The sequence below is a fragment of the Zonotrichia leucophrys genome, chromosome 1, assembly GCF_028769735.1.
Source record: "Zonotrichia leucophrys gambelii isolate GWCS_2022_RI chromosome 1, RI_Zleu_2.0, whole genome shotgun sequence".
Taxonomy (NCBI): domain Eukaryota; kingdom Metazoa; phylum Chordata; class Aves; order Passeriformes; family Passerellidae; genus Zonotrichia; species Zonotrichia leucophrys.
This window is the reverse complement of record NC_088169.1, coordinates 27047201-27191379: the sequence shown is the minus strand read 5'-3', so window position 1 is coordinate 27191379 and position 144179 is coordinate 27047201. Positions and strand designations below refer to the sequence as shown.

At 42.3% G+C, this 144179-nt stretch overlaps 2 protein-coding genes across 3 annotated transcripts; one reads left to right on the top strand and one right to left on the bottom strand.

The window, feature by feature from the left end:
* The first annotated feature begins 28468 nt into the window (after positions 1-28468).
* Positions 28469-68426, top strand: GAS6 (growth arrest specific 6). The gene is made up of 15 exons (XM_064709756.1): positions 28469-28771; positions 29137-29303; positions 43050-43074; positions 43897-43959; positions 48442-48564; positions 50122-50241; positions 52244-52369; positions 53561-53682; positions 53797-53915; positions 54306-54495; positions 59788-59952; positions 61552-61720; positions 63296-63468; positions 64243-64468; positions 67844-68426. The coding sequence occupies exons 1-15, from the start codon at positions 28702-28704 to the stop codon at positions 67993-67995; spliced, it is 2010 nt and encodes a 669-aa protein (XP_064565826.1). The 5' UTR covers positions 28469-28701; the 3' UTR covers positions 67996-68426.
* A 3905-nt stretch (positions 68427-72331) lies between these two features.
* TMEM255B (transmembrane protein 255B) lies at positions 72332-140560 on the bottom strand. 2 transcript variants are annotated; one of them, XM_064711997.1, is made up of 9 exons: positions 140443-140560; positions 133100-133242; positions 128563-128625; positions 110508-110597; positions 88511-88591; positions 84595-84680; positions 81789-81948; positions 75769-75912; positions 72332-73002 (listed from the first exon to the last, which is right to left on the bottom strand). In XM_064711997.1, the coding sequence occupies exons 1-9, from the start codon at positions 140498-140500 to the stop codon at positions 72835-72837; spliced, it is 993 nt and encodes a 330-aa protein (XP_064568067.1). In that variant the 5' UTR covers positions 140501-140560; the 3' UTR covers positions 72332-72834. The 2 variants fall into 2 exon arrangements, with proteins under 2 accessions (XP_064568067.1, XP_064568152.1); XM_064712082.1 differs by lacking the exon at positions 128563-128625 and having other exon boundaries at positions 72335-73002.
* Between the last annotated feature and the right edge of the window lie 3619 nt (positions 140561-144179).

The window sequence follows — 144179 nt, the reverse complement described above, 5'->3', positions numbered from 1 at the left end:
GAGCTCAGGCTCAGCAGATGCATTCTGATTTTCAGTTTCTGTGGTTACTGACAAAGTTTCTTTGCATGATCACATCAGGGCAAGCATGCAAATCTTTCCAGGAAGGGTTTAATGCGAAACATTTTTGGCTCCTGAAAGAGAGAAGGCTGCTTGGGTTCAAGATCCCCTGGGATAGAAAAGTTTTTATATATGGGACTTCAAATCAGATTTTCTGTTTTCCACTCCACTTTGCAGTTCAGTCTGGCAGGGATGTACCAGATCTTGAGCTTTTCTAGAGTGTGGAAGGAAAACCTCGAGCACAAAGATCATTTGAGTACCAGATAGTTTCCAAAAGTCTCCTACAGGAGGATGAGCCAAACTGGAAAACTGTGATCTAGTCTTCTGTTGACTCTCACATAAGACCCTCTGCACTGCTTGGGCCACAGCTTTTATAAAATTTGTCCTGTCTTACTTATTATTCCTGAAAAATAAAACTAAGCATTCTAAGAGAGTTTTAAAATAGCTCAAGTGTGACTCAAGTCCCGCAAAAGTATGTCATTTTCAGCTTAGAGAAAGTGTTTTATCCTTAATTTGCCCTGCAATGTTCAAATCCACAAAATGAGGTGCTATTCACACCACTCTTGATGGTGACTCACCTCCTTTAACCTCCCTGTGCTGGGCCCAGAAGCAGATCCAGGTTTCCATGGGTGGAGGCAGGGACCAGCATTTGGTGTCTTCACTGTGTGTGTGGCAGCCAAGGAGAAGCATGAAGGGAGCAATTTGCACTTGTGTCTGCATTTGAGGGATGCTGAGGGCACTTGTGTCTGCATTTGAGGGATGCTGAGGGCAGTGAGGAGCAGGCAGCTTACTCAGAGGGGCAGGAGTGGCAGCATGGATAAAGCATTTTCCCCAGCCTCGTGCTGCCCACTGACATTATTCAGCAATGTTGGGCAGCCCTGCCCCAGTAAAGCTCTCCATGGACATGCACAGCTGTTGAGATGTGATTGTTTTGCCTCAGTAGTTTTACTTTTCATCTCTCCTTTTCTCAGTCCCCAAGAAGGAGTTGTGCTAATGTCTTTATTCACTTCTCTTTCCTTTTTTGAGTGTAATTCTTTCTTTCCTCTTCCTCTTCCTCCTGAACACAAACAAGCCCTCTCTTTGCTGCAGCAGTGTTCAGTGCTGGCTCTGTGCTGCAGTTTATCACAATGTCACTCTGACCCTGAGAACCAGGTGCCACCACCTGTTCTACAGATGTGGGGCCAGGTGAGTGGCTTGAGCACACCATGATGAGACTTCAGGATGCATTTCTACTGTAACCTCTCTCTCTCTCTCTGTATAGAATCTATATGGTGACAAAAGGAGGCATCTTAATGCCTCCCCTGGTCCCCAGCCATTTGAACACTCTCCTTTCACAGGTCTCCTGCCCCATGCCAGCTGTGGAGTTTCAAGCATTGATGCTGGCACTAAAGAAAGGGGGACATCCCGTATGGTCAGGGGTAAAGGAGAAAAAGGAGAGCTGTTTTTTGGTTCCATGTGGACCTGGCAAGGCAGCCCAGGTCAGGACAGAGCTACAGCTCTAGAAGTGCCCCAGATTGCCACAGGAGCTCCTTCCCCAGCACCCCAGTGACATGGATATCACAGGTGATATGGTGGACACACATATTGGGAGTACACCTGGATGGACTCAGGACTGCATGGACAACCTCTCTCCACAGCACTCCACCAAAACCCTCAGCTGCCTTAGACCAAGCCACTGCAGTTAGGGTGTAGTTATTTTAAACTGGGACATCTTCAGTCCACTGGTGGGAAGTTGGCTGAAGTGCTTATTTCAGAAACAGAAACACATTTAATGAACTATGGCTCTTTTCCCTCCCAAGTGAGTATCACTGCTCAGAATAGTTGTGAGAAGGGGAGCTGTAAACATCTCCCAGGCAGCCTGGCACAAGTCAGGCACAGGAACGTAGAGACAATCTCTGTGATGCTCTGGTTAGCAAACGTGGCTAATCATTCTCAGATTTTTCCTCCAGGCATGGACAGCTCAGAGATTGCCATAAAAACTGTGTTTTACAGTCTCCCTGGAGGGTAATTAGCAGCAATAAAAATATTTTCAAAATTGCTGGCTGGTTAATAGTGTGCACAACACAGGAGAGCTCAGAGCCCCAGCATCAGCTAATGATGAGGCATGAATGCCTCCAAACCAGTAAGCAGTCCAAAACAAAAACCTGCATTTGCTTCTCCATCATACACCAGCAGCAGTATGAGACATGCAGGGGAGGTGTTGTTTCAGCCAGGAAGCAACATAAAACTCAGATATTGCTTTTAACCCCTGTCCAAGTAAAAGACAAAGAAATCTCTCTTGTGGAAACTGAATTTAGAATTGTTTTCCTACGCAGGGATGGCTGAAGCCATTAGGAGCCACCATTTTGCACCTTCACTTGCTTCAGGACATTTGCAATGGAAGAAGCTCAGTGTGATGGTGTTTTACTGACCAAGCTTATGTTCTCTCCTGAACCCCTTAACTGCCTCTTTGTGTTCAAATTTCAAAGTGTTCCTGCTCACCTTACAGGTTCCTTCAATGAGCCAGGAGGGAAAGATTGAAAGAGGAAAGGTGGAGGATATGCCATGGTTTACAGCTTGCAAACTCCCAGGCAGCCTGCAGCTCCACAGCTGTGCTGCTCAGGGCTCACTGCCTTCAGGCCCTGGGGACAGCAAGTCCTTCCTTCCAAAGTGATCAAAGGAAAAAGCAAAAGAAAACTATACTGTATGAACATGAGCTGTGCACTAACCGGGGACCTGGGGATGCCAGAAATGAACCTGCAAGAGTCAAGAAACAGAGCAAATGGAGACCCCACCTGAGCTCCAGGTGGGCCCTGCTCATTGCCCCTTCCAGTGATTTTGGCCCTTGCACCTGACAAAGAAGGCAGCTTTGAAGTTGCTTTCCACATTTTGCAGACTGCACGTTACCTCTATCAGTCTGACACTGGCTGTGGTGTGCAAAGGCTGTGACTGACAGTGAAATAAAATGCTTTATTTTGAAAGAGTTACACCACAACCTCCTCACTTAAATACTGTTTTAAAGTACAAAAGGCTTAAAAATAGGTACATTAGCAGTTGTACATGAACAATTGGTTATTTGGGAGTTTGTAGGCTGGTCAGTCATACATTATCTGGAATCCAAGTCCATTTGAGGAAACACTGGAACATCACATAATGTTAACCTTAAAGACCTTTTGCTCTGAATACTCCTTTACTGTGATGTTCTTCACATCTGTTAATATCATACATAAATGATAAAAAAATTTTGGGAGTAAATTGCAAATTTTCTGAGATTAGAAAATATTTGTCCATAAAATCATCATCAAAATTATCCTCCTTTCACTAACAAGTATCTAATTGTAAAACTGACTTCTGGAATGGCTGAGAAGGGTATTGTGAACCTTTCAATAATATAATATAATATGTATAAAAAACACAGTCTTGCAACCTTCCATTTGTTCTGTATGAATAAAGTCTTCATTTAAATTCCTGACATTAGTTTTAAAAAGGGCACCTATTTTTAACCTAATCTATTAATAGTATTCAATATTAAATTACCCTTAAAGACTGCAAAATTATAGAGGACATTTTTTTTTTCAGTACAAAATCAATGCCTAAATAATTTTCACAAGAGTGTTCTGGATGAAAATTAATTTCTGCAAAGAAATTATTTAGAAAATGGTCTAAGTTATTTGGTCTAAATTTCAAGAGAATATTCCTGGTCAAATACTTTGAGAGCTTAAATGGGTTTCTGGTGGCATTAAATGAAAACATGAAATGGGTTGTGAATGGGAGTGGGTGGAAGTAGTTTTGATCACTGATTGCAAGGCTCCCACCTTTCTTTGGCTCATTATTAGCAAGATTTACTTCTGCAGAGACATTTAGGGCAGCAGAGCAAATCTTGCTTTACTGAGCTGACACCATGCTCTCTGGCTGTAACAAACATACCCCACATGTTTGGGGGCTGAAATGTTTCCAGCTCTACCCTTTCCTGGCACTGGAAGGTGCTGGCTGTGGCATTGGAGAGAAAGAGCTTTCCTTTGGGCCACCAAGAGTGTGTCTACCCCTCTCTTGCACAGTCCATAGCCACAGAAGATGCAAGGTAACGGGGTTATGTGGCAGGGAGATCTGGAATTTAAGGACTCTGAGGAGCCCAAGGCCACCAGGCAGCTTGGGACACTCAAAGAGGAGCACGATCAGAGCAGAGCTCCCCTCCCTCCTCTCCACTGCTCCCCAGCCAAACATGCACATACAGGGCTAATGTGGTGTGCAAGAGCACTTGGGAAATCAAACATCTGTTTGATCACAGGTCAAAATGCAATAAAGGGAGGCGGGTCAAGAAGTGTTGCCAAAAAGGTCCGAGAACACCCTGCTATCAGCTACAAATCACCACTGACACTCTGCAATGGCCGGTATGCTCATATAGCGAGAAAGTTTATACTTGGCACTGTCAGAGCCTGGAAGCTTGCAGATGGCAGCCTGTTTTTCCAAAGGCTTTTCTCATTGAGGGCCCTAAGCCACTCTCATAAAGCTGCAGGCCAGCTCCAAGTCCTGGGAGCCAGATCCCATTCTGATTCCTTGTGATTGTAACATGAAAGAACAAAGGGCCGTATCCTGCCATTGATACATTTTCAGGCCTTTTGATGGACACAGCTTAGAGACCCAGATATAGATCAATGGCAGGATGTAGTCATATTGACCAAAACTGAGCTAAAAGAATGGTGTCTTCCTATTTCAACTTTATATGACATAACACTTGCACATAATGGAGACCAGGTTTTTCTTTTAAACAAGTTGTCAAAGTATCTATTGCGTCCCATTGAAGGAATGCTTGAATAGCAAATTCCAAACTTAACACTTCAGTAAATCTAGCACATTTGTTATACTATATGTGAGAAACAACTGCTCCCTTTGAAAATTTAAAAGGTTTATTAAACCTTGACAAAAATACAACAAAGGACTACACAAGGAAAAAGTTAGAGTGCTGGGAACTGCCCGCGTGCATACTACATGGCTGGTTGATCTTCAAGATGGATGCTCAGTCTTTTATACCCCTGGGGGTTGCATCAGCCAGCCCTGGCCCCTCCCAAAGTCTGTCAGTCAGCTCTTCTTTGCCATTTATCAGTGGAGACTGCTTTCTTGTAACTTGATTGAAGATCAGGTGTTGTCATGCCATACCCTCTAAGCACCAAGCTTTTCCATTCCCAGTTGCCCCAGGCAAGGGACACATGTGCAGCCTTCTCTCTACCTGTCCTAGACAACGCCAGCTGGCTGATGGTCACAAGACGGGGGGGAAAGGGAACTATGGGGAGAACAGAGGACATCTAAACTACAATAATATAATTATACATCACTAAAGCTTTTATTAATATTCACACAATAGTTATCTTTTAATTGCAAGAGCCAATCATCTCATTATCCTTCTATAACACTCCACCACACAGAGAACTCTCTGCAGATCTTTTCAGTTCAACTTTTGCAGATAGAATATCTTGGCTGAGACCACAGCTGGGGTTGTTACCAATAAAATGAGCCACCAAGAAGATGATGGGTGATGATGCTTCTCCACAGCACTTGGTACCAACCATGCCATGTTTCCGGGTTTATGCAGGACAACATTTGTGTGATGACTTTGTCTTAGAGCTAAACCTGCCTATCAAGTTGCTGAAAGTTTAATCTTTACAGTGTGTGCATTACTGCACAGATCTGTAAAAATTCCCCCAAAACCAGACACAGAAGTTTCGGCCAAACAATATTTTTAGAAGTTAACTTATTCTGCTGGTGGTTATTAGTCCAAATAACTCATGACAGCCTAATTTCTCTTTAAACTTTTTCTTCCTCAGAGTCAGAGGTAGCATTTCAAAATATTTGGAAGGGTGCTATTTGTTTTTCTTCCCAAAATCTCCACAAAGATGTTGTGGATAACCGCAAGAGTATCATCTACATTCCTTTATGGTAGTACACAGGGATATGATTTATTCAAACCCAGAGTACTTTAAACACGAGCCAGGTCTCACAGCGGAGCCCTGGAGCATCCACCTAGACTGCTCACAAACCTGGCTTGAGAAAGCCATCTCTGCACTATCCAAGAGTAACAGGGTATATGAAAGTGCTGCTGAAAACCTGGGAGGCTAATGTGACCCAAGAAGGCCATCTGGGGCTATTTAGCTGCTCTTGCTGTGTGATAACATAACTTGGCGTGAAGGGCTGGAGCCTCCAGCAAAATCAGACATGACAAAATACTCCGAGCTGAGTCAGAAACAATAATGACTCTTTTTGCTGTATATAAGCAGAAATCACTGACTTTTGTATGGCAGAGAGCAGGCTGACAGACAGGAGTGGCTGCTCAGTGGTGCCTTTTGACTACTGATCCCCTCTCAAATGCTGAGAAATGGAGGGCTCCTTAGGCTTTATTGCAGTGTAAACATTTACAGTGTTGATTCTTGTTTGGAAAATGAGGCCTCATCTGCATCTAGAATGAGAGGGAGCTACTGAAGCATCTGTAGCTCAGGATGGACTCCCAGGAAGCTGGCAACCATGAAGTTGCCCTGAGATTAAATACATAATATTGTAATTTTTCAGTCTTTTCCCTTTATTGAGGCTAAACATGAATTAAGAGTCTTTCAGTGTTTGCCTTGGAGAGAAATAACTATTCCTCCTGCATGCTGGGATGGGACAAACTTGGTCCTGATGTGACACAGAGGAATGGGGAGTAGGAGCCCAGCTTCCATAGCTACAGATCAAGGGATGCACATCTGGGGTGGGCTTTCCCCCACCAGCAGCATGGATTAACAGCAATATCAGCAGCGTTAGCAGAGGTGGAACTGTGCAGACCAGACCCACGGCATGATGTAGTCTCTGTTGCCTGAGGTGATAGTTCTTCTAACCTGGGTCTGCTGCTGTGGGCTGTGCCTGAGGGAATAAAGATGTCTGAGATTACACAATGAGGTAGCCTGAGGTAAAGCTGAACATGCTTTTACTGGGTGGCAAAAAGGTAAATGTTGGGAGCCCTAGAAGAAGGCAGAGCTGGAGCTGGACCCTTGCATGTTCATCTGTGCATAGCTGGCAGCTACTACCTGGGAGGAAAAGCAAACCTAAATTTCCCTTTAGGTACTGCTGCTTTAACACTTTGGGAATGCTCCCTGTAAACACTGCCCCAAAACTGCTGTTATTTAAGGATAATTTTTGCAATAGGTTAAAAAGTAAGTGAATTCAGGACAGCTTGTGACTACAGTGGAGATCTGCTACTCAGAAGAGGTATCGATCCTGCCCCAGGCTCTCTGTAGCTTTTTTCTCACAACTTGTGAGGCTTCCAACCTCCCCTTCACCTGGGGCTACGGGTGATGTTCTGGTTTGGTAACATTTCTACCCTTGATCACTGGGACACAGATGACCCAGAGTGCATGACAATGATGCCTCGAGCCATTCTGGTTTTGGTGGGTTTTTTGCAGCTGACATCCTCATTGCAAAGTCCCAAGCATGCACAGGCAGAACTGTGCAAAACTTCAAGCAATGACCTCAGTTTTTTGACTTAGGAATGCTTGATGGCGCTGGAAGGGAAAACAAGAGTCTGTGATTCTGGGACTGCTGAGACAGAAGTGCTCCTGTAGGCACAGCTTGCTTTTGGATTTGAAGAGTTACTGGGAAATTTAGCCAGCCTGGAAAGCTATAAAAAGAGGGAAAGAAGTCCCAGGAAATAACCCAAGCTGGTTCTGGGAGCAGAAGAGTCAAAAAAATCTGGTTTTGCATATTCTTTTTTTCTTTTGTGACTTTTGTATCCTACTGCTATAACTCCAGGTAACTGTTCCAGCCTCTGCACTTGCTTTTCTTTCACTTTGTTTTATTTTTATGGCTATGCTTATTGCCTACCCCATATACAGATGAATTAATAAATCGTTATTTAAAAAAACCAGAACACCAGAAAGCCTGAGATGAGGGAAGGCAACTAGAACTCTAAACCAGACTCAACTAGAGCTCAAAACCAAAGGAATATCACTGTGTCTTTCCCAAGACTCCCAGCCTCTCCCCAGTTCCTTCCCGTGTCACCTGCAGCAGCTGGTGCAGCCCTGCCAGCTGTGCTGCCTGACGCCCTGCACAGCTGGCTGCAGCAGCACGGGCTGGTGAGGGTGGAGCTCCCTGGTTCTGCTTTCACAAAGGCAGGACTTAGAGAATGGTTCTTCTCAGCTGAGCTGACAAGGGCCATGTATCAGAGCCAAGGATCACTGCAGAACTCAGGTCACATTTGTGCTGCTCATGGCTCTCTAGGTCAGGCTCATGGCAGAGATCTGTGCAGAGCATCCAGAACACAGCTGAACATGAAGCATGCAGGCAGTACAGGGCTCTGGTGACACCCCTGCCCTTTTTTCTTCAGTAGAATAGCTATGAAGACCCCAAAGTGAGAAGCTAAAACCAGAAGATCCTGTTAGGGGGACAGAGGGAGGAGGAGGAGGTATTGGTGCTTTTAGAGTTTTTAAGAGCCCAGGAGTCTTCCTATCTGAGAGCAGAGGTAAAAGCAAAATGACATTTGCCACTGAAGTCTGAAAGTTTCTGCATGTGTTTTATTTGTGTACATGTCTTTTTCTTCAAATGGAATTTGGACAGTGTTTTGCACGGAGTGATTTCCAGAAAGTCTTGTTCTTCATCCTCATGGAATTTTTAAGGAGATATTTGCCCAGGCTGTCCACATGAGTGTGTCTTGTAATGTTGATCCCTCAGAGAACAATCATGGATGAAATAGCAAAAAATGTTGTGCAACACTGTTTTTCTGAATTAGGAGCTTGGAAATAACAAATATACTGGAATTTGGTTTCAGTCCATTCCCTTCTTTATTTGACCTCCTATCAAAAAGAAATAATATATTCTTCTAGAATAGGAGCTGTGTCAGCCAGTATATTGGCACATCTGTGAAATGCACAGGCTTACTTCAAAACAACATTTTCTTTTGGAAAGGAAATTGCACTGAATTTTTCTGAAGTCATTGGCCAACCATGCAATGACAGGATGGGAATTTGTCCTTCTTTTTGACAGATCACTGTGGTCCTCAGTCGACTGAAGCCCTTTCAACATGGTCCCCTTTGATACCTCTGGGGGTTACCCCTATCCTTCTGCTCCAGCAGAGCCAGCCCTCTATCCCAGCTCTTCCCACAGCCTCTTTAACCACTGAGGGCCTGTACGTCCACCAGCCCCTCACCTTCACCCTCACAGTGCTCACACAAGGTGCTGTCCACCAGTCCTGGGACCCTTTGGGGAACCAACCCTCATCCCACCCAATTGTCCCACATGTGGAAGCAGGTCTGCTGCTGCCACTGTGAAGTCCATGGCTGTGTGGCTCATGGCCACAGACAGACACTCTGTGGGCAGGAGAAGCTGCCCTGCCTGCCTCCACCCCAGCTGCATCCTTGGTCTGCAGCTCCTGCAGTCTTCTCCTCACCTTTGCAGAGAGCAGAAGGGAAAACAAGGAGAAGGGGTACAGCCAAAGAGTCTTCCTGTGGCTGCTGCACCTTCTCCTCACAGCTTCTGCACCCATGTGAGCCTCCACTGCTGCACCTGCTAGCACTGGTGAAGTCAACAATTCCCAGCTTGGACAGCTTGACAACCTCACCACCTTCTCACACAGAGATCAGTGTTCCCTTTAGATCTGCTTAGAACATCTCCTGCTCTGCACTCACCTTTTCCTACCAGCAGCACATAATTTTGGAGCTGCTCTTCTTTCGTCATCCTCCCTTGCCTCTTGCCGCAGAGGAAGCTTGCGGTCAAACAGCAGGACAAAACAGATCACTGGGATGTTCACACCATCACAGGGTCTGAACTCCCTGCTTGCCCACAGGGATACTGCTGAGATTTTCAGGAATGGCAATTGAGAAGAGGAGGCCTGGAAAGGAGTTGGGAAGATTATGTCTACACAAGCAATTGATCACGTTATTTGGCTTGCTGATTTTATAATTGTAGTCCTAAAGGCAGCAGGACTCTGTACTGGGGTTTTTAAAAGCTTATAGAGGCCATATTTATCCTATAGATTTTTTTTTTCAAGTCTTGGTTTGCTTTTAAATTATCATCAAATAATATATAATCTTTTGTGAAGTCTCCCCTTCCTCCCATTTAAAACATACTTTCCAAACACAGTCTGCCTCTTAGTGATTGAACTGGGAAAATGTTTGTGTTGCTGGTATTTATTTTTTTTTCTGTTGAATAGTGCAATAGGTATTGTGCCTGCATAAGGCAAGAATTTAACACAATTCTGAACAGACAACCTAAATAAACAGCCAACATGATGGCAGACTCCTGGGTTCTCAGGGAAGGTAATTTCATCAGCAGCCTGATCACTGAACAGGCAAAACCTGCCTACAGTTCATTACAGGCCTATTTTGAAAACACTGACTGCTTCTTGAGAAGTCTGTGTGTTCACAGGAGAAAATGGAGGTGAAATAACTCAGAGAAGCAGCACAAGCTTCTATTTGCACAATTCATCCATGCTAATCACCTTCTTGATTTACCCAGAATATAGGAGCTGATGTAACTGCCCTGAAATCCACTGTGGATGTAATTGAAACCTGCTGCAAATTTGTGCTTTTCTTACTGAGTGCTTACTCACTGTAACTGTGAAGTTTCAAAATTTTACCAGTGTATGCTATTGCTTGCCCTGTATAGTAAATAGAATGTTGAAAAACTGGCTTTCTCCTCAGGTTTGTTGGTTTTGCAATGATTCCAATAACTACCACATCACTCAATATCTCCTAATATGCTTGCACAGACATGAAAATTTATGATAAACAGATGGATTTTGAGAAAAAGTACAGCAGCAGTTTCTCAGAGATGTGTCTTTCCATGTTCAGCTCTGTGCTTTTTTATTATTATCATCTATATGCTTTTTCCAAGCTATATGTTCCCAAGAAACACACATTCCTTTCAGCTTGGAACCATGCAAGTGCAGCAATCACCCCATAGGAATATATGGGTCATGGTACTACATGACTGAACTCTGATTCAATGACTTATGCTCCTTTTCAACTACTTCATCACCAATAGCTGCTGCTGAAGGAGCCAAAAATGAATACAAATTGGAAGAACATAAGGAACAGTTTTTTTCATGATGTAAATATCTATTTTAGGCTCATTTTTAAAGATATTTCCATTTATTTTCAGAAGGAAAATGTTACATTTACTTAACTTTTGTCAGCTGAAATGAATGGGCTGTATTAATTTGCTCCCAAAGGGAGTATTTAGAACTGCCATTAGTCCCATTAAAACCAGAACTAGGCTTGAAGTGACCTGCAGAATTTGGTGTACAATAAAACTGCAGATGAGTCTTCAGGAGATGCTTAAGGCACAAACATTTCTCAGCAATGTACCAAACTTTGCTGTTTCCCCCAATGACAATGAAAATTGTACAGAATTCCTGAAAGATTTCATAAATTATCCTATGTGTAAAAGTAGATATGAACTTTCTACTCTTCCTGTGTTGGAAAGAGAGGCTTAGAGTAATCTCAGACAGTCACTGTTGTCTCCTCTTGATATGGTTGACATTTCAGGTTGTTTTTTAAAATATGCCACAGTCACAGAGACAAAACACAAATGACCCACAAAACTTCCAAATTTTAACCAGACAAGAATGTGTAAATATAAACAGGACAGATGAAAAATTCAATCAATTCCATTTTTAATTGCAGACATCCAAAAGGTCCTTTGCCTCAAAATAGGCTGCATTAGTTTGAATCCCACACATTAACCATGACTATGCTAGTATTGCCTGTGGTAGGAAGACCTTTTTTTGATGCCAGCACTTTGTTCAGTGTATATCTTTCCATGACTAGCCTAGCCTTTCCACTGTGAGATGTTTCCATGCTGCAGTACTCTTGAAGTAACAGAGAATAAGAAAAAAGAAAAATGAGTGTATGTAAACAAACTTGAAGTCTCTCAAACCACTCTGCATCCCTTAAGCTTTTGTTTTTTTCCTGCTGCAGACCTTTTGATTCCAACCTCAGCTCTCTGTACACTTCCCACAGATGAAGAAACAACAGCAGAGACTGACCCAGTTTGGGCTTTCTGCTGCCACTGCCTGTGCCCCTGTGAGGGCAATGGGTGAAAGCAGTCAAAGTGCTGGGCACAGCAGGGCTGGCTGAGCCAGCTCGGGGGGCCTGGTCTTGAGGACTCCTGCAGATATTATAGCTGGGTCCATATAACAGCTTGTTAAAGTTGACTGTGCAGTGCCCAAACATGTTTAAAGCAGAGGATAGTCCATGCCCCTCTCCTAGCTTCCCATGAGCTCTGATGTTATGAGCTGAAGCTCCACTGTACCTGGCAGGTGGAGCAGGGTGTGTGGGGATGGGCTGTTTCCATGTGGGAGCAGCTGCTCTGTCTCCACAGAAACGCTGAATAGCTTCTCTGCTGGCTTGCTTGGCTTATTCTATCTCTATTGCTCACACCCACAGAACTGCTGGTGTCCACAAGACCCAGTTTTAGATGGTACATGGACATGCCTACAAGCACACTAGGAAAAATGTCCATCTATTGTTTATCCTATCCTTTTGTCCTACTCAGATGAGTCCCACCACAGCCTCCTGCAAACCTCTAACAATTCCAGTGAGGTTTGGAGCCTTTTATACTGCAGGGGTTTATTGTAGCTTAATTTCTAGAAATTAGTTAAAGAGAGAGAACAAGAGACTGCTTAGACTAGGTTTTCATGTCACTGAATCATTATTTTTTTAATGACTTTTAAGCAATATAGGATTAGAGGTACTTTCTGCTGATTTCACCATACTCTCCATATCTTATTTCATTCTTATGAAATAGGAATATTTGTTGCTGATTCAAATTTCATTAGACTGCATCTAGATTCAAGATTTGCCCGGTTTCTTACTTTTTAATTTTTAGTTTAGATGATTATCAGGAGGGAAATATCCAGAACTTGACTGAGAGGTTTAATTTTGCAAAGGCATTGATATTCTCGACTCTTGTTTGGGATCTGGGTCCCACTCATGAATCTAGATGTACAGCTCCACACCACAAAAGAACATTAGTCTGCCTCAAATCAAGATGTACAAATGACTTTCTACATGCCTGAAGTAACACACACTTGGTAGCTTGTCTGGACTGGATCTAGTACAGAAAGCCCCATAAGATGTTGCTCCACACCACTGTGAGACAACCTAATGAAATCCAAAGCACCAGCTTCTGACAGACACTCAGTGTTGACTGATGTCATTCTGAATCAAGACTTTCAGCATCATGAATTAAAACTGTGGCTTTCAAGTGGCTACTGGGAAATGTATAAATGTTTAAATATGGATATTGTTTATAAAGTTCCCCTGGACTTACATGTAGACTACCAAGATGCAGTCTTCAATATGCCTGTCACTTTTCTTGCTTCTGCATATGTAGATGCTTACACACACTTTTCTTGCTGATTCTCATCTCCAACTGAACTAAACTCAAGAAGCCACAGGTAATTTTGGATGACATCCCAGGATCTCTGGCAGGGAATGAGACAACTCTACAGCTCTCAGTTCAGCCTTGAGGTTACTTGGTACCTTCTGCAAAACATGTTTTTGCCATAACACCTGTTTGTTATACATAAGGGTTAGCAAATGCATTTTTTCTGCTGCAGTGCCAGTAAATGTCCTAGTTTATGAACCAAAATAAGATGTTGGAAGAGGCTGTGTCTCACCCTGCCCAATTTAACTGAAAAAGGTAAGGCAGGAGCTGTATTTTAGCCTGTCAAAGTACATCTTTATGTGCAAAAAGGATCCAGTGGCCTGCAGATTACCAGTGAGGAAATGACATCCCCATTCATGGCTTACCCTCCAAGCAGTGGGAGGGGAGGCAGCATGCTGACACCTGAGCCAGACCTGGAGGTCAGCTGAGCTGTCCCTGCTCCCTCACACGGAGATTTCACAACCCAGAATGGACATTCAGCCAAAGCTGTGCCCCTCATCTTGCAGGTATGGAGATAAGGGGGTGCTACCACACAAAACCTCTGTCTCAGCCACACAAACATATTCCAGCCCTTCATCGTGGAAGATCCCTTTGCTCCTTTGTATGTTATCTTGGAAGTATAAAAATTTATCCTAAAACACAGCTCTGCAGCAAACCTGCTATACTGAAGACTGGTTTATAGTGGTAATGAGCAACATTTACTATACCATATACTTTCTCTCTGGAATTTTTCTGTTAGTTCTGATTTGCTCAGAGACTTCAGGTCTGGGGCACACTGGAATTATCTAAATATTTCAACTATGGTATTCAAGGTTAAAGGGATAACTACCTGTGAAACTGCATTATCTGGGTAGACAATCCTTGTCACTCCTTGTTGCAGTGCAACTTCACTCATTTGCTTTGAAGGGTTAAATTTTATTCATAGAAAGGAAGGTTTCTGGTTTCCTGTCCATTCCTTTGCCTGTTGGGTGAGCAAAGCCATACAGATCCCAGGGGCCAGCAATGATGGCTGATGGCAACCACCAAAGGAAATCTTGTGGTGGCCTATGGGCTGTTTTGATGAAATATTGATATTTATAACTCAGACATCTACTATGGAATAGTCTCTTTTTAACCAATGTATAATGTATTCAGGGTGTGAATCTTTTCATCCCAAACCAGACACCTGAAATAAGTGTCAGATGAACCATGCCCTTATCTGCATCCCTCTGCTTGTCATGAGGAAAGCCTGGAGTGAGTGGATTGGACACAGACATCTGCTCCAGACACATCCAAAAGCGGGCAAGATGTTTGATTCTTGCTTGCATTTCCCAGGCCATGAGATCTGGGTCACCCTGAGTCACAGCCTTGCTCAGAGGGCTCCTCTTTTGCAACAGGCTGGGGCTCTGGGAGAGCTTTTGGCTACTGGACAGCCACTTGCTCTGTGCTTCAGGCTTCCTTCTCTGGTGGAGACAAGTCCAACATAGAAAGCAGTAGCTGGACTCTTTGAGGAATGCTTAATTTTATCTCCTTCCCCCTCCACCCCTGCTTCCCGCCGTGGTAAGCTAAAATAATTAAACACTTGGGGCTTGTTTGCCTACATTGTTTATCCATCCTTGCTCTTGCTTCTATGTTTAACAGAGGAAATAACTCCCTATGATAATGTATCACTACATGCTGGTTACATCAGATAAACTAAGCCGGACAAAAATGTTTTCCTTGGCAATTCTCCACTTTCTTTAATTTGGCCAGAGAACCCACTTTACTTCTGGAATTGTGAAGACCCCAGTTACACTTGATTGTAACACAAGAGTTTCACGGTTTTTCTTGTTAAACTCCATGTCAGACTAGGAGAACAATCCTGCCATTCATTTTCTTGCAGCATAATTGAGCTGATAAGCATCAAGCCACACACATCAAAACCCACAGTGAATGTCATTTGCATTAGTTTTCTGCCTTTACAGAAACAAAAAATGCAATCTGCTTATCAGCCCCCATCGGAAGCTGCACAATGCTACAGGGATGCATATTAAAGGCTGAACACAGGGAAGGAAGGAGGCAGTGCCCCTGTGCACTTGGAGGGAGCCCTTTTGGGGTGGAGACAGCATTCCCAGGCTCAGCAGGAGGAGCTGGGTGAGCATCAGAGGAGCCCCTCCATTTACCCACAGGGACTGGTAGGGGGATGCTGCAGCAAGAGAGAGGGAAGCAGGATGGGGGTTCAGGGATCATCACATGGGAACAGCTTGTGCTGCGGCTCCTCTGTGCCTCCCACCCATGGGGTTCAAGCAATGGAGCCAATATGGAGATATCTGGGCACACAGAGACAGAAGGACAGAGAGGGCTGCTGGAGGTTCTACACCTCTGCCCCCCAGGTAAGTGTGTGCTGTGCCTGGGGAGGTTCTGGGCTCAGATTTAATCACTCCTTGCCTGGCACCCAGGATGCAGCCACAGCTTTGAGACACCTGGAACACTGCAGAGGGCAATCACCTTCACTGTGTGCAGAGTCTGTACAGGTGTGTGGGATGTATGCACGTGGGGCCACACGTGAGCGAGCTCCTGTGTTATGGGTTAGCACATGTGCAGGAGTCACACCAGTGCATTGCCAAAGGGTTTTGCCTTTTTGTTTGGTACCCAGCACAAAGTTCTGGCCTCATGTGCCCTTTTCTACCTGAAGGTTAGAATGTGGCCCTGCCCATGGGAGACACAGGAATGCTCTACCAGAGCTGCAGGTAGAGCATCTTTCCCCGTCATGTCCCATCAAGTGCCCTGAACAGCACTGGCTGGGCTTGCTGCAGACCCAGCACTGCACGGGCAGCTGCTCTGCTCATGTAACTCATTCAGCCCACACACCGTGAGTCTGCTGCTTCAGGACACTGCATGTGAGATTTAGGGGGTTTTACCCCCAAAAATGAGCATTCCTGTGCATTTACTGCACTTGCCCTGAGAGCTGCTGTCTGCTCAAGTGATGGCCATATTAAAGATTTCTAGTTTCAACAGAGGGCCAAGTGCTGTGGAAAGCTGAGCTCTGTTTCCAAGCAGCAAATGCACCTGGCATACAGTAAGCCACACTGCTGGAATCTTCCCTGCAGCATATGTACAGACTGAAAGCCTTAAATACACTGGGTTATTTGTTGGGACTTTTCCCACCCTTTCCTCCCTCCCTTAAGCCAAACATTTATGCAATAAAATATTTCTAGAGCACAATATATAAACAATGCACACAATAAAAATAAGAACTGATAAGCTCAAGTAAGAAAATAGCTGAACTTAATTTTATGGTCAGATAACTTAAGTTTCTGTCCATTTTATTTTGGTTTTTTTTTCAGATATTAAGGTGTTTTTCTTGCAATAGGTTTGACTTATGAGTATTTTGCTTAACACCATTTTCTTAACAGAATGCTTGAATTTTTTTTCTTAGTTATAACCAATGTGTAGTTTGTGGGACTTAGAATTTGAACTTCTGATCAAATAACTTAAAAGCAAACTGTAATTATGTGCGTTTTCCTGGTGCAGCTGGTGCCAAACCATAGATGAAGGCAAAGTGATTACAGACAAGAAGCAGCAGCTTGGTGACTGGGTTTCCTTTGGAGAGAGTCAATACAAGTAATTTCTGACTAAGTCTAGAGAAGAATCTGCAGCAGAGGCCAGTACTCAGTGCTGGGATGGGTCTTGTATAAAATATACAGTCACTCTGTATTGTATATAATATAATGTATAAAAAAATCACTAACATTGTGAAGGAGACACCATATTCCCTCTTGAAGGTCATCTCCATGCACCACAGCATCACAGATCCCTCCATTGTAGCCATGATATTTTCTGAAAAATCCTTTCCTTAGGATTTTTTCTCCTGAGAAGGTGAGAGACCTCAGAAACTAAATGTAAATAATAATTATCTGCTGCTGTGGAATGCAACAGGTGCATCTGTGATTGGTCTCATGTGGTTGTTTCTAATTAATGGCAAATCACAGTCCAGCTGGCTCAGACTCTCTGAGAGTCACAAGCTTTTGTTATTATTCCTTCTTTTCCTTGCTAGCCTTCTGATGAAATCCTTTCTTCTGTTCTTTTTGTCTAGTTTTAATATATCATTTTCTTTTAGTATAATATATATCATAAAATAATAAATCAGCCTTCTGAAACATGGAGTCAGATTCTCATCTCTCCCCTCGTCCTGGGACGGTGAAAACACCACCACACTCCATCATCTCCTTTGCTTCACAGCATTGTCCATAAGAATTGAGGGTGCTCTCCTCAGGGACAAGGAGTCAGCACCACAGGCTGAAGAAAGCCCCAGCCTGTGTCCTGCAGTGGGAGTGGATTTATTGGCCCCTTATACCAGTCTGTAAAAGGGGTTGCTGCCCTTCCAGACCTGCTTTGCCCCATTTGTTTCATTAAAAGCAAGGTGCTGCTGAGTTTTTATTATGCACTGGACTGCCCACACCAAAATGCAATATCCTGGACTGGGTCTTTTGAACCATTGTTTTTCTGGTTCCAGCCCTTGAGATTCAAGAAGGGCTTTAATTATTGTGGTCTGAGTGTAATTCATTCAGGTTTTCCCAACCACTTATTCATCTCTTCCTGTGGTAGAGCTTGCAGACCCAGCTGGCATCAACGACAGCAAAACTAAATTTCTTTTTGAAGAATCAGCACTTCATTTTTAAATTACCACTCTGATACAAGCTAAGATGAAGGAAAGATTTTCCCTCTCTCAACTTAAAAGGAAACAATAATTTTATCCTTTTAATTGAACACTATTCTATTCCATGATTGTTCTCTCCTTGCCATAGAAATTTTGAAATCAAGTCAAACTACAAAAAGAAAAGATGGTATTTTGAATCTTGGACATAATAATCCCCCACCTTTGACTTTAAAAAATTAAAGTCAATTCCAGCTCTTCCTGGGTTTTACCTTTGAACTTCCCTGAGACTTCTGCTTTCTAATCTGTAAACAGGAATAATACCTTCCTGTCTCAGAGGACTGCTGTGAGAATATTAAGTGATTTGTGTTTGCAGGGTGTTGGGACATGGCAACACATGCATGGATATGAAGATACCTATATGTGCATATTTGTACGCATCTATGGATGGGGGTACAGACCGGTTTGATTTTTGTGTGCCTCCTGTTTTTTCACTATCTTCCTAAAACACAGAAGATTTCTTGTGGAGAAGAGGATGTTGATTCATTTACCTGAAGATCAGATTGCACATGAATGAAACATTTTCTTGACATATTTCTTGCCCATTTAATGTTTGAAGGTTTTGGTATTTGGCAAAATTAGCACTACACAGGCTCAAAACCAGCTCTCACTAGCAATGTATTGTGACATTACCATATCTTTCAAAGCAATCTGAAACGAAAAGGGAATTCATACTTCACCTAGATATCCCTCTCCCTCCCTAATTTCCCTGGTTAAAATAAAATGTTTCTGAAAGTCATGGTTGAACTCCAGTGCCACTCAGGAGTTCAACTCACTCTTCTCTCCCCAGTGGGATGGGGGAGAGAACCAGAAGGGTGAACGTGAGAAACTCATGGGTTGAGGCAAAGACAGTTCAACAGGGAAAGCAACAGCGACACAGGCCAGCAAAGCAGGACAAGGAATTCATCTACCACTTCCCATGGGCAGGCAGGTATCCAGTCAACCCAGGAAAGCTGAGCACCACCACCTGTAATGGTGACTTGACAAGATAAACACCATTAGTCCAAACATTCCCCTCTTCCTTTTCTTCCCTCAGCTTTATAGACTGGTCATGACACCACATGGTGTGGGATATCCCTCTGCTCACCTGGGGCCAGCTGTCCCAGCTGTGTCCCCTCCCAGCTCCCTCACTGGTGGGTGGGGTGAGAGGCACAAAAGGCCCTGGTGCTCTGCAAGTCCTGCTCAGCAATGGCTAAAACATCCTGAGTTATCAACACTGCTTTAGCCATAGCCCCATACTGGCAACTATAGAGAAAATAAACTCTACCCCAGCCAAAACAGCACACTGAACTAGGATTTTTTAAATTTAAACCAAAGCTGATATTTTCTTTTGGTTGCTTACAACCCTTCTAAAGAAGGGACCTTCTAAAGGTAAGCAGACCCCATGACTGCCTTCCCTACCAAAGCCCACATCAGTGTCACCTTTTGTTCCCAGGACTTCAGTGGATGGCTCGTCCCTCCTTTTTGTATGCTGCTTTGGGGTTTTGCAGGCATTCTCCTTGAGGAGGCATTCCCCCAGCTTTTGAAACTTTTGAATGGAAACTTCATGGTAGTCAGCACAGGCTGCCCAACAACACATGTTGAAATTCCTTCCCTCAATGATAACAGTCTTACAGTGGGATAACCTTCTGCTCTGGCCTGATCCAGACTTCCATTTTGTCTCCCACAGAGATGTCATTCAAGTCTCAGTCCCTCTCAAACTGCACAACTAGAATTTGCCTTCCAGAAAAGAAAGCAGAAAGCCCGTTTTAGAAATAAATTCAGACCCTTGCTATTATTACTGTTATTATTACCACCAATAGGTAAATGTACACATTTCCATTTAGATGGAGAAATCAGCACATCAGATGTTGTATTTTCCATTCAAATACAAAATATAAATGTTGATATTTTAATACATATACTTTCATATACTTTCCAGAAAATGAATTTTTGCTTTCTTGGTTATGTCTGTTTCTTGTGCTGCTCTGTTAAAATCCCCATTGCTATTACCTTTTTCCCCATCCTTTACACACACCAGACGTTACACCACCAGCATTCCACTGACAAATCTTGTTGGAACAAGAAGCTGATCAATAAAAGATTATAGAAAGCTCTGTTTCCATTTTGCAACACGGACCTGCTGGAACTCTACTGCAAAGACTTGTGTCCTAAACAATTTAGAGATGCCATAACATGACTCCTGTGTTGTTGTTATATTTCTAGATATTGTTGTTGTTATACTTCTTGAGTCCCGTGCCTTCTTTTGGTATTTTCTTACGGAGAAAGATGTTGCTGCAGATATTCACAGCACAGATTCCTTCTTCTGCATGTTGTTCTTCCTTAGCCAGGGCTCCTCAAAAGCTCTCCCTGACTGGCCAGCCCACCCCTTTTATCCCAGTTATCTTCATTAGCCACAGCTGCAGCCCAATGAAGGACATCACAGCTGCAGCCCATCAGGAACAACCGGGACCTACCGGGGCAAGGCCTATATAGAGATATTGAAGTACAATACAGATATTTACTGGGACTCAAAGGCCACCTCTACTATACTCCTGTTTCATTGCATTACACCACAAATTATCAGCTAGGTTTCTATTCTGGTATTATTCAGCTCCTTCCAATGCAGTTTAACAGCTGGAAATGAGAAGGCAGCAGCTCCTTGTTACCAGGCAACTCTTCCCAACCACCAGCAGCTTGTCCCAGGGATCAGGGCTTGAGAGCTGCTCTGCAGTGACAGCTCCTCTCCCGTCTTCCAAGCCCAGACTGATGCAAGGAGGCTGCTTCAGAGCAGAGTTCCCTCTAAGAGCTAAGTATTGGCAAGATCTTGTTAAAACTTTGTTTTTGTCTCTCACTGTCCCATTATATTGTATCATACAACTGGGAGTTTTTTATTGCTTTGAGTTAATGAGAACAATAAAGAAACATCATGGTCTTCTGCTAAGAGGCTCTTTTCACAGTCAGCAATGAATATCAGTACTCTCCCTCCTGCTTTGGAGAGACAGCTCCAACTCAAGTAATGTCTCAGCAACTCCACTTGTCATTTGGTGTTTATATTACTCCTGGTAAGGTTTTGTAGAACGCATTGTATGAGCTTATATTTGTTCTTATTGTTTTGCTGCAATATTCTTCTCCTCCTCATGTCATCCTTGAATTTATTTATATTTCTTTTAGGTTTTATTCAAGTAACTAAAAATCCCCTAGGACTCAAGCACGTGTGGAATGCACAGGAATAGAAGCCATGATGACCTCATGGTATATTCATATACCAATGGCCTAATAAAACACAAATCCTGTCCACCAGCAATGTTTATGACATCCCTTACATCACTCCAAAGTTCATTCCTACTCAAAATCTAGTTTGGGATTCAGGCTTGTTGAACTCTTGGCCTCAGCATGAGTCAGAACTGGGCTCTATCTCTGACACTGCGTTTTCTCTCAACGTTCTCCCAACCATCGTGTAGGTCATGATAATTTACCCATCATCAGAGTGCCCCTTGTTCTAGCTCAGCACAATTCTACAGGGCCAAGGATATCAGAGACAAGAGAAGAAGAAACATAAGTGTCCATGTTGGTGCAATGCTCCAAAGCAAGATTCAGGTGTCTCAGCTGCAGAGCATCCAGCAGGAAAGCCCTGAAGAGAAATTGGTCCCTTGCAAAAGCTGTTCCTCTGGTCATTCAGCTCAGCATACAGACATGGGCATGACTAGCACCTGAGGAAAAGAAGCTTTTCTCCTTCTCCCTCCAGCATAATGTATCACTGTCAGAAAATAGAATTTGGATCCCTTATTGAAGAGAGACATTAATTGGAGAGTGTTTTATGAAATTTCTTTTTAAGTAAATGACATGTGTGAAAGATGAACAACCTTTTTTCTCCATCTCTCTCCATGCATTCAGCTCCACTTTTTACTCAAGTCTTTGATTCTCTCTCTAATCTACATTTACTTATTCTTTTCATCCATTTCATCATCACTAAAATTAAGCATATTTTGAAAATTAGCCCTTTTCTTCTTGATTTAATATATGCCACTCACTCAAAAGACTTGTTCAGTATAAGGGCACCTTTTCTGTGATTGTTTTTATTAGAAAATGTTAAACTTGAATACACCAGAGAAGAGGAATTTTATGCCATTTACATTATTAAATACCTCTGGATGAAATTTCACATTCTAACAAAAATATTGGCCTGATCTAAACAAAGGCACATGTTTGTGTGGCTCCATGAAGGACTTATATTTGGAAGAGGAGAAAGTAGTTTTTTGTATTTATCCCTGAAAATAGCCTGAATTCAAGCATGGCTTCTAATTGTTTTTAGTTGCAGTTTCTCAACCTTCTGACATTCTTTTTCATCACCTGTTGCATTTACATCAGTGTGTGTCTTGGAATAAAGTTTCACATATGCATCAGTAACATCTTTCAGTGGAGCTGCACGACTATCCAGCATTACACCAATTGCCTGGAAATGTTCTTAGAAGGCTTGCATCCTATTTTTGTTACCTCCAAACTTTCACTTCTCATCATCACAAATACTTTACCATTTTATTTTTTTTTGACTCACTTTACAGCCAGGCATTAAATGAATCTGATGTGTCCAAAACTCTGTTTTTAAAAAGGTAAGTGCAGGCTGTGCAAAAAGCCCCAGCTCATCTGTGCAGTGGCACATTAGGAGAAGGTCCAGATGGATCTACCAAATGGATTTCCCAAGCAGCAGGGATTGCATTGGTACCATGAAAGGTTCCTGTCTTGGAGTCTGAGTTCATTTCCTGCTGATGACAAAAAGAAATCTTAAATTTTTAGTGTGGGAATACATACTTTGTTTAATTAACTGAGGCCCACCTGGGCATGCTGCACACACTGCTACAAGAGCTTTTTCTGATTAATTTCGTCTTTGGGTGAAACAAAATTACAAATCTTCAGGTCTTCAAAATGCCACTGTTTCAGTAAGGAATTTTTATGCGATTTTTCCATATAAACAAGATGTGTGTGAGTGTGTGTGTGTGTGTGTGTGTGTGAGAAGACAGTAGGATATTTGGGATTCTACTTTTTTATATAAGTTACCTGCTAGGGGCATTCTAAACTTATTTATGGCGCCCACAGTAGTTCCAGTTTGTGAGCTCCCTTCTTTGCCTTGTCACACGTGTTGAAAATCAAGATATCTTTCAACCTCTACAAAATCCTTTTTCCAAATGGCAACTTAAGGAGACACTAGAGAGACATTTAGTGATGGCACAACAGGTGCTTAATCATCAAGCAAGGAATCTATTAGAACTGAATTTAATATCCTCAACTGGATAACAGACATGTGAAGGCAGGAGCAAGATAAAAGGAACTGGTGTTCCTCCACAATGCAGTTAATCCCACAATCTAATGCTTGTATCCCAGAGGTACAGAGGTTGTTTCAAAACAGAGAAAAGCAAAGCTATTTTTTTAAAAAGGGAGTAAGAAGAAAAAAAGCAGAGTCAGTTATGGAAGATCATCTCCACAGCATCCTGTCACCATAAATACAACAGCCCCATTGGGCTCCCTGCCTCCAGGTGCTTAGTGGTGACTCAGATAGCACAGAAAACACTCTCTGGTCCTGCACCTCCACCTCAACCCTTTGGTGTCCTGCAGAAGTATATTACATACCAGGAGCCACAAGGTCCTGCAGGCTGTGGCAGGAGGTCTGTGCTGTTGGTTGGTGCCATTCAGTCTGGGAGCTCACCTGTGGATGGCAGTGCCAGTTCTGCCCAGGAGTTTGCTTGCTGTCTCGCTTGTTGCAGAGAGAGTGCCACTGTCCAGGCAAGCAACTTGGTTTTGGTAGTGCCCAAAGACATTTTCAGCCACCATTTTAGCCTCTAATGAAAGGAAATCTCATTCACCTGGAACCAAGACAGGCACAGAGAGAACAAGATGACAGTTCAGAACTTCCTTGCCCTTGAAGTTTATTTTCTGGCATCAGTCCGTGAATTATAGTTGACAGCTAAGCAGCAAGTTCCAGATCTTAATGTGCTGAGTATAATTGGCATATGGCCAGCCTGTACTGCACTCAGGCCAAGGATCATGGAATCAGCTCTCTTACTCTCAGAGGGATTTTCTGATTAAGTATGTTGCCTTCCACAATAATTTAATTTCTTAAATATTCTGATGTAATCTCATATCCTTCTACTAGTAAAATACAAGCAAAAGTAGGAATAACACCTTAGGAACACTTTCAAAGGAAAAATATCAGGAAATGAATGGGAATTCGCATGTGAAGCAGTTGCTTGCTCTAAAATCTGAGATACTTTAGCATTGTGGGACAACTCATAGGACATGTCTAACCAATTTTTCCTTGAGGTGAGAAAAGTACTTCACACAGAAGAGAGGGTCCTTCACAAGTCAAGAACATGCACCTCACAGTGTCCCTGGCTAGAGGACCAACAGAAGGAAGGAAGGGCAGGCTTGGGAATCCCTTCCTCTTGTACACAATGAGTACGTAGAATAACAGAATTGTTTAGGTTGGGAAAAAACTCTAAGATCATCAAATCTAACTGGCAATGCAGCACTTCCAGGTCCACCACTGAATCGTGTCCCCAAGTGCCACAACCACACATTTTTGGAACATTTCCAGAGGTGATGATTCTGCTATTTCCCTGGGCAGCCTGTGCCAATGCCCGACCGTTCTTACCATGAATAAATTTTTCCCAATATCTAATCTAAATTTCCCCTGGCACAACTTGAGGCCATTCCTTCTTGTCCTGTGTTCTGTTAACTGGGAGAAGAGGCTGACCTCCACCTCACTACAACCTCCTTTCAGGTAGCAGTGGTTGAAGGTGCCCCCTGAGCCTTCTTCACTCCAGGTTAAGCAACCCCAGCCCCCTCAGCTGCTCCTCACAAGATTTGTGCTCCAGACCCTTCACCTGCTCCATTGCCCTCCTTCTTCAGCTCTAAAGCTGCGAGGCCTGCATACTCTTCTCAGGACATTTTAGTTTCTTTCTGCACCTTGGTGACTGCAAATGTAATTAGTGCAGGAACCTAAATGAACTTTGCTCAGTTAAACCCTCTGCTACATCTCTGCAGCTTGTCTGCACACTACACACTGGTTTCTTTTGGGATTAATGAAGGAAGAGAAAACCAAGGACATCAGTAGGCATTTGGAGTAAGTGTCTCAAGGTCGGTGAACCAATGAACCACTTTTAGATTTTTGATCCTTAACAAATGCCTCCTAGCTGTATTTTTAGTCACGTCTCTCAAAACTTGTTAGATTTGGTGCATATTTCTAGTTAGTGTCTAAAAGCCAATGGAAACTAATCCTACAGGTTCAGATTTATATTTGGAAACATCTGTGTCTAGATTACTTTAAAATCAAAAGACAGTCTAAAATGGGACATGCTGAAAGCACAAGCAGTTCATGTAACATTGTTTTAATATTTTCAGCATTATTTTTCTATGCTGTTTTTCATGTTCCCTAAGACATTACTGGGACAGCTGAGACCAGATAACAAAAAAATCCATTAATTCTGAAGGAAATTAAACTGTTACTTTATTCAACTCATTGCTTAAATCTGCCTTAAATGCTACCATGCCAGAAGAATGGAAGGTGGAAAATACAACTATTGAAGCGACTTCTGAGCTCACCAAAATCAGTGTTTGATGTCTGTGCCAAGTAACTTACTGGAAAACATAAGAATAGAACTGGTGAACTGAATGATACGTTGGAGAAGAATCAGCATTGCATACCAAGAAGGATGTCTTGTTTTGCAAATCCATTTGATATTCAAGGAATGATATTTATTTAGACAAGGATGGTTCTGATAATATAAGATACTTGGATATTAAAAAATTTTTGAGCTGGCCTTCTACCATATGCTCTCAAAGTGTGATCATATGGGATAAGCAGAAAAGGATTTTAAAAAAATGTGAAAGAAAGAAAACTCATCATTAGATTACACAATATAATGCAGTTTCCAGAACCCACAAAAATTTCTGCTGTTCAACATCTTCAGAAATTTTATGGAGAAACTTAATGCCATGAGGTCAGTTGGCAGATAATACAAAATTCATCTGAACAGACAAATCTCAAACTGGTAATCAAGAATACCAGGAGACTTTTAGCAAAAAAACCTTAACTTTTATTTTGACTTAGTGAGTTTAATTTACTTGCTGAGAGGTCACATCAGTGACAAATGTGTACAAAGATTGTACATCCAGGGATAAGGTGGAAACTTAGAGGGAAGGCAGAGTGGGACAACCTGTTTTGGTAGCAAGAAGCGTTCAGTTGGCTTGGCTGTATCACTTGATAACACTCTTCATGTGACAGGGTGATAAATGACAAGGAAAATTTAATATACAGACACACAAAGCGACACACCCATGAAACACAGCCCTTACCTTTGCATTCACTGGTAAATCTGCACTCAGGAAAGAGATCTCAGACCTCTTGTTCATGGCTCTGTGGAGAGAGCAGGTCAAGAAGTGACCCATGCAATGTTTGAAAATAGTAAGAAAAAAACAGAGGTAAGAAAGAAGCAGGACACTTGCTATAATATCATATCTTGTATATTGCATGTAGTTTTGCCCACATTGTCTGAAAAGAAGTATAAATAGCAAATGTACAGGGCAGGATGAAAAGGTGGGAATGGAGTCTGAGGGGCTTAGGCTGCAATCCCAGAGCTGACTATGGATTTACTGCTGTAATCCCACTCCACACTTCTCCATGCTGTCACTGAGCTGGTTCAGCACAGTAACCTGGTAAAATACACACACACACACACAAAAAAAGAAGAGTTTCCTGCCAGGTGACTGAGTGACACAGCCACATCTGTGAACATGGGCAGGAGGACACATGACAGAGGGAGAAAGTGGCAGCCAGTCCTGGGAAACCTCTGCCTCCAGCTGTAGCTTCATGACCACTTTGGCCAGCTCTGCTGATGAAATCAGGCCCCAGCTCCTTTGCCTGCAGCTACTCACTGTCACCCCTGAAAGCCTCTCCCTTTTGGTGTTTGTGCAGCTGTTCAGCAGCTCAGTGGGGGAACTGATATGAACAAAATTAATCATTTTTGTTGGATTATTCTGATAGAGTTTGCAGCATGCTAGCACAAGAAACGGACGTGGCCAAAGGACAGGAAAAAGCAACAGGGACTGGAAGGACTGCTCCTTTGAGCAATGCTACTTCAAAGGGGTTTGGAAACAAGTAATAGACCAAAGCTCCACAGCTAAGGAAAAAGGATGGTTCTGAAATTATGAGAGGTCTATATACTGGTATGGTGGAAACAAATAGGGCATGATCATTCATGATTTCTTACACGACAAAAATTCAAGTACTCTCTAAAATTATTAAGCACTGGGTTTAAAACCAGTGAGAAAAAGTTCCTGTCTAGCCTTTGTGTAAATTTGAGACCTTTCCACCACTCCTGGAGGCCAGGTGTACCAACAGATCAAAAAAGCTATTTGACAAATTCATAGAGAAGTGGTACATTTGTGGCTGCTAGGATTGCAGTGGATTTCACCTGAGAGCTTTCCCTCTGCACTTTAGGAGCTGAAAACAGAAAAAGAAGACCACTTAATGGTGATTTATATGTTTTCATACCTCTTACCTGTATCTCTACTATTGGCCATTGTCAGACAGAAGATACCAGCCTAGATGCTTTGAATGCGGCTGACTCTTCTGTTTTCACCTACTTTACTTCCACTATGTGATATGAATACATTGTTTACATTTGTTTTATTATATTTGCAGTAATTATTGTGGAGACACAAAATCTGTATTAGATATACCTAAATAACAAACTAAAACTAGATAAGTTCTTTTTCTGAAACAAATTTTGCAACTGAAGCTTTCTCGAAGAATGTATGGACGTGGTGTTACTGGAGCTATCTGTCACACTTACCCTTTGACAGAGCAGTACAGATAGAAAGCACGGCTTTAAAGCAGTGGCACTAGATAGCCCAAGAGCACCTCTGAGCTCTGACCCCACAGCTCTAGGTTACAGCTAACAGGGTTTCCCACGGTGGAAGTGTCCTGTGGAACTTCGGATGGACAAAGGACAGTAAAGCATGGCTTGCAACACATTGGTAACAAAAGACATTAATCTCTTTCCTGGGGAGTTCATCCTAAAATACTGGAACAAACTGAAAATGCGTTTCTGACGAAAACCTGTGTTGGTGTGTGGGGAGAGCCAAGTTTCTAATTTACGGCAGGACTGGCTTGGGTTTGGTGCCAGCTTCTCCCTTCCCAGTGATGAACCCCGGAGCTATTAAAGAGATGTGCCTGGAGCTATTAAAGCGATGTGCCTGGAGGTGAGGGCGCAGTCTCCCCGCCCGCTGCCCGCGTCCTGCCGGCCGCCCCTCGGCCCGGCTGCCCGTGCCCGCCCCTCGCCACGGCCGCTCCGGGCAGGTACGCGGGGCCGGGCCGGCGGCCGCTCCGCCGCCAGCCAGCGAGCGAGGTGTGTCCGTGAGCAGCGGCTCGGCGGTGCCTGGTGAGGATTGGGCAGGGCGGGCGAACGGCTCCGCGGCTCCCCCGCCGGGCTCCGCGCCGCGCTCCCGCAGTAGCAGCGCGCCCGCCGCCCGCGCCGCTCCCGCTCCGCCGCTCCCGCCCCGGCCCCGGCCCCGGCCCCGGCCCCGGCTGCCGCCGCATCGCGATGCCGCATCCCGCGGCGCCCCTCGGGGCCGCCCTGCTGCTCGTCCTGCTGGCGGCGGACTCCTCGCAGAGTGAGTACCGCGGGGGGTTCGTGCCTCCCGCACACGCCGCCGAGCATCCCCGCCGCCCTGCGTGTGTGCGGGTGCGGACTGTGCTGGCTGGGGTGCGGGGGATGCGCGGCTGCGGTGAGGGCGGCGGCGGGGTCAGGGGATGCCGTGAGGGGCCGCGCTGAGGCCGCGGGGACCCACGGGCGGCGCCCCGGGCACGGAGAGCGCTCGGTGCCCCCCCGAGGGGCGGTCTGGTGTGCGGGGCGGGGGTCGGGGGGCCCGGGGCGATCCGGCGGGCTCAGCTGTTCACCGCTGCCTGTCCTTGCTCCCGCTCCTCTCCTGCTCCTCTGCTGCTCCCGGCCTCCCGCCGTGCCGGCTCGGCTGCCCAGCCGTGCTGCTGCGCGCCCCGGAAGCCGCCCAGTTCCTGCGGCACCGGCAGCGGCGGGCGTACCAGATCTTCGAGGAGACCAAGCAAGGACACCTGGAGAGGGAGTGCGTGGAGGAGCACTGCAGCAAGGAGGAGGCCCGGGAGGTGTTTGAGAATGACCCAGAGACGGTAAGGACGCGGAGGTTCGGGGGGTTGTCCGGCTCTGCGCTCCCGCCCACCCTCTGCCCGCGGCTGGATGCCAGCTACCGGCATCGGGAGGAGGAGGAGGAGGACCCCGGGCCATGAGGGGAATGACTGGAAGGCACACTGTGCTCAGCCTGCACAAGGGCAGTGCCAGGGCAGTCCGGTCAGCAGCGTGTCTGTGAGCATGCTCTGAGTGAGCAGCTCGGCCTGGCACCGGCTGGCGGGACTGCCACAGGAGGGTGGAAGGGTCCTGTTCACCCATGGTCCAAAATCCATGAGGCAAGACCAGTGCAGCATAATGATACAGCTTCTCTGTCTGGATACCCTGCTTTTCCCTCCAGCTTCCCATCCCAGCTGTGTTTAAAATCCCCTCAGTGTTGCAGCATATGTCACAACTGGGGCTTCTAAGACAAATGTCCTAACCACTCTTAAATCTGTGGGGGCCAATTCAGCTTGGTCAGCATTTAGAATCAGTAAGTTCAGGACCTGTCACTACAACAGCAGGAGGGCACATATATGGGAACGTGGTGCTGCTGCACTTCTAGCACTGGATTCACACAGTTACAGACTGCACACCATGCACGGAGCTGTCTTTTCCAGTCTTATCAAGGTTGACTTTCACTTCAGTCTTCTCACTTTGAGCAGCATGCAGATGCTTTACTAAGCTTGGCTTACTCCTCCAGCCACTTTACACTTCCTCTCAACACTGTTTTGGATAGGCTGTTCTCATTGCAAGGACTCTCTGGCATTGATTTAGCAGTGGGAAGCGGATTTTCTTGGTGTTCAGACTGAAGCTCAGTTCTGCACAGCATGTTCCTGTTAATGGTATGATGCTCTAGGGAGAAGATAGGACAGAGGCAGGGAGAGAGCGAGTGAGCACGTGTGTGTGTACACAGAGGCACAAACCACAGGCAGGGGAGGGATTTAGCAGAGGAGATGTTTTATGCTTCAGTAAGGCAAGTCTTGACATGTGAACTTCATTGGCAGCCTCAGCACTGGATAGTGCAGTAGCTTGCTGTCGCAAGACAGTAGTAAGCACAACGAGAGCAAAGTGATGTGGTTTTGACCATCTTTATTTTCAAGATTAATATGGAACACTTGCCCAGGTAGTGTTTAATGTTGCACCTTTTATGTGTACCTGTAGTCACATCTGCATGGAGCAGTGTTTGCTTCTGTTCTGCAAAAACAGCTACTTCAGAATGTGGATAACTGTAATGGGGTGAGAGTGGCTGGCACAACTACAGTATTTGTGTTGAGTAATATAACTTTAAACTCAATATAAATATTCATCACTTAACAGTGAGTACAGGGAAAACTGTGATGAGTGTGATTTTGTAGCCTTCTGGAACAAAGGTGATCTAAGGTCACTACTTTTACTAACTGGCTGCTGGCCAAGAAGGTAGCCAAAGGGGATGTATTGATAGATTAGTTTAAGGGTAGGATAGTGTACAAATATGTCAGGAGTTTTTAACAGTGTTTGGTACTGATTTTGTAAATTGTAAAGAATACACAGTTCTCCTGCTGAAATGACAATAGTGAAATCATTTTGGTTTAAAATCTTTTCACATATAATAAAAATTCTTTAAGATACCATCATACTTTCAGTGTGTTTTGTAGGACAATGCTGGCTTTCTGTTTTTGCAAGTGATTTTGATTTTGGTGCATTTCCTTTGTTATTGCTGCTAGGTTTCATTCTGTTCTGAAAACCTGAAGAAAGGCTAGTGTCTGTGTTAGTGTCTGTGCCCCCTAACATGTCCTACACCAGGACACTTAGATCTGCAGTGACATGAGATCCCACCTTTTCTGAGACACAAACCTCCCAAGAGCTGTGAAGTTGCTTGTTAAGTGCAGTATGTCCTAGTCCTTGCATTACTTTGCTTCAATTTGATTGAGAAGCCAGTGTGCTGTAATATATCGGGGATTTCTGGCCCTTCCTCTCCCTTCTGCAATCAGTATGTGATGGATGGGAAAGCAGCAGCTGCTGTTCAGTAGCAGCTTTCCAATGCATGGTGGCAGAGGTTACGTATGTGGGCTGCTGCTGCTCTGCACTGGAAGACTTCACTGTTTTATAGTGCATAGGTGACTACTGTTTCAGCAGTAGCTGTGGATTTCATGGACAGAATATTAATGCACAATGGAAGTGTATTTTAAACAGTAGGGAGCTGTTGTACTGTCATTTGACTGATGCTGTGTTGTACATCCAGCCCCAGTGACTGACAGAAGAAGGAAGCTAGCTGAGACTTAGGAAAGCCAAAACCTGTTGTGCACAATACCAAGCTTTTCAAAGAATTACAGTCACTGCTGTCATGCTTCAGCATATTGCCAGGCTGCAGCTGATCCATGAGGGAAATGAAGAGATTGCTGTTGACAGATGAAGATTCCTTGTAGTTTAGGGAGGATGAAATTTCTGCATGTGCCTGCTGAACCTGGTCCCATGGATTAACTATTTAGGTTGTACAGAAAGGAGCAGCTACAGTACTTTTTGCCCTGTGCTGTGCTCTGTGAGGCTATGCAGGCAAGCCATGACAAATGCAGCAATGCAATCTGTCCTGTTGCATCTCCCAGGTTTTATGCTTTAAATCACCAGATGAGCATCTATGTGGGCATTTGGCTGTTTACTGTCCCACAGGAGCAATCCTCTTGCAGCCTTGACAGCTGAAAGTTAGTTTCAGATTAGTTGATCAATCTTGATGCTTCTCAGTTAGCCTCAAGTAAGGCTTGTGATGTCAGATCAGAAGTGTTGTCCCTCTTCCCTTTTCCCCTCCATTAGATGCTAATGAAATGTGTGAGTCTTCCTTACCAACCTTGCCATTCTTGACTATCCTGAGGTTGTGTGAGGAGAATTTGAAGGGTTAATTTTAAGACCTATGACCTAAAGATGTGATAGGAAATTGCATTAACTGATTCAATAAAACAGTTCCAGAAATTGAAGTAAGACAAAGCAAGGTTGTAACAGCTCATGTGATGCTTCCCATGCTTCCCATACCTTTATGCAGCCAATTGTAACATCTAGCCAAGAATTTTGCAGAAAGATACCGATTTCCTGGACAGAGCAGTAAATGAACTGACATGTCACATACCGACACCAGAGCACCCTTCTTGTGGGCCTTCCATTGTTTCAGTGATCAGCTTCCCATAACAACATCTGCAGGCAGGCAGCAGAAGATGCACATTCTCTGAAACCTGAATGTGGATTTTGCCATGTGTGAGATTACTTACATCAGCTGCTAAGAATAGTGTATCAGGCGGGGCCCAAGGGCCATTCATGTGCAGGGCAGTGCAGCTTTTGTCTTTTATGTTACGGAAAATATAAATATCAGCTCACTCAGACTAGAGGAAGGAAGATCAATTGAAACATTTTTAGATTGTTGTTGTTTTTTTTTAAGAGGCAGAACAAAACTCAGTCTGTGCCACTTGTATGACTATACATGGTAAAAGCAAGTAGCCTGGATTAATGAGTCTTGCAGCCTACCTTTTTCATGAAGCTGATTATAGCATCCTTAAATATTACTGCAGAATTCTGGGATGGTTCCTGTTTTGTAATTTCATTTATGCTAGAGGTGCCAAACAGAAAAATTAAAAGATAATATAGAGGTAAAAAAAAAAAAAAAGAGGGATGGGAAACATCTTGGTGGGAGGTATGCAGACTGTTTCTAAATGTGATCTATTCAAAATACGTGCTAGGTGGGATAGATGGGATGAAGTTGCAAAATATCTTGGATACAGAGATAAAAATGTTATCTTATTTAAGATGTTGACAAGGCCTTATAAAAGCAGCACTGCAGAAATATTTGACCTTGGTATGCAGTCAAGGTATTACAGCTTGTTAAGTGACTGATAAACTGCTCTGGAATTTGGTTGACCCGTTCTAAAAATCTGGTCATCCAAGCATGTAAAACAAAGGGCAGAAGGGAGTGTAGATCCTGATCTTCTTAGAAACATTGCATTTCACTGAAGAAAAAAGTGTCCTTGTGCAAGGAGTTTCTCTGTTTTAGAAGGCTCAGCAGAGGGAAGATGTTTGAATGCAGCCTCTTATCCTTTGGTACCACAGTGCAGCATCTGTCCCTGCACATCTTGCTTGCTGTTGTTACTGCTGAAGAATTACTGCTCTTCCTGCAGCTCACCTTAGAAATTGTTGTGCTGAATGCATTGAGAAGTGCTAGGCACACCAGAAACGCTGATGTAGGTCAGCCTGGCCACCTGTGTTTACTGTTTATGGATTTGGCCCTCGGTAGAGCACTGTGCAAAGCCAGCTGGTTTCCATGTGCGTGCAGAATGCACATCTGATTCATGGGCAGACACGTGAAAATTCCACATTTTGAGGGACTTGCATCTAAAATGTTTTTAAAATCTACAGCTTGTCAGATACACAAAACACTGGCAGAGAATCACAAGCATAACTTGGAGCTGAAGAGGAATCTACTCCACTGTCCCACTCATGGCAAGGGCAGCACTGACACCAGACCAAGTTTCTGGGGCCTTTTAGCAATCTTGTCTTGAAAATTACTGATCCTAACAAAACATCCAGCAGTGTCAGCATTCTTTCTGCTAGGCTGGGTTTATTGAGAAGCTGAAATGAAGCAATTTATAGGGTGTGGTAAGGGTCAGTGTGGTTGGTTTTCTTCTTGATGGCTCACTGGTTTTATTTTTTATGTGTTCCATAACATGACATGGTCTTGATAACACAGATGAGCTTCATCCATGGACTAGGGTCATCCAGACTTAATTCTGATCTTTTAGGAGGCATGCTTGTCAGGGAATGTTTAGATGTTATTTCTAAGAATAACAAGGTAGACACACGCTTGTAAATATTAATCAGTAAAGTATGAAGGCATGTAGAGGGAGGAGAGGAGTTGCTGGGAGAGTAAAGCAGTGTAAAATTTCCTTAAGTAATTTAGTGAATGTTGTGTAGTCTAGACATGGAAAATACTGATATCATCTTTAGATACAGATGTCATCATCCCTGTATAGAATATTCCTTTAATAACCAGGCAAAAGTCTGGTTTTATTTGCTGTGACAGTTCTTCTCGATATACTGATTTGTTTTGACATTTTGGCAGAGCATGGAGAAAGGGTTAGATTTATATCTGTATAAATTTCTTTATCTCTTCTTGTTGGTGCAGAGAGAGAAGGAGTTATTGGAAAACTCTGTGTTGATGTTTTAACCTGCTTGGACTCAATACACGTAAGAATGGATTTCCAGGCACAGTGATACCTGCTTAATAGCCTTTGAGAAAGAAAATACAGGGATACTTAGACTTTTGTCCAGGAATGGGTTGAAGGAGAGAAAAAGCAAGTAAAAATCTGAGTGCCCAGGTGTATGCCACAGTGGCATCCCAGCCTGCTGGGATGAGATCTGTGTGTCCACCAGGTGCACTCCCTGCCCTTTCTTTCCTTCTCCCTCTAGTTTGGTAAAAAAGACGAGGGAGCTTTGTACCAAAATCCAGTGGGTCTAAGTGATCTGCAAGGCACAAGGATTGGGACTGTGGGCCTGGATGCACCCATCTACTTTGCAGTACAGACACAGTATTTGTTGGCAGTGTTGGTGTTCAGTAGCAGGAGGGTGACAAAAATACTCCTGCCTGCCTTAGGAGGCAGGTCAGGCATTTATTGGCTAAATGCTGCTTTATCAGAAGGTTTTGAGAAGGGTGATTGAAGTTTGCCATTGGTGGAAGCAGACACAACTCCATCAGGTCTACTGGACTCATACCTGCCTGATCTGTATCAGTTTCCACTCATGGGAGAGCAGCCCAAAAATTCAGAATAGACTTGGAAATACTGACACACCTCATCGCAGATGTAGTGCATGCTAAATGTCCTGTGCAGCGGGAAGGAAGGAGCAAGAGAAGACAAAAGAGACTAAGATTGTGCTGAGGGACTGTTTGAAGATAGGGTGGAATAAGATGCTAAGAATGACAAATTGAAGGGGGGGCGGGATTTATACTGGTTGCAAGATGGATGGTAATAGAAAAAGTAGATGAAGTTAGGGTCAGTCAGTTTTCTAGAGCAGTACAATAAGTATTAATAAGTACTTAAGAAGGGGAAAAAGTCAATTAAAAATTAAGAAAACAGTTTTGTGGCCATGAACTCGTCTCATTCTGTTTTTTAAATTAAAAAGAAAATTAGCAGTCTACAGGGAATTAATATAAGTTTTTAGTGCAGCTGCCTAAGAATCAGGTAAGAGAAACATTGAATGTGTATAAATTGGCAGCAGTGATTCATGTGTATTCCATACTCTGAGTGAGCTTAATGAATTACAAGCAGTCGTTTTCCACTAAGTATGTAGAACAAGGATGGAAGCATGACCACAGATTTAGAAGAAACTGAGAAGAAGCAGAGCAGCAAGGTTTACTTTTCCCCTCACATTGCTTTTCAAGCTTTTGTTTCACACTGGGGATTCAGCTGCTGTAGTAGAGATAAGCAACTCCTTTGCCTGTTCTTTTCACCCTCCTTGCACAGCAGTTTGGGGGATTGCATGGACAAGTTAAAGTAACTAAACCTAAAGAAAAGTAGCCTGCAGAGAAAAATGGTAATTTTGCAGCTGGATTGGTTCCCCAGTCCAGTGGAGACTGGCACAATGGAAAGGACAGCCTGAGTTAGGATGGGAAGGAAGGCCAGGTGCTGGAAGAGAAACAGAAATGGTTGTCAGAGCTCAGCCTGTCAAAGCAATGAATGGACAATCAAGACTTGGAGAATCTGACTAAAGTTTTTCAGCAGGTGTCCCTTCTGTATCTTTGCTTTAATCACAGTTTTGTTATGACCGCTGGTCTATAGGCTCCCCACATGTGTGTGGAATTTACTTATTGATGGCTTTGTGTTTTGTCCCTGTTCCTTTGAGCATCAGCAGTGGGAACTAGAAGAGCAAAGTTGGGAAGTAAGGAGGATACCCAGAGAGGGAACAATTGTCTTCTCTCTATACACCTGCCAGGACAGAAGGGTACATAAATGAAGAGACAAAAGGAGAACTGGTTATGCTTGCACTGCACAGAATAACATGTTCCTGGAAAGCAACCCTATTTGGCTGATTCCTGGAACAGAGAGTTGTAGTTCAATTCCAGAAAATATTTAGGACATGAACAGAAAAGCAAAAGTTACTTAATTATGAAAATAATGAACAGGGAAGTATAAGATCAGATTCTGTCGCAAGGGCTCAGTATCATCTAAGTTGTCACTTCCCTATTCCTTACTTGCCTGTGCCCTCTGAGTCTGAATCCTTAAATGCCTTAATGTGACTGAGTGCTGCTAGTGTGAGTTGCAACCTCTGCAGATTAAGCATGATCCAAAGAAACAGTGTGATTACATTATAAGGAGGGGGAAAACTGAAGTGGATAAAATGCCACAGAGCCCATGAGAGATCATAGATATTTAAATCATGTTTGATAGGATATATGACATGTTCTGTTTTAAATACGGATAAAATTGTTACAGAGTGAATATAGATGGTGTTGGAGAGACAGCCTTTTACTTATGTTACATGTTTTGTTTTCCTTAATTTGACTAAACTGTCTGAGCAAGTGTTAGTTTACCACATACAAATACTGCAACTCTTGCAAAAGTAATGATTCAAACAAGCAACATTGAGTGGGATGACATTTGTCATCAAATTGAGATCTTGCGCATTATTGCAGCTGGAGGGAAAGCAGCCTTTCAGTTCTGAAGCAGTGGAGGAAACCTCACGGTATTTGTGATAAGATTTCTGTCAGAATAACTTAAAAGCACATGCAACCAATTGGAATCACACTACAAATTATTTTTGTTGAAGTATTTGGCATTAGTTATATCCACTTCATGCTGTTTACTGTCTAGTCAAACCCTGCCTCAGGTCACCTATAGAAATCATGTCTCCATGCCCCCTGCATCTTCACAAAATATGAAGTATCTGTGATATACATGAACATTTTTATTGTCTTTTGTTTCTTTTCAGTATTTTTTTCTCCCCTTTAATTATGCATTCCAGTCATTGGTGGGGTTTTGCTCATTGCAGAGAAACAATTTTTGCTGAAGTGGCACCTCAGTAAGCTATTGGGAAACAGTTTTGCTGTCCAGAACAGTGCCAAGGAAGTTATGACAATAGATGGGTTTCATTTCAGACTCAAGGATTCTGCAGAGGTACCAGTCTCTATGGAAGATGTCATGCTGGAGAGTAGAGTCTTGGATGCTTCTGTTTTGGAAACTTCAACAACTTGGTGGCAGTCCCAGCTTTGTGCACCTGAATAGCTGGACAGTGTGAAGGGGATACTTGACAAATGGACAAAAAAAAACCTAAAAGCCACCCTAAGCAGCTGTAACTGGGGTGGTGGGAAATGAGACTTGGATGCTGCTTTTGGATTGTAATGTGACCTACTTGCTTCTCTAACTCCTCACTTGCCAAATTGTGGGGAGAAGTTCTCGTTGCTCTTCATCTGGAGAATACGGATTACCACAAATCACAATAGGAAACACGTTACCCTGGCTGACTGCTGGGTCCCTCATGATGAGAGGGAAAGCTTGTGCAGGCAGCATGGCATTCATTTGAGGATAAATTCTGAAATTACTGATTCTATATATTTAAAATTCTGAATTGCAGAACTGCTTCATGCCCTGACACAGGAGGAAGGCCCATATTGTGCAGTGTGAGATTTGCTGTGCACTTTAAGTCTGGGGCTGAGTTTTAAAAAAAGCAGGAGAGCTGTCAAGCATTGCTGAGATTTGCATTCTCAGGCTGTAACAGTTGAAAACTAGCAAACACTGAGTTACAGCCAGTTTTGGTTGGTAGCAGTGATTTCTTCAAGGATAATGCAAGCCCATAGTGTGGAAGCATGAAGAACATTTATAAATGAGGTCTGGCTATGCCCAAGACAAACATTCAGTCCTGAAGGAAAGAGGAAAAGGGAAAGGGAGAGTCATTATGTGGAAATGAGGAAAGGGCATAATGTGGGAGTTGTTGCTACTCTCTTAGAGGTAACTAGGTAACTAAGAAAGTGCTTTTTAGAAATCACTGTTGCTAATATGAGTCGGTGAAATGCTCCAGTGTTAGTGGTGCTGCAATCACAGAATCACAGACTGGCTGAGGTTGGCAGTGCCTCTGGAGGCCTTGTGGTCCATCCTCCTGGTCCAAGCAGGGCCACCAAGAGCCAGATGTCCAGAAACATGAGCAGCCTTCCTATGAACTACATCTTTTATTTGTGGCCTCTAGAGCTCAAACAAGATTTTCATAAGATTCTGTGCCTTACAGTCTTACCTGACCTGTTACTCAAGCAAAATAAACAGAAGCAGTAAGCAGGCCCTTTTTTCTGAGGTCTCCAGTGTTACCAATTACTTTAAAGTAAAGCACCAGTGAGAACATTTTCCTGGTGTTGACAGGGTCATTGTTATGTTTTCAGAAGGGCTATTTTTGTACAGTGACTCATGTTAACGCCTGTTCTGATTTGGTGTTTTTCCATCTTCTCTAAAAAGGACTAATGCATACCCTGTATAATTACAGTGACTTCTGGATTTTACCCCTATGGACCTTGGCCATAGAGTTGAAAATAGATGGTGACCCCATCCCAGTGTAGGTTTCCTTTGGCAGGTAGGCTGACATAGGTGTTTCTGCCCCTTCCACTCCACAGCTGTGAATTCTTACCTTCATGTTGCTGTTCTCCTCAGTTGTTTCAATGACAGGCATTGTGGGGGTGGCCCCAGTCAAACTGTTCTTATCATTTGGAAGGAAAAAAGCCAAATATAAAAATGAACAACCAGGACTTTTGGGGGAGTCATTTGATTGAGTTATTTTTTTTGAGGACACTTTTAAAATTATGCTCTCTTAGGTATCCAGACTAAGTGTTGTAGTAGCTGTTTTATCAGGGTAATTGTAAGCTCCAGGTGCAGGTGGGAGAGGAACACCTTAGCCCCATGAACAGAATTCTCATGCTTGGTGTCACTCTGCCTTGAAATAAAAGCATGCACTCTCAGATCTTGCAATACTGTCGTGGAAGCAAATAATTGCATTTAATGCATCAGAAGACTTGCTTCCAGTGTGTACATGTATTCGTGTGAAATGGGTGGGGACTGTAGAGCTTAAATCTTTCTGTTAAAGCCCAGATCTGTCTCTTGGGCAGCAAGAGCAAGATCTCTGGAACTGAGCTGAAATAAGCAAGCCAGGACCTGCCTGGAGAGGCTGGCCTGGTGCCCTGCTTTCCACCTCACTGAAAGGGTGGAGATGTGCACATCTCAGGCACTTCCCAGTCTCTCCTGTTCCTTCCTCTTTACCTGAAATCTCTGCTGAGCTGTGCTTTGGGTGGCACACGATGTGTAACTCATGGGTGACTTACAGCTCATACTACAAGTTTGACCTGTAGTGGCAGCAGATAAAAGATGTGATTTACAAAAGGACCATTCATGTTACCAGGCACCACAGGCTGCCAGTGTTCTGTAGCTTCTCCCATCCCAGCCGTACTGGTTGATAGGTAGAAGCCAGACAGACAGAAAGTTTGCTGGGTCACATAGAAGAGAAGTGGAAATACATTTAAGTTTTCTTGGCAACAGTCACAGAGGTTGGAATTTTGAGGCTACATTTGTGATGTTTGGTCTCTTGCGGAGGTCAGAGCTTCTGCAGCCTTTGTCTTCCTTTTGCCAGCACTGGGACATTCCTACTGGACAGGAGGATTAAAGAGCTTGGTGAGGTCAGTGTCTGTGCAGCAGCCTGTCCAGAGGATGTTTATGTCCAACATGTATGTGTTTGTAGCTTTTTATTTAAAAAGCCAATTGCTTCTGCTTTTATTTTCAGCAGTAATTAGGAAGCAGATCTAAAGGGGAAGGGCTGACCACACTTAAATGTTGACCTTTTTTGTCAGAATCCAAGCTGAAAATTTAACACTTATATAATTCTGTGGTGATTTTTGCCACCCTAGTGGTAACAGTTAAATAACTTCCTTTGTTTTGATCCTGTGAACGGTGTGTGACTTTCTGGATGGTGAGAAGTTTATTGAGCCTGAAATTGAAAGTGACTTGTTGAGAAATCAGCAAAATAGTAACAGAGAATCTTTGCCAACTCCTTCTTAGCAAGCCTCACAGCATTTCTCTTGGCATTTTTTTTAGGATCCTGAAAATACAATGGAACACTGCTAGTGGAAAGAAGATGAGTTGCACACTTTTAACAGGGACCTAACCCTGTGTAGGATTTTCATTTTCTTTGGCATCTGGGGGTCATTAAACCTTAGTACATCATAGAAAACTGAAAAGACATTGAAGAGTTGAGTGTCACATGAGAAATAATGTGTATCTGTATCAAGTTAGGCACTCTTGAATTTTTAACTGAGAAAACTTCTCATTAGTGTTTTTTGAAAAGGGACTGCAGATTAAGCAGGTTCCTTTTCTCAAGGTGTAAGATCATTCATCCTTCATTCTTGATCAGTCTTTTCTCTGAATGTAAATGCATTGTCATTGTATTTACAGAAGCCCACTGTAAGAAATACTGATTATGGAAAGAAATGAAAAGCTAATCATACAAAAATGAGTCATGTTAAAGCCTGTGAGCACGTGTCTTTGTTTTAGAATAGTAATATCAGCAGGTTTTGTAAACCTGGAGAAGTGCTACTGATCAGCAAGTGCCTTTGTATAACATAAGCAAATGAGGAAAACAGGGAAAGAAGAGCTAAATTTCTAGTAATAGCTTCCTGTTTAAATCACTTGGCTGCATTCTCTGTGGAATGAAGCTTGTGGTGGTACAATGCCTTGGAGTTTCACTTATCTGCTGTTCAACTGGCATTGAATCAATACACAGTCAGTTTGAGTTTGGAAGTTATGTTTACAAAAGTAAATTCTGTACCACTTTTCAAGCACTCAACTCATTCATCAGAGGTCAAGGAGAAAATGCCTTTGCCACCACTGACATGGAGCAATTAGGCTGATAGCCATGAATATGAAAGCTCCTATTTATTGTCCTGTCAGTGCCAGAATAGTTGTTCTTGTCAGAGTCTGGATTATCCTGTTGATGCTTAAATCTATCTCACATTCCTGTGAAGTACCTGGAACAAAGGGGAAATAATGAAAGAAATGTTTGGAATATTTTATTACATGCCCCTATCTTTTTCTCCTCAAGTGCTAGTGGAAGTTCAGATTGTGGTTATAGCACATATGAGCACCCATCTGAATATTTAGACTGCTTAGATTTATTTTTATTTTGACTGCATTTTTTATGACTTGTCTTTTCCAAACTAAACCTTAAAAAAAAAGGAGTGAGCAAGGACCATAGTGGGTTCTGAGCTCATCACTCTGATGACACATTTCATGCTGAAGAAACGTTTCAAAGCTCAGCCACAAAAGATGCCAAGAATATCACTCTCATATCAGAACTGAAAATTAACATTAGTGTAAGCTGCTGCTTCTACTTCTTTGCTGATGCTCTCATAATTTAGGCTGAATATTTACATGGTGCATTTCAGTAACTAGAGCATATTTGCCAGAAGCAATTGATTGTTCTGGTACATGACAGCAGTGCAATTGATTGCACTGGACAGCCCAGATCAAACTGAACCATGGTGTGTGCCTGTCCCTGTTGTTTATACATGCCTGTATAGATCCAATCCAAACATCTGTAATAAGAGGAGAAGATAAAATAGTTTCTTCTCTTGCACATTGTATAGACCAATTTAATTTTGTAGAATGCAGGGTATGTACTGTCCCAATCTCACTGAATATAATGTTGTATGGAAATTGATCCTCTTGCATAAAAGGAAATGATACTGTGCATATACTTTCATAATTAGCTGAGAAGTGGTTTATTAAAAAAAAAATTAAGCACTGATACAATGCATAAGTTTTTCCTCATTCGATACCCCAATTACCATTTTTAACTGCACTTGAATTAGTGACATGTATTATGAAAACCAGCATGAAGGTGGGAAAAAATGCTTTTTTCCTGGCCATGAAATTTTGTATTTTTTTTAAGAATGTGATACAATTGTCAGCTTCAGCCAATCTCCCATTCTTCCATGCAGCATTTTTCTGCTGTTTCCCTGTGTTGGTGCAAGCAGTCATGTGGCTTGCCAGGCCTCACCAGGCTGACTATTGCAGCATGCAAGGTTGGATTCACATCACATCAGCACAGTGATGCTGCTTTCACCGTATGGCTGCACTTTGTGGATGCAGAGTAGGGAACAGTAATGCATGACCATGTGGCTTGAGAGGAATGGCAATGCCCTTTGCAGCCTGGGTTTAGAGAAATGGATGTCAGTTATCCCCCCTCTTGCAAAGCATCATTGCTCCCTTCTTTGAGCATCCAGGATGTGATGTCTGGTACAGCAATGGGCGCTGTTTGAGTTGTAGGGTGCTCCTTGCAAGAGCAAAAGGTGCTTTCCTAGTGCCTGTGTTGTTCATGCCCTGCATCAGCAGAATGCCTTTGAGGAGGCACAGGGTGACTGAAGGATCCTGTGCTCTTCCCTCTAGGGTTTGCCCCAGATTCCAGTTCCTTCCCCCACCTCATGCCATCAGCAGCAGCTTTATCTCTTGGAGGGCGTCTTCATGCTCAGTCACTGACCAGATCAGCTGCCATCAAAAAATACCTTGAGACAAACTAATGTTGCTTTGCTTTTCAAATGACAAAATGCATGTTTAATACTCTGCTCCTTATGGTTCTGAATAAAAGGAAATTAGGTGTTTGGAATTTTTAAATAACTGCCATACAAGACCACTAAAGCAGCTCTTAAATAGCATGAAAATAGAAGCAAATACAATTCAATAAATCTGTGCTCTTTTTTCTCCCTTCTACAGGAATATTTTTACCCGAAATACTTGGGTGAGTTGCAGCTTTTATTTCCACTTTGTGGGAGTGCTGGTATGTGCCTAACACTGGAGCTTGTCACAGCTAAAGTCTCTGCTAAGGAAAGGGATGGAAATCTGATTGCAGTAAACATGTATTGCTAACTTTTAAGATAGACTTTATGTTCCTTATTGTACTTTGGGGTGTGTGTTTTTACTTATGTGTGCATTTGCAGACAGAGATGGTTTCTGTGTTTTCTGCATGTTGAAATCTTGATGTTGCATATATATCAGTGGCTTGTTATGAAATAATTTGTAGTTTTCTACCTTTTTCCCTTTTTAATGAAGTTAGTTTTCAACTAATCTCCTTTTATAAATGAGATTTTTTTTTAAAGAGAAAAGGAAAAGGAGATTTCTTTTTAAAAAAGAAACAGGTGCCAGATTCAACTACTGGCTTATTCTGTTGACTGTATCATAGTCATGGCATCATACTGTTTTCTATTTATGTTAAAAATTATGTATTTAAGATTACAAATGCCACAGTGGGAGAAAAAAACATGTACTTTTTAGATATTTTAAGAAGTTTAGATGGTCAAATTGGAGTAGCTACTATCATAGTTTTAGAATCATAGTAGCATCTGGTTAAGTGATCATCTTCTTCAAATGGCTTTTAACTGTTGTACATCAAAGCTAAAAGATTTCAATGAACTTCAGAATTTCAAGACGTCTGGGAGATGATAATATTGGATAGATTTTGCATCCACCTTCCAAATCCTTGCAGGCCAGGTATCATTTTACATGCTTTGAACAGCTGTCCTTCACCACTGCAACAATAACAATTTCATTTTCTGTTTTTCAGCTTGTATTCAGAAATATGGGTCGCCGTATACGAGAAATCCAGATTTCCTTACATGTGTTCATAGTAAGCATTTTTGGTTTTTATATTGTAGTTAAATGTTCTCTCTTTCTACCTGAAGGTGTGGGACTAGCTCAGCCGTCTCTGGTTTTGGTAGTATTTTAATACTGGTCTTCCTATTCTCCAGGCTAAAGACTCCATACCACTAAACAAAATCTTTCCCATTTTATAACCTAATGCCATCTTGCTGTCATGTTTTAGTGCTTTGATATTTTATGATGCAAGTTTCTTTCCCACCAGTTTCCCAAAGTTTGAATATTATGGGAAGCAAGAGGGTCAAGAACTAGGAAGTGCCATAAGGCATAAGGTACACAGTGGTTGGCCCCTTGTTTTCTATTCCCTTGAATGCTAGCTTTGACTCACCCCATTAAGGAACCTCAAGAAAAATTTAAAGTCAAACCAGGCTTGTGCCAGCCTTCTTTGCTTTGAGAGATCAGTTGATTGTGTCATGTGACTATGCTTTGAATATTGCTACCTTTAAAACCTCAAATCAGTTTGGAAGTCAAACTGATAACTTTGTAGAGGGTGAAGGGGTTATTTTTGTCCTTCACTAACACTAGAGAAGAAAATTTAATGAATTCTTCTAATACCTTTCTAGTTGCCTCTAGTCAACTTTTTACATTAATAAACTGCATTAAAACAACTTTTTTAAAGACTGAATTCCAAGGTTAATGAGTAGTATGTGAAGAATTTCCCTCACATATTGCAGCAGTATCACTTATGGTTGTTGAGTCCTTTGAACTGGGACTTCTCAGACCTGTGGTACCTGTGCTGGCTGCAGTATGCCAGCTTGTCCAAAGTGGGATGTGAGGCTGAATGCATTTACTTGTGCATGTGGCAGAGCAAAGAGGCAGGAGTTTCTGCTGAAAATGGTGATATCCACTGGGAACACTTGTTCCAAAGATCTAATCAGGGTCTCAGAAATGAGAGTCTAAAGGGCAGTGATGAAAAAACTGAAAAAAATAAAAGCTGAATAATTGTTTTTAGTGATTTCTGCCCATTGCAGATGCAGTGGTTTGGAAAGAAAATGATAATATTTTCCCCCATTAAAATATTAACAGGTTTTTAAATGGCTGAGTTTTGGCTAGCCATCATCAATTCACAGGAGCAGTAACAGAGAAGGAGCCTGAAGCGCGCTTGGAAGAATGACAGGCTTCGTGCTTGGCCAGTGCTAGAGTGTCTCTTAATTTTTCACAGATGCTGCCAAAAGACTATGTATCTCTATGAGTTTGTGCCTGCAAGACACTTCTAAACTTTGTTTCTTAACAGCCTTTCTCCTCTCAAAACAAGGCAGTGGAATGTTCTTTTAACCCGGTGTACAAAGCTACTGAACAGCCTGAGGGCTGGAGGGTGATTGACTGCACAAGTTTATACTGGAAATAAGGCAGAAATATTAAGTATGACAGTGATTAGGCAGGCTAGATGGAATATGTGAGAATTCCTAATTTCATAAACTCGTAAGATAAGGCTACTACTAGGATTCCCCTCTAGATTCAGAAGAGTTGATACAGAGTGTAAATAGGTATTTCCATCATGGGTGCTTACATGAGCAGTATTCCCATCAGAGTTAGCAGAGAGTTAATCTCCTCTGGTTCTAGAGGGATTCCCCCAGCCAAGCTGTGTCTGCTCTGAGGAGACCTGGGTCCCTCCACAGACTCTGTTTATTGTACTGTCTCTGCTGACTGCAATGAGTATTTATAATTGCTTTGCAGATAGATGCTTACTTTACACATGGACACCTATACTTTCTCTGCATATGTGGATCTTTTTCTAAAAGAGATCCTGCAGGTCATCTAGGGATTAAGGATTTGGTTCTGCAGTGCTTTGGAAAGTTCTGCAGGACTTTTGGGAAATGAATTGGCCTCAAAAAACTCAGTGATATTTTTGTTAGATCATATGTGCCTGCTTTTGACTATTAAGTTACTGAGTGTAATATTATCTGCAGCCTAGCATTTTATGAAGTTTCAATATGAACAATTTTTTGGGTATCAAAAAATAAGTTCACAGAACAAAGTAATGAACTGAAAATGACAGTCAGTAGGCATAAAAAAAGTCTTGTTTCCATACAGATTTCAAAGATGGAATTGGTAGCTCTATTCTGTATCTGCACTTGTGAGCTTCATAGGTGGTATCAGACAGCTCAAAGCACATGAAAAGGACATGCTCATCACTACTTTTAACAGCTTTGCTAAAATCTGTCATGTAAAGGAATGGAAACAAAAGCTCTGTTTTTTTCTTTTGCAATGATTTCAATCAGGAGCACCTTCTATGAAGCCAGCAGAATAACACAACTGTGAAACCACGAGAAGAGTAATAAGAGTGTGACTTATGTTCTCAAACTCTTGTGATAAGAGGGAGCAAACAATCGGCACAGTGCTGATGTGATAGAAATCTCTGTGGTTGATATCCATGGATTATACCCTGGGTTATTACCCTGCTGGGCATTGTTACTGCCATGTGGCTCTGCAAGGCATGTCAGAATCCAGTTTGAGAGGAAGAATCAGAAACTTGTGGATATACCAGATAAATTATGTATAACCCTGCTGACTGGATTTGCTTATCACATAACACTGCCATATTTAGGAGGTTTGGGGCGTGCTGCTAAAAAAAAAACCCAAAAAAACCCCCAAAACTTGGCTTACTATACCTAAACCATTCTGTTTAATGTAAACATTGTGATCTATCTAAGACAAGGAACATCCAGGACAGGCTTGCTCTGTTGTGGCTCATTGCCACCTTAACCTGGCCTCTCCTTCCCCAGCTCCCACCCCTCCAGCAGTGTGTCAGCTGGGCGGGGATTTACTGGGAGGGGTTCTGGCAGGTGGATGTCTAGACAGCCCATGTAGCTGTGTTTTGTTTTGTGTGGCCTGGCCTCTGTGGCTGTGCCTTTGCCCCAGCTCTGCACAGCTGGAAGGTTTTGCCTGAACATCAGGAAATGCTTTTTCATTGTGAAAGTGAACCAGAACTGGCACAGGCTGCCCAGTGGAGTCACCATCCCTGGGATAATCAAATGCCTTCTGGCCATGGTCCTGAGCTGCAGGTGGCCCTGCCTCAGCAGGGAGATGGCACAAGTGACCTTGGAGTGCCTGCCAACCTCAGCCACCTGAGATTTAAATCCAAGACAGTCAGTGCAAACAAAAGTGCTGTTCAGTGCTTTATGAGACATCAACTGGTGCTGCGGCTGCCTGCACTCACAGAAGTGTTAAAGTTCTTTCAAAGCAGCTGGTCATGACAGTGACTTTCAGGGTGACACAGAGGAAGCTGAGGAGAGACATGTAGCAGTACAGTAATCCTGACAAAAGTAGAAGTCTTGACTTTTCTCAGTTTGAGAAGTCTGATGGGGCTGCTAATCTACAAACAGTTCCTCTCCTGAAAGCCTCCCTGTCATGCTACAAAGTCATGTTTAAAATGTCAAGAGTCCATACTGGACTCAGCAGAACCAGTGCATGGAAACCAGTGCAGGTCCTTTCTGCTGCTGCTCACTCAGTGTGTACATACTGGGCACTTTCAAATGCTGGGAGGACATATGTGAAGAGAAAGGCTCTTGAGCTTCTCAATCTGCAGAATGAGCTCCTGCACTGTTCCTTCTGGTTAAAGTTGTGGAAGCTGTTGCCACATTCATGTTTTTGAAGACCACTGATCTAGAGCACTGGTCTTAACAGATTACTACAATATGATAGCTACCAACTCATTTTTTGTGGAAACAAGGGTGTTGTCTCATCCTTCCTTTAGCCACCTCTGTGAAGCACTGTCCCTGGGTGTTGTGCAGGTAAGTGGGTAGGTGAATTTGGACAGGTGACTACAGTTGGTGAGTAGTTACATGACACTTAGATATTTATTCCTTCAGTCATTCCCAAAGTGTGGTGACTACTCCCCTGCTTCTTTCCAATGAGGAAACCCATTGCCACATCCTGGAACTTGGCTTAAAAATCCTCATATGAACATTGTGTTCTTTGTAAACTGGATTAATGGTTTGCTATTCCTTGGTTGTTGTTATATGGGTATTCCTTTTTTATTTTCATTTTATGTAATAAAAAATTTCATTTAAAATAGCTGGAAATCTATCAGTCCTGGTAAGATCCTCAGTTTAACTACCAAAGGTGATTGAAAAGAGTGCCCATCCTTTCTTGAGTACTTTAGTTGACACTGTTTTTTTTATTTTTTCAAAAATTATTGAGAGTAGAAAAATAAGCGACTTTAAGTTATTTCTTTCAAGATATGTCCTTCAGATATGGGGGTGGTAGCTCACTCCCTTTTGCAATTAAGTGAATTCCACTGCATGTGCTCTGTAATATTCCTGGCACAGCTTGTTTGGCATGTGAGCACTAAAAATCAGCTTATAGTTTTGCCAGGTGCAAGTATTTTTGAGTGATTCCCCAATACTGTTTAAGCTTCCCATCTTCTAATGAGAGTGAAACACCTGGTTGTCAGTGACTTCAATGTATTGTTCTGTTTTGTTTTGGTTTTTTTATTCCTTGTGTAAATCAGATTTGCCAAACCAGTGTTCTCCCAATCCTTGTCACAAAGAAGGGACCATCAAATGCGAGGATCTCAAGGGGGATTTCTATTGTGAATGCAAGCGTGGCTGGCAGGGAAAGAAATGTGAAAAAGGTAATTTGGTTTCATTATCTTTTATTCTTGAAACAAAGATATTTTGGGTTTTCCTGTATTCTCAAATGGTCACTGATGCTGTGCTGCACAATTCCAAAGTCACAGAACTGAGCCTAGGTTACACATTGTTCATGTTTTTACCCTTCTGGGAAACAGGTAGTTTTTCACATCAACTTTTTTGTTTGACTCTAATGGAGCTCAGATTGGTATTGGCCGTGTAATCCAAGAAGTTATGGCCCAACTTTCTGCTCCACCCCTCTGAAAGCAGCAGCAGAAATGGAGTAGTAGTGGCTTTTCAAGCAGAGCTGCATCAGCTGCTGCTGTGAACCCTGTGTAACAGATCACAGACCACAGAGCCAGAGAAGCTGGCCCATCTTCCCATCGAGCATCCCTGCAGTGGGAACAATGGCTTCCAGTTGGCAAGTTGAGGTTTGAGTCTGATGACACACAGATTGATAAAATTAGTCTGTTGAAGCCTCCTTGCTAGTCTGACCTTATTCCATGTCCACTTAATTCCACATATTCCATTGGTGCATTTCCACCACCTCAAAAGAGAATTTCAGACAGAAACTATTCGTTCAAGAAGGTCCAGCTGCCCACAGAGTTTTCTCTACAAGTTATTTTCCCTCCTCTTGTTTTCTGATTGCTTTGGTTCTTTTTCTTCTGCCTGCAAGGCTTCCTGTCAGGGCCACTGCTTTTTTGCTTACAAGTAGTAAATAATGACTAGAATTGTATTCAGCCATTCCAGAATTGTGGCAACCAAGACAGCAGGAGATCCAAGCCTTTCTTTCTCATGTAAATATTATGATGAGTTTATAGGATCACTCAAGCATCTTATTTAATCAATTCAGAAAGCAGATCAGTCCGCATCCAGTTGGCTTTGAGAGCTCAGGCTCTTATCAGTCTGAAGCATATTTCCTTATTTTATTATAAAATGCCATGACATGCTGTTCTACCCATCAGCTAACTCTGGAGTGCCATAGACAAGCAGGACATAATGAACAGGTCGGGTAGATTGAGGGTGAAACTCAGGCTCTGCTGGACTTTACAGGCCTTTGCTGCCAATTTCAGTGGGGCACAGTTAAGCTCACAAATGTTCAGCAGGTTTGAACTTGGAACTTCCTCTCTTCTCATGAGTTCTTTAATAGTAACAATATAGTGTTCCTGTTTTATTTAAAGCTTTTGTCCTGAATTACTGGCCATAGCATAATTTTAGTACTTAGTTATGATATAAAATGCATAAGTAGTTTGCTTCTGCAAACAAGTTTTTTACCTCCACAGTGACTAAAGATACTTTTATGTATTCTCAGAGCTGTGAAGGAGATACTATTCAGTTACAGATCCTTCTCTCTCCCTTTTTTTTTTGTAAGTTAAACAAACTTGAGCTTATACACATGAAGTGTTTGAAAGAAATCTTTGTGCTTTTCGTTATCACTTACTGCATCTGTAATACTGTTTCTTGTTTGATCTTTCTCCTTCCCAACGCCTCTTGCACTGTGACCCTGTAGATTATTTACAGATGTGAGCAGCTGACTGTGGCACTTTCTTTTGATGTAGATATTGATGAATGCAGAACGCAGAACGGCGGCTGTAACCAGCTCTGCCTCAACAAGCTAGGCAGCTACCGGTGCTCGTGCTACAGTGGTTATGCTCTTAAAGATGGCAAAATATGTGAAGGTAAGCTTTGCTGGGACTCTCAGTTTGCTTCAGGGGGTTGCTTCATGACTTGTGTCTGTATTTTGGAGAGCTGGGCTGCCCTGAGCAGTCCTGCTCTGCTCCCTAGCCCAGCAGAATCTTGCTGGTAGCTCCTCTTAGCTTTACTCCACTGGGGTTGTGCTGGGTGCTCCAGCCAGCCTACATGCCTGGGCTTGTCAGCAGTTGGACCATGATACTCTTAAGAGCATAACAGAGGCGTGATTCACGGAGGATTTGTGGCTTGGATTGTGCTAAATTGGTTTAGTTGATCAGCCCTCATATCCTGACCTTGCGAGGAGGAAGTGCTGGCCAGATGTGTTGTTATGATTCTTTCCAGTCTCACAGTGTTGTAGTATGTGAGCCATTTGTTTTTCTTTTGTGTGTTCCTTATTTTATTATTTTAGATTTGTATGTGTGCAGCAGCTAATGAATTCAGATAGATATAGATGGCTAAATTCACTGCAACTCAATATTAATAGGTGTAGAAAGGCCCTGGTGAATTTTGGCAGCTATTTTACATACCAGCTGAGAACAGAAAATGAGGACCTGAAGTTTCTGATTGAAACTGCTGAATGAATTTACATAACCAAAACTTAAGCAACTGAGATTTTAAAAGTGTTAAGAGACTGCATGCTGAGACAAACTCAGTAACTCAACAACAGGTGGCTGTTAAGGTTACAGCCGCATCTTATGAAAAAAGAGGCATATATCCCTTAGAGATGGATGTGATGACATATTTCTAAACAATTTGCATACATGATCTGAACAATTTATTAATGCTACCAGCAAAAAGAAAAACAGCAAGATTTTGTTTCTATTTCACTTACACTCTAAAAAGTGATAGATTACATGGTATCCATTCCTAACCAACTTAGAAGAGCCAACTTCACTTTTGAATTGCCCTCTGGTGCCAGCCAGCATGGACAGGTGGCTGGCAAGGGGCTCACATATGTATTTGTTTTGCTGTGTGTGTACATTTGTTCCATACCCTAGTACTGTCTCCTAGAGCACTGTGAGCACCGATATATAAGCATTCTGTAGCTTCAAGGTGTGACCTTCCAGCTGCTGAGATTACTGTCAGGTGTGGTTATTGATAGCTCAGATTTATCATTGCATTTTGACTTCTTAAATGTTTGTTCCTGTCATTGTGGGCATACACACAAAAGTTCCCTCTTGCCTTGATTTGTAGGCTAAGCTACACTGGGTACTCAGCCAGTTCGCTCATATGTGGGAAAATCAACAAGAGTCATGAGTAATTGTAGTTTTAACACATACTAGAAAGCAAAAGTAAATATTAAACTCTTAGTACACTGCAAATGTTTTGTCAACACTGGGATTTTGCAGGGTATTAGTTAACATGTGAGGAAAACAATCAGGTTTTTTCATGGACTTCCAGTTCCAGTTCATTGCCTGCCCTTATGGCAAAACCCCACGTCTCTCTGGCATGGCTTGTTCTCTGGGACAAATTGGGCTGCTTCAGTTCTCCCTTGCCACCAGCAGATTCAGATCCTAGCTTTGTAAATATATGAAAATGTATTGTTTGCTTGTCTGAGGACACAGAGCAGAAATGTCTGAAGTGCCATAGGCTGAGTGTTCCTTCAGCATTTTGGATAAGATTCATGCTGCCACTCCCAAGTTTCTGCCTGTTGCTTTTTTAAACCTGCAGTTTCAGTCCCCTGATTGGAGAGAGTGGGTCTTTTTGGTTTTGTGGTAGTTGTGTTGTTTTACAGTTTTTCTCCTGGTTTACTTTACGTTGCTTTTTCCAACAGTGGTTAATGGCTTAAGGTAAAAAAGACCAACTGATTTTTGAAGCCTGAAGTCACTTCTTATAGCTAGCTAACCCTAAAAGTAGATTCTTAAAGATACTGGTTTTTTTCAGTTTTCAAAGTAATGCAGGGATCTCCTTGCCCTAAGCTCACTCTATGTGAAGAGTGAAGTGATTATACTCCTCTGAAGTTGTGTTGTTTAATTGCTTGTTTTGCAGACATAGATGAATGCACAGCATCAGCAGACATCTGTGGAGAAGCTCACTGTAAAAATTTAATAAGCTCATATGAATGTCTTTGCGATGCAGGCTACAAGTACGATGATGTGAGAAAAACTTGTCAGGGTAAGCACAAGAAATGTGTTAGCATTTATGATATAACTTAAATCTGTAGAACCCCAGAAATTCAGTTTTAGTAAAAGCTTTTTTTATTTGTTTTTTAATCTTGCTTACACACTGGAGTTCTCCCTTTCCCTAGTTAGGAGTGAGTTTGCAGTTTGCAGTCACCTTTGAGTTCAGTGAGTTTGCAGTCACCTTTGATGACTGGAATTGAGCTGTACGAGCCAAAGTACTGAGATTGCTTGAAATTTCAACAAGTGCAAGATCTGGTGAAAGCTGAGAAGCATCTGTGCATGTTGCTGTCTCTTCATAGGACAAGAAAAGTTACAAAGCAGTAGCTCTTTTTTCAAAACCTGTCTTGTGGTATTACTCTGAACTAGGAATTTAATATGTACTGGAACCATGCAGAGTTCTGCTGACTACATTGCTGCAAGCTTTCTCAACAGAGTAAGTTTTGGAAGTATTCCAAAACCAGCACTGTTCCCTGCCTTTTGTCTAAGTTAATTCAAATCACACTCCAACCCGTCCTGTTGGGTGTTAAGTGTTAAACTCTGCCTGAAGAGATCCCTGTGAGCTGTCACAGTTTGCTTTCCTGCATTTGTTTGTGAAAAAGATAAAAAATAGCTGAAGAAAAAAAGAAAAGAGTGAATGAGAAACTCAGGTTTTATATGCACTCCCTGACTGCAAGGAGCAGAAGCCAGTCACTACAGGCATAGCAGAAGGGGCCTGAAGGGAGGAAGTGTTGTCTAGGAGTTAAAGCCCAGGGCTCTGCTCCAGCAGACAAGTAGTTGAGTTCTGCTTCCAGCCTTCCCACTGACTTGCTATGTATCTTTGGGCAGCTGGAATCTGTCTGTGAAAATAGATTTCACAGAATAAGCTGAGTTGGAAGGGACCCACAAGGATCCAAGGATAGAGTCTTTACTCTCAGCCCTGCACAGCACCATCACCAACAGTCACACCATGTGCCCAAGACCATTGTCCAAATGCTTCTTGAGCTCTGTCAGGCTTGGTGCTATGACCACTTCTCTGGGGAGCCTGTTCCAGTGCCCAATCCTCCTCTAGGTGGAAAACCTTTTTCCAATATCCAACCTAAACCTCCCCTAACACAACTTCAGGCCATTCCCTCAGTTCTGTCATGTTTAAATGTTTAAACAAACTCAGTTTGTTTTATCTCTCTTCTTCGCTGATCTTGTGTAGATATAGATGAATGCAAAGAACAGCTCTGTGAACAGACCTGTGTCAACTCACCAGGGAGTTACACCTGTCATTGTGATGGCAGAGGGGGAGTGAAGCTTTCCCAGGACATGAATACATGTGAGGTATGTCAGCGTTCATTGCTGTAACTGCAGACAGACCTTTACTTCACAGCACTCTCCGATTCTCTTTCTGCTCTGTGAGGATAATAAGCACTCAGAAATGTGTTTTGATTATAGAACATCATACCATGTGTGCCTTTTGCTGTTGGAAGGAGTATTAAATCCTTGCACCTGGGGAGGATGTTCAGCGGCACTCCTGTTATCAGGCTGCGCTTCAAAAGGAAACAACTGACGAGGTGAGGACAATTTAGAATGGCAGTGAAATGCTCTAACTGGCTTTGATGCATGCAAGGGAGTTGTTACAACAATAATTGACCCTACATTCATCATTATTTGCTTGGATTATGAAGTCCTGTTAGGCTAAACATTACCTAAACCAGTAATTGAGAAAGGCAGCCTTGACCACAGAGCTGTTAGGATAATTACTGAAATATTATTGTACTCTTTATTCTTGATGATGTTTTAAAAGCTGTACTCACATCTTAAGGCTTTCAGGAGTGCATTAAAAGCTAGTGTATTTTAACAGAGCTTTAGAGCTGCTAGAATTGATGCTATCTGTATGGAAAATACTCTGTGGTTTTTGAACTCTGCATAACTAATTTATTTCTTGGCACCTGTGCGGTCAGACTTGTGGCTGAGTTCGACTTTAGAACCTTTGATCCTGAAGGTATCCTTTTCTTTGCTGGAGGCCATCAAGACAGCACGTGGATTGTGCTGGCTCTGCGCAAGGGACGGCTGGAGCTGCAGCTCAAGTACAGCGGCGTGGGCCGCGTCACCAGCACCGGGCCGCTCATCAACCACGGCATGTGGCAAACGGTGAGCCCTCGCCTGCCGGGGCCCCACCCCTTCCTGGCCTCTCTGGGGGCACTCATCAAGTGCAGACAGACTCTGTGCATTCCTGGGAAAAAGCTTCTCCAACCTGTCTGTCCATTAAAGGCATGCATCTATGTTGCACATGGCTAGGTGAAAATATTTTTCCTAAGAAATTGAAGTATACTTTATATCCATTGTAATATACACTGCATCTCTAATTTGCACAACCAGAGCAACCACTTGCACAAACAGTGCCTTTGAGATGTAGTAGTGCTAAGATGACTTCCCATCAGTTCAAGAAGATGCCCTCTGGCTGAGGGCTGGAGGTCAGATAAAGAGATCCTTCCCTCTTACTCTTCTTTTAAGAAAGTTTCCAAGTGTATTTGGTGTGGGGAGGTGTGTTTATTACTTTTGTTTATTCCTTCATTTGTTTAGTTACAGGCCTCAGATTTTCTGAGGCCTTGACAAATCTCTTATGCTACAGTATACTTTTTATAAAGTCTTCAGGCCTATTTATATAGAAAATAGACTGTTTCCCTTGTAAAGATATTGGGGTCTACTATAGCATCAGGGAATTCCAAAAAAGGTTGGAAGAGACCTCTAAAACCATGAAGGCCAACTGTCAACCCAGCAATACCACTGTAACCCCTAAAGCATCTCTTTATTGATACCATAATCCCAGAAATCTCATGAGATTGTATGGATTGTAAGGGTTCATATTCTTCTTGGCACTCTCACAGAACATCAGCTGGTGATTTTGGCAGCATTATGGTTGTTGCCATTTGTGCCAGTATCATGAAAAATGTGCTGCAGTGTGATCTAGACTACATGAGCAGTTTATACATGCTTTCTCACTTCTGCTTTTCCTCTCCTTTCATTTTTTCTTAGTTAATTAGTTCTTTTAACTTTTAAATTGATGTGCCTCTTGGGGAGTGGGTGGGAAGTTCTCAGCTAACTCACGTATGAGACAAATGCAGATACTGGTAACTGAATCATTTTCTGGTTTACATTTTTTAGTATATAAAAGCTCCAAATTATACATTAAAGAAATAAGCAAAGTGGGAAAAAATTGTTTCTAATTAATAAATTAAGAAGGCCTTGAATACATTCACTATGAACCACTAACATTTGGTAATGCTTCCAGCAGATGAGGTGATGTTGGGTTCAGTTCCTTTAATGACAATGAAACAATTTTAGATTCCAAATAGAGAACTGTAGAGTTTCAGTGAAGCTGTAGATAAAATGTGTGACATGCTGTATCTTTACATATAGGAATGGCTTCAAGCCAGTTCTTACCGAATTTTATGGTGAGTTGTTCTGCTAATTTGAAATATGACAATTGTAATTGCCTGTAAAGAGAGGATGGTGACAAAAGATGTGAAAAGCAGAGTGGATGCCACTGGAGTGACTTGGGAGTCACAAAAATCAGCAGTTGTCAAGCTAACTCATTTAATAGAGGAGCTAACGTACTTGCCAAGTGCCTGCCCTCATTAAAAGATAATTACAAACTGGCCCATATTAGTTTGAGGGGGACACAGCTGAAATGTGTTTTCTTTTTTCAGGGAGAGAAGGCAGTGGGATGAAAGTGTCATGTTTAGGCAAGAATTAAATGTCTCCTGCCAGCTATCAGTGTCAGGGCTCTTATCCCCAGGTACCATCCTAACCAAGGAATTGCCTGGCCGAGTGGCTGCAGCAACACACCCTGCACATTTTCTGATGGGTTATGTAAATCCCCCCAGAAATCCTTCCTCAAGGCCACGCAGGAGCCATGCTGATGGGGGGAGGCAGAGGTGTCCCTGCAGCCAGGGGTGCTGCCCTGTGTGTGGGCTGAGCAGTGCCAGAGGCACAGATAGTATGGCACGAGTGCAGGAGGGAGCATCGTGCAGGGCTGCCACAGGAATGGACCTGGAGCAGGTCAGTGGCCATAATTCTGGTCACTGTCTCCCAGAGTGAAACAGTGCTGATAGTGCCCCAAAGCAGAAGCATTTACCCACGGATGAACAACAGCAGGAGGAAGGAGCCTTTAGTCTTTTGATTGCCCATTTTACACCTTTGAGACCTGGGACCTTGCCTGGTTTGCTGGGGGGCTGTTGATTTCTCCTTTCTCTGCTGTATTTTCTTATCTCTTGCTTTTACCCTTGGCTCTCTTCTGCTTGACATCTAGTGTCACACACCTCTAAATGCCATTTAATCTATATGGCTGAGTGATACAACTGTAAATATGTTCCTACATTTTATCCCCTCTCACATTTCTCCATTTCTCTCTCTCTGGCATGGTTTTTGATTTAGGAAATCCTGTTTAAAGATTTCTTTTTACTGTCTCCTATTATAAAACATGTAGCCATACATTTCATTTTGAGCATGGACTTGTGTGTGTACTTTGCAGCCTCACTTTCTCTGAAACACACCCACAACAACCTTCAGATGTCACAGGCTTAAGTGCAGTTGTGAGCTTTAGTCTGCACTTTAGTATGCACAGAATCAAGCCCTTAGTTTTGGCTAGATCTTTACCAGAGGACTTTGGATACTGAGAGAACTTCATATGGGTTTTGAGAAAAGAAATTTTACTACTTAACTTGCAGCAGATGAACAAACAACAACTATTTAAAAGCAAAAGATATGAAAAAGCACCAGCTGTGTTCTCATCTCTTGAGCAAAAGTTGCATACTTTCACTGAAATACAATGGCATTTTCAAAACTTCAGGCCAATATTTCTACCTAGGTATTTTCTCTGGTGTTAATCCTTCCTAAAATATTTTGCAATGAGCATTGAACCAGCATTGAAAACACAAACAAGCAAACCTGAGGAAAGACTTTCAATGTGGTTATTTGTGTGTAATGCAGCTGGATGAAGTAGCACGTATGAAATTATGATAGAGAATGCACTCGCCTTCAGTTTGTTTTGCATTTCCAAAAACAGTCATCATTTTGTCTTATTTTCAGTGTTCAGTTTGGTCCTGCTCTGAGGGCACAGTCTGGTTAGCAAAAATAATAACTTACCTGCACTGTTAAATGTCAGGACTGAAGATTAAGCAATCACAAGTTTGGTATTTAGTTGTAACCCTGCAGCTGACTGTAGGTCTGTCCCTTTTCAGTGCTGTCCACTTGCTTTTCAGCAAACAGTGGGCAGGCTGGCTGTGTGCCATGAGCTGTCCAGGGCATGAGTCCAACACACAAAGCTGCCTGCCCTTGCTAAAGCATATGGGAACCCTTAGCTGTGAGAACTGTCTTCCTGAATGTCTCTAAGCCATGGTGGCAGCAGCAATAGCAGCTTGCCATAGGAGTAGGGAATTGGAGCAGGATGCTAACTACTGAAAGGCTTCCTCTTTTGGTTTATATGTGATGGTAGGGCACCAGCAATTAAGATTTGACTATAAGAAGCAGGAGCTTAAACAGCCAGAGGGCATTGTAAAGTAGGCAGAATGTAATTTCCTAAACTGGAATCTGTTGAGAATTCCCACAGGGATTAACCTCTTCTCCTATGGAAGTTTTCACTGATTTTGGTTTGCTTGTATTAAAGATCAGATGCAGCTAAGAACTCAGATTTTTTTTTATTTATTTATATGTTATTACTTGCTATGCAATCTAATAAAATTTTAAAAGGCCCTGAATTCTGGTGGCCCTGTAAGTAGCAGTGTTTCTTCAGAGCATGGGCACTGCTGCAGCTGGCTATTCCCAATTCCCACTGGCTCTGTGTCTGCCCAGTGGCTGTGCCAGGAGCAGGGAGATGCTCTGTGCCAGCTCCCTGTGGCACTCCACAGCCTGGAGCATCAGGGCAGTGGTGACCATCACACTGGGCAGAGGTGTGTGAGTTTTTGGCTGCACAGCCTGTGGGCTTATGTTCCCACACACTGAATGGGCTTCACAGCCACCCAATACTCAGAAAGAGCCTGTTTGAGACTGGCTGGTGTGTCTCCATGAAATGCAGTCTGGAGATGTAGGTGCTGCTTTAAACAAGCAAGCTGCAGACAAATAAATTCATGTTCTGTAGGATGTGGCATAGAGCAACACAGCAGGTGGAAACAGTGCTGTAGCAATATAAACCAGATTGTCCTGGAATTCACAAGAGAAGAAAAAGGTTCATGAGAGGAGGAAAGTCTGTGAATAATCTTTTCTACTATCAAATTCACTTAATCTTGATTCCTGAAGACTGCAATCCAAAGGGAGTGCCCAGGTACAAACCTGCTCAACCCCTTTATGTTCTCCTTTATGTTACAGCCACAGAGCAAGAGCTCAGAATGGCTGATAAGAGCAATTTGGGACTGCTAATCAGAATACAGAGGGAAAGATGCTCAGGACCTGGCCTGCTAGCAGGGAGAGGGCAGGACATGTCTAAACATCCTCTGAAACAGATAACTGGTTTGTGCAGCAGCTCACTGATAGAAGCTGCTTCTGGGTGTCCCAGGGAACAGAGCTGTACAGATGAAGAGTGAGTAGGTGGAGTATCGGTCATAGAGTGGGAAGAAGATTATGAAATAGTGGAGGTGTGTTCCTTTCTTCTTTACAGAAGGATTGAGATTGTCTTCTGCCACAGCCACAGAGCACTCCACTGGTAGCAGGACCCATGTCCCAGGCAGCAGAATCTTGGCTGCTGGTCAGTCTGGTGCATCAGCTTTGGGCTTCACCTTCCCTCCCTCCACAGAAGCTTTATAGTGCTTCTCTGTGCAGCCTGATCATAATCAAAATGATGAAATCTTTTTGAATTTTCAGTGGTAATAGAATCCTCCTAGAAGTAGCTTTTCAGAGACATGGAAGGAAAACTTGCAGTTGCTTTTTTGAGAGAAAAGTTATTGCCTATTACACATTTTTATTACCCTCTCAAAATTTCCACTCTGTGTTGTGCTTTTTGAGGAGGTTGATATTAAAAGACTGGGTCTGGGAGGCTTCTACATTATCTTACACTGATCCAACAAAAGACATCTTGTTTGTCCTTCCAGCTTTTCCTTTCACAGGCAGCTGCAATAGGAAGTTTCTCATTAATAACTCATTATTGCATTTACATTTTGCATAAAGCAACCTACAAAAGTCATGTATTTAATTCACTCACATTTTTCTGTAGCTGTTTTGAAGTAGGTGGACTGTCTTCACCAATAAGGTTAATCACAGACTACTTTCTAGAGTAGATTTACATTTCAAGGTGGAATGTAACTTAAAAGGTGAACAAAGAGGCTTGGGGACTGAAAATATTCAAGCCTTTATCTTGGGGATTTTACTGTGGTCTGTCCTGTACCTGCAACTGCAGATACTAAGTTCTATTCGTACTTAATAACTCAATTTGGAATTTTACTTTTTCAGATCTCTGTTGAGGAACTTGAAAGAAATTTGATTATAAAGGTGAACAGGGATGCAGTTATGAAAATCGCTGTCTCAGGAAACCTGTTTACACTGTACAAGGGAGTGTACCAGCTGAATTTGACAGTAGGAGGCATTCCTTTCAAAACAAAGGACCTTATTCTACCAGTAAGTGTGGCATGATAACTTGTGTTCCTTTGCATGCCTGAAGGGCTTGAGTTCATCTTCTCTTGGGGTAATGTAGGTCCTTCCTGAGAGCAGTTCAACCTGCCCTGAAACAGGTGGAATTATCAACTTCTGGATGCAGCTTTCTGCCCATAAGCCAGTAGCAAAATTGAGTCCCCAGATGTTTTGATTGGTAAGTTTGGGTGAGATGTATCCCACCTGCAGAGTTAGGGCACAGCAAAATTGGAGCACATGACAAAATCCTCAGTGGTCATGCTGGCTTGGAGAGCAGGAGTGGCCTGGGGAGGGGTCAGTGGGCACGCTGCTGTGTGAGGGTGACACTGTGCCCACAAAGTCTGGAACCAACATCAGGGGCACTCTTTGTATTGTGACCAAAGTTTGTTCTTCACGTGTAACAAATACAATTTGCTGCATTTGTTTGCTGTGTCACTATTGTGAGAGCCAAGGAAAAACAAAAGCTTATTTTTCTTTATTTCCTCCTAATTGAAGTAGATACAGCATATGAATAAATGTTAAGGCAGTCCTTGGGTAAGACTGGATGATTGCTGTGTTTCTGGAATAGCTGCTGCTCAGGCTGGTTTGAATGCCCACCACCAGCAGAGTTGGCACCTTGAAATCCAAATTTGCATCTCTTTATTCCTAAATTGGGTGACAAGCTTGAGGCTCTGTGACTGGGAGTGCAGCAGCTGAGCCTCACAGCTCCTGTGCCTCACAAGAAGTCATTCAGGGCCACTGCTTGTCAGAAACAGTAAGCCCAGGGTGTAGTCAGAATCTAGGATTGAGGGCCAGAAACTCCTCAGGTTTTTATCCTGGCTCAGGCACTTAATTCTCTCTCTCCTTCACTTAATTGGGGGCAGTGGTGTTGATTTAAAGACTTTGCAAGGAGCCTTCTCTTTACAAACTGACTCCCATTTTAATGCTGACGTTAGGTACAGGATAATACATTCAATTTAATGTATTATTAAATGTATTATTTTATTATGTATTATATATTAAAATTACATTTAAGACATTTAATACATTAGGTACAGGATAGCCTAACTAGAAGCTGGAAGGAATGATGTTTGTACAGAGTGGTATGCCAGTCTTGTGGTGCAGGCACCCCTCCTTGAGCCAGAACCCAAAAACTTATACCATGATCAGCTCCAATGTCTGTCTTGTGTGTCATGCAGGCTGTTTGCAATGACAAAAAGGATTGGGATTTCCAGCCTTAAGTTAGCCTCCAGCATTTGCAGTGCTGAATTATGGAGCTCTGGCTACAGAGCTTTAGAAATAAGTTGTATTAATGATGGGCAACACATAGAGGAGCTTACAGAACCAATGCAACCAAACCAGCACCTGCACTAGCTAATGCCCTTCTGACCTGTGGAGACAAGCTGAGCTCAGGGGAGTTTCCTGGGGAAATACTGACCATTCACTTGCTTGGGGTCACAGGATTGGGGTTGCTGCCTCTTGGTTTGCATAACACATCAAAATTATTTCTACTGTTGAGTATGATAATATAACTGAGTATTCCTTTGCACACAATTCCTCGTCACTGAGCAATCATTTGAGGCATAAAATGCTGCTTTATCTTCCCAGATCAACCCTCGGCTGGATGGTTGCATGCGAGCATGGAACTGGCTGAATGGGGAGGACACCTCCATCCAGGAGACCATAAAGATGAATGAAAAGATGCAGTGCTTTGCTGTAGCAGGACGAGGCTCCTTCTATCCTGGCCGAGGTTTTGCTGTGTTCAATCTTACTCACAGTAAGTAGGCTGGGATTTTTTGTTTCTGACCTGTTGTCCTGCCATTAACCATACGTGGTTAATGAACAGTGTTAAAACTTAGGTGTGTGCCAGACTCACTGTAGATTGATGCAGAAAAGATTAAATTTGTGGTTCTTGTCAAAGGAAGGCTTGTAAGTGATAGTTCAAGCCAGTGCAAATATGGCCAGCAGGGATTAGGTTCTTTCTGTGTAGCTCCAGTAACACATTTCACAGCCAGACTGGCTCCAGCTCATCCTCAGCCTTAGAGGCTTTGCACCTCTCTGTCAGCAGCTTAGGTGCTTCCAGTCCTTACCATTGTTTCCTGCCCAACAGGGAGACCTGAAAGCCATACTTCTGTATCTTGAGATGATGACAGACAGAAAAATTGAAATTGTCTATTGTCTTGGATTCACTTCTAATCATGGGCTGTCGTTACTTTCACTTGGGACAAATGCAGTAAGCATATCTCTGATAGAAGCCAATGAAATTGGCATACAGTAATAACAGGTTTCAAATCAAACTTGTCCATACTAATGTAGCACTCAGAAAGTCACCTTTTATTGTTCTAGATTATTGTGTTTGCTTATCTGTGTAATCAGCTGTCAATATTTCTGAACCCACACAAATGCTGACCATTTATTTTAGTATGGTGTGTAAGTCCTGCTCTGCAGGAGCCATCTGTTCAGTGTTATGTGGATTTTTCTGCTGTGCCATGGTAAATTAGGGAGTACCAGGTGTCTGTCATATTACTTAGCATGTGGATTTAAAAGTTCCAAAGTAAAGACAAGGCAGCATCTAAAATGCAGGTGAAGTGCAGATAAGGCCTCAGTACCTGCATTTTTTTTCAAACAATCATTCTCTTTTTTTTTTTTTTTTTCCTTTGCAGTGGTAAGCTCTATAAAGAATGGATTATTGTATTTCAAGATGTGGTGAAGTAGCAAAGCTAATAGTCCTGTGAAGGGAGGTTACAGGAGCACATTGATATCTTTCTTTGCAGCCTTCATTACCTTTTCAATTATTAGGGCACTGAGGCAGTAAGTAGATACCAGAAAATTTAATTCAGGGTGCAAGAGGTGAAATAAAACATGCCACACTTCTGAGAGATTGGTGATCAGGAAGAGTTTGAGTAGGTGGTGAGTGTAGTATGCTTATACAATTTTTGAGTTTAATACAGGCTTTCATAGAAATGTTTCCTGCATGTCAAATTTCAACTCAGATTTCTCAGTGATCTTTGGACAGACTGGTTCAAAAACTGGTTTTCAATTGACCTATCTTGCAGCAGTTCTTTGAATGTGTCAGATTGGCAGCCATGGGAATTTGACTAACTCTTTGTGATAAAAAGCTTTATGTTATCCTTTGACATTCTAAAACCAGCAGAATTCGTAAGGTATCAAGAGGAAACTGATGCCATTTTCTTGTCCAATTTTATGTTCAGGTGCTTTGGAATGATTTTTTGTAAAATAAAAAAAGATGTGGCAGTCCCTCCAGATGCTCATCTGCCTATGCTCTTCTCCAGGGAGAAATTGAACAGCTTACCCACTTGACACATTGTCCAATGAATTCCTTTTTCTGCAGTGCAACCTTCTTCTGGAAATGAAACCAAGACAAATTGGGAAATTGAAGTAAATGCTGTAATTCAACCAGCAACAGATACTGGTGTGCTGTTTGCCCTAGTTACAGAAGAAGCATCTGTCCCTTTATCGCTGTCTCTGATTGACTATCACTCCACAAAGAAACTGAAGCAACAGGTACAAACAAGTATTTTTGTAGAGACGTTTCCTTGCTGTTTCCTGGTAACTGGAAGTCCATTTCAAAACCAGCTGTCAAGTTTGATGCCTGTTTCATTATTTGTCCCACCTGTTCAGAGCACAGTCTGAAACAACAGTGCTTGCCTGAAGTTCTGCCTCTTACAGGTGTGTGTCAGATGCTAATAGGGAGCTCTTTGCAAATGTGGCCTAGGTAAAAGAACTGCTCTTTTGAATGCAGGCATATTTTATTTTCTGGCACAGAAACTGTTTAGTGCCATAAACTATGGATTTCTATTTTTGCTTATCAGTAGCTGTCCCAAAGTAGCCAAGAGACAGGCTTTAGGTGTGGGAAAGGTGCTGGGAAAAGCCAGTCATGGTGGAGTGTTGAATTGCATTCATAACAAAGGGCTAAATTCTGGCATTCCATAAGGGTAAGCCAGGAAGGATTTCACTAAATCCCATGAGCCAATTTTCATTTATAGTACAGCAGCTCCAGTTGGTTTGTCCCCAGTGCAATATAATGACTTCTGCAAGACCCACTAAGAACTCTCTCTGAGAAAACAGTTTCAAGAATTAGTCCCACTGGTTCACTGGTTTTTCATCTGTGCAAATGAGCTCAGAACACAATCAGCAATAGTAATAAGCCTAATTCTCTGAAGGCTCTGCAATATATTTGTAATAAAGGACACTTTGGGCTCATCTTGGTACTGGGTAAGTGTAGCTAGGTATTTTTCTGCTCCTTGACTGTTTTTCTTTCTTTCTGCTGCTGTTCAGTTTGTCATCGTGGCTTTGGAGAACACAGTTGTGTCCAGGCTGGCAATAAATCTCTGTGATAAAAAGGAACACTCTGTGGATGTCCTCCTCAAGAAAGATCACTTATCCCTGAGGGTAGATGGGCTAGCAGGAGAGAGTGAACTAAGCATCTCTGAGTTGGAGGACAGTCTGTCCATCCTGGAGAGCTCTTTGCAGTCAACGAAGACATACGTGGGAGGATTGCCAGGTGAGCCTCCAGTTTTGTACCATGGACCACAGACTTCCAACTCGCTTTGCTGAGCTGGGAGTCAGGAAAACTGTTTCTGTTCAAGCTGTGAGAGTCCTTCTCTTTCTGCTTGAGCAGGCCTTGTCTGCAATGCAGGAACATAATGGATCTGGGGTTGCACTTTGCTTGAATGATTGTGTCCTTATGAGGGCAGCTGGAGGCAAAAATATTAAGAGGAGGTTTTGCTTGTTCAACAATAAGAATTATTTAATCTGAAGGATTGCTGTAAACTGGGTTATTACCTTAAACCTGGTAAAATCCATAGGAGTTGGGCTACAGATTCTTGCAGTGCTTCATTAATGTAATGAATCCATGGGAGCCCTCCTTGAGGGGAGGACTAGAGCCTCAGGGGATTTTGCCTGAAACTTGGGAAGCGCAGTGTGGGGATTGTCCCTGGCTGATGCTCTTTGAAGCGATCACAGCGTGGCACAGTTAACTGACTGCCTCCCAGCCAGGGGCGGGTAGGGCACAACAAGGGGTTAACACCTTTTATAGTGTCTCTGGCTTTTCAGCACAACAAGGTTTCTTCTGGGAGGTCAGTCTGCTCCTCTCTTCTGAACCTGTAAGATCAAACTTTCATCTGAATCGTGAATTTTGGCCAAGTTTGGGAGTTTGTTTCTTGTTCTGCCTGAACAGGTTTATCAGTCCCTTCTGCTGAGGAATGCTATTAAAGGAACACTTATGTCTCTGATGCACATGATGCCAGCAGCTAAGCAAAATCTTGCCCTTACTTGCCCAAGCAAGGGAGAGGTACAAATGTTGGCTTCTTGTGAGGTGCTGAAGCAGTCAGGCTGGAACAGGGTGGCTGAGGTGCCACACAGTACACATGGTGTGGCTGTCCCCACCATGAACAAGAGTTTTTTGCTGAGGATTTTTGCTGATGATGCAAATGGCTCCCAGTCACATCTGAAAGGTGGAGGCCACATACTCTGGGACATCCACACAGTGGCAGGAACAAGGCTGAAATCCCAAACGTGGCATTTTCTACTCTCAGATTAAATTATCTAAGCTGGCCATTGCACAGGCAAGAGAGGTTGCCTGCTTTCTTTTAAGCTGCTCTCAGGTGCACAGTGGAGATTTCCACAGCTCAGAAATCATCCCATTCTGTCACTGTGCAGGTTCTCTGTGGTTTAGACTACCTGTGCTGGGTGCAGCCCTGGTTTTCATTGCCATGGCTGTGGCAGCTCAGGCCCAGCTGGCTGCTGTAGGTTTAGCTGCTATCCCCCCTTTGATCTGTCATGCTTAGCAACAGGAATTTCTGCCAGCACTCTGCTTTTGCCATTGAGAGGAACCCGGCACTTGCTTGAGAAACACTGTCATTTGCCAAATAAATAAACATTTCAGCACTTCAGTTGGATTAATCACTCTGGGTTAAGTAACAATACCAAATGGTCAGATCTAAGTCAGTTTGGCTCATTCAGATTTTGAAAACATTACGTAGTTTTTGGTTTTTCCATGCTTCCATACCCTGTGGAAAAAACAGTATAGTGGTCAAACTTCACCTCTTTATTCCATTTGCCACAAAGAAAGAAATAATTCTGGATCCAAATATGTATTAAGTCTGATCCTAAGCACAGCTAATGTTGCAGATGTGGAAGAAATACTACTTAGAGTTTCAACAGATAAGAGAGAACATGTAGACATTAATTGCATTTTCTGTAGGCTTTTCAGTTCTGGTAAATCCTAAATTATGTAATTTATGTAATGCATAGGTGATTTTTCCGAAACTATGCATTCCACTAGGTGAACAAACCTTTAAACTAGGCTTTCAAATCTTTACATGACCACATTTTGGACAGATCCATTTCTAGTCAAAACAGAAAATTAAATATTTCACATAGTTTACAATACAATGAAATTGTATTTCATTGTATAAATTATTGTATTTTTACAATAAAATGAAAAAAAATTCTTTTTAATCTCTTACGAATCTATCTAAAAGCCCACACTGTGTTTCAGTCAGCTCTGTGGCACATGTGACAGCAATCTGCTTGACTCCTTAGATGAGTCTTCAAGTTGTTAGGTCACAACTTCAACTCTTCTGACTCAAAATTTAGTTTACATTCCTGTGAGGTATTACAACAGAGATGCTGCATTCCTTCAGCAGACTTTGCAGATAAACTTTGGCAAATGGAGGGGAATGGGAAATAGATAACATCACTAAATAAAACAACTACTGAGCAATGGTAGCTCTCCCCCTGGAAGCTGAAGAGGTTTATAGTATTTCTTTGTGGCTTACAGATCTCCCACTAATGTTCTCTCTCCCACTCAGTCCCAGATTCTGTCTGAGCTGTGTCTGAGCACATCAGCCCTGCATATCTCCAGGCAGAACACTTTAAATTTCATATAATCTTGGTCAACAGGACAACCTACTGTTCAAGTTGTTCTTGCTTCAATGTAAAGATAAGTGATTTATTTAGCCACCTGAATCACTGTGAAGTTAAATATTGAGTTCATTATTTTCCATTGCACAACCAGTTTGATTGGGTCAGCTTTGGGTTGTAAATAAACTAAAGATTTTTGGGGAAAGGTAGAGGACAGAGCTCATGTAGATTTTCTTGTTGTTATGTTACTGTGTTGGGTTTTTGTTTGTTTACAGTCAGTGTGTATATGATATTACAGAAGTTAGTAGTAAGACTGACTAATTTCCTCTAGTCTATTGGATTGTACTTAGTGTCTTCTTCCTTGCCATCTGTTTTCTGTCTCTGGTAAACTGATTAAAAGAACAGTGGATCTCCACAGTAAAAATTAGCTTCATTAGTCTGACCAATTCAACTGATGAATTCCAGCACCTTGCTCATGAAGGCCAGCAAACTTCCTGTGCTCATACACAGCAAAACCATGTTAAAGATGAGTCCAGCAAGTGGCAGAGGCAGCATATGGGAAGTGCTTTCCTGTCATAAAATTCCCCCCGTAATATTTTGGAGGCTATTTTGAAGAGGAAGAGCATTAGAGGGAGGTCTAACATCTCCACCAATAACAAAGCAGAGGGTTCGGAGATGGAGGGGTGGAAAGCATGGGGCTGTGTGAGCACATTGTGCCACTGCAGTGAGGCTGTGCTGCACAAGGTTTCATCCAGGAGGCCTTGCAGAGGCACAGAGCAGCTGAGGAAGGGTTCAGCCTGGGAGAAGGGCTTTGGTGCACCAGAACAGATGGTGTTTTCCTCACGTCTGGGATTGGGCTCTTGCCTTCTGGCAAGGGGGCAGGGGAGGTAGAAACACCAGCATGGAAAGAGGTGAGCATGAACCCATTGAAGCAATATCCATCTGAGCCTAGGCAGGGCAGGTGTTTATTTAAAGGCAGCTGTCAGAGACATTTATCTCCCCTTTCCCACAGACGTTCCTGTCACCTCCACTCCGGTCACCGCCTCCTACCATGGCTGCATGACCCTCAAGCTGAACAACACAGCACTGGACTTGGATGAGGCTCTCTACAAGCACAGTGACATCACCTCACATTCCTGTCCTCCAGTCCAGGAGGGTCAGTAGGTACCACTGCAATGCGAAAGTTTTATACTCAGAAACTTTCAGTGCTTTTCTTTTTTTAAAAGATATAAATTATTCAGATCTACCGCACTGCGTGTATAGTTTCTCCTAAACACTGAAGTTATGTAGAAGCTACTGATCCCTATGTCAGATTGATTATTGAAATGCTCTTTGCTTTGAGGTTTAAAGGTTGTAATATATTTGTAAATAGTTCAGAAGACTAATATTAAATAAGTCAAAAGTACAGAATGTACTGAAAGTGAATACTATCTTTAGGCTGTAAGAGACAGTTTCATCTGCAATGTGGGAAACTTGGTAATATATGAGTATGGACTGGAAGAAAAATAATAATTCTGTATTATTTTTTATTACCAAACACTGCTTTCTGATTTGCAAAATATGAGAGAATAAAATATTTACATACAAGTTTTTAATTTACCTGTACTGAGATTATTCTGTATTCTGGTGTCTGGAGGTTACACTGGGAGAGGGTGGGGGAGAGGGGAAGGGTTGCTTTTTTATTTTTTGGAGGTTGAGGGTTGGGGTTTATATGCTTCCATCAGTGTTTCATATCTTCTCAGCTGCAGAGCAAATGGTGGCTGCTATTCTTATTGCTGGAGCTTCTCTTTCTGGTACCACAGAAAAAAGACTCAGTTGTGACCTTTAGAAAAACTCTTGGTCAACAGAAAATGGAAAATGAAGTTGGGTCAGCAGGAAACATTTAGAAGGAAAGACTCAAGAAGTTGAAAGCCATACAGCTTTTGTGTCAATGGCTGCTGGAGTAAATGATGAGGTGTTGAGAATTGGCAAATATTATCTGGTGATGACATATTTTTGCTGCTGCATTTTTGGTTGGCTCATTCAACTGTGAGCCTAGTGGGAGCAGAGAGGCTTGAGCTGTGAGAGCTAGCCAGGCTGAACTGCATGAGGTGAGAATATCCATGGGGATTTATGCAGGAAAGGTTTTAGAGCCATAAAGTGTGTTCAGCTTTTCAGCTATCCTTCTGAAGTTGGGATGGGCTTTGCCTAGTCTCTCTTGAGTCACTTAAATCTTGTTTTATTTGGTCCTTGTCTTGCATCAAATGAATAAACTGAGTAATTTTGGTATATGCTGCAGTACAAAAATCCAAGTATTGGGTGGCTAAGGTTACACCTTCAGAAGTGTAACACCTAAGGTTACACCTTCATGTTAATCCTTCAGAGGATTAGCATGAAAAAAGTCTAATTCTACAAGGTCTTTTATAAATTATCCTTGGTCAGTCATGTTATGTTTTCCCTAAGCAGATAAGGAGATAACACATCTGTCTAATAATCCTCATGTGCGGCAACATCTGCGACCAAACTGTGAAGATAAAACTGTCCCAGAGAAAAAGGGGAAAGAAGGGGAAGACTATTCCAAGCATATTTTCCAGCAAGGATCCCTGCTTTATTTAGCAGAGAAGAGAAAGGTACTCTATTAGCCATTAGACATGGCATCATAGCTTCTTATCACAAGTAAAAAACAATCAGCAGTGATGCAGTAGGGCAGAAAAGAACAGAACTTTATCACTTTGAACCAATCTACTCATTTATACTTGGAGAAGGATCTACTGTCAGCTCTAACCAGACACAAGTTTGAAAAGAAATTTCCCACTAGACAGTAATAACTTACTGAAAGACCGTGCATGGATAGGAAAACCCAGGAGTAGTTCTATGTTTTTGCCTTTTTTTTAGTTGAGCAAGGGAAACCACCTTGTTTCTGAAAGTGCTTTAGTTACCCCTGATGACTCTGGATCAATTTGTGATCCAGTATGGGGCTGTAGTTTGGCTTTGTGCTGGAAACAGTGTTGATAACTCTGGGATGTTTTAGCTATTGCTGAGCTGGGCTTGCAGTGCCAAGACCTTTTCTGTTTCTCACCCACCAGTGAGGGGGCTGGGGATGCACAAGGAGTTGGGAGGGGACACAGCTGGGACAGCTGATCCCAAGTGGCCAGATGGATATCCCACACCATGTGGCCTCATGATCAGCACATACAGCTGGGGGACAAAAGGGGAAGGGGAGGGACACTTAGAGTGATGGTCTTTGTCTTCCCAAGTCCCTGTTCCACACGACATTTCCCAGCTTTCCTGAAGATGTCTGAACCCCTGCCTGCTCACGGGAAGTGGTGGATGAATGCCAGCTCTGCTTTGCTGGTGTGTGTGGCTTTTGCTTTACCTATTAAACTGTCTCTATCTCAGCCCATGAGTTTTCTCACTTTCACACCTCTGATTCTCTCCCCCGTCCCAGCAAGGGAGAATGAATGAGTGGCTGCCTAGGGCTGGGCTGCCAGCTGGGATTCCACCATAAAAATCTCCCATCATTTAGACTTGGAGTAACTCCACTAAAAAAAATTACAGATTCGGAAGACATCTATTTTTAAACCAAGAAGATGAAACAAGCCCTGCTTTACTTTGCTCTTTTCAAATGAAACAATCTAGCAAAATAGTTTCATGTCTGGTATTTTGGTAAAATCTCTGTGGTAGTTCCAAAAAAACTACCGTGTGGCATAAATGAATCACAAACATGTCTGACTTTTGTGTTAATATAAGTGACACTATTTATGTGGCCAGAATTATTTTAGGTCCTGGAAACATGAATCCTGTGGTATGTTATGGTACTCTGCAGTTCCATACTAAATGTCACGTGTACAAGAGCATTTATTCTCTAATTCAGAGCAGAAATTGCTCCCAGTCTTTGCATATGTGTGCATATATGTGTAGATGTCTTGCATAGACCACAATGCACCCTGACTCAAAATGTAGTTTAGAAGAGCAACTCCGAATTTCTCAGTCTGGAGAATGATAGAAGAGGTGGGGGACAAGGTGGGGCAGAGTGTAAAGATGAATTGTTTTAATACCCTAGTGCAGTACCCTACTGGAGAAAGGTTAGGAGGAAGAGGTAGCTGCAAAAAGCATTCCTTCATTCCTTCTCAATCACTTGCTTCAACCCAAGAGAAATATTGATTTCATCCTTGTTCAGTTAGTCTAGGTGTTCAACCCGAAGGGATCAAGTCTGTTCTGGACTTTGAGTCCTTAAAATGGACCCAGGTGGTTCCCCTGGTAGTATTCACAGCAAGTAAAAAGAAGTAAATGTGTAGCTTCACTTACTTCATAATCAGAGTGACTGTGCTTTTCACAGCATGCACTTGCACAAGAACTAAGCACTTGGGATGCATTAAATTAATGTTTAAAACAAAACAAATGATCTCTCTTCTGACTTCTGTTTTTCTCAGCCATGTTCAAATAACTCACCTTGTCAACAAGATGAGTAAGGCACCTCATCACTGGCCTAAAACTTTGCATCTCAGAAAAACCTTAATTGAACAAAAGGTGGCTTTTATGGTCCATGTAAATTAATCTCTCTTCTTATGTGTATCAGTACTGAATCTGCTTTTCATACATTGAGGTAAAACACATGAATTAACAGATATTTTTTGCAAGTTGCAAAGTACTATGCAAAAGGATGATCACTAATTTTTCCATTTTAAGCAGGTCTGATGGTGTCCCTTTCTTTCAAAAGAAACTGTCAAGTAAGCTGGTTTTGTTTATTTAGTTTTTTTCAATATCCTCATAATACAGAGCAGCTGCCTAAAATGTTAATGAGAAATACCTTCCATTCCCTGTCTTACTCTTTAGCATTTCAGGAAATTTCTAGAGCTTCATTGCTGTCTAGACTGTAAGATCTATGGAGCAAGCAGCACCAACACCCTTCCTGCAGGAGCAAAATGCAGTGAAAGGATGCAGCATTAAATGGGTTTTTGTGCTGTTTGTAAGTACCCCTGTCCCAGAATAAGGCGAGTGTGTGCCAAAAGGAATACCAGCTAATGTGAGGAGGCAGGGTGCAGACAACAGGGATATGGCTTTTTTCCTGTCAGTGGCACTGCCAGAGGTATTGTTGCTTAGCCTTTGGAGAAAATAAATACATTAAAAAAGGAATTGGGCCCCTTCATTCCTTTCAGCCTTTCATTCACTCTGTTTCAGTCATTGTGAAATACCTGCATTAGGTCTTGGATTAACTTAAAAATAAATAAGAGGCATTTAACCTAAAATGGTTTTGCTTGTGGTGCTCTTTTGACTAGAAAGGAATTAATTTGAACACCAAAGTGTAGCCTAAAATACATGTCTGGAAATGGTATTTTTAGTGCATTAACATGACATTTTATTATGAATACTAGACTGGCAAAAAGTTCAGCTAAAACAGTCCAAATAGACCGTTTCTCTTTTTATCTGAAACGTGAAAAGAGAAACTATTTGGTAGAGTACTTCTTCCTCTCTTCTTTTGTTTTCCTTTCCTTCCAAATATACACAGCCTTAGGATAGTATAAATATACACAGTGAACTTTATTGTAAAATAATTGCCACGCTTTATTAGTACAACACTTTCACCAGAAGAGTTATTAAACACTACAAGCAAACAAACTCTTGCTAACCAAAATTATTGACTCTGGGAGCTCCCAGCTACCCACTCAGACAACACAGTCTAAAATCCCTCAATATTGGTTCATGAAAGCAGAACACATATCTGGAGTATTTTCTTCATTTTTCCTCTTGAAGAAAATCTATTCTGCAGTGGACTGGGAGGGAAGCATCTCATGCTTACAGTAGCCAGAAAGTTCTACTACATCTGCCTGCAGGCACACTGAGTGGTGGCGTGCCTGCCCTCACAGCTCCAGGGCTCTGCCCTGCTCACCGGGAGAGGTGGCTAAAAGCAGAGTGGCAGTAACTCTGTGCTGGGCTGAAGTCTACTGCCTGCACAGCACAGTTTCCAGAGGTTTCTTTAAAACAAATGAAAAGCCTACCAGCTACTAAGATAAATTCTTTGTTCTATGGTGCATATGGTGGAGGCTTTTCCCCAGGCAAGCAGTAAGTTGGTGTATAGAGGGCTGGAGCATTTGGGGGAAGACCATAGCTGGAGCTGGACTGAGATGGAGGCTGAGTTTCTTCTGATAAAGAAATGTCAGTAGATGATGTTCCTGGAAAATTGCTGGCAGGCTGTATCAGACAAGGAAAAATAACTTCTTCAGTAAAGGATTACAACCCCATTGCAGCTTTGTGTTGTTTGCCATGTGTTACATAATAAGCCCCATGATTAAATTTCACATGCATTGCAGCACAACGTTAACTTTAGTTCTAAAGCACCTGCTTAAGTGTAGCAATGATGGTGCCTAGTGAAACAAGAGATTCCATCTGTAACCCAAGTCATTTTTAATAGACATTGTGCAGACAGCTAGGCAATAGAGCAGAACAGGAATTTCTGCAGGAAAAGATGCTTGGCTTCCTGGGTGAGGCACAGCACCTGACTGACTGATTAGGTTATGTGTAGCTGCTCCTTTCCAGGCCTCATTGTGAAATTTAAATTACCTCAGATGTAATTAATCTCAGTCATAATACTTGCATAATTATTTGCCAAATGCAGATTCCTCTTAAGAGAAAATTTTACAGATGGACACGTGTTTCCCTCTTTGGCAGTCAGCTATGATGGGGCTTTGCCTGAAAAAGGCACATTAAATAAATAGAGCTTGGGAAGTAGCCTATCTTCAGAAGCAAACAGGGTTCATTAACACAAAAGAATGCTTGTAGGGAGTAATATTCTGGATAAAATCCTACTACTGCTTTAAACCAAGTTTTGTCACTGATTTCAGGAGGATGACGATTTTACTCGTCCTCTCATATGACAGCACGTGTCAGTCTGTGGGCTTCAGCTGAAGACTTGGGCTCAGTTCCCCTCAAGTTCAGACTTTAAAGGGAACTTAAAGTGCCTGGAATTTAAAAATGAGATAAAGTAATCATGGATCTTTTTCATGATTGGGAAACGAAAAATCTGGGCAAGTGATGTTCCCCGCTGCTAAAAAAAATTAATATCCACAATCTAGAAGGCCGGGCCAGGGCTGCCCTTGAACAGTGGCATCTCAGAGCTGTCCAGGCTGGCAGACCCCATGCCCAGGTGTTTGCTTCCTCCATGGGGCTCCATGTGACTGCTGGGTCAAACCCTCCTGGCAAGGAGAATGTTGTCCTGCATTTGTACCACACAGTGACTTAGTGAGTGAGAATGGGGAGATCTCAACAGGAAGGCTTGTTCATGCCCTTTAACTCTCTGAGGCAGTGCAGGTACACTGACAGACCTGCTAGATACATCACCTCCAAACTTAGGTGTTGTGGTTTTGGGTTGGCTTGGGGCTTTATTTATTTCAGAGTTGTTGCTTCCCTCCCCTCTCAATCTGCAACCACTGCTTCCATCTGTTTGCCTGGAATTGTTTCTGCAGTGAGTTCTCTCTAGCAGGAATAAGTGGCACAACCCATAAGTGCTGTCATCACCAGCAGTCCTTGCCCAGCTAATCAGGACCATTACCTGCCCAGCTGGCTGGCCTGTTACCAAGACTAGTTGTGGCTGAACTGTACCAGCAAGGGCTGTATTATTTTGTTGGCACATGTCACAGTAAACAAAAGAAATGCTGGTAACATCCTTTCAAAATGCATTTCTGCTATCACCATTTCTTTTTGCCATATGGCTGATTTCTTTTATAGACTTTGCCTCTCTGGCCAGCATTTATTCAGTGAGATACTGGATTCAGCAAAGGACAGGAATGAATGTCATATATCTTTAACCTGAGATAATCCACTGGTGACTCTGAAGGGTAGACTAGCTCAGTCAGGGACTTCTAATCTGTGGACAGCTAAAAATTCAGTTTCCCACATCTAAGTGTGCAGCCCTTTTGGGATGCCATGGGATATCCCAGATGTCCCTACAGATGTGACCCAGGTACAATAAACCTGGACCCTCTCAGAGTAGCAGCAGGGGACAGGTGGCTACTTGATCTCATTATCAGGCAGTTCAGATCCCTACATGCCAACAGCCCCTGTGTTCAGTCAGATGAATCCCAGACCCAGACTGGGATTAAGGGCTACAACCATCTGAGCAGGACTTGTGAAGGTCTGAATCCAGCAGCTTGAAGCACTGAGATGGAACATGAAGACCTCCAGCCCCATGGATTCAGCCCACAGCTCTCAAGCAATGGAAGCAGATGACAGTTAAGCTTCTGGCTACTCCTAATCATTCCAGCTTCCATCACTCATGATTTGTACCTCTGAAAAAGTTTATTTTGATTTCTTAAAATTCATATACTGATGCAGAAATTACTTCTCTCCAAACTGCAACATAATGAGTTCATACATACAGGAAGGTGGCTTGCTTTTACTTTTCCCCAGGAATAGAGTTAAGTTTTCCTATTGTTTCTTACTAACCATTCCAGTGGATCCCAGTGTTTCTTACTAACCTCTCCTGACTTGGGAACAGCTCCTGGTGTCAGCCTCTGAATGTTAAGAAAGTGAAGGAAGATAAATGAACAAACTTATTTGAAAAAGTAGAAATCTAGGGAAATAATAGTGTTTATTTTGGAGCGCAGATAAGAATTTGGGGAAAATGCAATGTATTTCTATTTCTCAGTGGACACAAGACTGAACAGTCACAATGGATCCTCATGACTACTTACATGAATATTTTCAGCTTAATTTTATGTGTTTCTATCCCCTTCTCTGTCTACTCTTGGCAACTCTTACCTCACCAGCAGGTGAGAGTCCAAAGGACAACCAGAGAAATCCCGAGGTCTGAGAACAGACCAGAAAACTAGGCACAGACTAAGTAATCCCACAGACAAACCTAGGAGCTGGGATGCAGCTAAGAGCTCCTCTGCAGAGTTTGCACTGAGTAGCAGCTAATGCTTTTGTGGTGTGTGAGAGGGGTGTGTGTTTGTACTGTACCTGAAGAGGCAGTGGGTAGGAGGGATAAGTAGAAATTGCTGCTGCAGAAGGACAGAACCCAGCGTAGGTCAGGATCTGCTGGGCAGGATTGTACAGGATCTGGGGAGGAGGTGCAGCACTGAAGGCAATTTGGGACAGAGGTACCTGTTGAGCACACAAGACAACAAAGTATCAGTACAGTGCAGAGGGGGCTGGAGCAGGAGCTGCTCCTAACACAGGCAACAATTCAACAACTTTCTATTTTCCAACACAATACCAACACAAAAAAACAGCAGACAGAATGAGAGGAGGGTGTATCCGGAATGAATTTTCTGAGTAAAAATACACAGCTATTTTAATCTTCTTCCCTTGGAAAAAGGCTGCTGGTGCTTCCCTAGCAACAGTCACAGAAGCACTGGCAGGGCTCCAGATCCAAGACACCCTGAAGTGCACAGTGTACAGCTTTGGCTGCCTCTTCTTATTCATCCAGCACCAAACACCAAGTCCTTCACCATTTGCTGCTGGCTCCTTCCAATGGCAGATACCTGATGCCCTCAGGTCTTTTTTCTCCGCTTTCCTTCACAGATTTACCTAGATCTCCCTTTCCAGACCGGTTGTTCCTCTTTGACAGCTCACTCTCACTTGGGAAATGGAGTTTGCTGCTGGCTCTCCAGCATCACTCTCAATGTGCTTACCTCATTCCTACTGCAGAAAATCCTTCTCTCATGGCTTTACGGCATGTCTTTTAATTACAATGCAAAATGAAGTTTGAATGAAGAAGTAATAGCTCGCATTAAACCAGCTAAAAAATCTTGGTCGGGAAGAAAGATCAAAAGCTGGATGTGAAAGAGGGTTTGTGTTAAAGCCTAAAACCCTGTGCTATATAACAATTTTTGAAGGACAGCAGAGCAACAGAGCTTTGTGAAATATTTTCACGAGATAAATCTGGTGGTTTCTTTTATTTCCTTTGTTTTTGTTAGCAGATTCCTCCACATGAGAGCATGGAATTTTCTTTTCACTGAAATAATAAAATATGGTAGTTGCCAGACAAATGCTGAAAGCAGCAGCTGGGATTTTTTTTTTTTTCTTTTTACTTCCTTTCAGATTTATCAGTGGGAGATATAAACCATTGCACCCTCTGGAGATAGTGTGAGATCTCTCTGATTGAGAAAGAGGTATATTAATTGTGTTTGTACATGGAGAACATCATCTAGGTCACTGATGTACCACATAAGGTTACTGAGAAATCTAGGCCTTAGCTTCCTGGGGAAATCTGGCATTTCAGGAGCTGGCATGGAGAAAGGCTGGGATCAAAGGCAGAGAGTTTATTTCACAGGAGAAGGCAAAAGTCCCTCATCTTCAAGGCACCCTCCTCAAAACACTCTCATCTGCAAGGTACTCACCTTTCTACCTGCCCTGCTGGGTGGATGTGGTGGGGAAGAGACACTGCTTCAGGAGTAGGGAAGAGCAGGTAACCTGCTTGCTTCAGACCCAAAGGTTTGGGGCCAGTGCACAGCCCCAGAGAGTGCCCTTCCTTCCTCAGAGGAGGGATAAAATCAGATCCCTCTGACATAAATGAGTCAAGAAACTTGACCCACAGATGTGAAATACAGATGCCTGTTCTGCATCTGTCACCAACTTTCTGGTGTGGGTCTCTTTGGGTGCTGCTGTGTGACCCCTTTGGCTTCTTCTCTCAAGGACCTCTCTCACATTCCATCCACCCACGGAGCAATGCTCTCTAATTGCTAAGGATGAACATCTCAACAGTCCTAGAAGACAAATCTGGGGACTCATCCACGCCACATATACTAATTCAAAGCGCCTTATTATCATGCTATCTGGTCTCAGCCCAGGGCCAGCAACAATTCATGGTTACTGAAGCTGGCTGGATGCTTTTATCAAGTATTCCAGTAATGACTCTGTGTTAAATTACTCACCCAAAATACACGGGTGGGTTGAGACATTCTAAACTGCACCAACACCCAAGTCAAAGAGATAAGGAGCTATGAACTAGCCAGGAGTGCTCACTCAGCTCACTCAGCTCACTGGCCTCACACAGACCTGCCAGAGCATTTATGTCTGACCTCAAGCTTCTTTCCACATCAGAAAGATGAAAACTACTGCACCTGTAGTTTCATGAGTGCTAAGCCATGAACCCATGGCAAGTAGCTCAGTCATTAGGGGTTCATTTTGCTTTCCTTTTTAGAGCAGGGTGAAGGAAGCAATGCTATTTAATCTGTTCAGATTCCTTTAAGGACTGCAAGAAGGAGATTAATTAAAACAAATTTTAAAAAGCATCCCCTTCCCACCCCCCATCCTCCCCTCAGGATTATCAGTAGTTCAGACTAATGCAGCCCTAAACTCAGGGCAGGCAGATTCCTTGGCAAGGTGTGTCAGAAAAACATCAAGAAGTCATCAAATGAACACGGGACGGGGAAGTGAGTTTCTAGATTAACTCCTCATCAGCAAGTGAAATGTTCCATGTAATTCTTTACCTGCAACTTCTGTAAGAAATAATCACTGTGTGTTATCATTTTGGGTACCTTGACTACATCTATTGATACAGTATCTTGATCTGCTTTTTTGTTAGAGGTGACTTTAAGGTAACTGCCTCCATGTCTTATATCCAAGCATGCTGTAGATCTTAAAAGGAGATCAGGGGAGTGCCCAGGGTCTGCAGGGAATTTGTCACAAGAAAGAAAAGCCAAAATAACCAAAACAACACCTATTTTCTGTCCAGGAAATATGATGGGTTTAAAGGAAAGGGCACTGTTTTGCAAACTCTCCCCTTTGTAACACGGTTTGGCTGCCAGCATTCCCCAGAGATAAATATGATGGTTTTTGTTTGACTAGTCTGCCTGGCCTTGTGTTTTCTGGAAGTCAATCCCAAAGCAATGCTGTGAGGCATTTCAGGGGGCCTTGGAGTTCTCCCTGCAAAATGACAAGTGAGCATGTATGTGAGAAGGTGACATCTTAAAGCAAAGTAAATAGTTCTCTCACATGCTTTAAAGGGATTTGTTTTGCTCTTTTTATTTCAGTCCCATGCCCCTTTCTTTTCCTCTTCTACTTGATGTTTTCTTGACCCCTGTCTTCCCCCAAGAGTTACTCCTTTTGTAAGGAAAGGGAACAGCAGATTAGCACACTATTTCTGGTACTAACTCAAAGGAACCCTGAGAAAGCACAGGCAGGAGCAAGGAGCAATCATTGCATTTTGGATTGCTGCTTTAGTAAGGCTTTCACAAGCATAGCTGAGGTAACTGACACAAACTCATCTTTCCCTTAAACTACAACATCCTTTTCCTGCTCACACTCAGTGGAGACATTGAACAGCTTATTCAGATGAGGTTTTTAGCCTGAGCCCTGACAGGCTCACTCCAGCTAAGCCTGGGGTCAAGCTGCTCATCCACTGCTGCTGGGATTTCTCTCCATGGTTTTATGCCACCCAGTCAGGGGACCCAGACCATGACCCAGGCTCTGCCTCCCAGCAAGGGAATGTGCCAGATCATGGACACTGCAGTTCTCCCAGGAACATCTCCTTGGCTTGATGTTCCTCACCAGCAGTGCAGTGATGGCCCTGCAAAGCACAGAGCTGTATTAGAGCATCAGCCCAAATCTCATGTAAAGACACGTTAGGTGGACTCAGGCTGGCTCTCTGCATGCTTCCCACAGCTGCACTCACACCCATCTGTGAGGCAGGAGAAACATTTGGGGGCACTAAGCTGCAGTGCTCTCCCAAAAACTTACTGTAGATGATACCTGCCTTTACTCCACATGCAAGCTGCTCTTCCTTCCCCTCATTTCCTACTGTGGTTGTTTCTGTTCCCCTTCTGCTCCTCTCACAGGGAGGGGATGAATTAAGATGGGAAAATTGCTTTCTACTCCCTTTGGGCAGCTGCAAGTCTTCAGTGGCTGGCTGCAATCTGTTATCAATTCCTTGCAGGAGTCCCCTGCATAAAGGAGAGCTCAGCTGCACATTTCTTACACGAGACAGCTCAGGGCTCTTGTTAAGCTTAAGCTGGACAGAGGAATATTTCCAGGAAATGTTGCAACCCTTAACAAAGGTGAATTTCAAAAAATTCACATGGCCCTGCTCTACTTTAAACATGGATTTAAGCACCCAACACACAGTGTAGACAGCCTGGGCATGCTTCCTAAGGAATGCTGGGGGGTCAGAGATGTCAGGCCTGATTGGATCTTTGGCTCTGACTGGGTGCCAGTTCTGAGCAGTCCCTTCCTGCCACTCTGCTCCCCCTCCTGTCCTGATGTACAGCTCATCTCCCTTGCCTGTTCTATCTCTCAGCTATCTCTCATGCCTTCTCTTGCCTGCTCTAGCTCTCTCTTTTTTTTCATTTTACCCATCTTTCTATTCAGTTTTCTCCTCTGCAACAGTGACCAGACACATCATGGATCTAAGATGGCCCATGCTGCTATCAAACCTCCCTTTGTTTCCTGCATTTCACCTCCATCTCCATGCCTCTGCCCATTTAGTTCTACTACTCTCCTGAAAGCCTAGTAAATCATGAGCCCCTTGCTTGGTCTGTAGGCATTGCTGTAGCAAACAGGGCCACTGACAGTGATAATCCCAGGAACACCAACTCCACCCTCTAACGTGCCAGTAACACAGGCAAATGAGGGACTTTATTGGAGAATTCCTGTCATGCACAGTCTCTTCTGAATGCTGTGATGCACAGCATCGTGGCGTGGCACAAGGAGTAGTTAGAAGGCAGCATTCCTTAGTGAAACAAAAGAGGATGTTGAAATGTCCCGAGCAGATTGTTTGAATAAAAATTTAACTGGTACTTCAGAATTCACCCCATTCTTAGGGAAAAGAACTACACAAGGCTGAGCAGTCCCACGTAGGACTTGACTTTTACATGTTAGCCACAAATTAGCATCCTCAGACTCCGTGCTGGCCCACACATTCAGTGATGAATTAGAAGGGAAAAAACATATGCCACTAAGTGAATTGCCAGCATTTGTTCACACTGTTGTGGTATTTTTCTTCCATTCATGAATTTGACCGGGCTTGACCCACTTAGCTGTGAACAGCTGGCAACAGCTTTGCCTAAAGGTAAAATCCATGAGAGTGGCTGAATTGTTAAGGAACAAGGACTCAAAACATTCCTCCATTTGCTGAGACCCCAAGGCGCTCAGCTGAGCAGGAGGAGGTGAATTTTTGGGTGTGTAATGGCTAAAGCTCTGATCTGATAAGGCACAGGGTGAATGACGGGCTGTGAGTGAGATAAGAGCTGGATCCCGTGGAGATGGATTGTTCCCATTGTCTTGCTAACTTGTGGTCTCTAGCACAAACCACTGAGTTGTGGGTGTCCCCCTCTGCTGCTAGGATAGGCAGCTATGCTGTCTTAGAAGGTGTCAAGGATTCCCAAAGCATCCCATAATTCACATTCTTATGTCAAGCTCCCCGCCTAGCGGGAGGTACCTGAGCATTCCCACCTGAACCAGAGTGAATACAGACCCACAGATGCTGTGTTCTGGGGATTTTTCTCCACTACTCTTCAGGATTTCCTCCATCACCAGACAGATGTGATCAGCAACCACCACCTTGACCAAGACTGCACAGCAACCAAGCCTTGTCTCTTGTGGGTGGTGACATCCTCATGCTCCTGTCCTCTCTCTCTTTCTTTCTCCTTGTGTGTGTCCTTGGGTGATGTTGTTGCACTTTCATATTGCAATTCTTTAATCTTTTATTACTATAGTATATACTATATATATAAACACCAAAACGGTTCCATAGCTGTTTTCCTTTGCAACCAAATTGGTTTATAATAAACCCTACATTGTTTATTTTAAAGCAGTGATATTTAGTGTTGTTTCATTCTAATCTGCTCCAAAGGAGCTATTAACAAGAACCTGAGTTACACTCTTGGTACCTTCTGCGGTGGCTCACATTCCAGACTCCCACAACACCCTGGAAACATATTTAAAGCATCTCCTTTGTACATTTATACTTCCTTGGTCTTAATTTTATAATGCCAACATGCAGAAAGCCCTCACATAAGGCAAAATACTGTGAGCCTTACCATGTCTTTAAAAGCCCCAAGAATGGCTGCGGTGATAATCCCCAGGAACAAGCCGATGATGTTGAGGACTGTGGAGGACCACAACAGTCTGTACAGGTGGAGCACGTCCTGACAGCTGCTCACACCCAGAAACTCATAGTAGCTGGAGGACTGGTCTGAACTGAAAGAGAATGCAGAGACAATGTCACTGCAGTGGGAATGGTTTTGCACACAATACAGGATCCTTCCTGCTTGCTTTCCTCTTTGGCAAAGTACTACACCCTTGCTCCCATCAAAAACTGCTCAGAAGAACTGGAGAAAGCCCTGCTGAAAAACTGGCTCTGCTAAGGACAGCAATCCAACCCCAGTTTGGCCGATTGATGGTAGTTACCAGCATGGACCCTTCTTTATTTTTTGTTCAGTGTCTCTAAACAGAGACATAATCTTGGTATATGGAGGCTGCTTTTTCCATTTAGCTACCAGATAAAGCTTGCTTTGCTTTGCTTTTTTACCCAGCTCACCTAGAAATCTGCTGGCATCTCAAAAATTGGGTAAGGCAAGTTTCTAAAGCATTAATTCAGCCACAGGAAGGGAGATATTGCCAGCTAGCTACATTTGTTTATGGTGTTTGTGGTTTCAACACAGTACAGTATAAAGATGTCTTTACACTTGGGTTGTACTATCCAGAAATCTTTGTTCATATTTCTACACCACACTGGTTATTGTAAATCAGGCATGTGGTGAAGTTACACCTCATTGTCTTGCCAAAAGCCAGAAATATCCTACTGCAAAATTTGAAACCACAGGTTCCTGCAGTCCTTTCCAGTACCTACCTTAATTTGAGCCCACTAATGATCTTCTAGGGCAGCTATTTGAGTAGGAAAAATTTTTTTAAATGCCAAGCCTGTTTTTCCACTGTTAGGAAATTGCCAAATTGCCATGAGATTATGATGGAAACCAGAAGTGGGCAGTTTGTGTTCACTCCTCTGTTCCCCCATCCCCAGTGCATGTGTGGTTAGGGAAAGCTCTGCAGAGCAGTCCACAACATTTCTGGGAAGCACCAAGCCAGGCACAGTAACTTCTGGAAATATCCAATCAATGGCTTCAGGTCATGGTTCTGGCACTGAAGAACCACTACTGTTGAGCTCACCTGGGCCCTGCCATGAGCCCATCTTAACTAAATAAACCTACAGCTTCAGCTGCCATGAGGCTGGGGAAATTTGATTTACAATCCTGCCTTCATATCAGTCTATTCTAGGCTGACAACAAATCACTTTGTGGGCCTGTGCCTCTTCCTACTACTCTCTAGCCATCCTGTGAACTGGAATTGCCAAGTCTCCAGAGCAGCATGACTGCTTATTTACCCTGGATTTGTCCATGCCAGTGCCATAAGATCTTGCTGTCCACTGTAGAATGTTGACAATAGGAGAACACACACATTTAATATATCATTGGATAATGTCACAGCAATGAGCAGTCCCAAGTGTTTCAAACAAACTCAATGTCTTAGAAAAATGGCACTGAGGATCTCCATCTGAAAGGGAAATATGCCTGATCTCTCCTTGAGGTTACTTTAGGCAAGAGTTTCAGTCACTTTTTTGACAACTCCTAACACTTTCACCCCTTTAACAGTCCTGTTCTTTTCTGTGTTGAGTTGGGCCGGTTGGTTCAGTGTTAACATGCAGACATTAGCTGTGTACCATGGAAGGAAACATTCTCACATACTGCATTGCAAATATTATGTTCCATCATATGTCTCTTATAGAAAAGGTACCAAAGCTGTGCATTTTCTACCTTTCCCACTTGTTTTGTACACTTCCATCATGTCCAGATTTAACATTTCTTACATAAGCAAAAGACTCTACATAGGATTTTAATCATTTCATAGACCTTCATTCACTTTGTGTCTCCCATCTGCATAAATCACCTCCCTCTAGTCCCAAATGTTCTTTTACTTCTCTAGTTGAGATATCATCTGGCTAAAAGCTACCTTTTCATGCAGAAGCCTTGTGTAGAAGCTTGACTGTTCCCACGTTGTTTCCCTACACATAAAATGTTTATGTCTGGCATCACACTAGCCAAGTCCTACAGATGACTGGGGTTATTCAGGGCTGCTAGTATGTGAAGAGGAGGCAAAACCAAAATAAAATAGATGTAGGAAGGAAGAAAGATGAGAAATACACAGGGCGAAAGAAAGAAAAATTACTGTGGCTGAACTGTAGAGGGTTGCAGAGGTTGCATGAGAGTATATGGTAAAATTATATAGAAGATCAGGTAAGACAAAGGAGAATGGTTTTAAACAACAGGGATGATTTAGATATTAGGAAGTAATTCCTCACTGTGAGGGTGGTGAGACACTGGAACAGATGTCCCAGAGAACCTGTGGATGTCCCGTTAGTGGAAGCGTTCAAGGCCAGATTGGATGAGGCTCTGAGCAGTCTTGAAGATCCTTTCCAACCCAAATCATTCTGTGATTCTATGACAGTAAGATGTGCAAAGGCTGAGCCAAGCAGAAGATTCAGTAAATCTAATGGGAAAAATGCATTGCCAGACCAACAGTATATCTGAGCAGGGATGTAACTGAGTGATCAGTTTTGAAGATATGGCAAAATGCTTATGGACATATTCAAAGGAAAAGAAAATGAAATTATACCAACACAAATGAACAACTCCTGACGTACTTTGTGCTGGCATCAGGACTTCAGTTGCAGAGAAACTGGATTTCTCAGCATACAAGCTCCCTGTGTTACTTCTTCAGGCCCTGCCAGTTACAAGGACAACCAGCCAAGAACTTCTCAGAGGCCACAGAATGCACACAGGTACTTACTTCTCACAGTTGTACAGATCACAGCAATAGCATGTGTTACTCTTCACTTTCAGCTGGCACCTGCTGTTTAAGGTATGACATGTAACCTGCCAAAAACCAGAAACTTACTTTAATGCCCAATGTTTCACTGTTGTGTGAATCATCCTACTGTACTGACCACAAAAAAAACCCAGCTACTACAACATTGTCAGGTTGTATTACCTGTTGTGCAGAAGGATCCTGAGATTCCAGAATTCATGACTTGAAGCCAGAAGGGCACCCCTGAGCTCACAGGAGTCCTGAGTCTGAGGGCATTTGCACTGTGGAGCCCAGAGCTCCCAGGGCCAGCCTGCAGTCAGGACTGCCAGAGTTTTCAAGCACTTTGCTGCACAGCCTGGTGCTACTCTGCTGAGACCCAGAGGGAGCAGCCAGGAGCCTCAGAGCTCCACAGCTGTGACAAGCTGACTGTGGGTCTGGAGAGAGGCACTACAGCAAACACTGAAGTGGATAAGAGAACCAGTTGTTATAGCGGGGAAATGGCAAGGGAGCCAATTTATCTGAACAGCATCCAATAAAGGGGAGCTCTCCCCTTTCAGTGAAACCCTCCTGAAGAAGGAAGTAATTATGAATAACAGCAAGAATAACCTTCAAAGCCACAAACAGAATAATTCAGAAAATATCCAAGCACTCCAGCAAATAAGTACCATTTATTGCAGGCTCTCAAATTCAAAACTGAAAAGGTTTATTTATGTGAGGAAGAATTGCAGGGATAGACAGATGTTAGAAAAATAAAGGCAGGCACATGTAAGCCACTCTCCTTCCAGACACAAAATCATTTTAATGACTCCTTAAGTATGGTAAGCATTAATTATTTCTATTTGGCACTACAGACCAATTGAAATACTTTATATATAAGGTTTTGGGTTGGTTTTTTTTCCCCTGAGAGTTTTAGCTTATTGACTTTGAAATCCTGGAGAGCTGTCAGGTTTTAAAAGCTAGCAGTCAGAAAATACATTCTTTCTATAGCTTTTATTTGATAGGAAAAAAAAAATCTCTGCAACCACTGAGAATTATTTTGTTCACAAAATACAATTAAAATATATTATTGAATGGAAAACTCATAATGAAAAAGTAGAAGGAACATGCTTAGGAATACATGCCTGCTTTTGACAAGTTTATCAGACTCAGGCTAAGCTCTGGCTTAGTCCACAAGAGATGTTAAACTAGATGTTTCTCACTTCCTAAGTCCTGGATCTATGTATCCTTTTAGTATGAAAATTGTCACTGTTGATAAGTCTGTACTCCTCATGTGCTTGTTCCCAGCAAAAAGGAAAACCTTAAACACATACACACTCAGCAACAGAGCAAGTTCATCTCATAACTGCTCTCCAACTTGCTACACTTGTCCTTAGCAGGATTTGATTGGGCAGTGGAAGATGGGTGACAAAATTAATGTTAGGAGGAGATTAAAATGATTCCTTGGGATTGCTTTGCTGCCCAGGACAAGGCTGTACCTGTGGTTAGTGTCTCATACAAATCAGCTCTTCTAGCCCAAAATGGTAGGTAATAAAAGGACAGTCTCAGTCTAGGTTGCAATCTGGAAAAAGAGCTCACAGTTTGATACAGGCACATCCCACTTGTCACAAGGACACCTCACCCTGAGACAGGACCTTGTTTCACCACCATTGCTCTATTGTGTCTGAACTTACTGGAGTGTAACCTAAGGGCTTTGCTGGCCTGAAGTCACATTCAGCTGCAGCTGTCAGCCTGAGCTGCCGCTGACTGCACAAGAGGAGCACCTACTGACACTGACCACATCATCCTAATCAAGGCAGTGACTGAACCATCCCACATGGCTACTTCTCAAAGCAGGTTGAAAATACCTCAGCCATTTTATGGGATGCCCTACACTTCTGCATTCAGCAGATCTTCAGACTTTGGTTTTGACCTCCTCTATGCAGTGACAATGGCCCAGGATCTGCAGAGTTAAAACACCATTTTCCATTATACCTGCATGATTGGGATAGGAGGGCTTTATAAGATGGAATGGGCTGCTAAAAAGTGGTTTGTTCTCATGCATGGTTTGGGGACCACTTCTGACAGGAAATAAAAGTAGTTTTTCTCTCTCCAAGCATTAATAAAGCCAGTCTGCCTGTTTTAATGGAGAAGGCTAAAAGTACGAAACAGGGAGATCAGCATGACCTTAAACATGTTTTTGGCTGCTTCTACACTATGAGACACATATTATTGGCCAAGAAAGTTACTGTAGTTATCTATTTTTATCACTGCATTTTTAAAACATGCATAGAACAAGACACTCCTTTTTAGGAGAAGGGTGGATAAACCAAAATAAACAAATTGGTGTGTGGTGTGAGCAAGGGTGGTGAAAACAGGCCATTTGTGGGTGTTCTGCATGTCAAAAGTCCTATTATTTCATTTCAGTGACCAGACACACACCTTTTTCATGTCCTGGACATTTGTGATTTATTATCTCCTCAGCATCAATTGAAGATATGTTCTCCTGTCATGGTAATTGCCAGTAAATCAAATTCATTCTGCTTTGAGCAAGGAGAACTGAAATAGGCAGACCAAATGAGCTAGAGATCACTTACAGGTGAGAGATGTCAATCAAAAGGAAACTTGCAGTCAGTAAACAATCTGCTTTCCTAGTTAAGTGTTTGCCTGGCATGCAGAGCATGCCCCCTGCTCACTACCTGGCAACCTTTGGAAAAGCAAAAGCCAAGTATAAATGCTATGAATTCCTAACTCTGAATTAGGATACACAGCTCTAAATCAGTGAACAACCAGACAAGAATGTTATTAGAAACTACATACACTTCTAAAAGATATGGGGTTTGGTTTTTTTCCAGAATAGAGGAAGGAGTTCTGGGTGGCCCAAGTTTAGACATTCCCAGAACCAGCAGAGCTGTGGAAAACCATCTGGCCAGAAGCCTGAGGCTGGGGTCACCTGCAAGGAATTGTGGTCAGTGGGACACCGACCACATTCTCATTACAGGAATCAGAAGCATTTCTCAGGCCATGTCTGAGTGTGCATGCACTCTTTAGAAGAGGAAGGAGTAAATCTTCCAGGAAAGGGTGTTGTCACACTTAAGAAGTTTGTCTGGGTCGGTCTTTTACATGAGATTAGTGAAATATTTTTGCCATACATTTTCTGGAATCAACAGCAGGATGCCCTAGCATCCTCCAAGATTTAAGGAGCTGCTTAACCTGCTAGTACACTTCACTAAGCTTTCTAGAAATATTAGTGGCACCATTCCCCCTACACCTTTTCTTAGCCATGGCAGGAATGGTGATGAGGAACAACTGGCTTCTTGAAAGTTATACCACTGTTTAGCTGTTCTCCATTTCACTTTTCTATTCACTCCCACCAATTTACCACAATAATAAAACAGGAAAAGAAACTAACTCTGGACTTCTCAGGAAGCGAGCCATTTGGATAGGGGCACTTTCCTGACCATGCTAATGTCACTGAGATAATAAAAATGCTGCATTCAAACTACTGATGTTCTTGACCTGTGCTGGATGAATACAGAGATTTGAAGTCTTCTGGATGATAGAGATGGATTAATTTAGATATTTCCTATTCCACTTGGAGTCTACAAAAGCCTTCTTAGAGGAAGATGCCAATGTGACAAACACATTCCAGACAGTTATTCTACAGCATGGATGGACTAGGAATCATTCCAACCCCAAGAGTAAAGTACTGGATACAAACACTGATGATGACTCAAAACCTCACTGACTGTAGTGATTTTAAATCATCAGAAGCTTGGACAAGCAGAGAGCCACTTGTGGGAGAAAACCAGTGATATTTCTATCTACCCATGATCTACATGCACAAACATGGTCTCAAACATCTCCCTCGCTCCTCCCCAGCACAGCAGAAATGAACACATAATGAGGTGAGTTTGTTTACCTCAGTCTGGTAGGCATCATACAGGAATCCTATTCCACTTGAATAGAACTGGCATCTTTTGTTATACAGAGGTCTGGGTTCCTGTAAAGAGAAAAACAGTCAAAAGTGATTGGTTTGGAGGAAGTGGAAGGCACTATGTACATTTCCCCATGTGGATGTTTACAACTCTGTGGAGCTGAAGCAGTGCAGTCACTTGGGTAAAAGGCTTACCTCCCCTGTGTTGGCTTTCCTTCCTGAATGGCTGTCCTCAGGGTTACATTTTCCATCCTCACTCCACCTCTAAGCTACGTGAGTATCATCTATTTTTCTCTAAAAGACATCACCTCTGGCATTTAACCACTTGACGTCATTTAACCACACTCAACGTCAAATAGTACTGCTCTGACAATTGTCCAGTCATTCTTTTTTCTGGTGAAGTTTCTTACCTAAGAACCAAGATTTATTTTGCAGGTTGTTTTCAAGATATTGGACTTTCTTTTTAAAGAATTTCAACAATGTCCATGGTGAGAACAAAGTCAAGTAGATAATAGTCTGAGTATTCCACTTACAACACACACTTCAAACCCCAGAAGTAAAACAAAGAATAATTAAGAAATTAAGGCATAAAGAGAAAGCAATTTACATTGTTTGGTTTTGCCTTTTTTTCCATTTATACAGTTGCAAAAGATGCATTCACTGCTCATATTTATATTTTACTTGTAACAGTTCCCACAAACTGATATAAAGGAAGAACACAATGAAATATCCTTGGCCAGATGGAAAATGTGTGTTTCTGACCTTGGCAAATAGCCACTTTGAAGCCTGGAGGGTGCATTCCTCAATCAGTTTCAGGACTAGACTATATTTGTTTTGGGAGGATTTGACAGCTTGAGTCTTCTGTGATCCAATGTCTATCCCAAAGCAGTCTCGGAATTACTTGTTTGCAAAAAAAAAAAAAAAAAAAAAAAGACTTTTTCAACCTTCCATCACTTATCTAGTCCTGATCTGTGCCTTCAAAAGCACGAAGAGATGAAGAGCTGGGAGCATTTGTTGATCTGTTGGAAGGTAGGAGGGCTCTGAAGAGGGACCTGGAATGGTTGGATGGATGGACAGAGTCCAGTAAGATGAAGTTTAATAAATCCAAGTGCATTTTGGCCACAACAACCCCCTGCAGCGTTATAGGCTGAGGACAGTCTCTCTGGACAGTGCCCAGGCAGAAAGGGACCTGGGGGTGCTGGTTGACAGGTGACTGAACATGAGCCAGCAGTGAGCCCTGGTGGCCAAGGAAGCCAAGGGCTCCTGGCCTGGATCAGGAGCAGTGTGGCAGCAGGAGCAGGGAGGTCACCCTTCCTCTGTACTGGGCACTGGTGAGGCCACACCTTAAGTGCTGTGTCCAGTCCTGAGCCCTCCGTTTGGGAAGGATGTTGAGACACTTGAGTGCATCCAGAGGAGGCAACAAGGCTGGAGAGGGGCTGGGAACACAAACCCTGTGAGGAACCACTGAGGGAGCTGGGGGTGTTTAGCCTGGAGAAAAGGAGACTCAGAGGCGACCTTGTCATTCTCTACAACTGAAAGGTGGCTGTAGTCAGGTGGGGGTTGGTCTTTTTCTCCAGGCAGCAGATGACAGAATGAGAGGACACAGCCTTAAGCTCCGAAGGAAATACAGGGTGAGCATTACGAAAAAGTTTTTTTATGGAAAGAGTGATAAAGTACTGGAATTGTGTGCCCAAGGTGGTGGAATCATGATCCCTGGATGTGTTTAAAAGAAGACTGGATGTAGCACTCGGTGCTATGGTTTAGTTGAGGTGTTAAGGCATGGGTTGGACTTCATGATCTTGAAGGGCTCTTCCAACCTAGTGATTCTGTGATTCTGTGGAAGTACTCAAGCACTCATTGCTCCTCAGTAAGTCAGTCAGACCAGATCTGAGACAGATGATGCAAACCCATTATCTGCCATCCCCTCTTTCCATGCCAACTTACAAGCAAAGGACTATTTAAGCTGTTAACAGAAATCTTCACTGATTAACTTACACTGCATTTTAAAGCTTTAAAATCCATCCAGGAATAACCCAGATTTTGCATAAAGATCTGCACTACTTCAGCTCACAAGCAGAGTATTCTCTGTTGGATAATGAAGTGTGAACTGTATAAATCTGCTGATCCAAAATACATAACTAGTTAAAATGCAGAGCTATGCAGAAATGCAGAGAGATCAATGAATAAAGCTTCTCCATCAGCTTGTTTGCCTTTCTGATTACTCCAGCAAACTTAAGCAAGTTTGGACACCAACTCTCAAGGGTTAGAGAAAGGTTAGCTTCCTGCATCCAAAAATATTTATTTATACTACACAAGTGTAAGGAAAAAAAGCTTCAGTAACTCTTCTTCTCTAGAGGAAAAGCAAATACCACACGAACAGCATGCCGCGTCTTGAACTAGGTCAACATTCTTCCACAGTCCTGGGAAAGCATTATCCTTTAGCCATGACTTCCAGGGACAGCTCTGGTTGGGAGGTCTAAGAGGATTGCAGTTTCTTTGCCAGAACAAGGAGCTGACGAGGAGAGGAGCTCTGCTGGACTTCATAGTTACAAACAAGGAAAGATTGCTCAGGGATGTAAAGGTCAAGGGCAGCCTTGCCCCTAATGTTATGCTGGAGTTCAGAATCTAGAGAGGATGGCGTAGGATTCCAACTCTGGACTTGAAGAAAGGAGACCTCGGTTTATTCAGTGATATGTTTGGAAGACTCCTATGGGATACAGTCCTGGAAAGCAATGAGCCCCAGGAAAGTGGGTTGATATTCAAGGTTCATCTCCTCCAAATTGAGAAACAGTTCATCTCATCTAGCAGGAAATCAAGCAAAGGCAGCATGAGGCCTGTGTGAATAAACAAGGAGTTCCAGATGTAACTTGGGCATAAAAAGGAAGTCTACGAGAAGACCAGTAAAGGGGAAATCACCAGGGAAGAAAAGAGAAAAGTTATATGAGCCTGCACAGATGGGGTTAGGAAAGCCAAAGCTCTCTTGGAATTCAGTCCAGCAAGGGTTGCAAAGGGCAGGAAGAAGGGCTTCTATTGGGTGTATTCGCAGCAAAAGAGAAATCAGGAAAATGTGTGCACATTACTGAATAAGGCAGGCAGCATAGTACAAAGACATGGTAAAGATCAAAATATTCAGTGCCTTCTTTGCCTTGGTCTACAGTGGAGACCTGTGGGAAAATCTGGTACAGAAAGAATTGCCCTTGCAAAAGGGGGATCAGTTTAGAGAACATTTAAGCAGGCTGGAGATGCATCCTGTCTTCAAGGATTATAACAAAGACAATCAAGGGAGCTACACACTGATGGGAAGGGATGGAGCGAATAATCTTGGAAACAATTTCCAAACATCTCAAGGACATGAAGGCAATTTGGAGTAGTCAGCATGCATTTAGAAAGTGAGAGTCATGTCTGAACCACCTATTGAACTTCTACAAGGATGTGACTGGCTTGGTGGATGAGTGGAGCTTCTTGCTCACCTGCTTCTCGATCTTTATCTTCACTAATCCCTCCGTCAGTCTCTCATTCTCACAGACAAGCTAAATAAGGGCTAAATAACTGGAGAGTGAGCTGGACTGAAAGCTGGCAGAACTGCTGAGGTCATAGTGCTGGGAGCAGTGACCTGAAGTCCAGCTGGAGGTGACTTAGTAATTGTCTGCTCGAGGGGTTACTGCTAGGATAATATTGTGTAGCATCTCAGTTACTGAACTGGGTGATGGGTAGAGTGCAGCCTCTGCTAGCTGGCAGATGATACAAAACTGGGATGAGTGGCTGAAACACCGCAGGACAGTGTCATTATTCAGAGAGACCTGGGCTGGAGAAATGGCCCACAGGAACCTCAACAAGTTCAGTATAGGAAAATGTCAAATCCTGCACCTGGGGAGGAATAATCCCATGCACCAGAAAAGAGTGGGGCCTGAATGTCTGGAGAGCAGCTTTAGAGAGGGTCCTGGTGGGTAGCAAGTCAAACAAGAGCCAGCAATGTGTCCTTGTGGCAAGAAAAGCCAGCAGTATTCATGACTGCATTACAAAAAGCACCACCAGCAGGCCCAGGAAGGTGATCCTTCTTCTTAACACTGGTGAGACACATCTGGAATACTGGGTAAAGTGCTGGGCTCCCCAGTGTGAGAGACACCACAGACATGGTCTGTGAATTAACAGACTGGAATATCTGTCACAAGAGAAGCAGAACTGGGACTGTTCAACCTAGACAAGAGAAGGTTCCTGTGTACCTTATCACTATGGGTCTATACTTGATAGGGAAGTGAAGATGGAGCCACATTTCTCTCAGTAATGTCCAGAAAAATGACAAGATGCAGTGGGCACAAACTGAAATATGGGAAATTCCATTTAAACATAAGAAGAAACCTTTTTTTATTCTATGGGTGATTAAACACTGTAACAGGTTTCCCAGAGTGGTTGTGGAGTCTCCATCCTTGCAGATATTCAAATAGGACACAGTTCTGAGCCACCTGTGCTAGCTGACACTGCTCTAAGCACAGGTGGTTGGATTAGAAATCTCCAGGAGGTTCTGCCCAGTCTCAGCAACTCTGATTTTGTGAAGAGGGTCAGAGTCTATGTCAGCCTATGAGCAGACTAACAAGGTCTCTCAAAGTATCATAGGTTATGAGTTCAGCACCTGGAAACAGATGTTCCCTGGCCTTACCTTCGGGGCTTTCACATCTTATTACAGGTTGCTGATGAGTGACTCCACCACATCACATTATGAGGCTGAGTCTGATCCTGAATGCTAAGATACTCCCCTCAGAAACCTCTATCTGCTCTTAAAGGCAGTGAGAGAGCTGTCTAATCTGCCTCCATCAAGTACAGGAAGATCCTCACTTTTGGCCCTGATCTCTTGGCTTACACAGTTTTTCTACCTCTTACACTTTCTTCCTCTTAAAAAAGAAATTGGTCCTTTTATTGGTTTGGTCTTCAATGGTAAAGACAAGCACACTTTTCATCCAGGTGTTCTTGTGATTGGAAGCACCACTGTTCTCTGAGGAAAGAGGTGATTGATTAATCCATACCATCTATTATGGCTTGATACTGATGTGCAGCAAAAAGGTCAGAGCTGTGACTTGGAAGCAACCACAGTGAATACAGTTATTATGTTTGCATGCACAATCATGGCAAACAAGTACCTTCCTTCCTGCACCTAATTTTGGACAGCAAGCCTGCTGCACTGATACAGCCAGTCTTCTGCATTCAGTCCATTCTCTAAATGCATCTCTATGTGCAATGAAATAAATGAGTGATGATCAAGTGTACAAAAATAACAAAGATTAGATAACATTGGCCTTGTCCAGACACCTACAGAATTTAACACCTAAAGCACTCAGCTTTTAAGTAAAGGTACACCGGGGATGCCAAAATGTTGCATTGGTAAAAGCTTCCATTTTCATGTTACAGAGCTGCTGTGGTCTGTCTGTCTGCTAAGGTGTTTATATGAATAAGGCACCACATAGATATTAAAAAGTGCTTAAAAGTTATCCAACAGTATGTCACACCACATAAACACCCACTGGACTTTATAGGATTGTCTCTTACCAAAGGCAAATGAGACATTCTTAAAAGCTATAAAACTATTCCTAACAGATTGGTCTTAAAATACATCACATTGCTCACAACAGATTGTGTATGAATATAGTATATACCTACCAGTCCCTGATTCTTCCTGATTCTACTGCTTATAGCAATAGTGGTTGAGATAGAGTTACTGTTAAATACTATATATGTGTGTGTATGTATATATATACATTTCACCTATTAAGAGCAACTCTAAAGTGTATAACAACAATATTCTTTTTAACTAATTTAGTATCATTTGATACCAAGAACTTCCTCAACCACTATTACTGAGACAGAGCTATGCAATACCTCCCACTAATGTAAAATATTACTATATAACGCATAATGTATTCCCTTTCTCTGCTTCTTTGAGTAAGTCCCTTGAAATAGAAATTGGCAGGTGGGAAAGTTCTGTTGCTTAAAGCTCTGCTGATACACACACAGGACAAAATATGTAGGCTAGTAAGGAAGGACTAATTCTCTATAAAAATGTTGTTGTATTCTTGGGTTTGTTTATTTATTGGTGCAAAAGAAAAATGGACAGGTTTTATTCAATCCTTCTGAGCACTGAAAAAGATGATTTCTTAGCTAACTACATTTTAATGTGTTTGTGTATACCAAGCAGATACAGTCAGAATGCCATCGAGCTAAGTTTAGAAAATTTTCAGAAGTGTCAGAAAACCCCCCAAAACCCAGGATACTCAGTACTTCCCTTTAATTTCAGACAAATCAGAACTGCTCAGCCTTGAACCCTACAAAGCAAACTGTAGCTTTCCCTCTTCTTGAATTTTTTTATTTCAATACTTTTCTAGTATGTGTATTAAAACATGAGAGTGACAGACAGACAAGAGAGAAGGCTTTATGCCAAGGAAGAGAAGATATGGTCCAAATATAGAGGGTTTTGGTTTGGCTGATTGCTTTATTTTAAGAGCATACAACAGAAATCCCACATTGTCTTTGATGGTGGGAGCATTGCAGTACATTTTTTGTGTAAGAAAAGTATTTTTTAACAGTATCTTTGGTGGATTTGATAAAATGCCTGTGGGGAGGTTGAAGGGCTCTAGGCTGAGGTATGGAAAGAAGCTTTTTCTATGCCAGTTTTTGTTTCCTTGGAGAACAGATATATTTTGGATAACATGGGGAAAATTCCATCTCCCTTATGTCTAAGCTCACTTTCAGAAAATGCAGATATAGCTTAAACTGTATAGACTGAAATGTATGCCATACTTTACAAAACATGGCTAATTTATTGAAATAATTATACAGTGAGGGCTAATTTTTTCCAGTTACAGTATTTATTTAGTCTTAGCTTCCATAGCTGCATCAAGAGAGGTGTAGATTGATCAGTGCCAGGGAATGTTCCCAGGGCTGAAACTCAAGCATCAAGCCTATTAAATTGTTAGAACTGTGCTGGTGATGGCTTTGGCCTGGGCAAACTATCACTCTTTCAAAATATTTTCTGGGCATGGTTTGTAAATTAGTATGGGCCAAGAACCATTCCCAGTAAGTAATCTGGACATTGCCATTTACATTCCAAGAGACTTTGAGAGTGAGGACGTGGGTTTCACCATGCCAGTTGGCCTGGGGAGCAAGGAACCATCCTGGTCACATAAAAGAGATGAATATAGATAAAATCGAGGAGTCCAAAATCAGAATAATGTTTTCAGTGTCTCATTAGTGTCAAGTTCTAATTCTCTGGTTTTGGTTGTTTTCATCTACAGCAAAGCTAGCAATGAATAGGAGAGGGAAAGCTGCCAAGATTTTTCAAGTTTAATCCTAAAAACAAACTGAAACATCACCCTTCAGTGCCAGCTCAGCCTTGTGCCAACAGCTGGGTGTTCTGGAGATTATCATTCCCCTCAAGATCACACTCTCTGCTAACTTTCTCAAAACAGTCATGCAAATATGAGCAAACAGAAGTTATTAGTAATTAGCTTTGCTGCTTCTCTGGGGGGCTAGATGGAGCACAGTTATCTGTGTCTGCCCCACACTGGCTGACAGCACATGGCACATGGGAGCATACAAACCTGAGAGCTTTCAGACCAAAGATAAAGAAGCTCCTAAAAGAAGGGGCCAACATATTAGGAGCCTGGGAAAGCAGGCAGACTGGATCACTGTCTGGGGGCCCAAGCTAAAGTTGGTTGGATCCTACCCTGTACAAACAATGAGAGGAAATGCTACAGGTCTTTTGTAATTCCTGTCTCCCTCTGACCAAGGGCTATTTCTCCATCTTTTCCAACAGCATTCCCAATGAGAAGGGTTTCTCCTAAGGAAGACTGCTAGAAAATCCTAGGGATTCACAGGAGTGATTAATACAAAAATTGCTTTCAATCACAAACAAATGAAATATGTCAATTTAAAAAAAATTTATGAACAGTTTCCATATTGGTTCTGGCCACTTTAGTGTTAGGAACTTCAGAGTCTAAGGCCAATATCATCAACACTGCAGTGAGGGGCGTCAGCTTTGAAGTGCAAAACATTTTACAGCTCAGTTTGCTCCCCAGCCTTGTGACTCCCACATAGAGCAAGTGACCCTTCCCCTCTAGAATCGGAAACAAGGGTGGGTTTTTTTGAAAAGTGTTTTGGGCTTTTCTTCACTGGCAGATAAACCTACAATTCAGTTTTCAGTTTGTAATTTCTGAAGCAGAAATGGCTTTCATTTCAGAAAACAATTTATCTTGCAGTATTTCACTGTTACATGGAAAAAGAAGAAACAATACCCCCTGAAAACTCCAAGTCTGTATTTCTAGTTATTGAACCCACATCAACTGCCAGAAAACTAACTAATTAAAATAACCATTTTAAAACTGCTAGTTTCCTGAAGACCTGTATCTTCTCTTGTGTTGTTAAAGAATCTTTAACTACCTGGTAGCCCAACAGAATGCCTTACTCATAATTCATGAGATATAAAATTTTTGTATACATATAGTTACATACAGTTTGTTTTGTAAACCATTTGTTTACATACAGTTATTAACATAGTTTTCCTCACACGCATCATTAAAATTTATTTCTGTAACTAATACCATTAGTTTCAAACCTTTCTATTTCAGACAGCAGCTGGGCAGAGAGGAAGAGAGGGGTCACTGTTCAGTGCGTACCAGGAGCCTCTGGGCAGGACACATCATGTGCTCCCACAGGAAATGTTGCCTCCTTGGGCAGACCAGTGTCCTGGGCTGCCCAGCACCACCATGGGGCTCAGTGGGCTTCTCTTCCCCCCCTTCAATAGCTGGGACAGCTCTTATGGGAGTGCCAGGCATCAGCTCCTGCCCTCTGCCAGGATGTGCTCTTTCAGTCAGTGCCAGGGACTCTAAAGAGGCTGCCATTGCATCTCCACCTCTCTTATTCACAAAGAAATTCAACCCACATAATAAATTGGCTGTAAGCATTTGGCTGGCAGCTATCTGGAATGCTGCGGTTGCTATAAAACCTCAGGCTTAAAAACCACTGTGACCCTGAAAGGAAGTCCAGGTGCTAGAAAATAAAGTCATGGGCATTATGGAGAGATGATTGAAAGACAGAAATTGTAACAAAAACAAACAATTTTTTTTTTTAATTAAGGAAGTTGGGAAAGTACAGTTATGATCAGGAAATTAAATGCACTACTGGATCTGGCAGTGTTAAGTTTACATTGATTTTGATCATCTTAAAGGTCTTTTCCAACCTAGCTAATTCTACCATTCTATGATAATCCCTTCCTATTTCACCTTTTGACCATGCACTAAGACAGTTTTTTTCTGGAATTATTGGTCATAATCAAGGTCATAATCAGCTTTTGAATCCAAATGTGTCAGTTCAGTTTCACTTCATCAAGTGGGCCTCCAGGCCTTTCCATTTCTTCATTTCAGCCATTTTCCTCCTCTGTGATTGTTCCTTACTTTTTCTGATGTTTTGCTCTCTTGATACCATCACGTTGACTATTGACATGGGAAGTCCTAGGCTGCCAGGGTGTGCACAGTGCATGCTGGGTGGGATTTGGAAGGGAGAATGCCAAAAAAAAGTGAGCCATTTCTGGACTCCCACAGCCCTGTGTGAGTGCAGCAGCCCAGCTCTAAGGCCATGCTTCTGCCAAGGGCTGCGACCGACCCAAATGGCAGGAATACATTTTCAAATTTTTTGCTATTTTTTTTCAAAATGTATACAATAATTAGGAAAGTATATTAAGAAACTTTAAGCCCTAGAATAGTGTGTCTTAATTCAGTTTCTACACGTTGCCCATGCCTTACGAGTCAAGGGCTCCCACATGTACAGCTGATCAAACCCTTCAAAGCAAGGCAGAGTGAGACAGAGACATGCTTCTGTCCATGCCATACTGCTACTGTAACTACAGCACTTTAGTGATCCCCTGGTGCAAATAATACATCCCCAGTGTTGTTTAAGCACCTCGGAGGCAGCCGCCAGGGTATCTGGTTACATTCTCTGGGTGAGGTCACGCCATGAGAGCAATTCCACTGCAGACTGCAGACAGTGCTTACCCTTCTTGCGCTTCTACATCTGCCTTGCATGAATTTAAGAGCTGATCTTCTTCTAGAAATACTGCACTCCAGCCTAGAGACCCTGCCTATTTTGTCTGCTATGCTGAAACAACCCAACTTCAGTGCTGAAAATAGGAAAAGCAGCTGGTGGGGCTTAAAACTTTACTGTCACAAACCAGATTTACTTCACATTTCCAGGGGTTCTTTTTAGAATTTCTATTTAATCTGAAAGACTGGATCCTACTGAATCCTCTTCTCTTAACATTTGTTAGCAGCACATATTCATTTCATGTCTTTCAAACCAATAAAATATTCAGAGTACCTGTAAACAGTCATGGCTGAAAACCACATAAATATGCTTCTGTCTCACTTTATATTTCCTCACTGATTTTTTATTTATTTCTACTTTGCAGTGGTAGCCTTAGTCTTACTCTTCTTTATTTTGGTGAGGTTTGTGCTCTTGTAGTACTACTACAGTCAAATGAAAAGCCTCCAGATGCTGGAGCTGCCCCATTGTAGGACAATGGGCACAGACAGGACACTTCCCGATGTGGACTGACAGGTCTGTTCTCAGATGGATACAGATCTATTATGAGAGGTTAAGACCTTTTCAAACAGGTGATTTTCCCTCAATGACTTTTGGCCACACTCTCCGTGGAGGTGGGAGGAAAGGCCTGTCAGCCCTCACAAGCAGATGGAGTGCAGAGGAAGAGGCAAAAGAAATGGGAGCTGACTCCCCTGCACATTCCCAAGGAGGTTCAGTGCTTGCAGTGCCTTTGGCTGAGCAGGCTTAGGTGCTGGTAGGAAGGAAGGACGTGTGTGCAGAGGTGCTGAGTGACACGGTGTGTGTCTGCTTGGGCGCTGCTGCTCTGGCTGCTCTGCGGATAAGGCCACCCAAGGCTCCAGTGAGGAAGCCTATTCCTGCCTTAATACAGCAAATCCAAGCCTGCCTCTGCTTTTCTTTAGTCAAGTCTTGCTAGCCAGTGTCTCTCAAGATGAAGCTATAGACCTTCCCACAACACCTGCAATAGCTATGTTGTGTAGTTAAAAACTTAGCCTTACCACTGGCTTTTACACAAGTTTCTAATGATGCAATTAGCTGATACTATTCAAGGCTATAATTTTAGTTATTGCTTGATGCAGTTAGGTATTTAATTGCTTATTATAGTTGATTACTTCCATTGATTACATTACTTTGATTATAGGGTTTGTTATACGAACTGATTGCTCAGTCTTGATTGTAATGATGTTGTGCCGTGTGAGTAATTAACGTTTCCACAAGAATGCAAGAACTGTTTATTCTGTTTCTGGTAATGTGACTCAAATACATGAAAAACTGCTCCATCTCCTTCCTATTGCCTTAATGCTATCACAGTTGTAAGAAATCACTGAACCACAGAATATTCTGAGTTGGAAGGGACCCACAAGGATCATCAAGTCCAGCTCTTAAGTGAATGGAATGATCCCACACAGGGATCAAATCAACAACCGTGGCATTATGAGCACCATGCTTTAACCAGCTGCACTAATCTCATATAAATCTCCAAGTATACTACTGCAACAAATGTAATTTTGGAAGATACTAGCCTTTAGGCATCTGAAATACTGAATATCCTGCTGACTGAAATGTACAGGGGTTTAATTTATAATGCACTTTTGGATTTGTTTTATAGCAAAGAGAAGGAAAAGAGGCTGCACTAAATACACTAATTGAGCAATATATAAATATATTGAATATCTACATCTACAGATAAAATGCTGGAGGCTTAATAAATATTGGTTTTGTGTTGGTTTTAATTTTCAGGGCATGGCACAACATATCCCTACTATATTTAATTAATGTAATAACAACTTTATGCATGACATTTTTATGTTAGCTATTGAGCAGAAACCAGCCAGAAAGCAGCTGTTTATGCCCAGCAATTTGCCATGAAAGCTCCCTATCATTCCTGTAACAGGGAGACCCCCACTGCCACGTCAGCCAGGCTGACTGGCCTCATCCAAATGGGAGGAACTGAAGGACTGGGATCCAAAATTCAATAGAGGAGAAAGCCCGTGAGAGAAACCTCAAGAGGAATGAAAAGACATGAGTTTTAAAAGTAAAATAGTCTAAACAATTACTGAAATGGTTCATGAATGCCCAGACTGCTCAGGTACAATTAGCTTTTCCCCATCTCCACTGGCTTGTCATTTTGAAGCTCACATGCATTTCAGAAGATTTTAGAAATGTAATACATGGTGCTCAGTGCTCCAGAGGAGAAGTCACTGGATATACTGATGGCTGGGAATGTAGAGAGAACTGCACTGAGCTATACAAGAAAACTTTGGGCAGATTAGGTAAAAAAATTTCTTAAGTATGTTACCTTCTTGGAATTCATCATAAAAGACTAAATAAATATATTACAAGTGTGAAGTTCCATAATCTAGCAGCAGTGATGCAACACATTTTAATAAGCTCTTAACAGAGCCATACATAATCATAAATCAAAACTTAGTTGAGTACCTGGGAACATAGTTTCCATGGATGTTACATGCAATTGAATAATCATCCACCCACAGAGAGAGAAATTCCTGCTCTATGATATGATTATTCATACTAATCGTGGTTTCTTCTTAAAGGGGAAACAAATAAAACCTTTTGCTAGGGCTTATTGCAGCATACTGAAACACTCTTAATTACACCCTTAATTTTTACTCTAGTAGAATTTAAGGACTTCAGATCTGTGTGAATAAACAATGCCTTTATTTTTTTCTTTTTTTTTTTTTAACTCCACTAGTTTCTGCGCTGGGCAACTGAAAACAATGTTTTTCCTTTGAGAAATGATGAAAAAACTATAAAGTATTTTTGCTTCAATCTGAAGTCTGCAGGTGATTATTTTCGTTCCCTCTATATGTCTGTGTAGAAGCTTTGAAATTTTTTCATAGAAAAGAAACATCTGTTGTTAGTCTAGAACCATTTCTGAGAATAGGAAACAATAAAGGACATTATCTTCTGCTGGCAGCCCATCAGAGTGAGGTAGATTAGCTTTTTAGAACAGACTGCAAGCCCTTTGCCCCAGTCACCCACCTTTCTGAGGATTAAAGTGTAATTAACTTGCTTTGTACACTTTGCATAAATTCCATCATGGCCCGTGCTTTGCAAAGTAAGGAAGCAAAGATGGAAGTAGACAATAAACCTCCCCTGACCCAAGCTGCTATTCTGCATTGCTGAACAAGTTCTGCTGTCTCTGCCACTCACCCGATTGCTGGATGTATAGCAGCCACACAGATGCAGAAGCCATTATCTATGTACAAATGCAGAAGACTATAATCTCTGAGAACTAAAGTACCGGTGTAATTTTAAATTTGGATCAAATCCTTCTCACTTTCTCGTATTATTTCTAGCATTAATAATATGATTATTAATATCAGTAAAATGTGTACAATTTCCCTATCCTATTTCCTTATTTCTGGAGCTGATTTACAATATATTCAATGGAATTCATCCCTATCTAAGTACACTAGAAGCAAAGCTAAAAGAAAATAATTAAACCTTCAGAGTCAAAGAGATTGGAAATGCCAGATTTGTTACAACCCCAATGCACTAAAAATTCTGCCCAGTTGTACACTGACATTGTGGTCTCTGTGCAACAGGATCATGCAATTAAATGGCAGTGGCATTTAACCATTAGCTTTCAAATATTCAAATGCATTAACATTTTCGCAAAGTACCTACTCCCATTTTAAGATAAAAGAACAGTCTTCCTCCCTCCATATTGCATGTAATTGTAGAAAGATGTTCTTACTGCATCTTCACAGAACTCCTCCCTCAAAGCTGCCTTGCTGTAGTTTGAATGACTAAAGCAAAGGCATTAATGAGAGATCTCAGTTTGGGCTGTTACAGCTCAAAGAAGGAAGCCAATGGATGGGTGTCAGGGGGCTTTGGAATCCTGGATCAATCCTTGGTTTTGTCAGCAGTGAAGGCATTTGTTCTACAGTGAGGCAGATGGGAAAGGAACCCAAACCCCTCTTTTCCCTTCTTATCAACAAGTGAATTCCTCTTTGGTATCCAAACACAGTGTGTGTGCTGCCTAATGGTTGAGATATTTCTGTTTGGTTGGCAAAATACCAGCCCTTCTCCCTCAGGAGAACAAGTCACAGCAGGAAAGGAAAAAAAGGATTTTAAAGAATTTGCAATTTGGCTAAACCTGAAAGGAATTTCGGGGATTAAAAAAAAAAAAAGCACTGTGTAAACTGGGAACTTTGTCCTTGCCAGTGTGAGAGGCTCTGCAAACTCGAGGGGGAATCATAAGAGGTTCTCCAAAAATAAAAATGGTTGCCATTATTTTTCTTGCTGCAGAATATCTGGCAACCATAATGCACACTACCAGCTCCTCTGTAATGTCAGTATATTTGGGCTGTATACATAATACCTGTCTGGAAACACAGGAATATCAGATTGCAGATTTGTGGGTACAAAATCCCTTCATCTGTGTTCTAGACCAGAAAACATTAGCAAGATGACAGTTTAGCTGACAAATCCCTGGATGCATCCAATATATTCAATATATATGTACTCATATATATATATATATATATATATATATATAAATATATTGAATGTATTCATCATTGGGTTGTCTTGTATGTTATCCAATATGTGAGGAATAGTGGTTTTAGTAGCGAAGTTTTTAAGTTATGTTCATGTTAAAGATTGCATTTCCTCTGTTGATTTGAAGATCAGCAAGCCTAGATCAGAAATATTGATAAATGGTTTTCAAGTGGTTTTAGTCTATCAAATCCTAAACATTTTCTAGCAGAGGACAAGTCCTGGCACCACACAGACAGGTTTTACAACAGGCAATAGAGTTTCTACCTGCTGTAAAAATAGTTCACAGAAGCCTTCCTTGAAGACCCTGCTCTAGAATGACCTCCTGAATAACAAAGCCTAAATAATTTCATCCCAAGACATATGCTTCATGTTCATAACCTCTGGTAATGCTTTGTAAGATTACACAAAAAGAAGCTTGGAATTCAGGTATTTCAGTGATGGAGGATTATCCATAACCTTGACAAAGCTGCTTCCATAATTCATTATTATCAAAACCATGTCTGCCCCATGGTTTGAATCTCTTTAGCATTGACTTAACTCACTGCACTTCTTTTGTTTTTGTGTGAAGGACTAAAAGGCATCTGCTATCAGATACATTTGACTACACAGATACCTTAGAAAGGCCATGATCAATTTACCTGTCAACCTTTTCTATGTTAAATAAAACAAATCAATCTTCTGAGTACTTTTTCTAAAAGCTGCCACTTCAGATATCAGATTTTTCTTCTCCAAACTCTTTCCAAGTCAATCAGGTCTTTGGCAAAGCAACAAGAAAAACCAGAGCTGGAATCAGTAATCTAGCAGTGGTCCCACAGGCTATTCCTATGTTGCCAAATAAAAGCCAGAGACCAAACTCCACACAGTCCCACCTCTTTGCTCACATCAACACAGCTTAGCATTACATGTCCAGTTCAAATCTGGCTTCAAAATAGCTTGTGGGGGTGGTCTGAAACTCTTCTGTGATGTCAGTACCTTCTCTTCTAGCAGATGTCCTTCTGACTTCTGTTTTCAGGCTTTTGCTTATGTACCTCTGACTAATTTACCTTTCACAAGACTGGACACTCCCAAGCTATGCTGTGCTTCACAGGGAAAATCTATCTGAGTAACAGGAACAAAAACAATAGTACAACAGGCTCCAAGCTCTTCAGGCCCTCCAGGAAAATTCTTTTTCAAAGTATTTGCCTTTTGATTTAAAGTATAGTCAACTGCATTTGGATGTGTGAATGGGGTTGTCTTGCAGCACAAAAGACAACTCTTGGCAGATGGGCTTAAGCTGGTTGCAAGAATCCTCCTTTGCTCCATCTCTTGAACTAAGTTCATAAAAAAGAATTAATCCCACCCTGTAAATGGCTGGTGCTCTAAGAATGCAATCTGTGCTTCAGTGTCAGATGCAAGGTCTAATACTAGAATTAATACTGTGGGGCAGTTGACCATTGTCATCAAAATGTATAGATTGCAAATTTAAGCACCCTGTATTTAGGAAGTTCACATGAAACAATGCTCGGTGGACCATCAACATAAAAATCACTACTGAACTAGTGCTAGTTTTCAGTTAAAAATGTTTAGTACTCACACTGCTAAAAGAAAAACACAACTGCAAAGCCTTTCAGGGAATCACAGAATAGTTTGGGTAGGAAGAGACCTTTAAAGCTCATCTAATAGCAATTAACATCTTCAGCCAGACCAGGCTGCTCAGAGTCCTGTCCAACCTGACCTTGAATGTTTCCAGGCATGGGGCACCTACCACCTCTCTGTGCAGTCTGTTTCAGTGTTTTACCACCCATGTTGTAAAAAATTTCTTCCTTATATCTAACCTAAATTAACCCTCTTTTACTTTAAAACCTTGTCCTGTCACAACAGGCCCTGCTAAAAATTTTGTCCCTATCTTTCTTATAGGCCCCTTTAGGTACTGGATGGCCTCAGTCTGGTTTCCATGGAGCCGTCTCCTCTCCAGGCTAAACAACCCCAGCTATCTCAGCCTGTCTTTGTAGGAATGGTGGTCCATCTCTCTGATCATCTGTGTGACCCTTCTCTGGGCTTGCTCCAAGGAATCCATGTCCTTTCTCTGCTGATGAGGACTCCACAGCTGGATGCAGCACTGCAGGTGGGGTCTCACCCGAGCAGAGCAGTGGGGCAGATCACCTCCCCTGACCTGCTGGACATGCTGATTTTGATCCTTTTTATGGTATATGCTGTACCATGCTATTACATTAATGAGTCATACAAGATGGAAATGGAATTAAAAGTAATTAGGTGTAATTTTGTCTCATGTGGCAACATAGAGAACACAAAATGCACTTAGTGTTGTTCTCCGGAGAATCTACCTAATTTAATTCCAGTGAGAAATTATTCTTTGAGTTGTGTTAGACATGGAATAAAACTATTTGTTTTTTTCTTCAATGGGAAGGCCAACAGGCTCGCTCAGAACATTTTCAAATGGCTTTTAGAGGATCTGGCCCACAGTGTGCAAGACTGTGGCCTGTGTTATGTGCCATGGGCTTATGAACCACCCTGTAGTAAAATGCAGCAGCGACCAACAAAGCTACCAGTCACCCCTGCTGCTGTCCTTGCCTGAGTGTCTGTAACTGCATGAGAAGCTCCAGAGATGGGAAGGGGATGGATATCCTCGGTCATGGCACGTGGAAACACCGCATGTGGCTGCCAGCTCCTGAGGGCACACACTGCAGCACTGGCATCCTCTGGCCCAGGCCTCAGGGAGCAGCTGGGAGCCCTCAGTCACTGCTGCGAGCCCTCAGTCACTGCTGGGAGCCCATGGATCACTGCTGGGAGCCCTCAGTCACTGCTGGGAGCCCATGGGTCACTGCTGGGTGCCCTCAGTCACTGCTCGGAGCCCTCACTCACTGCTGGGAGCCCATGGATCCCTGCTGGGAGCCCTCAGTCACTGCTGGGAGCCCTCACTCACTGCTGGGAGCCCATGGATCACTGCTGGGAGCCCTCAGTCACTGCTGGGAGCCCTCACTCACTGCTGGGAGCCCTCACTCACTGCTGGGAGCCCATGGGTCACTGCTGGGTGCCCTCAGCCACTGCTGGGAGCCCATGAGACACTGCTGGGAGCCCTCAGTCACTGCTGGGAGCCCTCAGCCACTGCTGGGAGCCCATGAGACACTGCTGGGAGCCCATGGATCACTGCTGGGAGCCCTCAGCCACTGCTGGGAGCCCATGGGTCACTGCTGGGAGCCCTCAGCCATTGCTGGGAGCCCTCAGTCACTGCTGGGAGCCCTCAGTCACTGCTGGGAGCCCTCACTCACTGCTGGGAGCCCATGGGTCACTGCTGGGTGCCCTCAGTCACTGCTGGGAGCCCATGGGTCACTGCTGGGAGCCCTCACTCACTGCTGGGAGCCCTCATTCACTGCTGGGCAGGGGTCTCTGTGTCTTTGCCAGGGAACTGCTCTTAACACAGAAATCAGCAGATCTTCATCACATAGAACATGTTTATAATATAGCTATTTGTTCACTAGGTCTGCATGAACATCCCCCAGATCCAAGATTCCATTTTCCCATTGCCTTGTCTCTGTGCCTCACAGAAAGTGAGTTTACATAATGCGAATCTTAACAAACAGTATTTTGAGTTAATAGATATAAAGAAAAGGCAAATATTTCAAGTTTAATTTCTAAACTCCCAAACCAGTAGGTAATTACCTACCTGATATACTTTAGCAGTCCACAAGCTGCACTTACACCATGTGGGTGAATACCTGAATCTAGGAATGTTTCAGTATCCTCTAGTTCAGCTAAGTTCATTCTCAAGTTCATTTCAGGGCTTAGCACCTGATGACATATTCTTTTTTAATAAATTCCTTTAGCCATCACTGTCAAGAGGAAGAAACTATGTCAGCTGAAAATGAAATTAAATCACTGTCACACAGAAGTGGCTTTGAAGAGGAGAGGAACAACTTAACACTGCTTGGTTTGGTGTGCATTTTAGATGTCACAATGGACAAGTAACTCTGCCTTCCAGAGCACCCAGCTTTTCCTTCACAGAATCACAGAATAAACTCGATTGGAAAAGGCAATTTCTTCCCTTCACACCTGGATTTCTTGCTGTCGGCTATTTTAGGTTCCACCTGGAGCACAACTGCAAAGCTAAAGATCATATGGCAATGGTCAAGGCTTGCAGTCATGAATAGGAGGTCATAGCTACTGCAGAGAATGAGTAGCTGTGGTGGGACAGGGAATCTCCCTGTGTGGTAGGAGGACACTGTTGAATGATCTCCATTAGAACAACTGGACTATCCTCATCCACTAAATAACAAAATGTCTGAAACAAACACAAATGCACATAAATTCCTTTAATCACTACATTTTTCTGAAATAACATCACTACACTTTAATTTCAACTTTGATTTATTTTTCTTGATTTTGGTTTGGTTGTTTTTTTCTTTTTAAGGTGAATTATATCTGCATTATTTCTTAAATAAGCTACTGCTATTTTAAATCAAGCTACATTTCCTTCAGTGTTTTTAATTTTATAAATGGTGTGATCCAGACCTTTCTATAAAGCAAAGTAAGTCTTAAATAATTTAAGCATCTCTTTTCTGAAGTGTATCCATTTCCTAGAAGAATTTTTGTAAATTTCATGCCTTCTTGGGAAGGAAATAAAACAGAGGAAAGTATTTTATTATTCTATTCACAGTTTTATAAAAGCAGGAGAAAATGTGCAACAATAATTGTCTCCATTCCACTGCAGGCACATACTAAGAAAAATATGCAATTATGTGATTTGTCCTCTTCACATCCTTTCCAGCTCAAATGAAGCTAAAAATAAAACAAAAAAGGGGGACACATTTCTTATTCCAAATTGATGTGAAAGATGCTGTATTTGTAGTCAGTCTGAACACTGCTTGGCTTCAACTACCATTTCTCACAAAAAGTTGATGGCTTTAGTATAGACACCTGCTCTGACATTGAATTTGTCCTTTCCATGACTGGAGGACAGTTTACTCCAACTCTTCAGCAGTTATGCCCCAAAGGCAGTGGACAAAATGGCAACAGCAAAAGCCAGGACTGAAAAAAGCTGGTACTGCCTGTAGGGAGTGGACTGAATGTGATGTTGCTGCTCTTCCTGAAGGAAATGAGCTGTGATGCAAAGAGGATGTAACACAGTGTCAGTGACACTGTAGTCTGCATGGCACGTGTTCTTCTGATAAAGCCCCACCATTCCTGTAAATTAAATTGGGAGCACACTTACACTATCATCCCTACAGACCTTCCCGGGTGTGTTAGTCAGAGAAACTTGGTGATGTACACCTTTACTTCACCTGATCCTATCAAGTTCCTTATCAGACAGAGGAGAATGAGTTGAAGGGAGTATGATCATGCTGAAATGCAAATTAGTTTTCCAACAAATAGTGCTACTTAGTATTTCTTTGCTCTGTCATAGGTGAAAGAGACAACAAGATACAGATGTGACAAACAGAACTAGGCCCAAATGTAAACAACTGGTCATGGATTTCCATGAAGTCTGTCATGATGTGACTGAAGCAGGATCATGTTACTGTGTTGTACATCTCCAACACTCCTGGGAATGGATGGATGGTGACCAGCCCCTTCCACCCTCCAGCTCTGCACAGAGGATGCAGTCATATCTAGTCACTGACTTACCCAGATACAGAACTGCACTCCAGATTGTAAAATGCTTTTTTCTTGGGTAGGAGCAATGACTTTGTGCCTTGGTGTTCTCCTACTGAAAACACCTAAAAAGGTGTGAGGAGCAATGGCTGTGTCTGTGCTTGAGACTGAGCACACAAACTGTCCCCTGACACAGGATCTCACCCCAGAGAAGCTGTGTCTACCCTCAGCAGAGGGGGGCTGTGGCTGCACAGCTGCACTGCAGTTACAACATGTAAGACTGTACAAGTGCCATGTGAACACTTCCTAATGATCACATTAAATCAGGACAGAAATAAGTCAGGTTCCTGGGAAATTACAGAATCACAGAATCCTCAAGGTTGGAAGAGACCTTCAGGATCATACAGTGCAATCATTAACCCTAAATCACCTTTACACCATATCCCTAAGTGACATATCCAGATGCCTTTGTGGACTTCCAGAAATGGTGACTCTGCCATCTTCCTGGGCAACTTTCTCCAATGCTTAACTACTCTCTCAGTGTCCAATCTGAACCTCACCTGGCTCAAGTTAAGGCCAGTTCTTCTCAAACTTGCAAGTGGGTCATGGCATAAAAGACTGACCTTCACCTCACTGTAACTTCCCTTCAGATAAATAACCTCTGCTTCTCCAGACTAAACAACCCCAGTTGCCTCAGCCTCTCCAGGACAGGTCCAAAATTTCAACAAGTGTCAGTGGTTTTCCAGGGCACAACCACTGAATGTCCTGGAGCAGGGAATCTAAATAGGAATTTGCTTCCCTCTGCTTTTAAGCAGCTTCCATGGAAAGGCTCCCTGGGCCTTTGCTAATCAGAACAGTTAAACCAGGTATCATTCAGACCAGCTACAGGGTAAATCCAAGAAAAAGCAGGCCACTTTGGCATCATGCAGGGTCTGCATACCACAAAACATGACTACAATCCAGAGCATTTACCCATGCTCACATTGCACACCTCAGCTTTTTACACCAATAGATGTTTTTTGTCTTGTGCGATGCATATGAAGCTCTGAAACCCACATTTGGTTTAAAGCCCTCTTCAGTAACACTAAAATATAAATCAGTTTATAACTTTTTGCTCCAGGTGATCTAAAGCCTAATTATTCTGAGGTATTTGCTAACAGAAATTCAACAGGGTCTCACTGATGCCAGTGGAGTTATGCTGCCCCTCAATGAACATAAGCAGAAAGATGAGCAGGCTCGTGGTATTTCATAGCAGAGAGAGCTTGTATACTATCATGCTGTATTATTTAGTATACTCCATCTGACCTCTAATGTCTGTTAACACATATGACTACTTATTTCCTGATGATTTTGGAAATCAAAGCTCAATTAAATCTAGGCTTTTGACTGATTTTTTTAGGTATTCTATCACAAAAGATAGAACAGCAAACAACACATTTCTAACATATAAACTAGCATATTCAAATCCCACCAGGTGAGGGTGCTCATCACTGGTTGCATTCCAAATCCTTACTGTGCCCTAAAAGCCTTTGTACAACAGGAAACAAATTCTGGTAGTGGTTGAAATGTCTTCCTTTTCTAAGCAGATACACCTTTTAGCATGCCTTTCATGACATCATTTTATATCACCCTTCTATTTGGAATCTCCACCAAGATCTATCAAAACCCCTAATACACTGCTAAACATGAACCAAAAGAAAATATATTCCTGCTAGAAGTGACATATATAATCAAAATTGAAAGATGACAAAATCAGTGCACTTACTATGTGTCGTGCTGCAAACACTCCATCAACTACTGCACAACAGAAGGCTGCCACCACACCAAAGCTGATAAACACAATGGAGGCCACCAGCTGAGAAGAGAAAAACAGATTGAGCAATCTTTTCAGTATAATTCCTTAAATAAAACAATTACACTAGTTTTTCTAGTGTTCTGAAATGATGGTTCCTGCTGCTGTAACTCACTTTAGATCATGTGTCAGGATGACAGTCATACACTAATAAAAAGGCAGAAATTCTTGATGCTGAGTTGACAGCCCATCAAGCCTACTAGAAAAGTTTTAATCTTTCAAGAGAAAATTAGGCCAGCTGCAAGAGTTAAATTCAATGGTGATTTCTTCCAAATCAACTTACTTAATAAAACAGCAGTGCTTCCACAGGGACATAGTAAAAAGTCATCTTCCTGCTGGCTTACATAAATCTTTGGAGCTTTACTACACGGTAGTATTTCACATCAATAGATAAAGGCATCTGTAGTAAGTTAATAACTAGCCTGTGAATGATCAGAAATCCTTTATTATCCCAAATAGCTTATGCCACAACAAAATCAGAGATTCAGAGGACTGGTACCTGTGGCAGGGCTGGGGTGTGCTGCCTTGGCCCCCACCCTTGTTGGAGTTTCCAGCCTGGCCCTCAGTCTCAGAGTGGACAGAGCAGAGCCCAGCAGAGCTCAGTGAGTGTCCCAGCTGCAGCACAGACAGCACAATGTCTTCATCAACCTACTAGCCATAGCTTCTGACCTCCTTCTACCTCCCAAACTGCTTCGTTCATTAAGCACTGTTCATTCTCTCTCCACAGGACTGCAGATGATGCACAGCTGAAGCTCTGGCACAAGCTGTGGTGGTATGGAGGGCTTGGGGGAAAAGGCTGTGCAGGCTGGGCATGCTGAGTCCCTGCTCTCTGTGCTGCAGCTCTCACAGCAACTGCAGGGCTAGAACAACCCCAGACACCATGAGCTCCTGCCCAATTCACTCTGGAGAGAGCAGAGCACTTGGAAAGAATGTGGAATGCATCTCCACCAGGGACCAGTCAGTGTGCTGCTGGCACACACTTCTGGCTTCTTCCGAGGCCACATCTGAAGGGTGCAGTGCTGTGAGCCAGGTGAGACAAAGCCCTGAAAGACCAACTGTGCACTTGGCAAGGCACTCCCCTGGGTTTGCTAGCCCTTGTGCCATCAGATGAAGGAGAGAACCTGACAGTTCTTCCTCTCCCAGATTAGAGGATTTTGTGATGTTGGGGACTCTGCACCCAGAATTTGAAGGAGTGAGTTCCTGCAGGTGAACCTAATATGCATTATCTGGCTGTGCTTTTTAATATAATGTAATGTATACTACTCATGTCTCTGGCATTTTCTCAGGCAAAGTCCCAAGAGGAACCCTTTGAAACATCCTATATGTTGATTTTAATTTACAACAGTATTAAGTCATAGTTAATAACAACAGCAGATTTAAAAAAATTCTTGAAAACTGACAGAACAGCATTCATTTTTGATAGGGCACATGGAAAAGGGATTCAGTTAAGAATGTGGAACCTTTTTGTTATTACTAGTTATTAAATGCTCCTTCACAGCATGTATTCCTGAAATGCCTAGATACAGATTACAAAAATAGTATTCATAGAGTTCATATATCCTTTTGCCTATACAAAATCTGCATTACCTAGATGCCATTTTCAAAAATTTGTAAGGCATCACTAACTGACTTGGAAAATGGACTCTTTAGCTTATGTTAGGTTAAGAATAGTACAATGTGAATCCTCCCAGGGGATGAGGCATTGTTGATTTTCTCAAAAATATTTATATTGGGCAGGTAAGAAACTACAATCATACAAGCCCACAGCTTGGATGCACAGATCAAAGCAATATCACCCACATGGAGGTAAGAGCTCTCGAAGAGTTCACAAAAAGTACACTTAAAAGCAGAAGAATCACAATGCTTTCTGACACACTCCTTAAATCTCCCCTCAGCTCATGTCTCATACAATCAGAGATGAGCCAGCACTGACATAGGGATTGCTGTGGAATTGGAATCCTCAGCATGGGGAGAAAAGGGGCACACACAAATGTGGCTGAGGTAGATGGTACTGGCTGATCTTGGGAGCCTGCTGCATTCCCCCTGCAGCCAGCTCCCTCTTGCTGAAACCCTAGGAAAACATTGCTGGCTGCATCACACTTCAACCTCTGCTTCTCCAGAGTGGAAGGTCATGTCCCATGAATCTGGTTGTCTAAAGATCTTGGCATGCAATTCATCAGATTGAGAAGGCTGTGGACTCCTATCACTGCAGGGTAGAGGGCTGTGCTGCCCTGTGGCAGCTGCATTTGCTGTAGATCCTGGTCTCTTTATTTGAAAAAGCAGCAGTGTTTAAAAGTTCTGATTAAGTCATTATTGTCTGATACCTCTATCTTGTTTTTCAAGTCATAGCAGTCAATCAAATAATTAGTGGGCTAAGTCAGGTGTTTCCAAATTGCCTGAGCTCAAGATGAATTTACTGGAAGCTGACCTCAAGGTGGCTTTTCATTTCACACATGAACAATTTATTGATGATCTACAATCCCCAAACTAACATTTTCCACTCATTGAGATAGCTTAAATCACCTAATGAGTGTGCTGGCCTTATCAGTTTCACCATATAGCCTTAGGAGACCACATAAAAAGGTGCAGTAAATCACAGTATAGAAAGGAGCTATAGAAAAAAGCTGAGGAGCTTTGCACTCCTCAGTCATGTTGGAGATCATCTATGCTTCCAAGGAATTGTGTGCAAGTCAAAGGTTTACAGCCAGAGCCTGCTGTTCTTATCCATAACTACTAGCAACTACTTCAGTGAGCAGTCCCTTCAGAATCCATTTCATTTCATGACTGAAGTAATATTTATCGTGATGCCAAAGTGGCAGAACATGACACTGAGAGCTTTTTATGACTGAAACTGCCTTATATACATTTGAATGACAAAAGAAGTGATAGTACAAGAGCACACTAAAAAATTCCTTAAGATAAAATTATAGATTTACATTTTCTCTCAAATCTCTCACTGCTTATTAAGAATGTGAAAAACATAAAAAACCAAGTACAAAATTAATTACTTCTGAAAATTGCCAGGACAACCAAATGAAGAGCTGTTGTAAATTCAAAAGCTAATTTTCCGGAGTAGTAGGTGATTGGTGGAGCAGTAAGTTCACAAGCCTAGGACTGTCTAGAAAGAGAAGAAATGCAGCTCATTTAAAGATAGAGAATGTTTGCTGACAGGTATAAGAAATAACACTTTAAAGAAAATAAATACTGATCCATCACATCATCTTATCTCCATTTTCAACAGCATTATGTTTTGTCAGGACAGCTATTCATTATTTATAGCAATATATTTGAACAGTTATTCAAGAAACAGTTTTGCTTTCGCTATTCCATTGATGTGCAGCCAGGCTTGCACATGGTATGAGGGAGTTTTGTACACAGTATTAACTAAAGAGCTGTAATCTATCTTCAGCTGTGTCACAGAACTATGAAAACGCTCTAAAAAGTAAAACTAGTGAAAGGCTGGACTGCTAAATTCTTGCATACTGGCTTCTTTCAGAAAAGACTTCCATTTTTTTTCAGAATTTACCTGTCTTGGAGAACCTCCTGTCCTTCAGCAGGTATACAACACCACTGCCTGCACTATTACCCTCCTGCACAAGTGAGAGTAGTGAAGGCAACAGGGGACACACAGTGGCCAGAGATGCTGGTCACAGACTCTTGTCCAGCTGCCAGAAATGCACCTGGCACAGGGAGTTGGCAGCTATGTATCCCACAAGGATTCCCATAAGAGTTGGCCAGAGAGCAGAGCCAAGAGGATGTTTGAGTTTGATGAGGCCAGCCCAGCTGCAGGCACACTCTCTTGTACACACTGCACTCAAACATGCACCTCAGGTCCCCAGGCACACTCTGTGCTGAATGACACGCTGATGGTGCTACATCCCTGGTGTGACACACACAGACTGCAGCCAACGTTTGCCAGCAGACCCACCCAAACCCACGTTGCTCCTCAGCAGAAGCACATGCTGGCTACAGGCTGGCACCTCTCTGGCTGTTTCCAACAGCCCTGTGGATACTTCTGGGAGCTAGCTACACTCTCAATTCTGGCACATCCCTGGTTTCATCATCATTCTAATTTAGCCTCAACCTATCCTCAACCAAAGAGCACAACTTCTCAGGCAATGACAGTCATTTCTAGCACCAGATGCTGCGTGACATGCTTCCTTCTCTTGATCCAGACCAAGCAGATCTGAGACTGAAAAATGCATGGAGTTTTGTTCTCAAAATCACCTCGGTACTGGACGCAGGTTGCATTACATCTAACAGACTTACTTCCCTCATGCTAAATGGCTACTTCTGCATTGCACAGCCTCCAATGTCTCCAAGCACTGAGCTGTTCATCAAGCCTCCCTGGGATTCTTTTCCAGGCAGAGAAGGAATCAGAATTATCCTGACTGATGTAAATTGACAACCACTGCCACTCAATATTTTTTGCTCTAGAAAGTCAAGTTTTTGCAAAAGGGGATGTAAATGTTATGCCACAAGTTTGGAAAGACCTTTTTTATTCCCACACAGGTTCAAGTATTTGAAAAAGAAATTAATGGGGCAGTTTATTGTAGGCTGCCCTTAACATTATATTTCTCAAATTACAGTTTAATTCTGTGGTCCTTTTTACTGGTTGGATTTCACCATGTCCCTAAGATCAGAATTGTAGTCTTAAATAAATCTGCTGCACTTTTTCAATGGGGATGATGTAAGAGTAGAAGTTTACAAAAACTCATATCACAAATCCAAAACAGAGAATGATTTTTCACCCTGGTGCAACCAGGGAGCTGGAACAAACAATCTCAGCCAGGAGCTGCATCTGTTACCATGGTACCTCAGCAGGTCTATAGATTATTAGCCTGCAAAATTAAGACAATTAAACTCATTGCATTGCATTGTATTTCAGATGCTGCTGTCAACTAAGCACTGCCTGTCTTGTGAAATGGGCCTGTATGTAACTACTTTAATTGTGAATTAATTTTCTCTAATTTGGAATGCCCTCTCCTGTGCGGCTGCTTCTCACACAACAGTCAATTCTTTTTCCTGCCCTTAGGACAGATGTTTTGCTGCTGTGATGAAAATGAAGCACAAGCAAGACTCCTACAGTTTTCACAACTGAGATAATTAGGAGGTTTCTCACTAACCAGGTAATATGCTCCACAGTTTATGGCCTGACAACATACTCTTTCCATAGACTGGTTCTTAAATAATGGCATGGCTGTAATTGAGGCTCTGCTGGAGGGTTGTCACACCACAGGAGATGGGATCACATCATGTTCGTTATTCATTAATGTCAACTCCAGTCATAGCTGTGCGCTGGTTACAACCACAAGAATTCATAATGGTGAAAGACTTTCATGACTGCCCAAACTATGTATTCTAGTTCCTAAAGGAACCCTACAAAAATCTGGAGAGGGACTTTTTATATGGGCCATGTAGTGAGAGGACAAGGCGGAATGGCTTCAAACTGAAAAAGGGAAAATTTAGATTGGGTATTAGGAAGGAATTCCTTACTGTGAAGGTGGTGAGGCACTGGAATAGGTTGCCCAGAAAAGCTGTGGATGTCACATTCCTGGAACTGTCCAAGGCCAGGCTGGATGGGGTTTGAGCAACTTGGCCTAGCAGAAGGTATGCCTGTCCATGGCAGGGGGGCTGGAACTAGGTGATCTTTTCAAGGTCCTTCCCAACCTAACCCATCCTGTGATTCTACGATTGTGTTGTCATATGTTTAGATTGTCTCATCGTTAGATCAAGTGACCAAGTTAGAAACCTATGGCCTTTTCACAGTATTATCACTGTTGAATTCAGCAAGCCCAGTCATATTGTTCAACATTATCAGCAAAACCAAAGATCTTCAAATCAGATTTCCTTCCCTCTCTCTGTTGTAAATAGCACCTCAAGTGCTATAGACTTGAGCCTGTGTGATTGCTTGCTCACTGCCAACTCAAAGGGCATCTTCTACTCCAATCCTTTGGTTCCCTGCTGTCCAGCCCTTTCTCCTGCTCTCTGTCCCAAAGGGCTGCATCCCTTCATCCCAGCTCCTGTGCCCACCCAAACACACAGAAAGCCAGTGAAATTCACTCCACAGGCAGAAACTATTGATTCCCTCAAATTAGTTAAATCAGAAGACTGCAGAGAGAGATGAGCACTATATTCAGTGCAAATGAGAAGATGACACCATGTAGCCATGACAGAAGGGAAGGAGGCAGAAGTGCTGACAGCAACTAATAGATTGTTCCACCTGTTTCATGTAATTTACAGTCCTAGGGATTATCAAAGTAAAAGCTAGGTTTTAGCTGTAATGAATAAATCATAAGGACAGGGGTTATTTTGTTGTTTGTGGTCAAGGAGACTTTTGTTTAACTGCCTGTGAAGAAGTCTGCTGTTTCCCAGTATCGTGTCAGGTATAATTAGGAAAAATAGCAACATGAAAAGGCCAGTTGGTTTAACACAGGCAGGAGAAAAGTCCCATGAGACATTTAAGCAACCTCACATGCATAAAAAGGTCGAATTAATTAGATAAACAAAGGGGAAAGAATACAGAAACCACATGAGAGGTATAAATTATTATGCCAAAGAGAAAGAACAAGATCAAAATCCACTTTCAAAATCAAAGTGGCATTTTCGTTTGGAAAATTTATCTTTTTTTTTCCTTTCCCCACATCCTGAAGGGCAAAACTGTGAAAGGCAGGATTTGCAATATCTTTTGTTATACCTTAGGTAGTCAGAGTTAATTTTTATCAGACATAGGCATGTAAAAAAGTTGGCACATTGCTTTCTCTTTTTCTTTTCCAGTGGTACTGCTGCTCAACTTTTGTAGATATTTCAATATTTTGGCTACACACAATGGCAAGGGACTGTAGAAGTATCCAAGGATGGGAAATATGCAGCAGGGTGACTGAGCAGTTCTGGCTCTCCCCAAGCCCAAGCAGGTTTATGCAGCACAGCTGAGTAAGGAAAGAAAGGGTGTAGGAAAATGTTCCTCACTCAGGGTCACCAAATGTGATGGTGTTTGCAGGGGTTCCAGGACAAGGGAAGAGATGAGAATCTTGACTCCATGTTTCAGAAGACTGATTTATTATTATATATATTATATTAAAATAAAATTATATACTGTGTTTTGCGGAGATAAACAAAACTCTGCAACTTTTGTGAAAGTTGTAAAGCCGGTATGTTTATTACAGTGCTGGAGGCATGTGGGAATAGTTCTCTTGAAATGACATGTGTACCTTTGGGAACTCTAGATCTCTTATATCTCCCTCTCAAATACATATGCATGCAATTTCACAATAGGTTCATACATATTCATTCTACTGATTTCGGTGACACTTGCTACTAATTCTTCAGAAGGAACTCCAGGGTCCGGTTGCCCTGTTCTGTCTGCCCCCCCTCTCCCAGCTTTATCTCTTGTCTTTGGCTGAAGCAGTCCCTCCAAGCACAGGCCCTTCAAGAGAACAGGCAGTCACACTGAACAGCAAGCTACAGACTTAACTCAAGGATGTACATTCTACTTAAATCAAAATATATTTCTATCTGGGAAAATTTCCACTCTGCCTCAATTAAACTATACTAAAAGCATAGAAGAAAGGATTTAATCAGAAGGCTAGCAAGGAATAGAAAGGAAAGGAATGATAATAAAATCTTGTGACTGCTCACAGCCTCGACACAGGGGGTTGTCATTGGTCATCAGGTAAAAACAACTTCACATGCTGGGTAAACAATTCTCCAAATCACATTCCAAAGCAGCAAGGCATGGAGAAGCTGAAGATTCTCAGCTTCTCAGGAGAAAAGATCCTAATGAAAGGATTTTCCATAAAATATGTCTGTGACAAAAGGGAGCACAGGTCCTTAGCCTGCTTACTCCAGCTCCTAAAGGCACACACAGACATCTTTAGGACAGGGTCTACTTTACTGATCAGATAAACAGACTGCTCAAGTTGCTGGGAACTTTCCTTGTGCCACTTGCTGTGGCAGCTTGTTGTGGAAATAAGGGAATTGAGCATCTGAGCACACTCACACAGACCTGAGGTTGTGTGATGGCTGTGCGGGGTCCCACGGCAGGAGGGCTCACCCAGGGCAGGAGGGCTCACACATGGAAGGAGGGCTCACCCAGGGCAGGAGGGATCACCCATGGAAGGAGGGCTCACACATGGAAGGAGGGCTCACCTAGGGCAGGAGGGATCACCCATGGAAGGAGGGCTCACCCATGGAAGGAGGGATCACCCATGGAAGGAGGGCTCACACATGGAAGGAGGGATCACCCATGACAGGAGGGATCACCCCATGGAGGGAGAGTTCACCCAGGGCAGGAGGGCTCACACATGGAAGGAGGGATCACCCCATGGAAGGAGGGCTCACACATGGAAGGAGGGCTCACCCATGACATGAGGGATCACCCAGGGCAGGAGGGCTCACCCATGGAAGGAGGGCTCACCCATGACAGGAGGGATCACCCATGGAAGGAGGGCTCACACATGGAAGGAGGGCTCACCCAGGGCAGGAGGTCTCACACATGACAGGAGGGATCACCCAGGGCAGGAGGGATCACACATGGAAGGAGGGCTCACCCAGCCAGCTTTGCTAGGTATTTCCCTTTAGGGCATGAAAGCCCATAGTTCAAAACTATCTCTAGAAAAGTAGCATGGAAACTTTTTGCCCTAACATTGTACTGTCCAAATAAAAGCTTGTATGCTAGTTCTAATAGTTCCCTGATCTAGGTGTCTCTGTTGTTTCCACCCTCAAGAAATGTTGTCTTGAGCATTAATCCTTAATTTATGCCAAGGCATTTGCTTTACTCTTTCTATAATTCATCTTGTCTTTTTTTTCTAACTTGAAGAACACATGAAGACACAGTTTCTGTGAAAAACATTATATGAAATAAAGAGAAATTTTCATATATTTTTGTCTTCAAGCAATGAAAGATTGGTAGGAATTCAATCAATAGCCATTATGAAATATGAAACAAAATTACTGGGAAAGGTTACCTGATTAATACATTATTTCTTCTCTCATAATCTAATATCAGCTACAAAACCAGACTTAAAATAGCTAGGAAATTATTTCAAATGGTTTTAGCAAAGCAAATCTTTACTAGAATGACCAATCTACAGAATAAAAACCTATATCAAGAAGCTTCTGTGCACTTAAGAATTTGAGACTGGAGTCACCATTACATTGCAATCAGAGAATGAATATGATTTATGTGTAAATGAACACATATTAAATTCAAGCTAATTCATTCACTGATGAGTAAAACGCTTGTCTTGATTCAGTTAAAAATGCCATCACTGATGATGCACTATCAATTCTCCTGGGATTTTGGTGGAATCTGATACTTCACTGGAGTCCAACAGATATTATTAAAACAATTTTCAAAAAAATGAAACAGAACTGAACTTGCTTTACATTTTCTAAGACAAGAAAGAGAAGGAAACAAAAAAAAGGATTTTTTTTTCCTGGTGCAGGGTTAACTTTATTATCCATAGTGCTCTTTTCAGCCTTCACAACATCTTAGAACCACAGATCATCCTGGTAACCATTACTGCAGTTCCTGATTTCTTTCTAGCAGCAGCACATCTCAGCTTCACTCAACTCATTCAAACAGCACTGCTGTATTTTGTCCCAAGTCTGAATAGGTCCAACCCCCCTACTGGCTGACCTTCTCTACTTCAAGGAGGTGCACTGCATATGCCCTGCTCCTGTGTTTTCACTCCTTTTAGAGAGATTTTTTTAAAATAGCTGCTGAGATCTTATTAAAATAGCTGCTCTACTTTTCTTCCATCCCATTAAATCAGGTGTGTGATCAGCTCCCTTTCCTCTGTTTCAGACTCCTATTACATAGGGCAGCACTGGGGCTTCTCAGGGCAGTTCAGTCTAGTGTGCTTTTGCAGATAGTGCCACTCTCTGGCCACCCTTACACAGAAAAGAGAAAAAAATTCATCTTGATTCACAGCTGGAGAAATGCTAATGGTTTTGGAACCAGTTTAATCAAGTCTTAATCCAGTAGGCGCTTCAAACTGGTAAGAATTCCCCTTTGCAAGCATCAACAAAAGCACTTAGATAAGAACAGTTAAAAATTATTACACACTTAGGGACATCAAATTCACTCTAAAAGAAAAAGCTAAACACAGCATTAAAGGAAAGGGAACAAAAGTGAAACAAATTTAGATTCACTGATTAACAGTGCTGACATTATAGGAATTCATCACATATTTCTTTTTATGGATGCTCTTTTATTGCTTAAGCTGGAACAAGGTCATTTCATCACTTAAACAGCTGTTCTGGGTGGTATGAGAACAATAACCCAAAAATATATAGCATACTGTGTGTCATAAAAGTTTATGCTTCCTGATAAAAAATGGTGGAATTTACATAGATCGAGACTGTCAGAGCTGATGTTTGAGCAGCAAGAACTGTTTATACACCAAAGTCTCTGTTTTGACAAATCCTCTTTCCCTGAACAGTAATTGCATGCACACATACTCTTTATAGAAATGCATTAATTACAAGGTTTTTTGGTGGTGAAATTCTACCTGCAGGGTCTGGAAGATTGTATCTGTCCATCAGGGATGTCGGCTATTTAATTTGCACTAATTCTTCCACAAGAGGTTCAGAAACTGCCTGTCCTTTCCACAGGGCACAGCCCACCTCACCTTCTTCAACATGCACACACCAGAAATTCAATTCCTTACTGACACTTTCTATCCCGTGCTCCTGCTTGCTAGGAAGAGTAATTGACATCTTCATTGTTCCACAAACACATTTCATGGGTCATCAGGTTTACTTTTGTTTTCAGCTGTGTGACAGAAATGCTTTCATTACCTAAACAGCACAAAAAAACAAACTGGCAGTTAAGAAGTGCCCTATTATGCCCTTAATCCTGTGTGCTGTTCCCAAGCAAGATCTGAAAGGAACCACATCCCAAAAGACTGCCATTTAATAAGATAGAGAACTTAAACTGACTTTGTGGCTTGAGTCTCTGACTCTAAAGAATGGTGACAGCCTTTAAAGACTTCAGTATTGGAAATAAGCTCTGGTGGTGGAGAGACATTTTCATTCATACAGGTATGCATCTTTCTGTTTCTACTGAATTTAAGCTTTCAGAAGCAAACTAAAGTAATTCCGGTTGCCAAGGAAGCTCTCCAAATAGAAACCAAAGAATCTCTTTCAAAATTTCTCCTTTTGTAACCAACATTCCACTTCTGTCTTCCAGAGAGGTGAGAAACCTGAGGTGGGTAAGGCCTGAGACTGGTACAACCAGTGGACCAGCAGAGGGCTGTGTGGGAGGGAAGAATGCAGTGCTGGGCTGCAGGTGGAGGTACTTGGTGGCATCTCCAGCTGTGTCAGACACAGCCCTGATGATGGAGCACAAAGATTGCTACACACCTGACTGTGCTTCCCATTACAGCTTTGCCAGCTGAAACAGCCTGGCACACATATCTATGAAGAGTGTAAAAAGCACTTTGCAAAATAAAGACATAATGTGCACAGTGGCATAGACTTCTTTGTCATTATTACAGGTATTTTCCAGGACATGTCAGCTGTAAATTCATAAATGTACATGTGTGAGCATATATTACAGGTTAGGTATTACATGTTTATAATTTCATAATAGATTTCTATATTAAAATATTTATATATAAATAAATATTTGCATGTCTAGCTGATGAATCTGTGCTGTTAAAATCTGAAAGCATACACATGTAATATGAAATGCCAATCCATAAGGAACTAGATCAGGGAAGAGCTGAAACACCTCCCACACTTCCTTTCATAAATTGCACAGTGAAAGCATCTATTTTTGAGGCTTTGAACTTCAAAATTCTCCAACACTGTTGGGAAATTTATGCTATCTATCTTCAGGCATTTAACTTGCTGACAACACTTAGATGACGGTTTCACACCACAGTGAGTTGATATAACAGATTATTCCTGGCAAAAGGGACAAGTCTAGTTCCCTCCTTCCACAGATTCCTCTCCACCCTTACCCATGCAGTCCCACCAGTTAACTTGTGCTGTGTCTGATGCTCACTTGGCTGTGAACCTTTTTCCTCACTTAACCAGTGCAGAGTATTTTTAGCCAGGGCAGGGCAGAGGAGCAGAAGGAGTCAGCAAGATAGAGGAAGGAGCAAAGGAAGGAAGATAAAAGAGCTCTTTGTGTCAGTGGGTATTTACATTTATTATAAATTGGAAATCCTCACATTAAGTGCACAAGGTCAAAGAACTGCATAAAGAAATCCAAAGTATTTTACTTGGTCTTTATTCATGGACTATATAACACTAATAATAGAAAAATGTCTCTCATAATATTATAGTATTAGAAACAACTTTTCCACTTCTTTACATTTTACTTGCCCACAGAACTTCCTTCTTTTAATTTTACTTGTCTTCATTTTGGAAGGTGCTTTCATACCCACCAATATATCACCTATCCTCCTCCTCTACAGCTGAAATAACTTAGCCTTCAAAACATTTCCAGTTATTCATCTCACTTCTACTCCTGTTTTTGTGGAGTATTTTCCTGCATTACAGGGAATAACACAGATTTCCCAGACCTACCATGGATAGACCACATTCCAAATCCCTTCTAGAAAGGGTTAAAAGGGGCCTCAATGCTGATTCCTGCACAATAAGGCAGCTAATACCCAAGACTTCACCATACTTATGGGCCATCTACACTTAGGCTGGTCTGTTCTTAACTAGAAATTAGACAGAATTCTAGTATGATATCTTCTGTAATATACTCAATATTATAGAAGAGAAATATAATTGTCACTTAACACAGGATTTTTCTTACCACACTTTAGCTAACTACAACTCCAGAATGTAGTGTAAACCACCCTTCAAGGTCTCTTCCAGAACCTAAGGAGAGAACAAGATGCCTCGGAAGAGAACCTCATCACAGTCTTGAAGAGCTAGTCATGAGAGGAGGAAGACATTCTCAAAGAATAAGCTACTTGAAGTTATCAGCTAATAAGATGCTGTTATATTTTGAAAAAATGCAGATTCATAAAGAGGAGCCACTCGAGCTCATTCAAGTGTCAGTGTCAGCCTATTCTGATTATCTTTATGCAAATCTTGTCTGTTTCTGAAATATGCAGTTAGATCACACCACAAAACCTAGCATACACTTATGCCTGAAAAGGCATCAGTAGGTCTTCCATTTCAATAATTTCAAAGGTGCTAAACGAGAGAAGGATAATTACTAATTTCTTCCATTCTTAATGTTTTTACCTCAGCATTAATTGTTTTTCTCTGAACTGTGTGAAATATGAGCATACAGAAAATCAACACTGAAAGAAAGAAGTGCTGTTAACTTTGTCAGAAACTCCTAAACCAGGAGAGAAATAATACTTGGTAATTACAAAGATTACCTTTACATGTTCCGCATTTCCCCTGCAATAGGAAAGGCTTCTTCCATTTATTTGCAAAGGAACATCAAAGATAGCCTCAGGGGATCTGCAGAATTTCAGTGGTCTTTCTTTATTAAAACAAGCTGCTTTAATTAGCCTAATATGTGATATGAAATCAATCAGTAATTAGTATCTTTGATCAAAATCTGCACTAAAGCTCAATTCTTCAGAATGTTTGATTTGCAAAGAGCAAATGAAACAGAACATGTTTGAACAGAGCTAATTAGGTGTATATATAGCAGTATTTTTGGGGGGTGTATATATTAATAACCATCACCTTTACATAAAATGCCCAGTGGGCATTTTCTGATGGGTATAATTCATAAGATATATTGGTTTTGAAAAAAGTGAAAGAGGTTTGCCTCTTCTGGAGGCTGGCTTACACATGTACCTGCTTCAAAAAATCCTCTATTCTGAAACAGAGGTAAAGTCCGGGGTTAAGAAAATAATCAGAGATTATACTAAAATCCTACCTCACACAACGTCAATGCAGGACAGGGATGCTTGCACTGTAAGGGAAGTCTATCAACTGAAAACAGAAGAGAAAATTATTGCTTTGTTTCTCCAACTTCAGCTAAAGCGTCTTTTCAACACTTCATTCGAAATCTAACTCTTGTTGGGAAGCAAGCATATTAAGGGACCTAAACTTAGCATCCCTTGAGAAGCCTGAATAAATAGCTTTGCCTTTTCTGTCTGTGTGCAGAGCTCCATGTTTGTACCTTCCTCATGTTTTCAAATTCTGCTTTGTTGGAAGATTTGCCTCCATTTTTCTGAACAAGTCAAGGACCAGGCTGAGCACTAGATTTGTATGCGAGTATATCCTAGACATGTCAGTGAGAAAATTAAATGTTTTAGCATGAAGAATACATGAGGAAGCCTCAGCAGTGGATGACTTTGGGTGTCAGACCTGCATCACATAGCTGCTTCCACCCTAATAACCAAGATTTGTGATTACTCACCATCTCATGAGGGGTCACTCCTGCTCCAATGATCCCTCCCCATCCTCCCTGTGTCCTTTTTTCTCCTGTACCTTCTCCCAAGCCCTTCCTGCCTGCTCTCTCCCACAGCTGTGCTGCTCTCATTGTAGCTCCCACAGCCCTAGTGAGGGCTCTTGCAGGCAGCAATGTCATACTGCAAACATTCAAACCCTGGCAGCTAAGATGCTGCTCTTGAACCTCCCCATGGCTCTTGAAGGCACCACAGCTTCAGGGTGCTCATTTTCAGCCTTGCAAACACTATGGCTGGGGGAGGCTGGCACTGGAGAGAAGTGTGAGTGGAAGCTGTGAGCCATTGCTCGGTTTTTGCATAGGCTTAGCTAAAACTGCATGCATGGTGTCACATCGACATTGCACATTCAGGGAGCGATTCATTTCTGGGTGCAAGCTCGTGCCACCTCCTCAGAAAATACGGATTTTCTGAGCAGAAATCTCTTACAGCTCTCCCTCAGCATTACTCACTGCTCTCAGCTCAACTCTATTGCCAGGAGCCCCCTGCATACCCAGTCTTCCCCACTCCTGTATGTAATTTCAGCATCTCACTTCCTAACTGGAAATACTTTGTACTGTAATGTGAGGAGATGGCAAGCAAGGAAACAAGCAAGAACACTTCACGTCTTACAATCAAATCCATTTGATTTGGGCAGTATCATGTTTTTCACTCATCTGGCTGGACTCAGTGTGCCTTTGGAATGAAACAACACCCAGCTATGCACTGCCCTTCAATCCATAACCTGCTTTGCAGAGTGCAAGAGAGACAAAAAGGAACAGTGACACATTACGCTTGAAATGCCTTCTGTTTGCCAGTTAGAAGCATCCCAAATCAGTGCAAATCTTCAGTCAAAGGGAAATTTTGTTCTGCTGCTGCCAAGCTTTGCATATCAGAGCCAAGCACAAATGCTAAGAGCTGAAGTGAAATCATGCTAGTCAATGAGGCAGAGCCTGCTTCTTCAAGCAGCAGTTCCTTTGAATTAAGGGTTATACCTTGGTCAGCACATTGAACTCCCACTGCAGGCTCTGGGATGCCAAGAAGGAGGTCAAAGAAGTGCAACATTATTAATGTCATATTTTAAGAACAGACCATTGTCCACTCTGCCTAACTGTACTTTTGTTCTTTCTCAAACTCCACGCTCATCAGTTACTGAATGCTGGGATTTTGCTGTATTGGTTCTGCTAATCATTATATATTTTATGTTGCATTTAGCATTTCATCAACCATGAAAGAACCTGGACTTAAAATGGACAGATCACAGTGAAATAGAACTTCAAGACAAAAAGAGAAATAGATTTAAGTAGAATGGTCAATTTAAAATAGACTTTTTCCCCTAGTGCAACTGACTTTGCATTCATTTTCAATTTAAATAACAAATAAAAAATGAAGTACTGAGTCATTACAGGGGCCAGATAACTGTCAGAGCTACACTGGGTTAAATTCAAATTATACTGCAGTAACTGCTCAAAGGTAGTCTAGTTAAAATAGAACAAACTGAGTAAGCAATTTCTTTTCCTTTCCACTCCCTTGTGTCCTGCTGCAATGCATATAGTTTTTAGGTATAGGTGTATAACATTTATTCTACATTTCTGTGCTTACTTTCAATCTTTATAATGATGGTTGCAAATTTGTTAAAGCTGCCCTAAACCCTTACAAACAAATATTCTCAGTTATGTCCCAAGGAGTAGCTACTGCCTTCCATTGTAAACCCTTTCAATGTCATTTCCAAAACTTTTTAAACGATCTGCTCAGCCTCAGCAAAGAGAGTGTTAAAAGACTCACTGTGGATGGTTCTAAGGGCAAGATGCATAATTAAACTTTCTAGGTATTCTCTTAGTCTACTCCCCAGAAATCCAATCTTCCAACAGCCAAATCATCTGTAAATGTTATAATCAGGAAGCAGTTTTCCTTGTTCCATGCTGGGAAATGCAAACAGGCACTAATCCCAAGCATACTGGACACTTATGTCTCCACAGTCCCTGTGTAAATGACACAACATGTCAAGGAATACATACTTTAACTGCTGCTTTGCCACCTTCTGGCTTTTCAGACATTTTACTTTTGCTAAGGACAGAAGCATAGAAAACCACAAGGCAGATTAAAAGAAAAGTGAAAAACCAAACAACCCTAAAATATTATGCCTGTTAGTAAGGTAGTATGAATGCTGTGGAAGGTAAAGCTATTTTCATCTGCCCAGCACTGAGCCTGCAACTTGGAACCTGCTGCTCACTCTGGTCTCTGATGTAGAAACCAGGAGCATTAGTTCTTAATTAAGCTGTTTTGTTAGTAGCAAAATCAGTGACACCTGACCTACTCAGATTTTTTTCTCACAGGTCATGTCCCATTTGGATTCTCTACTTTTAAATAGTGGTGAGCTGACATTGCAGCCTTTACCACTGTGGAGGAACTAAGTCACAATTCTCTCTTCTACCCACTTGAGAATTTTCATGAAACTTGATGGAATTGCACACCTTGGAAGTTTCTACCTCCCTCCCAAATTTGCTTGAAATATGGACAACATGTTCAAAAAATGGAAGAGAGAACAGAAAAAGAAGAGACAAATATCACAGCTTTATAAATCTCATTTCTTTGTGAAACCCAGCTAGAAACAGAAGTTAAAAGCAAGGGAATTCTTGCAAATACACTACTACAAATACACAGGTAATGCAAAAAAAGAGTGATATACTATGAAGGAGTGATATTATGACTATTTGTAAGTAAAGTAGTTACTTATTAGTAAAATGCAAGCTAAGTCCATCAGTTCCTCCTCTGAGCTTAACACCACTCTTGATTTATACCACAGAAAACTCTGCATTATGAAATTAATCATATTTCATGATGCTTGGCTATAACCAGTCTACTGTGAAGTGCCCATTGGACATGCTGTTATTCAACCAAGATTGTTATTTTTTGCAAAGAGCAAAAGTAAATTGTTAAGAATTTCTACAAATTCCTTCCTCCTTCTTACACCCTCCTTTACCCAAATGCCCCAAAGACTTTCTATGATTTCCTCATACAAATAAAAGCAAAGTATTTTTTACAAACAAATTTACAAACAAATCAGATCAGATCCTGTCTGACATAGCCAGGCAGTCTTAACAGCAAGAGCTCTGGATTGTTTTCCTTCTATTTAACAAATATTGTTTCAGGAAAGTGTTCCTGACAAACTTCTGGGACAGGATGAGATCATCTGCTAGCAGGAGCTGTTCATGTCACTTGTTGCTGCTCAAACTGCTATTTTGCTCTCTTCCCATCTTTTTCCCAGTTAGATGGTCCTGGCCAAGCTCTGGCACTTAAGTGATTTTGCCCTCAGTCAATTCAACTCACTATACCAGCAGGAAAGTAAATTCAGCACTACAAAGTAAGCTGCTTTTGTTTTGCCTTGGATAAAGGAACTTACTGGCCCATTCATGCTTCTCTAAAGCTTCTCAGAAGTGGTGACACAAATAAATAACACTTTGAGGCTGAAGCAGTTTTAAGTCAACTGGAAATCTCTGCTTTTCATATTTAATACAATCTGATACAGAAAAAAAGAAAAATTAAATTAAATTAAAATGTAATTAAACATTAAAATTAATGTTACTTACTATTTGTCTTCTGTTTTCTACCAGGTAGATGCCAACAATCCCTAGGAAAGATCCAAAGCCAAGCTAAGGCAAAGAACAAAACCAACAGAAATGCATGAGGTCAGCTTATCTGGACAACACACCAACACACACAGTGATATCTTAGCTAATGCACCACACAGATGGGCTAAATGGGGTGGTCAAGGGAAAAGGCGGAAGTTACTGTTGGACATAAATCATATCATGTAATGGGAAATGGCCAGGACTGCAGGTCTTTCATAGCTCAGTGCAAAATTTGTCATGCAGAAACAGAAGTCTGTACAGACATGCATCTATAACCTGACTAGTGTTACCATTGTCATGTAGTTTTACACACTGTAAAGCAAAAAACTAAGTAAAGTAGGAAAAAAAACCACTTACATTTAGTCCACACATCATAATTTTGCAAAGCTTGAGGCAATTGCAGACAGTTTTTCTCAAAAAATTAATGTGTTCCCCAAACTTCAAACCCTTGGAATTATACCTGTTTGGTTTTAATGATTAGACACTATCACACAACCCAGAAAAAATCCTTGCTACAATGCTAAAAGGACCAGTACAGTCAGCTGCTAAAAGAACCAGTACAGCCACAGGAGGGAGAGAGAGGGGAGGAAGGGACACTGAAGTAAGCTGGCCTTAATGTTCCAGTGTTGCTTCAGCATTGGGGTGGCAGGAAAAGCCTCCTCCTTACAATGGGCCCATGAAGGTTTGGAGCAGTAGAAACTCCTTGGATTCCCAGTTCCAGCCCCACTCTGTAATAAGGCCTCTGAACCCAGCTCAGAGCCTCTCCTCCAAGCACAAATGAAGTTTTTAAGGACTACACGTCCCAGCCAAGGGCTTGGGCAATGCCCGTAAATTCCTGGCTGTTCCGCACAGCTGCTCACAGCAGAAAGCAAATCCCTGCAAGCACTTTGCCTGCTCGGTATCACCAGAGGAATCCGTCACTCGCTTTCAGGAAAGCCACTGTACGGAAAGGAGATTTGCTCTTGAGTGCTTTGGGAAATTTATGTGAAAGAGAGGCACAAGGACTAAGAGCAGAGACTTTGAAGGAGTGGGCAAGTGCACCCATGCTGACAGCTAAATAGTAGAGACACTTGGAACGGTGAGCAAGGACACTCTGTCCAGGGGACAGCAACTTTGCAAATTAAGATAACTACATCAAAATGACATCTGGTTCCAAGCCCCATTTTTCATTCCAACAGGAACAATCCATAAAGCCTCATTTATGGCTGATGCAGGGAACACAAAATGAGTAATATCTGTGCAAACAAAAAGAATGACCAAACACAGAACAATAACAATTAAATCAGAAGGAGAAGAATCACAGAGATCATGATGAAGGCCACAGCATTATTGAAATTGTTTTAGGGTCATAGGAGCTAGTTTTTTGTCTTTTTAGACAACAGGCTGTTTGGGAGCTCTGGGAGTCCAGGTCAGTATGGTGCTGGGGACCCTGTTGAAAGAGTATAGAAATAGCAAACAAAATAATACAGTAAGTAGTCACAGAGAAGCGACATTAAATATTTAAGTATAAACAACATTTGTAAGGAAATGAGGCTGAAGCAGTTCCAACTCTGTCTTTGCAGATCATTCCAAAAATGCAGTCCAAACAGATGCTCAAGTAGTAGTCTACTAAATGCAGACACCTTCCAAAGAGTAATATTATATTAACTCATCTCACACAGAAATATTTTGTTTTCAATTACTTTGAATGCATAAGGATGGTAATACCTAGCACAATAAAGATGTATTTAGAAAAAAGATTTTTTTAAAAACAAATTACAAGTGACCACATATGCAGGGAAATTGAGGCACTTAACTCTTCATGAAGCCAGTGGGAACTTGGTAGAAGCCAAAATGTATTATGGATCTAACCCTGAAGACCTGTTCTGTAAATACTTCCAGAAACAAGTAAATGTCTGCCAGTGGATAATGTTACTCCTCTTCATAGGTGTCTTCAAGGCAGGGTTAATTAATTCTGCGTAGTTTTTAAGACCAAAATTGCTTACCTAAGGTCAGTGGAGGTTTCACCTCATCTACCAGCTGTGAAATTAATATTTTACTACTGAAGTCTATGAGAACTAGACTTCATTTTAAATTTAAATTAACACTGTCTGTCCTTATATTCTTGCTTTTCTCTGAGCCCAGCAGTTAAATATGTAGTGACAAATTCACTCCCCCGGTTTAGGTATCTGAGAGTCTGGGATCAGGGCTATGCTGGTTTTCTAAGCTCCCTCTACTGTCAGCAGAGAAGAGAAGCACTTTTTGAGGAATACTCAGGTCATTCTGAAGGAGATGATGGTGAGAGGGGATTCTGCCCCTCTGCTCTGCTGGGATCCCACCTGGAGTGTGCCCTCAGTGGGGCTCCCAGCATAGCAAGGACATGGACATGCAGGAGTGAGGATAGAGCAGGGCCACAAAGACAATCAGAGGGCTGGAGCATCTCTCCTACGAGGGCAGGATGGGAGAGCTTGGGTTGTTCAGCCTGGAGAGAAGGCTCGGAGGAGAACCAATTACTGCCTTCCAAATCCTAGAGGTGCCTTTCAAGAAAACACGAAGACATGAGACAAGAGGAAATGCCTTCAAACTGAAAGAAGGTGGGTTTAGATTAGATATTAGGAAGAAATTCCTTACTGTGAAGGTGGTGGGACTGCAATAGGTTGCCCACAGAAGTTGTGAGTGCCCCATCCCTGGAAGTGTACAAGGCCAGGTTGCATAGGACTTTGAGAACCTGGTCTAGTGGAAGATGTCCCTGTCCATGGCAAAGGAGTTGAGATAACCTTTAAAGTCCCTGCCATCCCAAACCATTCTACAATTCTGTGACAGTTGCTCTGCCAATGCTGCACTGGAGTCAGTCGCTTCTGGCAGTGAGGCAGAAACAGAACAGGGCTGTCACACACCTCTGACCAGGCTTTTGGCAAGACACCATGTGAGATTTGCACAGTACTTTAAATTCTTGCCGCATGTTTGTGATATTTAATATCTTGATGGCATTTACATTGGCAATTACAAAGGAAAATTATTAATAAACGGTTTTGTTTTCAAAGCATTCTAATAAATTCTTGCTTTTCTATCTATTTAATAATGAAAACAAGATTTTCAAAAAATATTTTAGCAGGTGATCTTTTTCAGATGAGTGAGTAGACATTGCATTATTCCTACAAAACACTAAATGCTGAAATAACCTGCTTTGTACACATGGGTTTAATACTCACTAAAAACAGCAGTTTAAAAATGAAACTTCTTTCTAGGGATGAATGCAGATAATGTGGTCTTACAAAAGATTTTATGTCAAATTTTGGAAGAAGAGAGCTTTATCAGTATTCATCTATCTATTTTAGGCTAATGAGAGAGAAAATCATTCTGTTGAGGTCTTTTTCCTGGAACTGCTTTTTGCTCTATTTTTAAAACACCAGTCCTTATAGATCATTGTCCTAAAATTATCTTTCTGAGAGTCCTGCTCTCAACATAACACTAAGATGTAAGAGGAATTGTTTAGAAGGAACAGTTCTAACTCACAAATTATTAATGGTGTATGCACAGTATTAGAAGATCCGTATCCCTCTTCCTTGGGCATTTCATTCCATAGAGAACAAGAAATTATGGTACCTTACAATATACTTTGGCAGCAGTGGAGCCACACACCTAAGCAGTGTCTTACTGTAAACATGTGAATTTCCTTCTTCACCTCTACCTCCCCTTAGTTGACCCAGCCCTTCTCTGTTTGCTGCTCACACTCCTCGTATTTAAAACTCAGCCCAGGTATATTTTTTTTTTATTTCTCCAGGCATTTACACACTTTGGGATATAACTGATCCCTTCTCCTGAGATCAGAAAGGGTCTGGGGGTTGAACCAGCAAGGGACCAGCAGGGTTACTCCTCCCCAGAAGCCACAGAGGCACCACAGGGCAAAGCAGGCAGAGCGTGAACCTTGTGCCCACTGCAGGAAAGCCTTTAACAGTCTGTTCCCAAGGCAAAAACAAGACTAAGAATTTTGGAAACAGGATCTTGTATGAGAGAACTGGAAGCAAGCCTGCAAGAAAGGATGTTAGGGATTAGCCTCCACCTGTCCCTGCCATGGACACAGCAGAATTCCTGGCACACAGACACAAGAGTGGAGTGGCTCTTCCTTCCACCAAAGTAAACTTCTAAAGGGTTGTTCAAATCTATCCTGTGCCTACTGTCCAGTCACACAGACACCCACCTCTAATGGAGACCAGTGGGAGTCCAGCACAGGTTTTCACACAGCTCCCTGAGCCCAGCACAGTGCAGTGAAGTCTTGAACTCCTTCCATTCCCTAAAAGCCTCCCCTTTGGGGCACTTCAGAAAAATAGTTTACCCCCTGCCTTACAACACAGTAGAACTAGATCAAAACAAAGCAGCATCTCTCTACTGTGAAATGACATGGGACTAATGGGTTTGGTGTTTTTTTTTTTTCAATCAGTTAGAGCTTCCCATTTACAGCTGATAATCACTTATTTGGATGTACCTAATATTCTAAAATGGGGTTTTTACTTACAACAATGCCTGGGTAGTAGCCTCCCACAGTAACATTTTCTGTTCGTGTGGTAGCTGCCAGACCTATGGTGAGTATGAAAACAGACACCACCAGCAGGGCGACTGTGAACCAAAGGGAAGTCTTCTTCCTTTTTGCAAACTGTCCTGTAGGGAGTGAGGGGGAAAAAGAAAAAGAGCTTTTAATTGCAATCATGGCAGAACAAATACAAAATTATGATTTTCTTTTGTTACTCTTTTCTGTAGATAATCCTCTGTTGTTCTCCCACTAAGGAAAATTGCTGCCAGACAACAGAAGGAATTAAAACCTGCAGAGTTAGCTAGAGTATAGCTTAATGCATATGCATTGGGTACAGTTATGAGTTTTTATTAAACTGAACTGTAACTTAGTTACAATGATAATTATATGATAATTATGATGATAACAATGATAATTATGCCTTGTCTTCAGTAACATTTTTAATTGTTGTTCACATTGTTGAGATCCTGCAGGCCTTAAATTCTTACCTGTGTGAAATGCCAATTTGACTCTATCTGGCCTGAACTTAAAAATTGATATTTTAAACAAGATTAGCAGGCAGTCTGCATGCTATCACGAAAATGAATGCGCTCTTCATGTTTACTGGGGTAAGAAATCTGTATCCTTGAAGCAAAGCTGTAACAGTTTATCAGGTAATGATACATGAGACTTTTCCAGCAGAGGTTGCTCAGTGAAATCCTTTCAGTCTCACTGGGATTTGGGCCCAGATACCCCAAAGTGAAAACCAGCACACTCACCTCCAGCTTGCAGCCTGCTCCAAGGCACTTACCCTGGTTATCCCGTGGCAGATCTGAGCTGTAGCCAGAGGTTACTCACACCAAGGCCCCAGCCCACAGCACAGACTTGTGTATGACTAAAAAAGCCATTAATACATGACTCTAACTAACAAAAGACACCCAAGTGGATCAAACTGTGGTCCCCATTTTTGGTGTTCTCACTGTGGAGTGTGCAGGATCACCCTGTAGCACTGGGCCATGCGATGCCATGGTACCGTCACTGCGCCTGGGCAGGATGGAGCTCCTGAGAAAGCACAGCCTGGCCACAGCAGGGCCAGTCTCTCTCCCCTGTGTTCTCAGGAAGCTGCCTGATTGCCCAGCCTCAGGAGGAGGCAGGGACTGCGATGCTCACTGAAGCCTGCAGGCAGCAGCCCTCAGCAGGTAGCAGGAGGTGAGAGGGGAAGGCAGGATTGTGTGGGTCAGGCTCTGGGGGCACTGCTGGAAGCAAAAGCAAGGGAAACGCAGGAAAAACAAAATGAAAGCCAAAGCCATTTGCAATGAGTCACTTGAGTTTTGTGGCCATTTTAAAGTCACATAACTCAGTTAAATGTTCATAGTTCAAAAGCCAGACTAGATTAGTGATGTTTGCAAACCAAGTCAAATAATTTCAATCAGTAAAAAAATGAATATATAATAACAAGCTGTGTTTGCTGATATTTCTCCAGTAGAACAACCAGTCAAAATTATTTCAGTCTTTTAGTATGAAATACAAACCACTTTCCTAAAGACAAATACCATGTATTGAGGTTACAATAGTCTCTTTCACCTGCATGTACAAAGTTTTCCTGCTAATGATAAAAAATTAATTCCTAAGATTTGCCCAATACCTCTCCTCCAGCCTGTGTCTCTGCTGTCTTCCTCTGGCAATTCCCTGTTAATCCATGGAGGGTCACTGGGCACAGGGAAGCAGAGAGGTTCTTTGTTAGCAACCAATTTTTCACCAAGTGTGTTGAGTTGAAGACGGTTCTTTCAAAGAAGCCAGTTCACATGGCCAAGAGGGAAATGTAGATTTCAGATGTGCAGCTCCCCAAATCAGCTGTCATTCCTACAGATTAAAATGATTCATTCAACATATCTTCCAGATTGTAAATAATATCTGATGCCCTTGCCATACCTTACCATCTTTGAAAAGTCATGGAGATTAAAGAATCCCCAAAGCTGAAGAAAGGCAAATGCTCCACCTGTTTTTAAAAAGGCCAAAATGAAGATTCAGGGAATTATAAACCAATCAACCTCAACTTGGTTCCTGGGATGCTGGGACCAAAAAGGTGAAATAAGTCTTCTTCTTAAACATTTCTGGGCACAGAAGGAAAAGGTGATTGGCAACAGTCAGGATGGATTTACCAAAGCCAAGTCATGTCTGACCAGCCCAGGCGCCAGCTATGGCAAAAAGACTGGACTTGAGGAGCATTGGATGTCTTTTGCCTTAATTCTAGCAAGGTTTTTAACATCATGCCAAGGTGTGAGCAAAGGAAGGAACAGTGCATTGCAATGATGCAGGTCAGGGACTGCAGGGCTGCAAAGCAGCTCTGCTGGAAAGGAACTGGGGGTATTGGTAGATGATGAGCTGATCATGAACCAGCAGCGTGCCCTGGCAACAGAATCCTGTACTAACAGGAGCATCATTAGTGGATCAGAGGAGCAACTACACCCATCTATTCAGAACTTTTTAGATGACACAATATTGCACTCAGTTTTGGGCCCTCAGTATAGGGAAATACATAAATTAACTGCAATGAATTCATCAGAGAACTGCAAAGAAGGTCAGGGGCTGGCTCCCTCTGTATGAGAAGAGGCTGAGGGAGTGGGGCTTGCTCAGACTGAAGATGAGATTACTTTTGGCAGGGCTAGTTGCAGTCTTCCAATTCCTTTGAGTTGTTGTCAAGAGAACAGACTCAGACTTTTCATCATGGTGCACAGCGGGAGGAAAAAAAACAGCAGACAAACTGAAACACAAAAAAGTGTTTCAGACTGGGTACAAGGGGGGGAAAAAAATCAACATTAGGATGGTCAAATACTGGAACAGGTTGCCCAAATAACTTGTGCCCTCTCCAGCTTTGGAGGTTTTCAGCATTCAAGCAGAAAAAGCACTAAGCAACATGGCCTGACTTCATAGTTAACCCAGCTTTGAGCAGGAGGCTGGAATTGCAGCTGGGTACCTTCCTACCTGAATTCTTCTAGAGTTTTATGATAGTCAAGACAGCCAGACTGAAAGTGGGTTGGGTTATGTGTGCTCATATCCTCTGGTATGAAGCTGCAGCTGCAATGTAGACATACTCTAAAGGGACATAGGAACACAAACCTTCCCAAAGCCAGTGGGGGACATGCTCCTCAGCCAAGACTTCTTGAAACCACGGAAAAGTGCCTGAGGAGCCAAGTTTTCTCAGAGTAGCACCTGTACTGGCAAAGGTTGATAAAACTGGATGGAGATAAACTATGGGTCCAACCCATCCTCCTGAGTTCTGATTATGAATAATGAAATACATCAGTTTTATCGCCCTGAGTTGCTGGAAAATGTCTAAGGAAAAGCATGCTTTTATTTGTAATTGGAAAAAAATTGATGTGGATTTAGTGAGACAATAGAAAAAGATGTCATTATTTGTAGGGACATTTTTTGGTATGAACTACATTTTGACATTGAAATTTACACGTCAGAAGAAATTTATGAATGCAATACTCTTCCACCCTCATATTTATTGATCTTTTACCACCTGCATCTCAAAATAGAGGCAAATATCCAATTGTGTCTCCCCTTTTTCATAGTCTAGGAAACTCTGATAAATAACTATGTCTTTAGCTATGAACTCCACCCTTAGGAGAGATGACTTATGTGCAGGAGCACAGAAAGGCCCTTTCTGGAGAAGAGGCTGGCACATGCAAGAACTTATTCTCAAAGACTTCCACATGCTCAGAGAAGATGGATAGAAATCAGCCTAAATAGGTTTTATCATGGCTGTTTCGTTTTTATTAGTCACATGTCACCATAGGACACGAAAGAACCCAAGCTCACACTGCTGTTCTCAAAGGGAAGAAAAAAAAGAAGTTTATTTTCTAACTCTAACATTTATAGTTTTCTAAAAGAGATAGCAGATTGGAGGGTGACAGTAACACCTCTCCAATGACACTGGTCAAACCAACAGTCTATCAACTCTCTCTTCCTCCATAAAAGAATGCAAAACAATGAGTTATTTACAGAAAGTGTGTAAGAAAATTCACTACAAGAATGTCAACATCAGAAAGCTTAGAAAATCTTAAAAAACCAAAGTAACAGTCACAACAATAAAAATCTTTGCTCCATCAAAGTATGGATAATTACATGCATATAAGCCACCAGCATACTGGGAGGCCAATGCAATATTTGCAAAGCAGCTTAATATCTTCAGAAGTTGCAAAGGGTTCCCACCATTAAAAAGCTTCCTTTTGCAATTTCAGTCATGTTGATGTTTCAAGCCTTTGTTTACTGCTGTTTGTGGCAGTTGCCATGCAGTCTATTTGGGTCTGTTTTCCATGTACCTGCCAGCCAAAGCCCCATGCCAGACTCAGGAGCCCTGTCTCCAGCTCCGGCAGCGTGCCTGGCCCAGCCTTCTTCCCTGACACTCTGTGGCAAGGCTTGGACTGCAGGCTGGCCACACACAAGAACAGCAGTTAAATTAAGAGCAGAGGAAACATTGCAGTCAATATTTGTAGCCTGAATTTTCTCCCAACACCAATGTTCCTGGAGTGCAGGAAACAGTTAATGGAGGCTATTCGCTTTCCAATTTTTTAGTACTGAAGTAACTCTCAGAGTAATTTTGACATTTATTACCTTCAACTTCTTTAGCAAGGATTAGTATGAATATTATCTGGACCCTAATGAAATTTAATTATAACTTTAAATTCTTATATTTAGCACAGCAAAAAACCGAGCTTGTAGGAAGAAACCTTCTCCTATCCTTATTAGCATTAGCTTGAGGCTGGGGTCAATAGAGGGTGTGAATATGTTATTAACATCTATTGGCAATATTCTTCAGCAGTTTTGGCCAGTGAAGTATTGACTGAGCCTTGGGCACTGAGATTTTTGCAGTATTAACTGCAGCAATAGGCACAACAGATAAATTAGAGAGCTAACAGAACTTCCACATGACAGGCTTGTGCTTTGCCTGGTGCAGACCTAAACTGTGCACAAAAAGGAACAGCCACAGAAACACTCTCTGCTTTGCTCACTAAACACCTCTCAGGAAAAGTATCTGCTTGAGCACTGCTTCCACAGTGGAAGGTGAGAAAACACCACCAGGACAAGGCAGGGAGACACCAGACTGCTGCCTCCCTGGGACAGAGAAAGGCCTGTCAGGAGGGAAATTGAGACCACCCTCCAGAGAGCAAAAAGAAAAAGTGTCCACACTCTGCTGCACTCAGAAAAAACTTCTGCCTGTTCTGCCAGCAAACAAAATTGTATTACAATGCTCTGTTTGCAGTGGGTGGGGATTAAATTAAATTTATAGGAGGACTACGGAAAAATAAATGGTTTTGTGGGGAGGGTATGTGTGAGATTGCCAAGCGGTGGGTCTAATCATGAATAGGAGGGTCTGGATTTGAACAAAGCAAAGAGTGAGTTTAAGAGGGGAATGAATTAACTAATGATGAAACATGCCCATGGCACAGAATGTGTCCAGGGGCCAAGGGAAGGAAAGAGTAGAATGAAACAGCATCTTTCCACCTTGGAAAATCACCATACAATCTGCAACTAAACTTTAAAAAGTCTACATTTAGACCAAAGAAACTATACCGTGCTAACTTCACTACTTCTTTTAAAATCTTCAGACATCATAAAGTTAAAAAGTGCGGCATAATTTTTGGTGAGGAAAAAAGTCGCTGTAGGATGTAGCAGTTAGCTGGGATTACAACCATATTTGCTGAATATTAGCACTACAAAATTCCATACCTTCTTCTTTGGTCTAGTTATGGTGATCAAAATGGAAACATTTCTTTCAAGTAATGCCCCGCCCAATGTTCATTAGCATCTTACCATGAGAAAAAGAAGGAAACTTTTGTAACAGGAAAAAAAATACTGCCGTTTTATTAGGTAGTGGATACTACTAAAAATTGTGACATATTTCAGAGAGTGGCATTAAGCTCACAGAAAAAGATAATTTAAGTGGAAATTCACCACAGACAAACCTTAGTACCAAATGTATCCGCTGTTCTGCTGCTATTGAGAAAATTTTTAAGAGATTTTTGGAGCTAGATTATAAATTTTTAATTGCTGCAACATTCACTTCAGTGCCATCTCTCTCTCAACTACAGTTTTGTCTGTTTTAAAAACTGTTTCATGCCAGTGAAATTGAATTAATCCTACATTGCCTCCCAAAATTAAATGTGACGGATTGAGATGCTTAAAAGAGATGCTCACACCTGCTGCTGGTGATTACTTTCCCTTTTCTGATTAAATGCTTGACTTGTCCAGAGTGCTGAACTAATTAAACCAGATGCAACAGCATTCATTTCAAGCCACAAGACAGAAGCTTTTATCAGGCCCATCTCTTACCTTTTTTATTAATTTGTTGAGTAAGCTTCTACAAGTGCATTTATATATTCAAGACCATAGGAAACAGTTTACAATTCTACTACAAAATATCCATAGTGAACAAAATGAAAAAGCAATCCCACAATCCCTGATACACTATGTAGTATGGCTATAGTAAGTGATACCATGCAGTATCACTATGACCTCATTGTCTGGCAGCAATTGTTTCACCAATAAATAATTTAATGGGCAGCTAATCACTAGTTTAAAGCTGGCATACAGATTCTTCTTTTTCCCACGAATACCTGAAAATGTTTTTAAGTTACAGCACTTCTTCCACGGCCACATTTTCAACACCAATGTAATTTTTCTTCCAAGTTTAAGACAAAAATTAAGATCTGGTATATTTTCCACTTAGCTGTTAAGTGCATAGCAAAGTCTCTGCTTATCCTTTCAAATGTTACACTGAGTAATTGCCAGCAGTAAATTCTGTATTTTCTAAACTTTAACAAATTCCGCTGGAATAAGATGACCGGTTTTTTTGCCAATGTGTTTGTATTTCAGGACGTACGCTGTAAACACAAGCCATACAATTAGGAGAACCAGGAGGACGGGCACGAACCCAACACCTGCCCCCAGCCCCGCACCTGCGGGCACCGCCGCCTGCTCCAGCGGCCCGCACGACGGCTCCCGCATTAATTTCCCGTCCGCGTCCCGTACCAAGCTATTCCTCCGAACGTTCAACCTCCAGCAGAGGGATTCGCCCAGCGCGCTGAAAGCTCTGAAGAAGAGCCGGTATTTTTAAACACGAGCGGATGAGCGGCAGCGCGCACCGCGCCGGGATCTCGGGCTGAGCCCCCCTGCACCGCCGCTCTGCGGGGCTCAGCCCGGGCACAGCCCCCGCCCCGTCCCGTCCCTTGCCATGCCATCGACTGAAGCGCCGGGGCAGCGGCGCCGAGCCCGGGGCAGCCCGGCCGTCCAGCCCCGCCGCCGGCTGCCGTTCTGCCCCGCCGCACCCCGGGGCTCACCTGTGGGGTCCAGCACGGCCAGCGGGCCCGGCATGGCGGGGCCGGGCGGCGGGACCATCCTCTCCCGGGGCGCTCCCTCCGCTCGGCTCCGCGGCGGCGCTGCCCGGGGCGCGGCGGGCCCGCCCCGCGGGGTGCGGCGGGGCCGGGGCCGGGCCGGGGCGGGGCGGAGCGAGCGGCGCTGCCCCCGCCGCGGGGGGACCCGGCCGCCCTGCCCGAGCCAGCCCCGCTCGCCGCAGCTCCGGTGCCGGCCCTCGGGGGAAGCACGGACCAGGGCCTGGCTTGTGCAGCCGTCAGCTGCTTCATTCATTATATGTCCTAGCCGTGTCTCAGCGTTGGCGGCACGTCTGGATTTCTTCTTGACACCTGGTAGAGATCAGAATTGTCCCAAACTTTCCTTTCAGCTTTCTTCTTCACTTGAAAAAATATATTTATATATAAAAATCAGAAATAAAAATCAACAGCAATGAGAAATACTGAGTAAATTACTAAAGCTGGCATCTCAGAGACAGGTTAAGGCAGGTGTAGGCTAAGACAGGAAATGTCAATAGTCAAGAGAGCAGAGTTGTTCTTTTTCTTACATGGTGTCTATCAATTTCTCAACCTCATTGCCTCAGTTTTTATTCCTTCTGCAGATTCTGACTCTTTTCAGGATCTTGCCCAGGAACAGCCAGCTGTTGTTTCTAGTGCTGCTTACTGCAGGGTTGTGTGACTTCTGCTTGCAACAGAGTCTAGCAACAACTGAGAAGAAATAGCCAAAGGCATTGTGCTGTTCCTTTTGCCTGATTTCCCTATAGCAGAGAACATAATTTTTTTTTGTGAAAAGTGTTTTTGGTAGGCTGTCAAGTGCTTTGCATATGTTATGTTCTCCCCCTTTCAAAAGGCACAACTCTACTTAACATTATTGTTTTTCTTCTGTTCCAACTTCTAAATGTATATGTACACATATGTATTTAAGTTCTTCAGTCTTTGGCAGATTTCCCCAAGCTGTTAGATGAAAAGAGACAGCTTTCTCAGGTACTACCCCTGTAGTGTATAAAGGTAAGTAAGCCAGGAGCTAAGGCCAAACACAAATCCACTTTTTTCTCTTTGCAATCTCTAACCTGAAGAGGTAGCAGAAAGGAGAAAAAATAGGGTAGAGGTAATATTTGTACTATTAATTACTAGTTTTTAATAGAAATTAATGAAGTAATAGATTGAGAAAACAGAGATGGTAATGGTGAAAATAACAAATTTGTTTGAAAGTGGTAGTGGATGAGAGTGATAGAAACGTCCCAAAATCTGGTAAAGACTCTCAGGTTTGGGGATGGCTATGAATAGAAGTTTTCACCAACAGTAAATAACAGCAAGATTGGGGAAGACTTCAATTCCCTAGACAGATGCAAAACAAAGACTATACACAGCATTTATTATCGGGTCTGATGGGCAATAAACCTTTTATTTACCAGCAGTCACTGTTCAGACTCAACAGCCTAAAGGGAAGCTGTTCTAAAATTCTTTTCAGTAAAATATAAAGATATTATAAATCCTTTAAAAATAATTTGATCATAGAAAATAGTCTTTGATGAATGACTAACATTATTTACTGCAAATTTCTCGAGAACCAAGAACAGATCTACAAAAATATCCTACAGTCTTGGATATCAGAGGGAAAACATTAAGAAACTATGAAAAATTATTGATGAGGCTGCATGGACCTAGCATTTGAGCATGAAAGAATCATGGACTTACTTTAAATCCAAAATGGAATATCCTGTATATCACTTACATCCCATAAAAGAGGTTGGAATAGATCAAGAGTCATTGTGGAGCTAGTGGATAAGTAACTACCTGAAAATGAATGGACCTACAGGAAATAGAAGTACAGTTTGCTGAGTTGGAAATTGCAGGATCAGAGAAAAAAAAAATGGATACAAATCTAGCTGAACCAGATGTTGCAAAGAAAAGGATAACAGATAGCAAAGAATTCTTCAACTACACAAATAGAAGTTATTCAAAGAATCAAGATATGTGGTGGATAAATGTCAGGGATGAGATGAAGGCTGTTCCAAATATTGAATAAATACATTGCGTCAGTTTTCAATGAAAAGAACAAATTAAGGTGAGAGTATTTACAGAGAGAATAAAGTAAGCAAGATAATCTAAAAGATGGTGTTAGCATAAGTTAGGCTGTTTATTGTGGCAAGTCCTGGAAAATCACAACCCAAAAGTTGAAAAAATTGGTATCTGTCTTGTAAAGTCCTGAGCAACACTTTGGATAAATCAGTGAAGTTGGGGTTGAAGCATTGTTATTGGACACTGCTGAAGAACAGGAAAGCTGTCTACTAGAGGCAGAGGGAGAGAGAGGAACAGCAACTCCATGCCCTGTTACTTTGACTGAGAAAATTCTTAGAGGTAAGTGAAAAATGGTGTCAGCTATATGATGGTTCATCAAAGCTAGATCATGTCAGACTACCAAGATGTTTGATAAGGTGATTCCTCAGGCAAAAGCATTGCAGTGAAGCAAATCTGTCTGGATGTCTACACATTAATGGGGTCCTTTTGAGGAAAAATCTTAACATGGAGAGGACAGCTGCAAGTATGGGTGACCATCAGGTACAGGGTGTGTGTGTTTGTGGCATATTTGGCACTAAGCCTGAAGGCCTCCAGCATGTCCTTGATTTCCTCTCCTGCTTTATTGTGGCACACTGCGGGTTTGAAGGATTTTTGCCTTTTTTCCTACAGGTCGTCACTCTGTGGTAGTGCATTCTTTGGAAATGAGGTTGGTCACTCATGAGATTTCAATCCTGTGTGTCCCTGAAGTATTTTCTTCTTTATTTTGAATATGATCAATCTGTTTGATCTTTCTTTTCAGGTCATGTTGTCTAGGCTAACAGACATTCCCTTTGCTTCCCTCTAGCCTCTGTGTCATCACACTCTTTGTGGGCCACATCTTTCTTTAAAGGTGATGCAAAATGACTGGGCAATATTCACAGAATCACAGGTTGGAAGGGACCACAGTGGATCACCTGGTCCAACCCCCCTGCTCCAGCAGGATCATTTTAGGACATGTTGCACAGGATTGCATCCAAACAGTTCTTGAATATCTCCAGTGTGGGTCACTCCACATTCAAAACAATTCTTTTTCAAAATAAATTTGAATTTTAAGTCTAACAGCATAAGTAAATTTCCTTGGTTCATAGTATATAAATAGTATTTATTGGCATGGTTAGTGGTACAGTCCCTTGAGAAGTACATTGCATTAGTTCAGCTGAGCAGTATAAGGGAATCATGCAGGAAGTGAAAGGAGCAACAGAAGTAGCCCTGAGGTTGAGATAAATGGCCACTGAATATTTGACTAAAATATGGGTATTAAAAGACAGTTTCTGGGGAATTCTCTTCAAAAATGCTGTTTCTGGTGCCAGTCAGTATCCATGGTGTGTTTTATTAGCACAAGATTTAAAAGACTCTGCCTGGCTTCTTTAAAAGGGACTTGAAAAGGTAAAGATACTTACAGCATTGTTCAGAGGCATCAGAAATAAGTGAATGACACATTCATTCATGGTATATGTTTTTCAAAAGCAAGTTTAAATTCTTTAATTGCCTTCAGTACACTTTTCACCTACTAATTTTTGCAGTCAGTTTTTGAATTCTATAAACTTTTAGCATCCACAGCATGTGTGACAAGGAGCTCCATGTGTGCTGTGTGAAGACATGGGATACCCCAGTGGGAACAAGAGGCAAACTGAAAAGAGCAAGAT

Bases quoted from the DNA above. Each gene is read 5' to 3' on its own strand.
- GAS6 (XM_064709756.1), top strand. From the start codon at position 28,702: ATGCCGCATCCCGCGGCGCCCCTCGGGGCCGCCCTGCTGCTCGTCCTG. The intron at 43,075-43,896 runs GTGAGTTGCAGC...TCTGTTTTTCAG, and splicing joins TTTTTACCCGAAATACTTGG to CTTGTATTCAGAAATATGGG. The intron at 59,953-61,551 runs GTAAGTGTGGCA...TTATCTTCCCAG, and splicing joins CAAAGGACCTTATTCTACCA to ATCAACCCTCGGCTGGATGG.
- TMEM255B (XM_064711997.1), bottom strand. From the start codon at position 140,500: ATGGTCCCGCCGCCCGGCCCCGCCATGCCGGGCCCGCTGGCCGTGCTG. The intron at 110,598-128,562 runs GTAAGTAACATT...TTCTCTTCTCAG, and splicing joins TAGAAAACAGAAGACAAATA to CTGGTGGCCTCCATTGTGTT. The intron at 81,949-84,594 runs GTAAGTACCTGT...ATTCTCTTTCAG, and splicing joins GATCTGTACAACTGTGAGAA to TTCAGACCAGTCCTCCAGCT.